This window comes from Eumetopias jubatus, unplaced genomic scaffold (assembly GCF_037043125.1).
Source record: "Eumetopias jubatus isolate StellerSeaLion01/CBP00866 unplaced genomic scaffold, mEumJub1_p1.0 scaffold_2, whole genome shotgun sequence".
Classification (NCBI taxonomy): Eukaryota; Metazoa; Chordata; class Mammalia; order Carnivora; family Otariidae; genus Eumetopias; species Eumetopias jubatus.
In genome coordinates, this window is record NW_028274808.1 from 76,213,544 (window position 1) to 76,357,722 (window position 144,179).

Consider the following 144,179-nt stretch of genomic DNA (forward strand, 5'->3'; position numbering starts at 1 on the left):
ATGTAGGAGGTTAATCAGTATGCAATAAATAAATATGCACAAAAAAGCCAGTGAAATGGTGAGTTAAAACAAAATTAGACATATTTCTTTGCTGGGATTCCACTAAGAGTCTTTGATACACTAAAGTGCATTATAAAACTCCAAGTGAGAGATTTACTATACAGGATTTTAAGAATTTGTTTGAAATTGTAACTTACTTTCCCAGACACAGCTATTAATAAAATCTAGAAAAATGTGCTGTGAAATGACAGTTTGGGAAACTAATTGAGAGGGAAGTAGGAGCTAAAGATAATAAAGAAAGTTAAGCCCTGTGGCAATCAGTGCCAGGAATGGAAAATTAGGACCTCTTTTTTGCCACCCAACCAGCTCTGAATAATAGATCCCAATGACTTATGGGGACTGCAAAACCAGCTACTTTGTCTTAAATGTTTTACCTACTACAAGGAAATAATTTACAGCAGCCAAAAAAGAAAAAAGGCATTGAAACGAGAACCCTGAATCTACTTCTCAAAATTATCACTTGAATCTTTGTCTTCCTAAAGCCTTCTGAAAACCACCTGTTATAATCATACCTTTTGGTACCCAATCATAAAATTCAATGAAATTTCAGAAAAATCACAAAAAAATTGTTTGAACTCAACAAAATGGCTCTGAAATCTATAAGAGTAAGAATAACCAAGGCAGTTTTGAAGTTCCAGAGAGGGAGGGTGGACTCCTGTAAGTGATTAAGACAGTTAGTTTTGTCAGCAAACAGAACAGGTCAAGGGAACAGAATAAGAGTCCACAGTAGACACAGGTGGATACACACAGTTCTAGAGGCAGCATTCAGATGAGCGGGGGAAATGGACATGTCCGCAAATGGTCCAGCAACAACTGACAATCCGTATTTTTAAAAATTCAGATGGAATTTGTTTTCTCATACAAGGTAGAATCTAAATACAAAGAAGTCCAAAAGTGAAACTGAAACATTTTGAAGAAATATATGAGAGTATCTTTATGACGTTGGGGTGGGGAATGAGTTCTTAAATAAGGCTCAACAAGTACAGACCACAAAGAAGATTGGTAAATTTAACTATGTAAAATCTTAAATGAGCACTGGGGAGGGGCAGAGGGAGAGGGAGAAGCAGGCTCCCCGCTGAGCAGGGAGCCCAATGTGGGGCTCCATCCCAGGACCCCAGGATCATGACCCGAGCTGAAGGCAGACGCTTAACCAACTGACTGAACCACCCAGGCGCCCTCCTGTAGCTCCTTTACTTGAAGCTTCGTTTACTGCTTTGTGGATTTTTAACTCATTTTGTCATGTAAGAGTTATGTAACTAATACATGAAAACATTTTTTTAGTAGTACAGAAATGTGGTATCTGCCTTTATTCCATAGGTAACTATTATTAAGAGTCTGGTGGTTCAGGGGCACCTGGGTGGTACAGTTGGTTGAGTGTCTGACTCTTGATTTAGGCACAGATCATGATCTCATGGTCATGGGATCGAGCCCCATGTGGGACTCCAAGCCTCTCCCCACTATGCATACAGGCTCGCTCTCTCTCTCTCAAATCAATCAATCAGTCTTTTTTTTTTAAAGAGTCTAGGGGTGCCTGGGTGGCTCAGTCAGTGAAGCGTCTGCCTTTGGCTTGGGTCATGATCTTGGGGTCCTGGGATCGAGCCCCGGATCGGGTTCCTTGCTCAGTGGGGAGCCTGCTTCTCCCTCTGCCCTGCTCATGCTTCCTCTCATTCTTGCTCTCTCTCTTTCAAATAAATAAAGAAAATCTTTAAAAAAATTTAAAAAAAAAGTTAGTGGTTCAATGTCTATCCTAGTCTGTTTTCTATGCATATATGTATAGTATATATTCAAATTATATTTAGAATAAACAGGGATGTTTGTGTGTATAGTATATATGTGTGTATATAAATTCATATATGTATATTTATGCAAACTTGCCCTTTTCACTTACATTTTAGGAACTTTTACCATGTCACTTTCCACTGCATTATTTTTTTAAACTGCTACATAGAATTTTCTAATGTAATTATATTATTATTTATTTAGCAAGTCCTTTATTGATAGCATTTGGGTTGCTTATCAATAGCATAGCAGAAGTCCTGCTGTAATAAACACATTTTTTTTAAGATTTGATTTATTTGAGAGAGAGCATGAGCCGGGGTGGGGGGCGGCAGGCTCCCCACTGAGCCAGGAGCCCGTCGAAGGGCTCCATCCCAAGACCGTGGGATCATGACCTGAGCCAAAGGCAGCTGCTTAACCGACTGAGCCACCCAGGTGCCCCGCAATAAACATCTTTATGTTCTTATCTTGTCACACATGTGTAAGAAAGCCTCTGTTGTTTATTTTAATGTAGATTTTTTTTGTAGATTTTATTTGAGAGAGAGAGAGAGAGAGCGCGTAATCCATAGGGAAGGGCAGAGGGAGAGGGACAAGCAGACTGAGCAGGGAGCCCAACGTGGGGCTCCATCCCAGGACCCTGAGATCATGACCTGAGCTGAAGGCAGACGCTTAACCGGCTGAGCCAGCCAGGTGCCCTAAGGTAGATTTTTTTCTTCAAGTTTCTGTTGAACTCTTTATTCTCATTCATAATTATCTTACGTTTTGAAATTTTACATACCCTGTATTTCTGTTTTCTTCCCTAATTGCTTCATGATGGTTTGGTGTCACTCCAGGTTTAGTAGGGCTCATTTCCACATAATATGGCCTGAAATGTCACCCCACACAGGGAGGGACTCAAACTCAACATGCAGTATATTTGTAGCACATAGGTCAGTACACTCAGAATTCATAATTGATGACGTTAAAAATCAGCAACCCCTTTATTACTAAGAATTTGAAAGAGTCTTGGTTCTCTGCATTGGTACGCTGTTGTTGGTCTTACAGAGATGTTGAGGATTTTATTTGACACTTTACCATAATCCCATTATGGCTTAAATAGATTAGCTAGAAGCAAAAGATTTAACTTGTTTTTGATCTTCTCCGTTCTAAATATGTTTGTTAAAATGTCATGCTCTGCTGGGCTAGTTTAACTCCTATAATTCTGTAGCATTTCCCTGCCCACATGTTTTGATTTCTGTACAGCTGTAAACTGTGGCTTGTACGTAATTACCTTGGGCATTATGTTTTCTAAGCTATATTGCTTTTGTTGTAGCATCTGTAATGCTGTAAACGAGGTGAAAAATTAAAGTGTATGCAGGTTTTGTGGAGGGAAAATCCTTTTGCAATGAGAAATGTGAAAGGATTATTAACATTTTATGTCCATTCTACAGAGAATGTATATTTATTATGTTGTTGTGGTTTTAAGAAATGAGACGTTAGGGTGCCTGGGTGGCTCAGTCGGTTAAGCGGCTGCCTTCGGCTCAGGTCATGTTCCCAGGGTCCTGGGATCGAGCCCCGCATCGGGCTCCCTGCTCTGCAGGAGCCTGCTTCTCCCCCTCCCACACCTCCTGCTTGTGTTCCCTCTCTCACTCTGTCTCTCTCTGTCAAATAAATAAATGAAAAAAATCTAAAAAAAAAAAAAAAAAAAAAAAGAAATGAGACGTTAGCATTTGCCCCAGAGTGATGAGCATGAAAATGAAGCATTTATATGGTTTATTAGTTGGGTGATTGAAGAGTTTTATCAGCTGGCCTACCCCTGCTGTAGTCCTTAGTGTGGGGGCATCTCTGAGGTTGTTTCAACTTAAACTGTCAGCAGGCAGTTAACTTTGGAACAGCTGCTGGGCCTGTATTCATTACTTTTTCTCAGGGTGGACATGCATGGCCACCCATTTCTCAGCAGTCCAAGGAGCGTAGGAAATGCCTAGCCCTTAAATTTTTTCATTCTAATTCATTTCTCTATTTCCCTTTGGTTAGTTATATTTTATATTTGTCCTTTATTTTTCTGCAGTATAGTTTGAAGCAGTTATTTACAACATCTATGATAAATGGCCTTTAGTTGAATGAACTTTGTATACGTCTTTGTGGATCTCAGTCTGTTCCTAGGTTATGGTTTTACCCCAGCTAATAAATATCCTCATACAGCTGGACTTCAGTTTTTAATTTAAATCTTTTTCCTTAATGGCACAGCATATATCACCTTCTTCAAGAGCATTGATTAGGACTATAAACCACAAAAGTGTACCAACTAATTCCTGGTAGAATCTTGGTGTGCACAAAATTGCTGAACAGCCCCTCAGTAGTCCAGTCACCTCCTGTCTTATTAACAGTTAACTGCTCTTGATCAAAATTCATTCTTCCCCTTATACATAAAACCCTTCTCAAACCAGACATCAGGCCTTGTCCAAAAAATATAATTTCAAGGTTGGGGGCTTCCCTTTTGATTACGTCCTCCTCTAGATAATAAATTGGGTAATCAAGTTTTTGTCACTTTGGATCTTGTTCCAGCTGCGGAGGAGCCCTGCAAAGGTGCAGCATGAGCTTGCCTACCCTTGTGCGACACTTGTAACTATATGCAGCAAAAAGGAGGCAGGCGTGCCCAAGAAAGACTCACATGTGACTCTCCTTTCGGAAAGCAGGATTGAGAATCAGTACCCTTTGGAAATTAAGAAAATAAAAGAATAAAAGGAAAATGTTAGTTATCTGATTGTCTGAATGCCTCAGAGTAACATTGTGTCAAAAAGACAAATATGCCCTCCATTGTAAAGTGGTTTCCTGTAGATAATCTTGTCCCCAGCCCACTCACTGCCTTATGCAGGCAGTCGATTCAGGGATGCTAGCTAGGGATGACAAGCAGGACTTTAAGTTTATCCCTCTCTCTATTGCCCAGTAGTTTCTCTTTGGTTACAGATTCTAAAGAGAAGTTCCAAATAGAAAAAATTCTTATCAGCTGAACTGTGCTTTTCAGAATTTTTCCATATGGTGAATTCCAACCTTTAACACCATTGCTTTTTTTCCCCCCCTAATGAAATTGCATTCATTTGTTCTGCTTATAAAGCAGAATATGTTCATGATAGAAAGTTTGGGGAAAAAATAAGTATATAAAAGAAAAAACATCTATAATCTCACCTCACAGTTAATCACTATTACATTTTGATATATTTTTTTTCTGGTTTGTATCTTTTCAAACAGATACTGTAATTTTAACATAGAGGCTCATGAATACACTGTTCCATAAAATTATTTAACATTATATCATGAAATTTCCCCTTTTCACTAAACTTATAAATTATGATTAAAACTTGTACTACAAAGTAATACATTTTTATTTTAGAAAGTTTATTTTTTTTAAAGTTAGTTTTTTTTTAAGATTTTATTTATTTATTTGAGAGAGAGAATGAGAGACAGAGAACACGAGAGGGAAGAGGGTCAGAGGGAGAAGCAGACCCCCACTGAGCAGGGAGCCCGATGTGGGACTCGATCCCGGGACTCTAGGATCATAACCCGAGCCGAAGGCAGTCGCTTAACCAACTGAGCCACCCAGGCGCCCGAAAGTTTATTTTTTAAAAAGAAAAAAATTAAAATTACTCATAGTCCAACCACTGAATGCTAATTTGGTAAATTGATGGTTCAGTTTTTTTTTCTGTGCATATGTGATTTTTTTAAAAAATATATATGAATGTAATAATACTGTACATACTGTTTGTCACAAAACAATAGTTTACAAAAATTTTCCTAGGATATGATTTTTAATGGTATTCCATCAGGTATTTCCTATTGTCAGACATTTTGTTTCTTTCTAATTTCTTACTATTATCAACAATGCTGTGATAAGATTCTTAAACCTGCATTCTTGTGGACCATCACAATTTATGTGATAAATTCCTAACAGTGGAATTAATAGATCAAAATTAATGGATCAAAAAAATATTTTAAGATTATTCATATATACTACCGAATTGCTCAGAAGAAGGTTTCATTCTCACCAGGGTTAAAGATCTTCTCTGGCCCTGCCTTGTGGTTGAATCAGAAGAAAATAACCACTAAGAATTTTGCTTCTTTCAATTTAACTCATTTTTCTGTTGGGATACTCAGGTTTGTTAACCATGACCCATTTCTGTAAGCTTTATTTTAGGCCCAAAAACAATACTTTCCAAAGAAGTCTTGTACTAATCCACAGCCTCTGGAGATCCCCTTGCCCAGAGCCTTTTGGAGGCCCATCCAAGGGCATTCAGGGCTCAGATTAGCTGAATTTGAGGCATAGACATCAATGTTCATATCCTTTGAGCCTGTATTTGAAATTGGGACTGTGTGTGTTCAAGTTTGGGGAACCTTTTAGGGTACTCCAAAATGAACTTTTAAATCTACCTTTTTAGCTGTTTAGGTGCTGTTCGTACTGGTAGAATCATTCAGAAAGGCTGTGGAATAGAAGGTAACGTGTTTGGGTTCAGACGTCGGTTCCACCTGAATTAGAATCCAGCTTCCCCACCTAGGAGCCGGGTTCCCTTGGGCAGTTTCTTATTTTTCTGTACTTTAGTTTCCTCATCTATTCGTGGGTCTAATAATAATACCTGTTTTCTAGGGTTATTACAGTGATTATTGAGTTGTTATAACAGGGTTTAATTAAAAAAAAAAAAAACAGAACCAATAGGAGATGTGTACTGAGAGATTAATTGCAGATAATTGACTTGTGTGATTGTGAAGGCTGGCTAGGCAAGTCAGAAATCCAGAGAGTAGATCTCCTCGAAGGGCAGGCTGGAACGTAGGTCCATAGACTGAAGCTGCCATCCACAAGCAGGAGTTTTTCTTTAGAGAGAAGGCTCTGTTTTGCTCTTAAATCCTCTCAGCTGAATCAGGCCCACTCAGATTATCTCCCATTACTTCAAGTCATCTGATTATGAACTTTAACCACATCTACACAATACCTACACCGCAACACGTAAATTAATGTTTGAATAACTGGAGACTGTAGTCTAGCCTAGCTGACACATAAAATTGGCCATCCCAGTTACTTTGGACCTCAGTTAAGCAGACGAAACCCACTTGGATAGGAGTTTCATTGTTCTTTCAGCTTTTCAGGATCAGCACTCTTCAAGTGTCTGTAAACCAGAAGTTCTTTCTGACAGATCTGTTTGATCCGTTTTGTAACTGTGCAGTTGCAGTATTTATGATCCTAAAGAGTTCTTTGTACTGGAGCCCTGGTGTCTGGTCATGCAGGATTCTACCCAGGAACATAAACTGGTGTCTGCATAAACACCCTGACCTGGACAGTATCTGCTTTTGACACCGTGGGGTGATACTGCAGTGTAGTGTGTTTGCCGTGCAACCAGCCCGCGCTGGCCCCTCTGAGAACTGTCTCCCAGATGAAGGATAGACACCTGTGAGCATGTTTCCACGTGGCCCTGCCCCGTTTGGCCGTAGCTGATGGACTTCTGACCTATATGCTGTGATAATCAAGTTGTTTCTCTTGAAATTTTAGGGTAAAGACAGCTGAGAGCCAGGCTTTCTGGACTTTGAAAATGACTCTAGATTTGGGCTTGGTGGGACATACATACTGATGAATACTGTCATGTATGCTGATGAACAAGCAGTGAGAGTCCAACTCTAGCAGGTGATTTGAAGAGTAAAGTAGAGATGGTGTGGTCTCGAGAGAAAGTAAGGAAAAATGAGAGCTTGTGCAAGAAACTGCCTTGTTTCCAGTTTTGTGTGAAGTTCAGCTCTACTTCCTGTTTCTGGGAATTCCCAAGATACTCTTATGTCCTCACAGTTAAAACGTCTTATTTGAGTTTAAAGGCAATTCAGTTTCTTTCAACCTCACAAGATAATCTAATACCATTAGAAGAAATAACAATAACAATAACAATATTGAACTTGGAAATGAAAATTACATAGTTAGCATATATTGGCTTTAGGACTGTCCCAGACTGTAGCCTTGATTTTAGGATTTATTTCCACATAGGTTAGGGTACTATGAATATATTTAAAAAATAGAGCAGAGTAGTACTTTGTTTTATGTACACACCATATCCCATATAATATGTTGTGTGAAGAGGGAAATGTATTGCTTGTCTTATGAAAACTGACACCAGATCTGTGCCTTAGTGAGTAATAGAGGTCTCTGTCATTTTTGTCTTCTTCCACCAGCAAAAGGAAAAACAAAGGAAAAAACACTGTGATATGGGATCTCCTAAAACAACACAAAATACATGCAGATCCATGAATTTCCAGACATCTGTTTGCACATACTCCTTGACATATTATATATTATGAATAAATCCCAGAAGTGATGGAAGTCTTAAATCATTTTCTAATACTTTTCAAGACACCTTCTTCCTTCCTGCACTATGGCTTCTGATTTAAATCTTCCAGCCATGGGGGGTGCCTGGGTGGCTCAGTTGGTTAAGCGACTGCCTTCGGCTCAGGTCATGATCCTGGAGTCCCGGGATTGAGTCCCGCATCGGGCTCCCTGCTCAACAGGGAGTCTGCCTCTCCCTCTGACCTTCTTCCCTCTCATGCTCTCTCTCTCAATAAATAAATAAATAAATAAAAATCTTTAAATCTTCCAGCCATGGGATATTCGGTGAAAGAAGGCAAGTTCTCAAGGTTTCTTGGTAACTAATCCACAATTCTCACTTACATAAGTGTTTTGTGTATGTGTGTTTCCCCCTCAATATTTGGTTGTAGGTGACCTTTTTGTGAGATAGTGAAGCATTAGTAGCTAAGAACTCTGGCTCTGGAGCCAGACTGTCCCAAGTTCAGATCAAATCTCGGCTTCATCAGTCACAAGTTGTGAGACCTTGGTCATTTAAGTTACAGAAACTTTTTTCCAATCTGTAAATTTAGGATATAATAGTACCTACTTCCAGGGGTGGATGTGTGGATCAAGTGAGTTGAAAGAAGTGAGTTATTAGAACAGTGCTCAGTTGGGATGCCTGGGTGGCTCAGTCATTGGGCGTCTGTCTGCCTTCGGCTCAGGTCATGATCGCAGGGTCCTGGGATCCAGCCCCACATCGGGCTTCCTGCTCAGCAGAAGGCCTGCTTCTCCCGCTCCCACTCCCCCTGCTTGTGTTACCTCTCTCGCTGTCTCTCTCTCTCAAATAAATAAGTAAAATCTTAAAAAAAAAAAAAAAAAAGAACAGTGCTCAGGTAGGTTAGGTTAGCTGTTGTTATCATCAGAATGGATCAGTTATCAAGTCCAGCTCCCTTCACTCTAGTTCTATTAAGTGATGGATTCTTATTCAGTAGAATTGAAATTGGGATCTCGGAGCTTATTTAAGTTTGATATTAAAAAAATTTTAGTGTAGTGGGTGGAAGAGATCAATCCAATAATGTCACATTAGAGATGAGGAAATTTGCATCAAGTGATGCGATTATGGTTGCAAGTGAGTGGTGGCAGGGCTTAGACCTCACACCTCCAAACTCCACACATAGTCCACTCACTGTGTCTGCCCACTATCGAAAGGGATCCTTGGTCCTAAGTCCTTCATTCTTCATGAATTTACTTGTAGCCTTAACGCAACAGATGCTTTCTGTACAAGGGTAGGTCACCTCTTCCCTCTTCTCCCTGGCCTTCAACTTGCATAAAGAAGGGACTTGATCTCAGTATTTAAATAAAATACTTTTAAATAGTGATTGTTGAGAATATAGCCTTCAGATCTCCCATAGATTTGTTCTGCTTAAGCCTGAGGCAAAACCACGACTTGCATTTATGTTAGGCCTGATGTTGGAATAATCATGACTTAAGAAAGTAACATCTCCATGAAACATTGAGGAATGCAAATTTGATAATCAGACTGATGTATTGGGGGTTTCTGTATAATGACATACTTGAAAGTGGGATTCACTTATATTCAACAAGTAGTTGTGTGTGATAAGCACTTTGCAAGGCACTGAAGTAGTTTATACTAAATCTAGGGAATTAGAACCCTTAAATAAATCTACAGAAATTTCACCCCCTCCTGATTTACTTTAAACTCTGTTAAGGGTGGCAGTCTTCATGTCTCCTGAATTTGTCTTCCTTTTACTAGTAAATTATCTTCTTTATAAAATACCACCCCAAATATTCTTTGTTTATATGGAGCTAGTCAAAGTGGCAAGCCCTGTGAATAGACCTCCATGACCTTACCTCAGTTTGGACATGACTTCACCTTGAGAAGAAATGTTTGGGTTTTGACAGTGTTTTTGTTGTTCTTGGAACAGTGCTGTCACTCAGTGTTTATAGTTCAGTGTTCTGCCAATTCCTGTAGGAGATCTTTTCTAGTACCTTCTATAATCTCTCACAAATAAAACATGGGAAAGTAGAGAGTTTACATGATCAGAGTGTTTAAAAACACATACATAATTGTGACAGATGTCACATATTAGTGTAAGATGTGAACAGTAGGGGAAAGTAGGTGTGGGGCATAAGGAAACTCAACATTTCCATAAATCCAAAACTATTACAAAACTTTACAATTTTAAAAAAGATCCTCCCCCAAAAAACATACATACAAATTACTGTGACAAAGTAAGTTTCAGCGATTCATTCAGTTTTCATTCTGCTTCACCAGATAGTATAAGATGAAATGATCGAGGCTGAATTACTTCAGTGAGGGAAAGGTAATTGGTTCCTATAGAAAGTCCTAGTTTGAAAACAAATACTTCTGAAATGTTAGAGTTAAAAGGAAATACAAGTACAGTCTTTATGTTAAACTTTTTTTTTTTTTAAGATTTTTATTTATTTATTTATTTGACAGAGAGGGAACACAAGCAGAGTGAGAAGGAGAAGCAGGCTCCCTGCCGAGCAGGGAGCCCGATGTGGGGCTCGATCCCTGGACCCTGGGATCATGACCTGAGCCGAAGGCAGACGCCCAACCGACTGAGCCACCCAGGCACCCCTATGTTAAACTTTTAAATCAGGACCAAAGTTACTATTTGAAACATTTTGATATCACAGGGATAAAATGAACAAATTGAAGATCCCTTCCTAATTACTTCAGCATAATTCTAGCTGGAGCACAAATCATCTTGTATTATAGTTTATATGTTTATAAGTCTGGCTCCCCACTGGAAGGGCTGATGTTCATCTTTATATCTCCAGGTTTGATACGGAGCAGATGATGAGTTAATGTTTCTTGATTTGAGAGAAAGACGAGAAACAACTAGAAATCTGAGGAGCTCAAAAAGTGTATTCCTTTTTGAGGCTACCTGCAAAAATAAATGAGCTAGAGAAAACCTTTCTGATTGGTATTTGTGTGTTGGTTTTCTTGACACACTGTTGTCTTCTCAGGCTGCTGAAATCATCTGGTAGCCCTGCTCCCCTCCCCCACTTCCCAGGATTGTTCTACATCGCTCGTGGTAATAATGGGGGAACGGTTGCCGCTGTTGTTGACTGTCCTTTCACGGGAATTCCACCCAGGCTTTCTTAGACCCTTGGTGTCAGGGTTGTGGCTTATGGGAATGAGGTAGAATTTGAAGTAAAGTTTGGACTCATGTCGTTGATGCTAACCCTACCACCAACAGCTACGTTTCTCTTTCCTCTTTTGTCTCCATCTTCTCTTCTTCTCTCCAAATTCCACAGAGAATCCCAAATATCATCTGACTGGGTTCCCTCAGCCTGAAACAGCTGTATATGTCTCCTAGGAAAATTATGGTCCTAGTTTTAACAGAGTATCTGTCTGGAAGCAAAATGGGTGACTTTATGACACCAGCTTCAGGTGTTTGGCGAGGCTTTCATCTCTCTGCCACTCCATCAATAAAATAGGAAGGATGTTTGCTACCTAGATAGGTGGGACCTACAAGTAGTACAAATTATTAAATAATGTATCTTCTTTTTCGAAAGTAAGGTTGTTAAGAAAAACGTTTATCCATCTATTCATCTGCCTGTTTGTCCACCTGCTTACCTGCCCATCCATCTATCCATATACACATTCATTTCAGTTGATTTCCATTGTTGGGGATTCTCATAAAAGGATGGGCCGTGGCCCAGAAACAACTTGTGTATCTTACAGACATTCTAAAGGTGACAGCCATTGGTTATAGGTGTGAGCAGGATGATTTCGAATGACACTGAAGTTTGATCTAAGGCTGGACCATCATGCCAAGCCAGTTCTGAAAATGCCAACACTGGACGAGCTGTGGGAGTTTGAGGAGTGACTTTGGCTTTGGGTCCTGCAAGGAGATAAATGTTACTGTTCATATCTGCACAGTCTTGCCACTGAGGATCTATTTTATTATTTTTAAAAAGTTGGTTATATTTTATTCTCTGTCAGTTGTATTTCATTTGAATTGACATTCATGATTAGTTCTGTATCTGTGATATGTATTTTAAAGATCCCGCATATCCTTGGATGTTTTCACATTTCCTAGTCTGTATTAAAATTGCCCACTTAAAGACAAATTGCCTGTTTACTTTCCTGTCTTCTCCACTTAACTGGACCAGGGGCTCATCTTTTTTACTCTAATTCCCCGGCACCTAGGAGAATCCCTAGAACATAGAATATACTAAGAGAATAATAGTTACATCAATGATTTTTAAATTCTAAATGTTTATGTTCACTTAATTTGATTATTAACTCTTTGGCTTTTTATTCTATGCTGGAGCACTAGAGCCTTGTGAAATATACGGTTTTCTTTTTGTAAATGGTTTTGAAGTTATAGGTGTGCTACTGTTTGTGCTAGGACTCTGGGAGGATTTTCACTGCTGTCATGGCATCTTGATTTGATCACCTCCTGCTGTTTCCAGAAGGTGATTAATTATGTGATGGTTTGCATGCAGCTTTAATTATTCAAAAGTCATAAATTTGACAGCTTTCTAATTTAATCTTCTTAAGTAGTATCTATGCCCAGTGTGGGGCTCTCGAACGCATGATCCAGGGATTACGAGTTGTATGCTCCACTGACTGAGCCAGCCAGGCACCCCATGAATCTATTACTTTTTGTTTTGATTTTTTGCTACAGCAAATCTTTTTAAAAGATAACTTGTAGGGCGCCTGGGTGGCTCAGTCGTTAAGCGTCTGCCTTCTGCTCAGGTCATGATCCCAGGGTCCTGGGATCGAGCCCTGCATCAGGCTCCCTGCTCCACGGGAAGCCTGCTTCTCCCTCTCCCACTCCCCCTGCTTGTGTTCCCTCTATCGCTGTGTCTCTGTCTGTCAAATAAATAAAATCTTTAAAAAAAAAAAGATAACTTATAAAAACAATAATGTTTATTATGTAAAACTTGGAAAATACAGAAAAATAAGTAGATAGCAAATCATAATCTGTACCTTTTAGAAACAACTATAATGGTTAACATTTTGGGCATATGCGGTAGTGTGCTGATAAATGTCTAACAACCAGCTCTTTGAGTGTAATTCTAATATGAATGTTGGTTGATATTTTTGTTTATATTAATGAATAAGATGAAAGTGAAACAACCGAAACATATGTCAGAATTTTCCCCCCTTTGTTTTTTGAGCTGAGCAACTTCTTTGCGGATTCAGATTATAGTATTCAAATATTGGAAGAATGTTTCCTCAGTGTTTTGTGCTATTCATGATGTAACCTCTACAAACACAACATGTTATGTTAAATCTGCATTATTAACATTTCCTTAAATCTAAACAATCAATAAAGTGATAAATTAAGCCCTGGTTTGCCAATTTTTGTTTGTAAAGCCTCCAACTGTAGCCAATTTCAAGCTATGAACATGACACCACTGATGGTGAATTGGAAGAGTTGCTCAGTAGCACATCATTATACAGTATTTCCACCATACAGACGTAATAGGCATTAATAATCTCAAGAGCATAGATAATAGTAAAATGTGGTAAAATAAATAGGAAATAAGTTTTGAGTATTTATTACTTTTGCTTTTATGTGATTTGTTAATTGTAAGTTCATATACTTTAAGTTTATATAATTTTTAATAATGGCTATGTCTAACAACTGGCCTGCAAAATTTCTGAAAATTTGTCGGCTCTCATAAGCCAGTATGAACTGGCACCAGCACACCACTGGGTAGATAAGTTCTCATTTTTCTTATACAAGTAAAAAAATATAAAAATGCATAATATATAGTACATATTTGTATGTGTATATGTGTGTGCATATATGTGTATGTATATGTGTTTGTATATATAGTTTTTTTAAGTAAGATTTTAAAAATGCATTTTTAAATCACTTTTTAAAAAATAATGAGCTCAGGGACATCTGGTTGGCTTAGTTGGTTAAGTGTCTACCTTTGGTTCGGGTCATGATCTCGGGGTTCTGGGATCGTGTACTGCATTGGGTCCCTGCTCGGTGGGGAGTCTGCCTCTCCTTCTCCATCTGCCTCTCCCCATCTCATGCTCTCTCTCTCAAATAAAAAATGAAAAAATCTAAAAAAATAAAAAATAAATACAAAGAGCTCATACTAAATCGTTGGTTTGGGGATCTGTTTATCTACCTTAGAGAAGTAAATTCTAATACCAGTTGGCCATGCTTTGTGTCTCTGCCACAGAGTGCAAAGCCATTTCAACCATAAGAGGGACTTGGTGAGAGTAGCTAAATAAAATGCCTTTCCTTTCCAGTGTGAGTGCAAGAGGAGAGAATAAATGGGGACAGGGGCAGCATAAATCTGTGTAGAAGGTTGTTTATTTCGAAGTGTGGCGCCAGTATGGGCTTCATCATGCCTCAAGCAGAGTCCTTATGTGGAGAGTGTTTGGAAACCTTGTTTTCCTCATCCTCACATGTAGTGCTCCATCCTTTGTTCAGCCAGACCCCATACCTGCGGTTCTGTCCTACATCCTCTTCTGTTATCTTCTTGCTCCCCTCCTTTCTGCCTCCTTCTGATGCTTATAGGAGGTACATTGTACTCTCTGTGAGTCTTTTTTGAATCCTGTAAATATAGAACCACCTGTTTGAGGGCAGATGGGCTCAGTGCCTACAGGCTTAATGAAGTCATACACTTAAATGAAGGTGTCCTCAAATACATAATATGTATCCTAAAATCTGCTTTTCTGCTCCCCAGCCTATACCTGTCTATTGCTATACCTGTTGGGTAATTTCATATAACTCTTGATAGTCATAAATTTAAAAGACTTTAAGTCCTTTAGCTACCACATATATTCTTGCTATCCAGGGGTAAAGTTTTCCAGTGGCTTTGCAAAAAATAGACATTAGCTGATGTGCACGCTGCTTGCACTGCTTATGTAATGGAGAAGTTATCGAATATTTGCAGTAAAAGTTTTCACGCCTACTCACTGTTGAAGTTTCTGTTCCAATTCCCAGAGAACAAATCCATGTGTTGTTAGCGTGAACTTAGCTGTTTCTGTGTTCCGTCTTACATTCTTGGTCAGTCTTAGGCTTTAACAGAAACTCTTTAAGAACTGCCTGTTTTTGAGGACTCGGTTAAATGAATTTTTAAAAATTTGTTTCTATTTAAAGAAGAGGATCTGGAGCCCCAAGGCAACTCCTTGCCTCAGTTCAGTAGATCTTGGCCATGTCTCTTCTTCGCTGCCAGCAAAGCCTGGTTTCACTCCCTGAAGAGGTCTCTGAACTGCAGGATGCCAGGCACAAACCAGAAGCCTAACTCCTAACCCCTAACTTGAACCCTAACCCTAAACCTAACCCTCTGGGGTCGTCTCTGACCTGTAAGATATGAGGCACATGCCCTCATCCTGGTCTTACCTAACCCTAATCCTGGCCCTAGCCCTAATACTAACCCTAGATCTGAGAAAGCAAAAAGAAGATGTGGCGTATACATGCCGTGGAATATTACTCAAACATAAAAAATGAAATCTTGCCATTTGCAATGAAATGGATGGAGACAAAGAGTATTATGCTAGGTTCAGTAAGTCAGTCAGAGAAAGACAAATATATTATGATTTCATTCATACCTGGAATTGAAGAAAGAAAGGAAACAAACTAGCAAGGGGGAAAAACAAAGAGAGAGAGGCAAACCAAGAAACAGACTCTTAACTACGGAGAACACACTGATGGTTACCAGAGGGGAGGTGGGTGGGGAGCTGGCTGAAATAGATGATGGGGATTAAGGAATGCACTTGTGATGAGCACTGGGTGATGTATGAAAGTGTGAATCACTATATTGTATGCCTGAAACTAATATTACACTGTAGATTAACTAACTGGAATTTGAATAAAAACTTTGAAAAATTGTTTTTATTAGTAAAATGAAGGCTTTCTTAAGGCCTTTAGTATATGAAATTATATTGATTAGGTTTTGCTGTTTTGTATGTGTTTATTGCTTCATTGTTTCCTCCACCGTTGATTAAATCTGTTCTGCTTTATTAGATATTACTAAGATTTGGTGAAAAGATAGAAATGTAATGCATTTTACAAAGGGCAAAAGAAAGGGCTTAGCCAACTTAATATCTTTGATCAAGAGATTATAAAGGTGAGAAATGGGTGGCTATGGCACTCTCCTTTAAAAGATACTTAAAAAAATTATTAGTGTAGAAAAATCTCGTAGCATCCTATAACCTAAATAATTTATTATTCTTATTAATAACATTTAAACAACTATCTGCCTCGATATTTTAAATAAAAATAGAACTAACATTTTAGAAGTAATACCTTTTTTAGATTTTTAAAGTCAGGGTTTCAGACTGACCTAATTTCTTTCTAACTTGTTGGAAGCATCACTTAATTAATATTTTGATCAGTTTCAGATGCTTAAAATATGTATTTGTTTTTGCAGTGAAAAGTAGCAAGCTATCATCCCTTGAGGCAGTGTTATTTTAATCCCATAAAGAATGGAGAAACACAAAATCATGTTTCTCACCTTTTTTATTTCTCTGCTGCCTTCTACTAAACCCTCTGATTTTTCATATGTTTCTATTAATAGTAAGGTTTTATTTTTTTAAGAGAATATTATACTGGGACATGGACCCTGCCCATAAGATGCTGAATTTTAATTAAGACGAATTTGGTCTTACTGGAATGCTAAGGTTAAGACATCTTTCCAAATATTCATATGCATGCACACACCACTTTGTTTTTAACATATTTTGTTGCTAACTGAGCTCCAAATATGAGCTGCTTCTGGAACTTTTGAGTTTTAGTGCTGATTTTGATAGCCACATCATCAAGAAATACCAGGCACTTGTTCTATGCAGTTAATATCTTCTAGGTTTCAATACTGAATGATTTAAAATGGGTCAGGAATGATGTCAAAACAAAACCCAAAAATATTGGTCTATGCTAATTGTATCTCCACTAAATAATTCACCCACTTTTACTTTGATGGGCTTATCAGGTTGTATATGGAATCCAGTTCCACTTTTCATCTTTCCCTCCTTCCTATCCTTTCGTGTATGACCTAAAATTAAAATAATTTATTAATCGGATATTGTCATTTTCTTACATATATATATATATATTCCTTTGACTTTCAATGTCCCTAAAAGAATAGTTAATTTCAGGTTATTTTTAAAGTATTAGATTTGTTCATGCGTTAAGAAAGTAAAAAGATTGGGGCGCCTGGCTGGGTCAGTCTTTAAGCGTCTGCCTTCGGCTCAGGTCAGGGTCCCAGGGTCCTGCTCGGCGGGAAGCCCGCTTCTCCCTCTCCCACTCCCCCTGCTTGTGTTCCCTCGCTCGCTGTGTCTCTCTCTGTCAAATTAATAAAATCTTAAAAAAAGGAAGTAAAAAGATAACTAAAAGTGATAGCCAGAAATACAAGAGTTAAGAGCTCTTCTCCGTAACTCTCACATCGAGAGTGTTACCAGCTACGCCTCTGAGTTCACAGCAGCAAGTGTGGGAGGCGGTGTCCTTACCACTTTCCACATCCCACTGTCCTCTATTATTTTGCATCATAGAACCAAGGGAAGACAAAAGTAGATTATATGTTTTGATGGGAACCTATATATATATATAAATATTTATTTAGTAAAAAACAAACACCATAAAGCAGGTGTTTCCAGGTAGGTGATAAACTAGTAGGTTTTGAGAAATTTTTCCCCTTCTTTTCTCCTTGAGCATTCTTTCATCTTTGGACAGGGGTTTTTTTTACTTGATGTTTCTTTCTATTATACAGGTGTTAGGACTCCATATATGGACTGTGATGTAGGGAAATCGGCTTTTAATTTTTCCTTCTGTTATATGACCTAGTGACTCTTTGGGTTTCTGCCAAACTTTCCATGTTCTGATTTCTCTTGCCAGGTAAGGTCCCATGCCAGTCTCATGTCTGTCACAGGACTTTATACCAGGTTTTCCTTGAATGTCCATAAAGAAGTGTCCAGAGGGATGTGCCAACCTTTTTAGGTAGAAGCTCTGATGCATGTAGTTTTGGAAACCAGGATGACAGGTTTTAGAGAAGGGTATGGGTTTTCTAGTCTCTCTTTTTTTTTTTAAGAACTTCTCTTTACATTCTTTAAAAGTCTTTGTTAAATAGGGTATAATTGGATGAGTCAGTTGTTTTAGGAAGACTTGTTCTTTACATATGATCTAAAATATTACATGGCATAGAATCTGAACATGCCGAGAGGACTTTAAAAATTTATAATTTAAAAAATTTGCCGTAGTTATTTATTTTTTTAATTTAAGTTTTTTTTTTTTTAAAGATTTTATTTATTTATTTGATAGAGAGAGCGAGAGAGCACAAGCAGGGGGAACAGTAGAGGGAGAGGGAGAAGCAGGTTCCCCGCCAAGCAGGGAGCCCGATGCGGGGCTCGATCCCAGGACCCCGGGATCACGACCCGAGCCGAAGGCAGACGCTCAACCATCTGAGCCACCCAGGCGCCCCTAATTTTAGTTTTAACACCATTCCGATATGTGCATTGCTTGAGAAGGACTTTGTAGTCTAGTGGAGGAAATAATACACCGGAATACTTCTGATACAAAGTAAAAAGTATATGAAAGTCCTAATTTTAAGAAAAACTGAACACAAGCAGATCATAACCTCTTCTCTTGTCTGTAGGCTTCTGACTAAACTATGAGCATCTTATGGGCAGGGTCCATGTCCTAGTTGATCTTGTTTCTTTGGTACTTAGCATAATACCTGGAATAGCATAAGCATTAGATTTCCTGAAAATTGAATATTTACTCTTAACAGTTAAGTGAATGCTTGTGTTTTGGTCAAAAATACAGAAATAACCAGCTAATAAGACAAAATTTGAAAAATCAGTCTCTGGATGTAATTGGGATGTTTCAAACTTCAACTGCCTTATATTTGTCTAATATTTTCTTTTTTTTTTTAAAGATTTTTTTTTAAGATTTTATTTATTTGACAGAGAGAGAATGAGAGAGAGAGAGCACGAGAGGGAAGAGGGTCAGAGGGAGAAGCAGACTCCCTGCTGAGCAGGGAGCCCGATGTGGGGCTTGATCCCGGGACTCCAGGATCATGACCTGAGCCGAAGGCAGTTGCTTAACCAACTGAGCCACCCAGGCGCCCCTCTTTTTTTTTTTTTTTTTAAAGATTTTATTTATTTACTAGAGAGAGAATGAGAGATAGAGAGCACGAGAGGGAAGAGGGTCAGAGGGAGAAGCAGACTCCCTGCTGAGCAGGGAGCCCGATGTGGGACTCGATCCCGGGACTCCAGGATCATGACCTGAGCCGAAGGCAGTCACTTAACCAGCTGAGCCACCCAGGCGCCCTGTCTAATATTTTCTTATTCCCCTCACTTTTTCCTGGCATACAATGGATACCCCTTAAGAACTATGCTATCCTGGGACGCCTGGGTGGCTCAGTTAGTTAAGCATCTGCCTTCGGCTCAGGTCATGATCCCAGGGTCCTGGGATCGAGTCCCTCATCAGGCTCCTTGCTTAGCGGGGAGCCTGCTTTCTCCCTCTGCCTGCCGCTCCCTCTGCTTGTGCTCTCTTTCTCTAGCAAATACATAAATGAAATCTTAAAAAAACAAAATACTATGCTATCCCTTTTTTGCCTTTTACCAACAAGTAACTTTTAATCATAAAATTTAATCCTACTATATTGCTGTATATCCAGAAAAGAGAGGATTAGATTTTAGCCCTTTTTGTCTTTCTAGGTTTTCTGTTAAAACTCTTTCTACAGATCACTTTAGGTAGGCTGTGGAGGAAATATATAACCCTAGAAAAAATAAATTTTGGTTATTAATTCCTTGGTTTATTTAGTAGATGTTTATTGAACACAGTCACACTTCAGATCGTTTTCAGCCTTTTTTGTGTTCACATTTGACGAGGTTAAAGATCCTGCTGCCCCATGTTACAGTAAATACCACCTTTCTTAGGTGCTGAGTAAATATTATGCCCTGTATCTCCTCTCAGAATTAGTTGTATGTGTTCTACATCATATAAGATAACCCACTCAGATAAGTTTTTTCTGATTAATCTCACTGTATGTTATTATATATTATACATGGTTTGATATTTAGCACACCAGAGAAGATTTTGTGCTGCTTATTAGTTGGGAATTACCAGAGGTTTAAATATAATAAACCGACAGGTTCTAAAGATACAGTACAATGAAAATGTGTGATTAGGCAGATTGACCCCCAAAATTTCTCTTAATTGACACTCGAAGTACAGTGTTTGTTGCCAAGTTAGGTGCCATGTTGGAGTCTAATGTACCATTTCTTGGGGCTCCTGGGTGGCTCAGGTTATGATCCCAAGCTCCTGGGATTGAGCCCCACATCGGGCTCCCTGCTGAGCGGGGAGTCTGCTTCTCCCTCTCCCACTCCCTCTTCCCCTTCCCCTGGCTCGTGTGTTCTCTCACTGTCTCTCTAATTAAATAAATAAAAAAGATTTTATTTATTTATTTGACAGAGAGAGCAAGAGAGCACAAGCAGGGGGAACAGTAGAGGGAGAAGGAGAAGCAGGCTCCCTACCAAGCAGGGAGCTCGATGTGGGGCTTGATCCCAGGACCCTGGGATCATGACCTGAGCCAAAGGCAGATGCTTAACCAACTGAGCCACCCAGGCATCCCAAAAATAAATAAAATCTTTAAAAAAAATAATGTACCATTTCTTAAGGCATACCTGGCCAGTTTTCCTTCTCTTGAGTACCAGATGTTCATCAAGGTGACATTTTGTATGAAGAATACCTGTTGTTAAATATTAGACCCAGACACTCTTAGCAAAGTGAGCATACAAGAAGATGTAACTGGGAATAAAGACCGGCAGAACAAAACCAGCAGCAAAATTATTTGGGGGGGGGATTTGCTTATTAAGTAAGTTGTAGGTGGGATTGCCTGTACTATTCAAATTATGTTTATTTCTCTCTGTGAGTAGTATTGAGTTCACAGGAGTTCGGTGAGCACATGATACAGTTCCACTGACTTGCACTATAAAAATGAGTAGAGAAGTTGGCAGTCTAATGAGTAGAGAAGTCAAGACATTCGTGTGTAGGGGAAAAAAACCCAGAGAAAACAAAAAATGGGAAGGACAGGGCGACATGTTCTAATTTTAAATATACTGTAGTTATTAATAGTAGAGTTGAAAGCCTCTTCCAGGATCTTTGAACGCTTGTGGGTTTTTTTTGTTTGTTTGTTTAATAGAGCTAAAGAAATATGAAACTCTTTAGAGCTACTGATCACCATGTCCATTTTGTGAAAAACATCATGGAAAGGGTGCTGGAAAGGCATAGAGATCTGTGTTCTTAGTAGGGATAATACAGTGATCACAAAAGCTTGTCAGTCTATTTTGTTCTCTTGGCTTTGTTATTGCTTCGGCTTGGTAGGAGATTTGGTATATGAGAAGTATGCATTGTGAATCTCAGAAGGGTTGTAAGTAGTGAATAATAATTGCAACTGAAATGCAAATGATCAATTATTTGAATTTATAAGGTCATGATAACTATAGGGTCACTCAACTGATGTTGGCAGGATAGCCCCCGAAATTCCAGCCTCATAATTATGGACTAGACAAAATTGTGTATTGGAAAATAGAGTAGGAAATACAAGTAACATTTTTTGAGACTCTAATATGTGCCAAGCACTGTGCTGTATATTTTATGTGGGGTTTTTTTTTTTTTTTTCATTCAATCTTAGTAACAAGTCACAAGATAGACATTAGAAAGAAAACAAAGAAAACAGTTCCAGCAAATAAGTAAGTTGGAAATATGAAAGCAGGTATCTGGCTGGCTTCAAATTCTTTATTCTTCCCACTGCAGTCGTGATGCCCCAGTAGGTACATCATGCATCCTATTTGCTTTTTCTCTACCTGTCCTCCTCCATATTCTTTATGCTCACAGATATGACTGTTAATAGAACTCATTTTACAGGGGCACCTGGATGGCTCAGTTCGTTAAGCATCTGACTCTTGATTTTGGTTCAGGTCATAATCTCAGGGTCCTGGGATCGAGCTCCACATTGGGCTCCCTGCTCAGTGGGGGGTGTGTTTGTCTCCCTCTCCCTCTGCTTGCTCTCTCTGTCTTTCTCTCTGAAATAAATAAATATTTTTTTAAGATTTATTTATTTGTCAGAGAGAGAGAGAGCACAAGCAGGGGGAGCGGCAGGCAGAGGGAGAAGCAACTCCCTGCTGAGCAAGGAACCTGACGTGGGACTCAATTCCAGGACCCCAGGATCATGACCTGAGCTGAAGGCACACACTTAACCAACTGAGCCACCCAGATGTCCCTAAATAAATCTTTAAAAAAAGACAAAAAAACCCTCATTTTACAAATTTATAATGGGTAGGGTGTGTTAATGAAACCTCATTTAAATATGTATTGGCTTTATTTGTTCTGGAACTGTGTAAAGGTCACAGATATGATTTACTTTGAAAAAGATTAAGTAGAAAAATTCCCAGTGTAATTTGATGTTGTATTATAGATCTTAATTACTATAATTGAGCTGTCAATGGTGATTAAAAAAGTGAAATCAGAACTCCTATAACTTTTTTCCTAAAGCTTTCAGAGTATTAACAGAAATATTTTGTAGTTTTGTTAATAGTTTTTAGCTTTAGCAAAAACCATTTGGCTGGATCTCAATTATTTTTCTTTACTCATCTTTATTCTCTAATTCTTAAGAAGGAATTCACCCCCTTGTTATATACCCAAACTTTAAACTATGGAGGTTCATCAGAGTTTTAGAATTAATGCGTAATTGCGTTCATTAGTTTCAAGTAATATACTATTCTTGGGCACCTGGGTGGCTCAGTCATTAAGCGTCTGCCTTTGGCTCAGGTAATGATCCCAGTGTCCTGGGATCGAGCCCCACATCGGGCTCTCTGCTCAGCAGGGAGCCTGCTTCTCCCTCCCCCTCTGTCTACCACTCTGCCTACTTGTGCTCTCTGTCAAATAAATGAATAAAATCTTAAAAAAAAAAAAAAGTAATACACTATTCTTTTCCATTCCCTACAGTTTATCAGATATGGCTCTACGTATTATGATGATGATATTAATTTAGGCATTATTAAAATGGCATTATAGCTCTATATTTGTCTCAGTAGCACAATATTATTTACTAACTCATACTTTCTTCTCCCATTACGTAATATTACCTTATTCCACCAGGTAACATAGGATGATAAAAGTTGGACTGATACACAAGATGAAAACACAGTATTTGTCATGATATAACATTATTGCTTTCTGTTTTGAGAAGTAAATCAGGGTGGGCCCAAGGCTTTGTTCATAAAAGTACATAGAAGGTGTTTTGGGTTTTGGGGGTTTTGTTTTTTGAAATGGAACAAGTCAAGAAGTTTTGCTTATTGTAGTCCTGAAATAACTATCATTTTTTTTAAGTGTAGGCAATCCTTGATTTATAAACACCTGACTTAGAAAGGGTTTTTTTTTTTTTTCTTTCCATAGAATGAAAAAATGTTCCATCAGAGAAAGACTCATTTTTTGACCTGGTATCAGCAGAGTACCACTTTTCTAAAACTGTTCTTGGTGCTAGAAATTCCTTTTACTTTTTTCTTGTCTCCTCATTGCCTTTGTCCTGTTCTTTCACATCGAGCCCCCAATTTTATCCCACTACTGCCACCATCAACTTGGCAACCAGAAATGGCAAAGTCAGCTTCTTTTGCATCCATATAAATCCTATCGCTCTGTTTTGTTGCCATTAACTTAGTGGTTCTCAAGTGAGGGTGATTCTCCCTGGCCCAGTACCTGCCCAGAGGACATTTGGCAATGTCTGGAGACATTTTGGGTTGTCACAGCTGGCAGGGGGTGGGAGAAAGTATGCTTTTGGTATCCAGTAGGTAGAGGCCAGGGGTGCTGCCGATCATCCTGTCATAAATAGGACAACCCCTCATCTTTAACAGATGTCAGTAGTGGTAAGGATGAGAACTTGGATTAGCTCTATTCAAGCATCAGCTCTGTTTTCTTCAACTCTCCTAGAGCTAAAGTTAGACACCCCTCTTCTAACCTCTTACAATACCTTGTGTAACATTTTTTTCACATTTTTTAATCTTTTATTTTGATCTTATCAACATGACTGCATTCTTCTTGAGGGCAGAGGTTGTATATTCATATTGGTGTCTCCCGTTTGTGGTATAATGCCAGCTACATAGTGAGAGGTCCATAGATGAATAATCGCATGCATAAATAAGACACCCCAGACTTCTCCATTGCCTTCCTGGCACTTCCAGAAACCTCCTCTTGCTCACCTTTATCTTCCCCACCTCCACTCATTATTTATCTCATCAAATATTAGTGCGTCAGTCCTATCATCAATGTATTTAGTTCTAAAAATGTGGATCAGCCCACAGTTTTAATACAGAATACTGGCACTCCAGGGTTTATTCATTAATGCTTTTTTAAAGGCAGGCATGCTACGAAGACCATGATTGGTACATACAGACCATCTATGGTCAACAATGCTTGTTCTGAGGAGATGGCCCCGATAAATTCTTACTTGCTTTTGAGACACTTTGCTGTCATATCCTTGACCCGTAGATTCTTAGTGTTTAACCTGGCTGGTGATGCCTGGCATCAGCACTTACCTTTATAGCATGTTCTCACTTTGGCATGGCATTTGAATTCCAGACCCTTTTTATGTCTTACCATGGCTTCCTTATATGCTGTGCTCAAACCATGTTCAGCTGTCCCCCTTGCTCCTAGTCTTTTGTTGCACATGCTGCCTGTCACTCCCTATTCAGAACCTTTTCTCCTACACACTCTTCAGTCTCTGTCAATACACATGTCACGTTTTGGAAGCCTTGCCCTAAGACCCCAGGATGGAGTGTGATACATACCTTCTTTACATCCTACATACTACCCCTACATACTATTAATAGAAAGGCGGTTGCAATATTTGTCTTTCTCACTGAGAGCAGAGTCTATGCTTTCAAGGCATTCCTAGTGTCTTGTATGTATGTACATCTGTAGGGATGTATGGATATACAATATTACATATTATATATATAATAAGCATTGGTTGTATGAGAATGGATGAAACAATACCTCTTCCAGTCTGCAAAAATTACACAAATCTGATTAAACCTTTCTGCTAGGAAATGGAGGTGAATCAATCCAAATGTTGAGAGCCTTTGGAGAAGATGGCACAAAGAGATAAACCTTATGTTCACTGGCAGGTTTATCAGCTTGATGAGGGCTCACCTCTAGAACACATTAGCTTAACTCTTTGTTAAGCAAATGACTTTACTGACTAGTACTTTAATAATGTGCCCATGGCTTTGAGTGTTTTTACAAAGAATGTATTTTTAACCATATATTCAGTTGCCTCTGCACAGAGAAAGAACTCCAAAACCAGGTGTGATAATGATGATGGGCACTTGCGGGTATTGTTCTGATTTGTGTGCCAAACTTAGCCAAATCCAGTAACTTCATGTTCTGGTTTGTGGAAACAGTTTTCCTCACCAGAGAGAGGGGGCAGGGGAAATTATTTAAAGCTTGGAAATAAGATATTGCTTTGAAAGTTGTATAAATATTTTTTAGGGGACGCCTGGGTGGCTCAGTCGGTTAAGCGTCTGCCTTCGGCTCAAGTCATGATCCTGGGGTCCTGGGATCAAGCCCCACGTTGGGCTCCCTGCTCAGCGGGAAGCCTGCTTCCCCCTCTCCCTCTGCGTGCCTCTCCCCCTGCTTGTGCTCTCTCTCTCTCTCTCTGACAAATAAATAAAATGTTTATAAATAAATATTTTTTTAGACTTTCATTATGATAGATAAAACATGATCCAATTGGATTTTCTTAGGTGAGATTAAGAATGACCATTATGGTTTGCTTTGTTGTTTTTGACAATATCAAAACATCATACCTAGGAACTTTTTCTTCTTTTTTTTCCAATTTCACACAGTATAATCTAATTTTCATTCCCCCTTTCCCATCCACTGTGTGGTTTTACTTTGTTTTAAGACAAGGAGAATTGCCAGAAAGAAAAACCCTAGGGCTTACTTCTGCAGGATGGATCCCTTAATGACCAGCTCTTCATCCAAGTCCACTTCATTAGCCATGAAGAGCAGCTTCTTTCCTGTGCTGTCCACTCCAATGAAGTCACGCTGCTCCACTGGTTTTTTTCCCCACCTTTTGACCTGGAACTTGTTCTAAGCCATCTTGGCCTTTTCTCATTAACATGGCAAGTGATGCATCATGAGCTCTGAACAGGTGCACAACTTCATGTAAGGCAACATCTGTTATCAGATCACAGCTCAGGACTAGTACATCTGTCTTAAGTTTTGGATGTATTTGGCGAAGAGAATCTGCAGTCCCCTTGTCAGCTTCATTAGGAATACACACAATATCTAGCTTCATTTTCATTTTGAATTCTGCAGATAGAGCCTTTTGGACATCCCTGGTTGTAATGACAATGACTTCTTCAAATCCAACACGCTCAAGCAGGTTCAATGGGTACCAAATTAAAGGTTTGTTCCCAACTGGAAGCAGAGGTTTGGGAATGCTGGAAGTCAGATCTATCATCCGAGATCCCCCTCCAACTGCCATCACTACTGCTTGAAATTCCCTTTTCACAAACTGCTCTCAACTCCCCGCGTGCCACAGCAGCTCCTAGCGCTCCCCCCATACCTAGGAACTTTTATTTTGCTTTCTCCTGTATCTGCAGCGTCTGGAGGTGACTCCAATGTGAAATTTTTTGGATTAGCTTTATGCTTGAGGATATTTGCCTACATATTAAACTTTGTAAAGCATCTAGAAACTTTTACCCATCCACTCAAGCATGAATCTTCTGGACTGTAATGAGATGGTAGTAAATTCACATCTGGTTCTGCCACTTACCAGCTATGTGACTGCAGACAGAATACCTAACCTCTACACCTTATTTTCTTCATTTGTAAAAAAGATCTTGTGTTTGGCATATGTTAAGAGTAAGCAGTTTTCATCATCCTCTTCATTGCTCAAATCTTATTAGAAATTGGTTTCGTTAGGTTAAACTCTGTTAAGATGCAATTTTCTTTCTTTTAAAAAAAATTTTTTTTAAAGATTTTATTTATTTATTTGAGAGAGAGAGAGAGAGCACGAGAGGGAAGAGGGTCAGAGGGAGAAGCAGACCCCCCGCTGAGCAGGGAGCCCGACGCGGGACTCGATCCCGGGACTCCGGGATCATGACCTGAGCCGAAGGCAGTTGCTTAACCAACTGAGCCACCCAGGCGCCCTAAAAATTTTTTATTGTTATGTTAATCACCATACATTACATCATTAGTTCTTGATATAGTTTTCCATGATTCATTGTTTGTGCATAACACCCAGTGCTCCACGCAGAATGTGCCCTCTTTAATACCCATCACCAGGCTAACCCATCCCCCCACCCCTCTCCCCTCTAGAACCCTCAGTTTGTTTTTCAGAGTCCATCATCTCTCATGGTTCGTCTCCCCCTCCGATTTACCCCCCTTCATTCTTCCCCTCCTGCTATCTTCTTCTTCTTCTTTTTTTTTCTTAACATATATTGCATTATTTGTTTCATAGGTACAGATCTGTGATTCAACAGTCTTGCACAATTCACAGCGCTCACCATAGCACATACCCTCCCCAATGTCTATCACCCAGCCACCCCATCCCTCCCACCCCACCCCTACTCCAGCAACCCTCAGTTTGTTTCCTGAGATTAAGAATTCCTCATATCAGTGAGGTCATATGATACATGTCTTTCTCCGATTGACTTATTTCGCTCAGCATAACACCCTCCAGTTTCATCCACGTCGTTGCAAATGGCAAGATCTCATTCCTTTTGATGGCTGCATAATATTCCATTGTGTATATATACCACTTCTTCTTTATCCATTCATCTGTCGATGGACATCTTGGGTCTTTCCACAGTTTGGCTATTGTGGACATTGCTGCTATAAACACTGGGGTGCACGTACTGCTTCGGGTCCCTACATTTGTATCTTTGGGGTAAATACCCAGTAGTGCAATTGCTGGATCGTAGGGTAGCTCTATTTTCAACTGTTTGAGGAACCTCCACACTGTTTTCCAGAGTGGTTGCACCAGCTTGCATTCCCACCAACAGTGTAGGAGGGTTCCCCTTTCTCCGCATCCCCGCCAACGTCTGTCATTTCCTGACTGCAATTTTCTGTCTTAAAAACACCTTAACACTAAGGCTATGTGTAAACGCAGTAGTAGACAGTGACCCAAAACACAGCCTAAAAGGGCTTACTGTAAAAGTGTGGGAAAAAAGGATAGAAGGGGACTCTGAACAGCCAGGGAGCTCCCCCAGAGTCCTGGAGGAAGATAAGTCATCAGGAATTAGACCTGACACTTTTCTTTCTTGACCTCAGCTTTCGGTTCTTCTCCTCAGAATCTGAAAGCTGTGTCCTGTACGTAACCCTTCATTTCCCTCTTAGAAGGGTCTTTGTCATGTGGCAGGAGTGGTTTTTATCTGTCCCTTAAGAGCAAAGGGCAGCAGTACTTGAAGAGCAGAAGGCAGAAGCTCCAGATCAACTCTGCTGAGGGCCAGGACATAGGTTTATACGTGTAGAATGGAGTGAAGATGCACTTTGGCAGTCCTTTGTTTTGCCAAGTGGCTTAGGCTCAGGCTTCATTGGAACAGCAGAAACCAGAGGAGAGCAAAGTAAATCTCAAAAAAAAAAAAAAAAAATCTTTTAAAAACATAAATGGTTAGGGCGCCTGGGTGGTTCAGTCGTTAAGCGGCTGCCTTCGGCTCAGGTTATGATTGCAGGGTCCCACATCGGGCTCCCTGCTCAGCGGGAACCCTGTTTCTCCCTCTCCCACTCCCCCTGCTTGTGTGTTCCTGCTCTCGCTGTCTCTCTCTGTCAAATAAATAAATAAAATCTTTAAAAAAAAAACCCAAACATAAATGGTTAGGCCTTCTGTGTGATATCACACCCCAACGTGAGAACCTGTCAAGGGTTTTCTGTGTTGTCAGATGCTTTGTGATGTCCCTAAAGATTACAAACATCAACAGTGATAAAGCTGCGATAACAGTAGTGTGTTATTGAACACGCACTTTTTTCCAGGCCCAGTGTAAGATGCTTTAATGGATTTTCCCTCTTACTCTTCACGACGACCTCATGACGGAGTTAAGTTATTCCCGATTTTACACATGAGAGAATGAGAAGAGAAGCTAAATAATTTGCACGAAATCACACCAGCTAGCACGTGGAGGCACCGGGAGTACATATGAACATTTAGATTTTAGAACCAGCTCTCTGAACCACCAGGCTCTGCTGCTTCCTCCTCTGATCAGTGGTCTGTGGCCATGTCTACTGTACCACAGTGGCCATCCTTCCTGGAGGTTCCCAGCTAAGACATGAACCTGAGCTCATGCTAAGGGAGAACTTCCATGAGGGCTTCTTTTAAGACTAGAGATGGAGGGATGTCTGGGTGGCTCAGTCGGTTAAGCGTCTGCCTTCGACTCAGGTCATGATCTCAGGGTCCGGGATTGAGCCCCTCATTGGGTTCCCTGCTCAGCGGGGAGTCTGCTTCTCCCTCTACCCTCGGCCTCCTCCCCCCCTGCTCATGCTCTGTCTCTGTTTCTCTCTCTCAAATATATAAAATCTTAAAAAAAAAAATACAGAGTGGAACCTTCGCCTATAGCCTTTGCTCTGCATACAGATGGAGAAAAAGGAGTCATCATTTGCCTCCTTTTTTATTTTCCCTGCCACAGAGCCTTTTAACCTAGAAAGGAGAACTTTAAACTTTAGAGTTAGGAAAATGCTGTTTTAGACATAAGATACTGATTGGTTGGTTGGCTGGTTGGTTGCCTGTTTGGTTGCTTGGTTGGCTGGTTGGTTGCTTGGTTGGTTGGCTGGTTGGTTTATAGAGCTAGCCTAAACATGATGATGTAAATCTTGAGAATTGTAGAACCTGGGCTGACCTCAGTGAGAATTCTGTTTTGTGCCAAGGTTTCTACCACCCTCCCATCCTCCAACCCAGCTTTCTATTGAAGTGTAACATGCAATGAATGATCACATCTAAAACAGAAATTTATTGTCTCACAGCTCTGGAGGCTCTAGGTCTGAAAGCAAGGTGTCATCAGGGCCACGCTCCCTCTGAAATCCTAGGGGAATCCTTCCTTGTCTCTTGCTAGCTTCTGGTGGTTTGTGGACAATCTTTGGTGTTCTTCAGCTCGCAGCTGCATAATTCCAGTCTCCGCCTCATTGTCATCTAGACCCTTTCCTCTGTGTCTCTCTTCTCATGGTTTTCTTCTAAGGACACTGGTCATATTGGATTAGGGCACCACCCTACTGCAGTAGTACTTCATCTTAACTAATTATATCTGTAACGACCCTGTTTCCATTAAAAGGTCACATTCTGAGGTACTGGGGTTAGAATTTCAATGTATCTTTTTTGGGAGGGGAACATTTCAACCCAGACACCCCCATGTTCTACCCCAATCAATTCACGTTCCTCCTTCACAACGGTAACAGTGGCTTTGGTAATATGGTAATATTTATGGTAATACTTATATTATTATTTAAATAATAGCATCCCACCAGATCAATGGTAATGAGCAAGGATATAATAGACATTCAGTAACATTCCGTATGCTCTGCCTGGACATAGGCATGAAATTGTGGCTTTTTTGGCCCTGCCTGTAAGTACTGATTTTGATTCTATTAATTGCTATACCTTTTTTTTTTTTTTAAAGATTTCATTTATTCATTTGCGAGAGAGACAGAGAGAGAACAAGCAGGGGGAGAGGGAGAGGGAGAAGCAGATTCCCTGCTGAGCAAGGAGCCTGATGGTGGGACTCAATTCCAGGACCCTGGGATCATGACCTGAGCCGAAGGCAGATGCTTAACCATCTGAGCCACCCAGGTGCCCTATTAATTGCTATACTTGAATCAACAGACACAATATTAACATGCAGAGTCTCTCCACTTTTGCACCCAGAAGTTTCTCCTACAATCTTTAGTCAACCTTTTGCATTTTAGTTCTGTTACTCTTCTACATGACCTTACACTAATTTTTTCAAAGTATTTGATTATGGAAAGCCTTCAAGAACTGTTTTTATTTTTTTATTTTTTTTTAGATTTTATTTATTTGTTTGAGAGGAGAGAGAGAGAGTATGAGCAGAGGGGAAGAGCTGAGGGAGAGGGAGAAACAAACTCCTCGCTGAGTGGGAAGCCAGATGTGGGGCTCACTCCCAGGACCCTGAGATCATGACCTGAGCCGAAGGCAGACGCTTAACTGACTGAGCCACCCAGGTGCCCCAATAACTGTTTTTAAAAATGAGCATTGCTGGGGGGCACCCAGGTGGTATAGTCGGTTAAGCATTTGACTCTTGGTTTTGGCTCAGGTCATGATCTCAGAGTCATGTGTTCAAGCCCTACATCAGGCTCCGTGCTCAGCATGGAGTCTGCTTGATACTCTCTTTCTCCCTCTACATGTGCTATCTCTCCTTCGCTCTCTAAAATAAATAAAATTAAAAAAAATAAAAATAATAATAACGGGGCGCCTGGGTGACTCAGTCATTAAAGCTTCTGCCCTCGGCTCGGGTGGTGATCCCACGGTCCTGGGATCGAGCTCCGCATCGGGCTCCCTGCTCTGCGGGAAGCCTGCTTCTCCCTCTCCCACCCCCCCTGCTTTTGTTCCCCCTCTCTCTGTGTCTTTGTCAAATAAATAAGTAAAATCGTTAAAAAAAAAAAATAACAACATTGCTGGGGCACCTGGCTGGCTCAGTCAGAAGAGCATGCAACTCTTGATGTCAGAGTTGTGAGTTTGAGCCCCACGTTGAGTGTAGAGATTACTAAAAAATAAATAAATAAAACTGAGCATTGCTTATCCAACCAACATGGATGGATCTAGAGGGTATTATGCTAAGTGAAATAAGTCAGTCAGACAAAGACAAATACTGTATGATTTCACTCATGGAGAACTTAAGAAACAAAACAAACGAGTAAGAGATAAACAAAAAAAACGAGATTCTTAAAATACAGAGAACAAACTGGTGGCTGCCAGAAGGGAAGTGGGTGAGAGGTTGAATGAAGTAGGTGAAGGGGCTGAAGAGTACATTTACTGTGATGAGCACTGAGTAATGTATAGAATTGTGGTATCATTATGTTCTGCACCTGATACTATAACTGTTAATTATACTTGAATTTTTTTAAAGATACCATAAAATCAGTATTGCTGAAAACACTTGTTTTTATATTACAGTCCTAGTCTCATGACCTTGGAGACCTCCTGTAATGTTGTTTTTGTTTGGTCTGGCAGAATAGTATATTCTTAAAGTGTCCCTCCCATAAAACGAACTGATCTGTTACTGCATCTTCCCAAAGTTTTATCTTCTCTACCTAAGAAACAGCAAGATGATTTATATAGATTACCACAAGCATAAATTTAATAAGATCAAAAATAAGTATAAATTTTAAGAGCATTCAGGAAAAAAAGTGAAAAATTTTATAAACAACAAGGCTTTTTTTTCCTAAAAAAATCATATCATTAAAGTTTTAGGTTTGTATATTTTTTTTAAATGATTCCAAAAACAATTAGTCTAACTGGTTTGAATAAAGACTAACAAAACAAATAGCCTTATAAACTGGTGCTTATAAACCTTTGCAGCTAATGGTTTGACCAGTGAGTGAACAGAGGCTCAGAAGCATTTCTGTGACTTGCCCAAGGTCACATAGTCAGAGACACCCAGGACCAACCAGCCATTGAACAAAACTCAAAGGAACCACAGGACTTTCATTTTTAGGTGGTGGTGTTTTAAGTTCTAATCTTAGGAAGAAATGCTGTTAGTCCTTAGGTCAAATTAACTATAAAAATGATCTATTTTGATCTGATGTGAGAAGACAGGAAATCCCATGTCAAACACAAAAGAGATATAGGGGGTCAGAATTCTTTTGATTACCATGTAATTGCTGCTTGATTTCAAGCGCTAAAATATCACTGGAAGATGCAGTATATAGGTAGCTATGAAAGCAATTTTAAGGCATATTTTTATTTACACTGCACATATACTTCCCCAGCCTTCTCATTTCCCATAAAACATTTTATATCAAAGGCAATTTAAAAACTTTCTTTAAATTTATGTTTTGTAAGGAGGATAAGCAGTAACTAATATGTCAGAGTTGCTGCTTGGTACCATATTGAGTCCCAGAAATGACCTGGCATTATGAAAGATTCTTGTTCAAAAGGATTAAGAAATACAGTAATGTTTTCTTTCTTTCTTTTTCTAGCCAAGGACCCTTGTCATCCATTAGAGCGGTTATCAAGAGATGTAAGTTTGTTTTTTCCTGCTCTGTATTTCCTCTGTGATATTTTAAATGATGGTTTAGGTTTCCAGCAAGTGATTATATTTGATGACTCTTACAGAGAATCCAACAAAAGTAGCTTCTCTTTTCTCCTCAGGAGTACTAAACCATTTCAGACAAGCATTTAGTTTTTCAACTTTCTTTTCAACTTTCATTTATTGATAAGCCCGTTCCTCAGAATAATATTTTTCTTTTACAGAACTAAACTGTTTTTAAAAATGTGGATTATCTGGTCAGTTTTTATGATCTAAAATAAATTTACCATTTTCTGTAGGTAGAGACATCTGATGGGTGTAAAAAAATGTTAAACCCTGTCCTTTTTGATTCGTTTGTTTCTATTGTGTTTTTATTTAACTGTATAAATGCCTGTGGAGATTGGCCCATGGTAGAATTCTCTCCAAAATGGTGCATTCATTCTTTCAACCTTACCTCTTGGATAAAGCTTTACGAAGCCTCTTGGTTAAAACTTGCTCTTGGTGTAGAATTTTAACATTGTTTTTAACAAAAGTCTCTGCAAAGTTCCCTTTAGTGTTAGGGAAACTAAACAGAACATGGATGACCTGTTTTAAACAAAAATAAGGAGGGTTTGTTTTTTTTTTTTTAACCCAAGCAAATGGATTTGTTCGAGAATTGCAATGTGGAACAAGCAAGCTACAGCAAAACCATAGGCAAGTCTGCAGAACAAAAGAGAGGAACATTCTTTTAGTAAGAAAAGGGGGGAGTTGGGAAGACTGTTACAAAGAAAAAGCCCATTGGAGTAAACTGGGGAGTTCAAAATACAGTGGCTTCTCACTGGCTGAGTTGTGACAGTCTCTCATTGGCTGGGATTTTGCTGGGGGAGAAGGAAAGCCTTTCTTCTTCCTGAAGGCATAGCGACGAACTATCTGCTGAGCTCCATCTCTTCCTGTTGGATTTGCAATTGGCGGTAAGTGGTAGAGCCTTAAGAGTTCCCCCCTGCCAGCAGGAGCGTTAGAGTTCCCCCTGCCAGCCTCTCAGCTCCATTTGAAATGAGGTTTCCGATAAAGGAGGGATTTTAGATGTTCTTTGCATTATTTGAGCTGAGGTCCCCACCCTGAGAAGAATGTATCCTATTTTTAGGAACATAATTTGTAGCATTTAGTATACATTTAGGATATCCACAGATTGTGAAGAGCATGCGTTTGAACCATTGCAGTGAAAATTTTGTAAGGTGGCAATACAGAAGGATATTCCACATTTCCCACATTTTATTTTTGTTAGTGGTTAATTTATAAAGATATGGGAGTGCCACAGTATGTGTTGAAGGGAATTTAGTTATGAAAATGGAAAAATCATGCCTTAGAGCCCTTTGAGGGCAGGGTGGTGTGTGGACAAGATGGGACACAGAAAATATAAAAAGAAAATTAGGGCCTGGAATTTAGGCAAGCATTTTTTGCTGGAGATATAATTTGGGGTTGTCAAAGTTATAGGCAAAACCCAGGAGTAGCTAAACCCTTAAAGAGAAAACATAGAGGCCAGAGAAGAAGACAAAGGACAGAATTTTGGGAAATACTGATGCCTGAGCCCAAGTTCTGCCTTTAGGGTGCTGTAGGGCAAAAGGTGAATGACCCCAAAAAATTCTTCCCTGCTAAGGAGGAGAGACTGAGTCCTGTCTGCTGCCTTCTTCTTGGATTTTCGGACCTCTCTGTTGGGGACTGTAATTTGTACTTGACTTCCCATAGATCCTCTAGGATGGATCTTGCTTTTACCTTGAGGTCCCTATACCATGCAAGGCTTTGGGAGAAGGCAGCCAAAATGGAGTGGGGGGAAAAAAAAAGAAGGCTGAAAAGTAATGATCAGGAAAAAAAAAAAACAAAAAAAAAACCAACCAGGAGACAACTGTACCTTAGAGGTTAAGGGAGGGGAGGTTTTTTAAAAGATAAGTGAACCACAAATAGCTCTTAATGCTGCAGCAAGAACAAGCCAAAGATGGCTGAGACTAGGTCATCGTATGTGGCCCTTAGGAGGCCAGTGGTGACCTCTGGGAGAGCAGTTTCAGTAGAACACTGACATTGGAAGCCGCACTTCAATTTGAATAATGAATGGAATATGTGGAAGTCGGGACAGCTGGGGTAGGCTACTCTTCTATGACATTTGGTGGTGAACAGAAGAAGGAAGGGCGAGTATCACACAGAGGAGATTTGAACATGACTGTTCAGGATGAGGAACCTTGGAGACACTTGTAGGCAATGGGGAAGGAATTCACGGAGAGATCAGACTAGTGCATAAAAAGGGGAATTGGGTGAAATAGGGCCCTAGCAGAGAGGAAGGAGATGAAACAACGGGAAAACTTGCTTTGTGGTGTCTTTAAAAAAAAAAGACTCTAAGTCGTCTTTTAATTCTTATTTATCAGTTACTTTGCATATACTCAAAGAAATATTTGCTAGTTGTATTATTCCTGGATGTTCAGGCAAGAAGGTCAAGCATCCTCATGTGATACCATGTAAATACAGAATGGAGAATAATTGTGTCCTCTCCTTCTCTTTTGCCTTTTTGCCCATTCTGTAAGAAAAAGTTGTAAACAATTTTTGGCCTACCCAACCCAGTGAAATGTCTGTTTTACTATCCTGTACTTAGTCATCTTTCTCCAGCAAGGAGAAAGACTTCATCACATTTTAAAAGCAATATTCCTTTACTGGTTCTATTTTAAATTCTTCCATAATGATACTGGTTCCAGTCAAGCCCTGAGGTTCTTCTTTTTGCCGTCATTCTTGTGAGCCCTAAATATTATGGGTAAAAGTTTTGAAGGTATTATAATTGGATATATCTGGAATTTCATGCTTTTCCTGTCATTAACTTTTTAAGAGGAAATGTTTCTGTGAAATTCAGATTCATTGCCTGCTGTGAGTCAGGAACTGCTCACATACATTATAAGACAATGCTCTGCACGGTAGATGTTAACCCCATTTTACCGATGGTAGCGTCACTGAGTCTCAGAAGGTGAAATGGCTTCACGAGGTAAATCTGAGATTTTAATCTAAGCTGCCTGACTACAACGTCATTGAGCTTTCAACTCTACAGATGTTCTTGTTATAATGTCAAACACGTCTAAATCATACCCAGTCTCAAGGAAATGTTATTTTTTTATTGTGATTTTCATTGGCAAGGTGGTACTATAGCAATGATGCTTATAATATTATAACCCTTCTGTGTGTTTATTTCATCTGATCATCATTTAATCAATGATTTTGAATTACTTAGAACCAGGAGTAGCATCCAGCTCTCCTGGCTCCATGAGTTGTTAAACCGCCTCAAGGAACAAAGGGTCCCAGCCCTTCCCGTAGTAGGCTATGTGACCTGGGATAATTCATTTAACTTCTCTGTGTCCCATCCTCCCCATCTCTAAGGTTGAAGTAGGATGGTCCCGGAGCGTCCTTCCGTGCTCATGATCCTGTTGGAGTTCAGGAGGATTCTTTCGTAGTGCTAATATTGCAAATCCAGATCTCAGTCTTTCGTAAACAGCTGAATGTGAATTTATTTTGTACTTAGAATTTAACCATATAAACTAGACAAGTTTGAAAATAATTCTGTGGAATGATAGGATAACTTTTAACTGGGGCCTTAATCCAAAATGCACAAAGACTAGCTAGCGATTTGTGGCAGGGGTTAAAAGGAACATGTTGGTCTGTATGAGCATCGGTGGCAAATTCGATCGTCCGGGCAACAGCTACACCACATCTGTTTGATCTGGGAAAGTGAGAGTGAGACGAAGTGGATAGTTGAGAAATTAGCCGGAACAGTGTGAAATGCTGTATGAAAGTCTAACGTATTTCTAGCCACTAAACTTGTTCAACACTGACAAAAAGAGCTGGTCATTCTGTAAGGATTGGGACAAAAGAGATTTCATAGATGAGTGAATGTGAAGGAAAAAGAAATTCAAAGCAGGAGACAGAAAAGCAGTGATTCTCAAAGGACGTGGAGGAGATTCACAAGTAAGGCTGGGAGACCTCTCCCTTGTTCTGCTGCCTCCAGAGTGGGAGTACCCCTCTGCTAACCAGGGTGCTCCTGTTACTAACCACTTCTGGTGTGAAGGGGCAGAATCAAGTGAAAAGATTTAAGAGAACGTAAATTGACTACTGGATTCCCCTTTGAGTACTGTATTCATACTTTAAAATTAATCCCTATTGAAGCAGCAAATTGATTTTGCAAAATGGTTTTTAGGATTTTTGTTTGTTTGTTTTTTGGTTTTGGGTTTTTTTTTTTTTTTTTTTTTTTTGCAATGTTGTTAAAAACTATAGGTAGATTTGTTTTTACTGGGGTTACGTGGGTGAATGTCCTGGTCTGTACAGATGTCTCCTTGCCGCAACCTATTTCTTTACTCTCTGAAACTGTGGTGCATCAACTTTCCTTTTCCCTCCAAGTGTGCCGGTGGGGGAAAAAAACAGCGGCATGGCAGATCAGTGTTGTTCCTGAATTCCTTTTAAAGCATAGGCAACTGGTTCACTCTTTTTTTCCCTCCCTTTCCTCTTCTATAACCCCTTCTTTTTTTCCCTTAGCACTCATGAATAGTGCACAGCAAAAATGCCCCGTGGAAGAGGTATGTTTGTGACAATGACATGATATCTTCTTAATAGTGTTGTGTCTGCTGATTCTAATCGGCTGTCGTGATGGTGGTGACGTGATTGTAGCGCACTTGCTGAGCCTCTTTCTGACTTCGTGCAACCATTCGTACAAATCAGATATGCCACTCAGAGCTTGAGCCTCTCTGTCCTCTTTTATTCTAGGAGACAAAATGCACCTCAGCTTGGTTTAGCTCTCGATAAAAATCGGCTAATGATACGAATGTAGGACTCCTGATAGACCAGCCCAGCATAGGTTCAGCTGTCGCAGCTCCAACTCCAGCCTAGATTTCATTCCCACCTCCCACCTCCACCCCTGCATCCCAGCTTTGGCACCGTCCATGTTCAGAGAGGACCCGAAGTTAATAGGAGGAAAGAAAGAAAAGATTCATACTGTCAGCCTTTTCAAGTCAGGAGAATTGAAAAAGTAGAGTACTAAAGAGAGATGAAGGCGACTGGCAGAAATAGTTTATATCTGAAACAAATTCCCCTTTGTGTGCGTATCTTTACAGTATAGTACTTGAAGATTTTCTTAAAGGAACTGTTAGAATGTGCTTCTTGAAAATAGGAATAATATTCTCCATTACACGTATGTGTAATATGTGACACCAAATGTGACATTTTCCAGATCATATGATTAAGACTTGATTTAATTTAAAAATAAATTTGGAAAAAGTCTGAACCATCTAGCTTTTTGAGTTTGAGGCTAAAAGGAAAAGTCAGTGCTGCATATACAGTAATATGTGCTATAAACATGTTTATAAAAGTGTAGTGAACAGTTTTTGCATTTATTACTGTCTTTTGAATTTAAGTAATAAAACAATTCAAAGGTTATAAGAGTCCAGAAAAATGAGAAAATAGATGAAAATTGGACCCCTTTCACTTTCTTTACAATAGAGTTGTAAACAAACATCACAAAAGTGCAGTCATATGGATTAAAATAGTTATTTAAAATTTTTTCTGCCCATTGTAATTTCATGTCATTGTTGTAATGCTCTTACCAGGCAATTTGTATTTAATAGTTTTTTTCTTTTCTCTTTTCATTCTTCAAATTATTTTCAGAACCATGGAATGTGCTTTGGGGAATTTTTGAAATCTGTGTTTTCTTATGCAATTCAAATATGTAACTGGAACTAATTTTATGCCATATAAAAAGATGAATTTGATTTGCTTTTCTGCTTAAGGATGTTAAAATTCATAACATCCTCTATGATTTCAAGTGTAAGCTAATTTTTTCCCATAACGTACCCTATAAAAATATAAACCTTTATTGAATGTACTGATTTTGTATTATAGCAGTTTATTCTTTCTTCTGTAGCTTCTCGGACTTCTTTTCAGAGCGAGCATCATCGAGATAGGAGGTATGGTTATAACAGAGGTCATATATTTTGCTAATAATGAAATCGGAGTCTGCTGTGTATCAATTAGCCAGTTAAATATCTCTTTCATAAGCAATGTATTACATAACCAATGTTCTGCCTCACCAGTACATTTCCTGAATTAATCTGTAAGTTAGAATGATGAAAATTTTGGTGGGAGAAGAAGCAATACAAGCCTCAAAATGATCTTTTGGCAATAATTATTTGTTGAAATTAATTTTTTAAATGTTTATTAAGCACCTGCTGTATGTAAAGCACTGTTGTAACTGCTTCAAAGAATTGCTCAAAGAAATGCTTTGTACCTCCTAGCTACTTTGTAAATGTTGCATAAATAAATGGATGACAAGATAGAAAATTGAATGGAAGAATAAGGAGGGAAAAAGAGGCAGGGTGGATGGATAGCTGAATGGATAAATGGCTGCATGGCTGGTGTGAGGGAAGGAGGGAGGAGGGAGGGGCGAGTCACTGGATAGATAGAAGGAAGGACCAGTAGACACACACAGATGTAGAATGAATGGAAGCATGGATAGGTAGATAAATAGATGGATGGATTTTTATAAGGCATGGTCCCTGCTTTCACATTTCTTACAGGGTAGTATAGAATAATGAAGAATGAGGATTTTACAGTCAGACATAACCGAGTTCAAATGTTGACTTCACTGCCTTCTCACTGTGTGGCCTTGGGCAAGCTGCTTGACCTTTTCTTAACTTCTGTATCCCCATCTTTAAAATGTTGCTAATCAGTGGCGCGTGGCTGGCTCAGTCGGTACAGCATGCAACTCTTGATCTTGGGGTTGTTAGTTCGAACCCCATGTTGGGTACAGAGAGATTACTTAAAAAAAAAAATCTTAAAAAAAATGTTGCTAGTCATACCCATCTTAAGGCTGTCATAAGGATTACTGCATGGGTAGCGATTAGTATTTATTAGCCAGTAACTCTTATTATTTAGTTAGACAAAAGCTATAAGCAGAGGTTTTTAGGTAATGCAATTCAAATGTAATCAATATGCAGGTTCTACTGTCTCATGAGCTGGCATAAGAATGCGTGAATATGCCCAGTTTTGATAATAGCAGTGCTTTTTTTTTTTTTTTAAGATTTTATTTATCTATTTGACAGAGAGATAGAGCCAGAGAGCACAAGCGGAGGGAATGGCAGAGGAAAGGGAGAAGCAGACTCTGCACTGAGCCGGGAGCCTGACGTGGGGCTTGATCCCAGGACCCTGGGATCATGACCTGAGCCGAAGGCAGATGCTCAACCATCTGAGCCACCCAGGTGCCCCAATAGCAGTGCTTTTTTATTTTCATTTTCTATAAAGTGCTCAAGAAACGCAGGACGGATATCATCATCCCTATTTGTTAGATGAGAAAACTGAGGCTCAGAGAGGTTGATTGTTTGCTCAGGGTCACACAGTTGGTGTTTGTTAGGAAATGAGGTTAAATATAAAGTTTAAACACGAGAATGTAGAATCAGATTAAGAAAATGAAGAAAGGAGCCATGCCTGAATCCCTGGGGTTCCTCAGTATTACAGATTAATTATCAAATTCATATACCACACTGACCAGGAGCACAGACACACATAGCAGGGTCTAGAAGTGAACATGCAAACTCTAAACACTTAGAGATGATTTTGAATTGGGGCAGAGCTGGGTGAGGAGGAAAGGGATGGTCCTCTTCTATGGTATCATGTCAAAGTATATCATTTATAACGACAGAAAACAAAACAATTCTATTTGACCAGTGTACTTTCTGCCATACGTATATTATTATAAATTCTCTTCATTAAATGAAGAGAATTTTTTTTTAAAGATTTTATTTATTTATTTGACACAGAGAGACACAGCGAGAGAGGGCACACAAGCAGGGTGAGTGGGAGAGGGAGAAGCAGGCTTCCCGCGGAGCAGGGAGCCCGATGTGGGGCTCGATCCCAGGACCCTGGGACCATGACCTGAGCCGAAGGCAGACGCTTAACGACTGAGCCACCCAGGCGCCCTAAATGAAGAGAATTTAATGGTGTTTTAAAAATATTATGTGTTATAGGCGGGATAGCAGAACCCTGGAATGAAGAGATGGTGTGGGTCTTACTTAGCCCTTATCCTTACCCACCAAGGCAGAACTGAGTGTGCTCAAGGTACATCTCTAACTTTGAGCCCCAGAGTCCAGGAAGATGACTCTCGTTTGCTCCCTTGATAGCTCAGGCCAGACAGGTCATTTCTAGGACTATGGCGGTTCTTATGTAACTTTTCGGGGGCATTGGTTGTTTTCATGACTCTTTGAACGTTTGCGGATAGACGGTAGCTTGTTAACAACCTGCAAACCCTCACTGAGGTCTTGTGTGCTAGGCGCCCAGAGATCACCATTGTGGCAGCTGAGCCCCTGAGGCCGGCCTCATGGTTTCCAGGAGCCCCACCCCCGGGACTGGGATTTCCCCCTTCTTCGGCAGCCGGCCCTTGGAGGCCCAGTGAGCTGGTTCCTGCCGAGGTAAATAAGTATTACATTATCTCTTTGCATTTTATTTTTAAAAGTGCGTTCAAAGATAAGAGTGAGACTGTTAATACTTTGGCTTTTGTCCATAGCGGTCTAAAATCTTCATTCTTTTATTTTGCAGCTCCCACCATCTTATGAACAAGTCATAAAAGAAATCAACCAAGTTCAAGTTAATACTACGAATAATAATAATGCTGCTGCCACTCCAAGGCACACAATTACGTCTGCAACTCAGACTGACTTTACAGAAGAAATAGACAACCATCTGCCTCAGAGTAGTGCAAGTAATTTGTCCTCCCTAATTCTGACCTAGTTCTAGGGAAGTAATCAGTAGGCTTCTGGCTTTAAAATAATTTGTGACTTGTGCATAATGCATCGAGCTCTTCTTCCCAGTCAGTGTGATCACTACGTGCTTCCTACACTTGATCTTAGCCAAAAGGCCGAGAAGCGATCACTGTGTGCTTCCTTTATTTTGGTTTGCTGTGATTATTACAATAGATCATTCTCATGAGCCGCATCCCCAATCTCGGGGGCTCACCCCAGTTCATATCGCAAAAAAATCATCCTTTTAACTCATGGTTGTATTACTGCTGATCGATCCCCTTTATTCCCATTGAGAAGGAGGTTATATTTAGCAACTTAAACTTGACAGAGTGTAATATTAGGCTTTTAGAAGGCATTGTTTTCAAAGAACAGAGATGAAAGTAAGTTACTTTGGAGAAGTAAAGCAAGCAATGTTGGAATTCTGACAAGAGGGAAAGGGTTCATGCGATAAGTCTCCTGGGAATCGAGAATTTAATGGTGTTTTAAAAATATTATGTAATGAATATTTCTCTTATGAATAAATACAACTTGAACACTCCTGTGAGAAGTGGAGTGTAAACATTTCCCCATTGATTTTTGGAATTACTTTTTACTAATTAAGGAAACCAAGATCTCTTGATATTCCATGTGTATATTTAAACAGTCTGTGTATCTTGTATTTTTTTTCTTTTAAATTACAATGTTGCAACTTCTGTCTGTGGGTTTTGGTCTTGTCAGCACTACAGGCTCCTCTCAAGCCTCTCCAGCCTTCCCCGGCGGTGGCAGCCAGTGATCTTCCAACACATGTGGCACCTTTAATCGTCTTTGATACTTCAGAAGAACAGAATTGTCCAGAGAACTCCAGTGCTGCAAGATGTCCAGTGCCAAGACCAAGATCAAAAGCCAACCTCAGACCAGTAGCCAGAGACACTCACATTAAAGAGCCAAATCACCAGAAAACCAGCCCCACGGCCACAGAGAAGGAGTCTTCGCTGAGCCAGCCTCAGTCTTTGTTGGACAGTACCAACGACTTGGAGAGTCAGGCAATGATGAACATTATGAACACAGAACGGAGCCAAAATAGTGTTGTTTCAAGAATCAAAGCATTTGAGGGTCAGGCTAATAAAGAAACCTCGGGACCGCCGGCGAAACCGGAAATTGCTCCCCGCACACTTCCCCCCAGGCCTGCTGTTCCCTCAGGGAAACCCTCAGTGGCTCCCAAGCCGGCTGCCAGCAGAGCTTCTGGAGAGTGGGACTCCTGGACTGAAAACAGACTCAAGGTGGCCCCTAGGGAAGGGCTTACCCCGCACTCTCCACTGCAAGTAGGGAGCATCCCAGCAACCAAACCTGAATTGCCAAAGAAACCAAATGCTGGCCTTACACGAAGTGTTAATCATGAGATTCTGGGAGGAGGGCCCGTGGCTGAGAGCCCTGACGGTGGGAAGAAAGTCCCAACTCCTGCTCCTCGGCCTCTGTTGCCGAAGAAATCGGTTTCCTTAGAAAACCCCAACTCTACAGCTCTGCCGAAACCAGTCACTGCTCCTCCCCGACTCTCAGTGGCGTCACAGGCCAAAGCATTCAGGTCACTGGGAGAAGGACCCCCGGCCATCTCCCCAGCTCCAGCTCTGCAAAGCAAGCCTCCAGGGGACATTGACCTCATCAGTTTTGATGATGATGTTTTACCCACACCAGCTGGGAACCTGGTTGAAGAATCTCTTGGTTCAGAGATGGTTCTGGGTGAGTAAAAAGGAGAAGTGGAAGGGAGTGTAAACTCATCAGAGGGCGTCTTGAATGGCACTTGCTGTTTTCATTTCTACGACATCATTGCTGGAGGGGCGTGCCTGTGTGTGTATGCACATGCCTGTGTGTGTATAAGACAGAAACACAGATTAAGAAACAGGGAGCTGGGTAGGAGATAGAGACAGAGAGGGACAGGAAAATCTGGAATGGGGGAAATGGAGACAGAGAAAGATGGAGACATGTATTGATAACGACTGCACGAGCCAGAAATAAGCAGACTGGGTCTAGCGACTAAACTAGGTGTGAGGCTGGCTTCCTAATTCTGGCAGGTGGAGAGTCAAGCATCAGGGGAATGCAAGGGAAGCCTCTCATAGATGCTAAGTCACACAGTGGCCCCGAAGGGCTCCTCAGATTGAGCCGGCCTCACTGGGAGTGCCAAGCGAGGCGCCAGCCCCAGGGAGGACTCCGGTGAGAGCAAAGCCAGGAATGAGGACCCAGCCACATGTAGCAAAAGTTTTTTCGCTCATCTTCACAGAACATCTTCCCTGGGGAATACAAAGTTTTGTAAACAAAATACAATAGCTGTACATTTCCTGCCAGGATCAGGACAATTAAATTTCTCAAGAGGAAATTCAGAAAGTATGTTTTCTTTCCTCACACTGTTCAGATGGAGGGTATGATAGTAAAGCTTATCTTTGATTTGTCAAAGTGAGCTGTTTTACTTGTCATTGATGATTCCTTTTACTGCTGTTTACTTATTTGGGTAGCATTTGTGAACATATAAGCCTAATAGTATTTTCAAAAGGTTAGCTGTCATCTTATAAATGTTCAACATGCATCAAAATGGGATAAGCTCTGTGATTCGAAACCAAATTCTGCACAGCACAGGTGTATTTTAAATGATAACAAACATGTTTATTAAATATTTATCATGCATACAACATGTACAGCATACCTCTTGTCTATAAGGGGTAGAAGGACAGACGTTAGAGTATACTGAGCTTCTGCAGTGTTCCAAACCTTCTGCTAGATACCCAGACCTACATCATTTAATTTAATACTTAGAGTAATCCTCTGCAAAGTATTGTTGGCCTCAGCTTGCAGAAGAAAATGAGACAGAGAAATCAATGGGTAGCTTGCCCAGTGTCGTAACGCTAACAGCTTCCAAGGCATGATTCAGACGTCATCTTTTTATTCTAGGTCTAGTGTATTTTTCGTTCTATTACCTTGCTACCCGACATTTGAATGAATTCTTAAGCCAGGTAACACTTCAAGTCTTTGTTACGTCATTTTTTAAATTTAAACCTTTTTGGTGTTAACAAGGTTCTGGGTGGGATAGGGGTGGTAAATCTAACAACAGCAAGCTGTTAAGGGGTGGAAGCAGCACAAGCCAAAGAAACACCGCCTTTTGTAGAAACTGCTGGATTCTATGGAGATGGCAACTTGGTTAGTAACTGCTGAGAATTTATTCCCTGTCATCAAACAGATAATTATAGTCATCTTCCAAAAGAAGGTCAACAGTATACATTCAACATGAATATAGTCTCAGGCCTCATACTCAGCCTTTTCTGTTCCTTGATTTCTACCACCTCGTTGCATGATATTTAATTATGTAGGCAGTCTCTTAGCAAAATGTGTAATTTACTTGCCCTACCAGACTTTTAACCATTGCTCTCGACTGTGGAATTACACTGAATGCTTACTTTGTCATCTTTCTAAACCTGCTCCTCTTCCTGTTTTCTGCACCTCACTTAATGACGCCACCATATACCCAGCCTTCCTTAGAGAATCCTGGCGATCACCTCCGAGTCTTCTACATGTCACACCGTGGCTGGCTGTTTAGACTTGGAGGTAGACAGGCCTGCCGACCACTTAATTGCTATGTGACTTTGGGCAATTTACCCCACTGTGCCTCAATTTCCTCATCTATAAAACATGGTAATAATACTACTCATGGAGGCAGTACGAGGATTAATGTGATTATGCAGGAAGGCCCTGTCCCATTGTCTGAAACATGGTAAGTGCTCATTAAGTAGTAATTATTGTTACTTCTTGCCCTTCACATGCAATTAGGTACCAACTCCTGCTGGTTTAACCTTCTAAGTAGTTCTTGAGTCCTCCTTTCATTTCTGTGCCCCTGTACTGCCCCACGTTAGGCCTTTTGCCAGGTTACTGCAGGGGTTCCTAAATTGAGCCCCGACTTCTGCCTCAAACCCATCATCCTCCATATTATGGCTACCCAAGGGATGTTTCTAGAGTGTACGTTGGACCTTGTTGCTGCCCTGCTTGATGTCCTCCAGAGGCCTTTAGGATCACCTCTGAATTCCTCAGCATGTAGAGAGATTTTTGTTTGTTTATTGATTTGGGGCTTTGTGACTTTTTGATGGTGTATCAATAGCATTGCCTTTGTAAATAAAGGATCATGGTCTCTTTGTGAAACCTTATGATTAAGTAAGATGATTAAATCCTGGCACTAGTCAGAAACAGAGAGGGACACGAGAGAAAGGAGAGGAACTCACAAATATGTCTTCCCTCCTTTTCCTTCCCTCAAAAAGAAAGAAAATCTAATAAAGCAGTTTTCATAAAATGAAGTTTCCATATTAATCTCAGGAAATAGAGATCAGAAAATACTGAAGCTGTGAAAACATTGTAAAGATTAGAAAAATTATTAAAGGAAAACTCATAAAACAAGCAATTTAATATTGGATTCATTTCTTGGGTAGAATGCCTTCCAGGTTAATGTAAATGGAGCTGAGAAGTATTAGCAATTCCTCTTTACACCTTTACAAATCATACCCAGTTGTCAAAAAAAAAAAAAAAGGCAGAATGCCTCTGCTGTCAGCCCCATTACACAGACCAGAATAATAGTTTAGCAGCCAATTTCTGCTGTTAACAGAACTCAAGGGAAAGAAATGACAGAAAAGCAAGCCAAGGCTGGTGAAACTAATTATGATGACAAGCATATTATGAGAGACAGGTAATGGGCAGAAAACTACATTACCATCAGTGTTTTTCTCAGCCCAGTAATGAAGACCATGTGGACGGAGGTGTAAAAGGGGCTGCTTGTTTGGCAGCAGGTGTGGAATCATTGGTTTGGTGTGAGGGGCTAGAAAGAGGGCAGAATAACTACGGCAAATAAAGGTAGAGAAAAATGCCATGGATGTTCCTTAGATTTGAATAGGAGATTTTTTTTGTTTTTTGTTTTTTTTGAGATGCTTTGCGTTTTATCTGTAGAAACAAGACCAAACTCTGTGAGAGAGTCATGGCACTGTGGTTCTTTTTTTTAAGATTTTATTCATTTATTTGACACAGAGAGACACAGCGAAAGAGGGAACACAAGCAGGGGGAGTGGGAGAGGGAGAAGCAGGCCCCCCGCGGAGCAGGGAGCCCGATGTAGGGCTCGATCCCAGGACCCCGGGATCATGACCTGAGCCAAAGGTAGAGGCTTACGACTGAGCCACCCAGGCGCCCCTGGCACTGTGGTTCTTAACCCCTTCTGGCAATCACAGAACTCTGAGAATCTGATTATCCTGCGAATCTTTTACCTCTCTTTAAAACAGCCCTTTAGCTCATGTGTGCACCATTTCCAGAGCTTCAAGGGCCCATTCTTGGACCCTAAATGAAGGACTTCTCCTACAGAATATTGCAATAACCTCCAGTGGACTGCTTAAATAAATAATGGGACATCTGCACAGTGGACGATTGTGTGCTAATTAAAAAGGAGGCACACCCCCTATTACTTCCTACTATGGACCAATCCCCGAGATATTATTAGGTGAAAAACGCAAGGTATAGTTAGTATTCATGATACTTTAGCTACTGTTTATGTTAACACACAAATGCACACACGTACGTGGTATCTTTGGAAAGATGTATAAAAAGCCAGTAACAGGTTTTCTTTATGAGGGAACTGGTTTGGCAGGAGAGGATGGGGAACCTGGTTTTGAAATTGCTAACCGTAAGTAGAATTAGGGTGAAAAATAGCTCTTGTCATCTTGCCACAGAGAGAGATCACACTGATCCTCAGTCTTTGTGATGAGTAGGAATTTTAAAAATAATAGCATATGATTTTTCTAAATTGCTCTTATTCAAGATTATAAATAAAAGCTAATTATTTTGAATTACATACGTGTAAATAAGACATTCAAAAACATATGTGCATTAAATCCTATTAAATAGAATCAAAAAAGAGTTATTTTTCTAGTTACCTTATGGAAAATTTTATGACCATTATTGCTTTTAAAAAGCAACTAAAAGGACTAAACTTCCCCCCCCCCCTTATTTTTAAGTGGTTTTTGGTTTGGTTTGCTTGGCAGGGGAGTTATTTCTCAGCTTCATCTTGTTAACTTTTCTTCTTGTGGTTGAATCTATTTTATTGGATTTTTTCAGTTACAAAGTAACACGTTTGCTGTAACAAGTTAAACAATACAAACATTTGGTAAAAGAAAAAAAATTATCTCCCTCTAGTCCATCCACATCCTCAAGAGTAACCAGTGTGAACAGTGTTGTATGTAGCCTTCCATGCCTTTGAACATTTCAAACCAAAGCTTACAAACATACATGTATGTTTTCCTACTTTTTACAAATATTTTTATTATACTATACCCTTGTTGTTGTTGTTGTTGTTGTTGTTTTATTTAACAGGGAGATTTATGGACTTCTTTTTGGTCCAGTCGGTCTAAGTCAAGGAGTTAACTCCTTGTTTCCTGGTACCTGTCTAATTAGTGTGAGTGTATCACAGTTGATTCAACATTTCCCCTCTCCATGGACATTACTTTTAATTTTTTGGATTTCTTTTTCTTCTACAGAAAATGCTGTAGTAAACACTCTCATAAACATTGCCATTTCTGCTAGTGTTCTTATTTCTGAAGAATAAATTTCGAGAAGTGAGACTACTCGGTCAAAGCTTATGAACTTGGAATAGTTTCATAGTACCAGTGACCCAGATTCCTGCGTGGCAGTGCCTGGAGTTCCCAAACATGAGATGCTATTCTTGCTTTGTATGTTGCCCACTTCTGTGAGAAAAAATACCTTGCTCATGAACAGACATAAAGAATAAACTTCATATTGTGTAGCTAAAGAGATTTGCACACCATCATCAAGATGAAAAAACAGGCCTCCGGTTCCACCTTCTTTTTGAAGTGATGCTCTGTGTCCTCCCCACTAATCCGCACACCTCGTCTGGATTAGAGCCCCGGACGGCACGCAGGCAGAGAGGCAGATGCTGAGCTCACTAACTCAGTGAGCACAGCTGAGGAAGGTCATTAAATAGACCCACTCCTGCCAAACAGCCCGCCGTACTAGAACACTAGAACTTTCCTTGCTTCACTGTATTGAGAAAGAACATTTTTTTCCCCAGAGACATGTGTAGTAGAATAATTTTACACGATCTGAGTACCAGTTATTAAAGAGTAGCTAATGATATTAAAAATAAAGACCGAGAAAGAGTGGGTAACTAAGACACTCTGAATACTTTGTTACATAAATTGTATCTATACCACTTCAATTTAAATCCTTTAGGTTTAAAAATAATAATTACTGGACCCTTCCATGCAGTAGGTGAGGTTTGCACAGTGTGCAGGATTTGGAGCAGGTGTCTTGAGGCCAGTCCTCCAACAGCAAGGATAATTTGGATGCTCCTGTGCTTGGCCCCTCAAGGCATCGATTGGTGTCTTTTCTCCTTTCCCGGCCCCCCTTATTCATGCCCTCCCTCCTGGAATGTGAGAGAGTGTAGGTGGCATTCTGGCTCAGAATATAATATGAGTTGGGAAATAATTGAAGTCATCCCATGCTCAAGATTTTCTTCCCCCTCCACAACCACCCAGAAAAACATCAACTAAAAGCCTATACTAATAACCAAAAGATTATAGGTAGCAGAAGCAGCTATTAAAGCAGAAATGCCACTTGTAAGGTAGAACACGGTGAACAGTCACCAGCCTTAATCCTTTTCTTGAATTTTTGGTCCTTTTCCCGACAGAAAACAGAGCCCCGAAGGAATGGGATGCGACAGCCAAGATTGGGGGGGAGGGAGGACAGTCCAGTCTCTGCCTCAGCTGGGGGGAAGGAAGTTGGGTCCTTGGAAGTAGGTGGGTAAGGCAGTAGGAGAGAGAGAAGAATAGAAAGGAAAGATAAACACAAAAGAAAGATACTGTGTTTCTGTGTTTGAATAAAATGCGTGCCGTGCCGGGATTACATAAAGTCCTCAAATTCACTTTAGCTAGTATCATTCAGAATAGATGATTCAGGGAGTTCACAGGCAGGTAATATTTGCAGTAATGGGCTTTAATACAAGTGTGCATACCCCTTTTTATCCATTGGCACTGCTGCTTCCCAGAGACCAGGTGCATATTTTTCAAGTTGGAAGAACTATTAGAACGTGTAAAATCCAGCTGTTGGAAAGATGGCCGTGGAGAGCTCCCCTCCGTCACCCCTGCACTCTTGTTTTATGCTGCAACCTTCCATTCTCCCCACACCTAGAAGTCTCTCACCATGCTTTACTTTTTCCTTTTTCAGTAGTACTTCTCACGTGATATACCAGATGAGCTACTTACTATTATATTTACTGTTTATTATCTCCATCTCCCTCCTGGAATGTATGTACCGTGAGAGCAGGGTCCTTTGCTTTGTTCACTGAAGTATTCCCAGCACCTAGAGTAGTATTTGATTTGTAGCAGACATCCAATCAATTTTGAGTGAACAAAAGTGAAAAAGCAAATTATAAGGCAGGATATAAAATCCTGTTTTTCTTGTTTATCAAAATATCTACGTAATAATACATGTAGTAGCATAAAAAATATGTAGGCAGATACACCAAATTTTCATTATTACCGGAGGGATGGGATTACAGGAGACTTTCCAGCATGGATTTCTTAACGTTTCCCATTTTTACAATAAATACTACTTTTGAAGTAAGAAATGCTATAACAAAATACAGAATTTTAACATTTAGTTAGCTCTAAAAGAAGGAACTTTGTGTTTTGTGAGGACATAGGTTACAGTGGAAGAAGGTTATAGTATTACAAGAACCTTTTTTTCAAGTTTGATACTGTTTTGATAATCCTGAGTTGGTTTTTTGAACTTAGACAAGACTTGCCTCCCTTATGAGCTAATAGACAGGTTTCCATAAAAGAGTCATCTAATATACTTTTTTTTCTCAGTAGTCTAGTAATAATTGTTTTACCTGGCACGCCACCTGAGGGCCATTCCTAGGTGGTAGATAATAAAATGGGATCGTACTTGACTATGGTTATCTCCCCCCTCCCAGCACTGTTCCTGGCACATGGTAGACATACACATGTGAGCAAATGGCTCGTGAGTGGGTGATGATGCCTTTGGTGGCATGGATAATGGTAGGGTTGCCTGGGAGCTGGGGGGGGAGGGAAGGTCAGGTAGCAGGGGGCTGAATGGCTTTCTTATCCTTAGCTCAGCTCTTCGTGTGTCCTGAAAATAGCTAGTCAGCGAAAGGTGCTTCTCAAACTACAGCTCATAATCGGCAGAATATGAATGCTGTTCATCACAGGAGCTATGGTGTGTGTGTGTTGTTTTTACAGGGAGTATCTCCCTATAGTGAAGAGTCTGTAGAACAGGTGCAGAATTACAGCATATACTCATTCTGCCTCTTATAGAATTAAGGGCAAAGGAGGCCTCCAGAGAGCCTGTGTGCTGCATAGAGTATCCATTATACAGCGTTTATTTTATTTTTGCTAATCTATTTATTTTTAGATTTCTCATCTTTGGGAAAATGACCATTTCCCAAAATACTGAAAAGAATATTTACATTAAAGAAAAAGAAAAGACTATTTCTTTCAGTAAAAAAACAAGTTTGGTATTTATGTCTTTGTTTAAAAATACTTTCTCTGAGCATATATTGTCAATTTTAAATGAATCCGTTAAGATGGAGAAATGCCAAGCCGGTGTCCTTGCCCCTAAATTAAATATTTGAAGGAAGATGTCTTCTTTCATTTCTAGGATAAAACACTTTCCATTTTCATGTTAACTTAAGTGTGGTTTTACTAAACGACTGACGCTCAGGCACGGTGCTGGGTAGGATGGGGGCTCTTGGTGAGCCTTATGGATCAGTTTTCTGGGCCAGGCACAGGAGTGTGGGGGAGAAAAGACCTTTTCTGGGGGATCTGTGAGGCCTCACAACAGGGGGGAAATTGGCTCCTCGTTTCAATTGCCCCTCATATTCAGGCGACACTTATGAAATGATTGTACTCCCATGAAAGATAGCTTCTACGTAATTCTAGATTGTCCTGGATATCTCTCATCAGAGAGGAAGAAAAGCCACATGAATTATTTACAGAGCACCAAGTTATTTCCTTTCATGAGCTCCGACTTTGTTTTTGTCTCTGCAAACTGAGATTTTGTTTATCCATGAATAGTTTTCCCTGGGGCATGAAAATATGACTCTTTAATTATGAATGAGGTTTTTTGTTTGAGTCCATGTTAACTAAGACATGCAAAATAAACTGTGTTTTTCATTAGATCCCTTTCAGCTCCCCATAAAAACAGAACCAACAAAAGAAAGAGCAGTTCAACCAGCACCCACCAGGAAGCCCACTGTGATTCGAATTCCAGCCAAACCAGGAAAATGTAAGCATTAATCAGCCTTCTTTCTTTGCTTTTCCAAGAGCCTGGGAGAAATATATATTTATTTGTCAATGTCTGCTTTTGAAATTACGTGTGATTGGCCATTTGTTATTATTTATAGTCAAAGGAGTTATAAAAAACAAGTTCTTGGGGCTCCTGGGTAGCTCAGTCGTTAAGCGTCTGCCTTCGGCTCAGGTCATGATCCCAGGGTCCTGGGATCGAGCCCCGCATTGGGCTCCCTGCTCGGCAGGAAGCTTGCTTCTCCCTCTCCCACTCCCCCTGCTTGTGTTCCGTCTCTCGCTGTGTCTCTCTCTGTCAAATAAATAAATAAAATCTTTAAAAAAAAAAAGTTCTTTTTTCACAGTTCTTTAGACAATTGGTACAGTAAATGTGGATTTCGTTTGTCTATACCACTGTCTCTAGGTAGAGAGAATAGAGGGAGACTGAAACTTAGAACAGTTGTAGTATCTGGTTAGTGTTTCGGGTAAAGATGGTGGGAAAGTACAGTTGACCCTTGAACAACACAGGTATGAACTGTGTGGGTCCACTTATACACAGATTTTTTTTACAGTTCGGTACTATAAATGTATTATCTTTATGGTTTTCTTAGTAGTTAAGTTTTGGGAGAGTCAGAAGTTACATGTGGATTTTTGGCTGCACCAGGGTGTCAGCACCTCTAACCCCTACGTCGTTCAGATGTCAACTCTGAGTGAAACTGATAGCAAATAAAGTTGTGTCTGTCTGGATACAGCATAATCTAAGTATAAGTATGTATGAATTGTGTGAAGAGCAGTAACCAAGAGTTATAAAAACGTTAACAATGTATAAAATTTTTTAAAATCAGTGTAACACTCCATTTTGATATTATTTCCTGACTTGATTTTTTTAATGGTACAATAAATGAAATTTTGTATGAGCTTTTATAAGGACTGCAAAGAAATCTGATATTATTGTAAGACAGAAGCCAAGAGGGCCAGTCCCATTTATTTTAGACCCTGAAGATTGTTAAAAGGTATGTGTAAATCTGTGTGTGCGTGTGCACACACATGCTTGTATGGTGGGTTCCAAATCCATTCCTAGCATTGCTCGGAGTGACAGCACAGCTTTCGCCATGAGCTTCTGCTATCATTTCATTTCATTCAGTGCCTTTGCATAGTCCAGATGCATCCTTGCCTTTATGTAACAGGAGAACCTCTCACTCTGTTCCTCCTATTAGCAGATCACGTGTCCCAGTCCTTCACCTGTCTATAGCATCCCCAGGTTATTTTGCAGTCATACCTTGGAATGCCATGAAACCCCTTTCGTTCAGGGGTTTGGTTATTATATAAAGAACTACCCAGAGCGATCATACTGGTTTTGGTCTTTTGAGTGTTTTGTTATTAACTGATGGCTCTAAGCCACATGGTGAGAAGATTAAACTGAGTTACTATGAAGAATGAGGAGGAGAAAAAGTCAAGGGTACCAAATTCTGGTGGGTTCTCGCTTCTTAGGAGGTTATATGGTATATTAAAGAACTGGTGGTATATTTCTTTTGACACAGTGGGCTGTATAAGTATCACAGATGATAGTTCATTGGGTTGTTTGCCTGCTTGCTGTTACCTTGTTAAAATGTATTCTGGATTTTAACAGGCATAGTGAAATATGATGATAATAAATATTGCCCGAAGCTCATGTAGGTTTTAAGTAATAAAATTTTTACTTTTAAATTTATTCTCCTGTTGTATCAGGGTCCCCAAGACCCCTGGGTTTGATGATCCCTAGGAGGACTGGCAGGACTTAGCATTTAGTTATGTTCACAGCTGTGATTTATTACAGCAGAAGTATACAAAACAAAATCAGCAATAGGAAACGGTGCATCGGGCAAAGTCAGAAGGAATCCTGGCACAGGCTTCTAGGTGTTCTCTCCCAGGGAATCACAAAAGCTATACTTAACTCCCCCAGGAACCAGTTGTGACAACACAGGTGAAATGTTGTCAACCAACGAAGCTCATTAGACACTCAATACCCAGGGTTTTTATTAGGGATTGGTCACATAGGCACCTCTTGGAATTTTGGCACGTTCCAAAATTTCAGATTCCCAGAAGGAAAGCAGATATTTAGCATAAACCAAATTCTTTCATTTTATGAGCTCTGGGGATGGTGGGAACCTTCCCAAAGTCCCAATTTCCCAGATGCCAGCAAGGACCCACCCTTGAAGCAGGCCTTTCTAAGCATAAGCAGCCTCAGGCCTGCTAATGTTTATTCTTGTGTGCATACTTATAAATTGGATTAATAGTCCTGGAATCCTGTAAAGGATATATTGAGGAAGCACCTTTATTTATTATTTTGACAGAGTTCTGGGAACTGTTAGAAAGTTGGGTTCTAACTGCTGTATGTGGAAGAACTGAAATGTCAGTTTCTAGAGCATTATTTCTATTTATATCAAAAACCAGTCCCTAGCACTGTATTATTACAGTTATTAAGCAATTCATACATGCTGTGGAGGAGGAAAAAGTTCCTCGGTGTTGGAAGAACTTGGAACAGTCAGGTGAAGAAAGGAATAGCTTTGTGGTGCAAAACTCCTTCGTCTTCTGTGAGCCTGTCAGTTCTTTCCCCTTGAGACTTGTTTCTTCTGACTAGGATGTCCTTTTCACAGATAGGTGCGTGGCTCCCTCCTTTACCATTCCTTCAAGTCTTAGCTCAAATGCCACTTTTCTCATTGAGACCTCCACTGACCACATGCTTTGAAATTGGAAATCTCCACCTATCCCACACGCTCATAATTGATAGTCCCTATGTCCCATCCTGCCAGTAAGGTATTTTCTCTTTACTTTCATATTATTACTACTTTGTACCCTTGTTTGTCACAGCAGTGCAGTATCCTAAGTGATATATCATTTCCTTATAAGAATACAAAAACTGGGGGCTCCTGGGTGGCTCATTCGTTAAGCGTCTGCCTTGGCTCAGGTCATGATCCCAGGGTCCTGGGATCGAGGCCCGCATCGGGCTCCCTGCTCAGCAGGAAATCTGCTTCTCCCTCTCCCACTCCCCCCTCTCATGTGCGCGCACGCTCGCTCTCTCAAATAAATAAAATCTTTAAAAGAAAAGAAAAGAAAAGAAAACTGTACCAGAGTGAGAGTCTTCAAGATGGCAACTGAGTTGAAATGTTCTTGTGTGTCTTCGTTCCAGAGCAGCTCTGCCTCTTGCTAAGAATGCTTGCCTGTCTCTATATCGTTGTTTTCCTAGCAGCTGGTCTGGGTATTTTCCTCCTTTAGAGAGTGTTTTCCTGCTTGTAGGTAATATAGGAACCTGACAAATCATCCTCTGGTTTATAGGTGTTTCATGTGAAATGAGAGCAGAGAGTGTTCCTTTGAAAGAATGAAAAAAAAATCCCATCTCCTTTAAGTGTCTAAATCTGTGTAAAAGGTGGCTTTCACCTCCTTTAGTATCTTTTTTTGTTTTTTGAGATTTTATTTATTTATTTGAGAGAGAATGAGAGATAGAGAGCACGAGAGGGAAGAGGGTCAGAGGGAGAAGCAGACTCCCCGCCGAGCAGGGAGCCCGATGCGGGACTCGATCCCGGGACTCCAGGATCATGACCTGAGCTGAAGGCAGTCGCTTAACCAACTGAGCCACCCAGGCGCCCTCTTCCTTTGGTATCTTATAGTCCTCCTCTCTCCAAGTGTTTTTGCATATAGATTTTAATTAGCTGTCACTAATGAAATCCGATCTCTTTCTTCTTTTTAAGATATGTTGGGGGGAGGAGGGCGCCTGGGTGGCCCAGTTGGTTAAGCGACTGCTTTCGGCTCAGGTCATGATCCCGAGTCCCAGGATCGAGTCCCGCATCCGGCTCCCTGCTCAGCGAGGAGCCTGCTTCTCCCTCTGACCCTCTCCCCTCTCATGCTGTTTTTCTCTCTCTTTCTCTCGGTCTCAAATAAATAATAAAATCTTTAAAAGAATAAAATATGTTAGTGGGGTATACTATCACTGAGTTTTGGATGTAAAGATACTGTTTGTTAAAATGAAGGCAGTTAAGTCCGTTATTTGGAACTAATGAATTAGAAAACACATTTAATTATTTGGGTGGAGGAAGTCCGGATACGCAGCTTATTAGGAAGCACCATGCCGTAGTATAGTGAGCACAGGCTCTAGGGTTCAGAACTCTGGATCTGACAATTACTAGCATTAAGACCTTGAATAGCTTATTCATTTTCTTCTCAGCTTTGGCTTCTTCATCTGTAATATAGGTAAGTTATTATCCATCATAGTGCTGTCCAATAGGACTTTCTGCAAAGATGGAAATGTTCCATAACGGTGCTGTCCATTATGGTAACCGCTAGCCAAATGTGGCTGCTGAGCACTTGAAATGTAGCTTGTGCAGCCGAGGAACTGAGTTTTTAATTTTGTTTAAGATTTAAGTTTAAATCACCACATGTGACGACTGGTTAGTGAACTGTGCAGATCTAGCACATAGACATCAGTTGGAGAAATGTATATAAACAAAATGCCTTAACTTAGTGCCTGGTGCGTTGAAGGTTCTCAAAAATGCTAGCTGCTGTTGTATTTATTTAGTATTACTTTTACTCTATACAACATTCAGTGAAACTAACTGATGTATCCTAACGCATCAGTTTTCTGAGGTTTCCTAGCTCTTTCTCATTTACTTAGCTGTCCATTCTTTGTGTGGATCTCTTGTGATAGCCTTTTTCCTGAGGAACCAAGCTGGAATCATTTCATCTTTGAGAATCCCCAAAGGCCAGAAATTATTGATGAATTACTGCTGTTTTTCCAGGTTTACATGAGGATCCACAAAGCCCACCTCCTCTCCCTACTGAAAAACCTATTGGAAACACTTACAGTACGGTATCTGGAAAACTCAGTTCTGTTGACAGAACTAGAAACTTGGTAAGTGGTCCTTATAAATTGTCTTAGATCGAAGACCAAGCTATGTGCTAATTTTAAATTTATGATGTCTGAATTGTTTTACTGTTGGTCACATAAAGACCTTTATTGCAAACCAGTTCTAAGTCCCACGTACTTATTTAATGTGATGTTCAATCTTTTTTAAGTTCCTGTAGAACAAAAGAATTAGGCCAGTTCATTGTACTTCATCATAAAATAATTTGTCCTATACTGATATAATGACATTGCCTTAAATGGCACTAATAATGAGGAAGTTACTGAAAATCTCTAAAAACCTTTAATATTTGTGGAAGTAGACTTAGTCATCAGTTTTTATTTAAAATACCCAACTAGTGACGTAATTTTTAAAAATTTTTTATTGTTATGTTAATCACCATACATTACATCATTAGTTTTTGATGTGTTCCATGATTCATTGTTTATGCATAACACCCAGTGCTCCACGCAGAATGTGCCCTCTTTAATACCCATCACCAGGCTAATCCATCCCTCCACCCCCCTCCCCTCCTAGTGACAAAATTTTAAGATAATTACCATGAGAATTTGTTCATCTGAAATTTAAGGAAAAATTATTTTTTTTGATTAAAAAATAGCACTTCACCGTGGACTTGTTAACAATGGTAGTCAACAAGTTTTAAATATATATATATATATATTTCCAACCTCAGTACCATTTCCCCATACTGTTTGTAATTCCTATATGCTAGATTATCTTTTAAGGTTTGTTTCAAAAGAGACAAGTTCCTTAACAAGTGTTGTCAAGGATGTGGGGAAAAGATAACACTCTTGCACTGTTGGTGGGCATGTAAATTTGTGCAGCCACTGTGGGAGAACAGTGTAGAGGTTCCTCAGAAATTTAGGAACAGAACTACCATATGAGCCAGCAATTTCACTTCTAGGTACTTACTTAAAAAAAAGTGAAAACACTAATTCAAAAAGATGTATACACCCCTGTATTCATCACAGCATTGTTTGTAGTAGCCAAGATAAGGAAGCAATCTAAGTGTCGATCAGTAGATGAATGGGTAAAGAAGATGTGCTATATATGTACAATGAAATATTACTCAGCCACAAAAAAAGATGAAATCTTGCCATTTATGACAACATGGATGAACCTAGAAGGTGTTAAGCTAAGTGACATAAGTCAGGCAGCGAAAGACAAGTGTATTGTATGACTTCACTTATATGGGGGATCTAAAAAGCAAAACAAACAACAAAATAGAAATAGACTCATAGGTACAGAGAACAAATGATGATGGTTGCCAGAAGGGAGAGGGCAGGGTGGGGGCATGGGATGGATGAAATAGGTGGAAGAGGATTAAGAGGTACAATCTTCCAGTTATAAAATAAATAAGATATGGGGGTGTAGTATGCAGCATTGGGAATATGGTCAATAATAGTGTAACAAGTTTGGCGACACATGGTAATTGGACCTACTGTAGTGCCCATTTTATAATGTATATAAATACTAAATCATTATGTTGTATACCTGAAACTAAGACAATATTATATATTAATTATTCAATAAAAATTTTAAAGCAAAATTAAAAATTTTTCAAAGGAACGAATTCTTAATGTCTTTGAACCAAATTTTCAGTTCAAATTTCTTAATAGTTTTACACTGTGCATTAACTATGCTTATTATACATGCAAACCCATCTAACCATCTAGTGAAAAGATATTTCTTTGAAGGAGACATTAAATTAAATTAGCCAATATCAAGGTAATGAGATTTTCCTGTAGGCTGAGCTAAAATTTAGTGATCATTTGCATTTTCAAAGTACTTGGTAATAAATTTTTATTAAAACTGGGCCAAGAAAGCCCAAAAGGGGATGATTGGGTCCCTACAATACTGTTGTTGAACAGGAGAAAATTCCAAATTTCCGCGGAGGAAAATTTACTTGAGAAGGTTACTGGCTTCTACTCTAAAGGGTTGTAAAGGAGAGTGAGAGGGTGATGAGCAGGCATATATATCGTTCATGAAGTCATGTAATGGGCTTTTGTAAACCATAAAGCTCTATTAACATATTAGGTATTATTACATTTGGTGTTAAGCAGACCACAAAGCAACTCCCACATTTTAGAAAACCAAGAAAAGGAAGTTAGAATAAACTAAACCATTTGGAAGGGTACTATCATCATAATTGTACCTCACAGGAACAGGAAAATCCTGTCGTACACTGTTTATGAAGGAGGGCCAAAGCATTCTGTGCTGTACTATAGAGACATACTGAGTCTAAAATAGAGCAAGAGGAGATAAGAAACAGACCACAAGTGAAATGAGTTGGCTAAAGTCACACATACAGATTTCTAGGGCCAGGAAGTCAAATCTATGCCTGAGAAATTCCTTTTCTTTGAGAATTACAATTACTGAATGAACAGTAGACCAGAGACCATAAAGCTTTCAGGTATCGGGGAGGGTCTCTAGGAAGACTGTTTCACCAGTGTAATTACCCATGAGGATAGGCTTGGTCTTTGCCAACTGTGTCTTCTGATGAGACACACAGGATGAAAACTCTACTATTTCTCCTGCCTTGAGAGCCAGGGAACTTTCCATCGTAGGACAAGATGACTGTGTTACAAAATCTCACAAGGGACTCTAGGGCAAGGAACATTAGGAGCCCCTGGAACAGGAGCAGATGCTTCCGTGTCTCCTGTTCTCACCGTGGGAACTTGGGGCTTCCAGATCTTCTCTCAAGGAGGCTGCCAACCAGTGCAGGAGGAGAGTCAGGAAATACCACCTGGTATGTATAAGGAATTCGATGCTGGCCATTGAACTCAGGACCTAAGAAGTGGTACCAGTTCCTGGGGAAAGAAGAGAAGGAACATTTGTGGAGGCTGCTCAGTAATTCCAACAGACAAGAATACCTCCTGTCTTTGAAGTTCAGCAAAAACCTGGGGAATTATTTTGAAGTTGGAGTGTAAGAAGCCATTCCAAAGCAGATGAACAAAAAGATGGCACCTGCAGGGGACAGTACATGCAGAAAGACCAACTTCGCCAAGAACTAAAATGCCTATCCAAACACATCAAAAGCCAAAGTTCAGAGATGTCAGAGCTAAAGAAAAACTGCAAAAAGCAGATGCAGAGAGGCTCCAGTTAGGTGTAGAATATTAAAGAGGAGGAAATCCCTAATCAGTAATCTTTCAAAGACTGTTGGCAGAACCCGGGCATAAAGCTGGACTTAGGCAGATAGTGGCCTCCTCAGGAGCCAGTCCTCTCTTCTCAGTATTTACGTGTGCGGGACACAGCAGTGCCTTCTACAGCGGCCCTGACATTCCTGGGCGGTGGGAGGGCTCCACCGCCCCCCTCTTTTTTTTCCTGAATTAAAATTTTCTCATTTAGAAAACTTGAGAAACTAAAAAGATGCTTAAGATCCTGCATAAAAATAACACCACTGAGAGAAAACTACAGCTAGTATTTGACACAAGATTAGGATTCTCTGGTGTGTAGTTATTAAAGTACATCACCTATAACTTTGTTAAATTTCTACATCTTTATTTTTTTAATTTGCCCTTAATTATTAAGTTATCTAACAACTGTAATTTTGAGAAAACCAGTAAGAGTTCTTGCCTATCTGCTAGATTGTTTTTCTTTGTTTGTTAATCTTAAAGATGGCCAAAGATGTGAGTGAGTTTTTTTCAAAATCATAGCAGTATTTGTCAGTGAGGGGGGAATATGGGCAGCAGTGTATTTAGAAGGCGTGGATTAGACTATGGAATATTGCAGGGTTTATGCACTGGTGACTCGCCTCACTACATTAACTGAACTCATTAGTGACACCAAGTTTTAAGGACAAGCTTAATTTGTTTTTAAAAATGGGATTTTGAAACATACTTAAATGATCGCAGTTACTGGCAATTAATCATTCGGTATTTAAGGAAAAGTTAATATTCAGTTTGAATTAAAGCACCATGGAAGTGAGTTTTAACTCATTCATAAGGTGAGAAGGAGGAAAACAGTCTAAATTAGCCCAGAGAACCCCAAGCGACAGTTCAGTCTTCCTTACAAAAAAAGGCAGTGTAATTTTAAAGGGCTAGCATTTTTTCCTATGTATTATACTCATTTCCCAATCCTTGGGCTACACCATGTTTGAAGAACCCTTTGAAACAGCACAGTTTGGATCCTTTACCCTAAAGAAATCTTCCTGTTGTTCTCTATACTTCCAATTTTTCCCTTCTGCTGTTAGGCTCATAGACTCCTGCTCTGCCTATCTGTTCTTTTTTGAGTTCTCCTTTGCCTTTTCTGCTTTCTTGGACCTTTTTCTAATCCTCTTCACATACCTTCCTTTCAGGCCATCCTTTAAGCTCCTTTTATGTTCTGCCTCCTCCTAGTTCAAAAGCCACCGCACAAAGTATAAGCCACCTGGTGATGAGAGATCTGCCTGTTTGGGAAGCAAAACAAACTAATCACCACCTCACTTACTATATGTTTAAACTGAGGAGCAGTGCATATCTTATGTGTTGTCATGGGATAAATAAAGGCCACATATTTTTTTTAATTCCCCACAGTGCGTGCTTAAATTGCTACTGGGTATGATTTTAGCAGCATCCTTCATACCTTGTGAATCTGCTGGGTGCATAACCACGTGGTACCCTCGGGTAGGCTACGGTCCACAGCAGCAGACCCCCTGTTCTCCTCTCTGGTTTTACTTACATTAGGACTTGAAAACTTAGGTAGGAAGAAGTAATGAGTTAATATTGCTTAAGACAAAAAACTCTTAAGCTACTTTCTGTAACTCAGCTACATTTCCCCGTAGAGATATAGCCAAAAAGTTGTCCATAATTCCTCTTGACAAGCTCCTGTTTCAGATTAACCTTAACTAAAGAGCATTCTCTGGTAATTGTAGGAATCTGATCACACGGGTCAAACAGGAGGTTCTGTGCGAGGACCCCCAAGGTTGCCACCAAGGTAAGTGAAGTGTGGGAAAACTTTTAAAAAAGTAAAACGCTGCCTGGCTGGCTCAGTCAGAAGAGCATGCGGCTTTTGACCTCAGGGTCGTGAGTTTGAGCCCCACATTGAGTGCAGAGACTACTAAAAAAATAAACTTTTAAAAAAAGGGTAAATTAGATAAAAACTAATGATTCAGAGACTGGACTCTCTTTTCTATCATCAAAACTGAGTATTGGGGCGCCTGGGTGGTTCAGTTGGTTAAGTATCTGCCTTCGGTTCAGGTCATGATCTTGAGGTCCTGGGATCAAGCCCCGCATGAGGCTCAGTCTCTCTCTCTCTCCCTCTCTCTCTCTAATAAGTAAAATCTTTTTTTTTTTTCTAAAGGTTATTTATTTATTTATTTGACAAAGAGAGACACAGCGAGAGAGGGAACACAAGCAGGGGGAGAAGGAGAGGGAGAAGCAGGCTTCCCGCCGAGCAGGGAGCCCGATGTGGGACTCGATCCCAGGACCCCGGGATCATGACCTGAGCCGAAGACAGACGCTTAACAACTGAGCCACCCAGGCGCCCTAATAAGTAAAATCTTTAAAAACAAAACAAACTAAACAGAACTGAGTGTTTGGGTCTTAGATATTTTGGAGAAGCATTGAACTCACAGATTCATCCAGACCACTAGCCTCTAGTCTGCTTCCCATGGCAGGTTGTAGGAATCTCTGCCCCTTCTTCCTTTTCACACAATCCAACAACTCACAGAGCACAAACATGGATCTTTATTACTTTTCTTCAGTGAATGACACTCCTTTCTGAACCTAAAGCAACTCCATTTCTGGAATGTGTATATGCACACATACACACGCACACTCCCTGTTATGAGAAACCAGCCTGGATTTTGGAAGTACCTCTAAAGGGAGACAGGCTTTGTGAGCTCAGAGGTTACCTGCCCTACTGAGTTCCAGGGCTCTTTGAACAAAAAGCTATGATGCTATCGGAAGGTATTACTATGTTGGAAATTATTTTTATCATAGGGATTGAGGGACGGCTTTCAAAATAATAGTTCTACCCCATTTTCAGAATTAGCTTTCTTTATATTAATCTAAATTAGGGTTTTAATAATAATTCCTATAACATGAATATTGGGGGAGTTTGATGTTCCTTTTCTAATTACATATAAGACCCCATTGGATATACCTAATAACTTATTATTAGCTTCTCATCTGAGACTTTCTTGGTAGAAAGTGCTTAGTCTCCTGAAGTCGTCATGGTGTGTTTCAGAGTAAACGGGGCCTTAGAGAGCTCATGATAGTAAAGCCTTGTTTGTCTGAAACTAATGAATCTCTAGTGCAAGATAAGAGGAAGCTGGAGCATCATGACATTTCCTCTAATAATGTTTAATGCAGCAGTCATTTGCTCAAAAATAGCATACCCTGCATGTTTTAGTAAATTATATTACACCAGCGGAAAGCTGTGTGTGTGTGTGTGTGTGTGTGTGTGTGTGTGTGTGTGTGTGTGTGTGTGATAAAGAATAAAACAGGGCCCTAATATTGATCAAACATGGACTCACAGCTACCACGTTGACTTTCAGACCTGTAAATGGAAAAGTTATACCAGCTCGACAACCTCCTCCCAAGGGAGCCCCTGAGAGACCACCTCCCCCCAAACTTTCTGCAACCAGAGCATCCAATAAAAAACTGCCTTTTAATCGGTCTTCTTCTGACATGGATCTTCAGAAAAAGCAAAGTAACTTGGCATCTGGACTCTCAAAAGCCAAGAGTCAAGTCTTTAAAACTCAAGATCCGGTGCTGCCCCCTCGCCCCAAACCAGGACACCCTCTATACAGGAAATACATGGTAATTGTAGCTTTTGTAAAAATGTTTCTAGTCAAAAGATTTGTCGTAAAGTATATAAAAGATCCATTATTCCTTAGAAAAAGATGATGAGACGAATGTGGAATTGCCCCTTGATGCAAAGAAGGCTTTAGATAAGTAGGCCAGAGTGAAACCTAGGTCTTTAAAGCAGGGTTTCGTTATTAGAAGAAATGTAGAAAGAGGAAGTAGGGCAGACAGGGATTGTAACCTGCTCTCTGACGTGACCAAACAGAAACTGAAAAACCTGACCCAGTGGGCTATACTGATGGGAGTAGCTCTGACATATTATAGTTCATAACTTGGTATAGCTACCTTGCCCACAGACTAAAATTTAAAGTGCAATGGAAGGGAATTCCTCATTAGGATGGATGGTTTTCCCCCTCACTTTCCCCTTTTGTAAACCTAATTATCATGGCCCATTTAACAGTCACTGGTTAGAAGTTTTTAATCAATAATCAAGATCATTGAGGTATTAATTTTGTTCTCTTTGAATTTTTTTTTTCATCTCTTGACTTTAAACATTTGTCCATTTCCCACACTTGAACACGGAGCTGATGTGCTCTCTCTACTTTGGTCAGGTTAGCCTGATAAAGTGCAAAACATAAAAATAAGGAGAACAACTGTTTTCACTTTTTATTAAACAATTATATGATAGTGGCTTTTAACAAGGACAGCAATTAATAATTTGATGTTGTTCTACATTTCCATCATTGTGCCGGAAACTGTTTCCACCTTAAGCCATTTAGGATTTTCTAATCCTCCTAAGGGAAGGGTATAGACAGATAAGAAAGATGTAGTATACTCATTTTCATTTAAACTGATGAAATTTTAATTGTTAAAACCCAGAGGTGTTCTTTGACTTTAAAATAATAAGAACAGTGGCTGATGTATTGAGTACTTACTATGAGCCAGATATTGTTCAAAATGCTTTATGTGTAATAAATAACTCATTTATTCCTCACACCAACCCTGTGAAGTAAATACTGTTACAATCTGTTATGCAAATGAGGAGAATAAGACATGGGAAGGTTAAGGAATTTGTTGAGGGTCACAAAGCCAGTTAATGGTAGAGCCAAGATTTGAACATAGGTCAACTGGCTCTGAGCCCATGCTCTTAGCCATTAAGCCATACTACAAGAGTAGTGTTACTAGCTGTAAAGTCTCTGCTTGCCTTGGACATCCTATGTTAAGAGTCTCATTCAGGAAGAACCATATTTTGTTTATGGTTCTTAGCATAGCTGTATAATGTCAAAAAAAAATTTGGATAGCTTGAGTTAAATTCAGAATGATAGTGTGTTAGAGTAGTGTGTTTCATTATGAAATAATTCTTTAAATCTCTCATTTTTTCCATGGCCACCCTTTCATTAAATTGCTAATCAGGAATCTGGTTACTTGGGAGCCTGGGACTCTTCACAGAGATGCTGGGAATCAACAGCACCCAACCCAGCCTTACAGGGCCACACATCCTTGCACTCTTGAGTCTGCTTCTGAGTGATCGAAGGGTCCCAGCAGCCTCCCTTTCCTTGTTGGAAGTGAGCTTGTGTGCTCACATTTCTGGGTATGCCTTTTATATTTTATAGGCCCTCTGACCTGTACTCATCAGCCAGAATTTACCAAGGCTGGGAGCAGAGCCCTCTGGCCAGGCTGAGCTGCAGATAGAAAAGCCATTCTCAGATCACACAGCTGGGTAGGCCAGGAAGTGACCCGGGTCAGGCCGTGAACTAGGTTTAAGTAGACACTTGGTATCAAAGAGACTAGGAGAAAGTGAGATTCAAGGCAAATGGGAGCAGTCAGTTAGGCACTAGGGCGGAGGCTCCAGTCCCCCTCCAGCCTTCAGAAGACAGCCATGGAGGACCCTGTATTAAAGACCAGTCCTGACAGACTGTGAAGTCAGGTGCTGAGCATTGATCCAGATGCTCAGGGGACTTGGTGGGCCTTGTCCTACAGAACAGAACTTCCAGGTTGTGTTTTGTTAAAAGGCACTTGTAGCCACATTAAGCCATCATCCTGTGGGCTCAACTGCACATCCCCAAGGACTGTGAGTATTCATGAGAAATGGCAGGCCCCACCAGATCAAGAGCTTGAGGGAGCCAAGCCAAGAGTTTAACTGCTAGAGAAGTTGTGCATTAGGCACACATGTGAAATCTCCACATTATCAGCAGCTTATGAGGAGGTTATATGATTGCGAATAATCCTTTTATGGGTTTGTGTTTAAGCTGTCTGTGCCTCATGGAATTGCCAATGAAGACATTGTCTCCCAAAACCCTGGAGAACTCTCCTGTAAGGTAAAGTAGAGCTCTTTCTTTACCGACTAATGTAAAAAAAAAAAAAAATCACTGGCCGCTGTTAGTGCTTTACGTTATTACATGCTTTAGGCTCCAAAGATTAAAATATGAAAAAAGTAATGTTTTATTAAATAATAATTGCCTCAGAGCATGGTATTGTGCCTTACAGCGTGGGGACGTACTTGTGATGCTGAAGCAAGCAGAGAATAATTACTTGGAATGCCAAAAGGGAGAAGATATTGGCAGAGTTCACCTGTCTCAGATAAAGATTATCACCCCACTTGAACATCTTAGAAGCAGACCAAACGTAAGGAATTAATACTGTACAGCCCTCATATCACACACGGCAGCACATTTCATAGAACTATTAATTATATCTCATCCTCAGGTTTTTATTAGCACGCTTATTTTAACCAGAGTAGAAATTACGGTAGTGTTTTATTTCATTTTAAGAATAAATTACTTCTAAAAGACTTGCCACTGCCATGCTAATCACTTTGCTACACAGAATGGCTACCATGTGGTTAGCCTGCTTCATCTTATGCTGACTTACAGCGGCCAGAGCGAGAGCTATTTATTTTTGAAATAATGTAAACATGTTTACCAAAGTGCCAGAGATTAGTTTTCTCCCAGAATGAGTAATTATTTTTAAGGGGCCCTATAAATGCTAAGTCTGACATTAAGAAACACTTCCCTTTGAGATTTAAGCTTAGAGTAACCTTCATTTCTCTGATTATAGCTCAAAATAATGAAATGAAATGTAATCCAACAACCTAAAGTCATAGTGTAGGCCTAACGAATTTGTGGAGCCTGGGAGAACACAATGATTGTTGAAGGTCATTTGTTTAGCAAGAAAAATTGCACTGAATGATTTATTATAGAGGTATATTTGTAAAAGAGCTTCTTAAGTTATCCAGGTAAATTTTCACTATCTGGTAGTTAACGGGGCACACATGAAAAATAATAGCCACCTATCATTTAACTCAAGGGGAAGTATTTGGTTCACCATTTGTCCTAGTTTTCAAAATCTAGTCCAATTCTTTCTACTTAGAAGGCAGTTTATCTTTTGAAGTTTGCTAAGAAATGTAAAAGTTGGTATTTTGGAGAGCAGAGAAGATATGTGTTAAAGTAGTCTCAGCTAGGATACTGAAATTCTAACTTTAGTCCACACAGGAAAAGTTCTCCTGTTGCTCATTTTCTCTTCGTTTTGGTACAGCATTATCCATCTGTCACAGCTGTCCTTCTCTTAGAACACACTGGTGGGTAATACTAGGAGTTGTACTGCCAAAAAGCTTTCCTTGATAAAAAAAAAAAAGCTAAAAACAATTAGAAGTTATTCTTTTACAACAGTCCAAAGTTTTTTCCACTTCATGTATGTGTTTGAGACAGAGAGAGCAATAGCAAGAGAGAGCAGGAAGTGGGGGGAGAAGCAGGCTTCCCACTGAACAGGGAGCCCGATGTGGGGCTCGATCCCAGGACCCCAGGATCACGACCCGAGCCTAAGGCAGACACTCACCCGACTGAGCTGCCCAGGTGTCCCAGTTTATTCCACTTTGAACGTTACCTTCCTTCCCCTTGTCCCAAAGACTTGAAGACACCTGGCCTCCATTGGCCAACTACTGGCGATACAAAAATGAAGCCTTCTTTAGACTCTGGGTTCCTGGCTAGCGTTATATTTTTTTAGAAAAATAAAACTTACCTATTTGTAAGCCTAGTTTTAAGGTAAAAAATTCTAAAAATGAGCTCTACTCTCCCCTACCATAGTAAACAGAAAGTAATGAACATTACCAGTTGAGGTTGCATGTCTCAGATCATGGGAAGTGGGAGGTGGTTACCTAGGGCCTGGTTGTGAGCAAAGATTTTTGTTCCAGCGAGCTGGGTTTCAGTTAAGTATACATCACCCCAGGCGGTTCTTTAACCTCTCTAAACTTAAAATTTTTTTTTTTAAGATTTTATTTATTTATTTGACAGTGAGACAGGGAACACAAGCAGGGGGAGTGAGAGAGGGAGAAGCAGGCTTCCCGCGGAGCAGGGAGCCCGACGCGGGGCTCGATCCCAGGACTCTGGGATCACCACCTGAGCCGAAGGCAGACGCCTAACGACTGAGCCACCCAGGCGCCGTAAACTTCATTTTTTTAATGTGGGAAATAGTTGTGATAATTCCACAGAGTTTTTTTTAGAATTGATTTATTGTATGATTCCATTTATATAAAAAGTACAAAAGAGGTAAATCCAGAAGGTAGATTGGTGGTTGCCCAAGGGCCGTGGGGAAGGTGCAGGGGGAGTGACTGTTGATGGGGAGGGAGTTTCTTTGGGGAGTGATAGAAATGGTCTAAACTTAGATTTGGTGAGAGTTGCACAATTCTGTGAATTTGCAAAAACTATGTACACTTTAAATGGGTGGTTCTTATGGTCTGTGAATGATACCTCAAAGAGGTTTAAAAACTTAGAAGAGCTAATTAATGCATATAAGCTGTTTAACCTGATGAGTAGTACATAGTGAGTACACGCTAAATATTAGCATTTTTTATGACTCGTTTGTATCAGCAATTATAGTCCTATTAGAAGGAGCTTTGGAATATATTCGATTGACCTCCCAGACATCCCCCCCCCCCCCGATGGCGTGGTCTGAGTCGTGCTGACCCCTTGTGGCCGGCCCTGTGAAGCCTGTGTCTCTTGCCCCTCAGCTGCCAGGCCGGGTTGATAGCAGCTTTGCTGAGGAAATCCTTGCATTGAAGACAGAGAAGGGAAACATAATTGGGAGGCTCAAGTTACTGTCCCGCCTCATCCACCCTCCCATGCTTGGTTATGCTCAGATTGTAGGGCCCTTTGAAGAATCTTGTTTGTGTTTGGTCTGGGGTAAGCCTCCTACTTGATTGTTTCCAAATGGATAGCCATCTAGCCTGAGACCATTTACTGAATAGTCATTCCTTTTTCCACAGATGTAAATCAGAAAAATAATGAAAACCACACACATACACACCTATAATAACTGAAGTAAATAGTTTTTTAAAGCCCTTCCCGACTGCAAATACCTCATAGCTCTTTCCACAATTCCTGAAAATCCCATCATGCTCATTTACTTAGAGAAAAGCACTGAGCAGCTTCCAAGAAAATATCAGGGTTACTTTGGTAGGCTAGTGTTGTGAGCTGCCATCAGCCATTACGGTCTTGGCCTCAATTAGTATTTCTGTTCGTCTGACTTGAGAGAATACAGAATGCCTCTGCAGGGGGCATTTTGGTTGAAAGATGAGATAATAAATCTGCCTTCATTTAGTTCACATGTTTGCGAGTGTTGAAGAGTTTTAAGTTATAACTCCAAATAATACCTTTTAGTCAGATTAGATGAGGAGGAGGAGGGTGTTAACCCTGTCTGTTCACATTAAACAAGAATAACAACTGCTTGTCAGTGAGAAAAGGTCACTCTTCAACTATACGCTCTCCCCTAACCAATCTAGGAAGTTGGCTACATGGGTAGAGAATATTGAATTCTCTTTGCTAATTTACTTAGAATTACTGTTGAATAAACCATTTAGATTAAATAGAAAATCCAGGCGAGGCATGGGAAGTAGTGTTGTTGGCCTTCAAATTAGAGAAAGCACTCAGTTAAGTGGTAATAAATGAAATAGATTTTACTTTTTGTGAATTATACTTTTGTGGAAGTCATTAGCTCTTTTCATTATGAAAGGCAAGAGAGTATAAATTGCAGAGCTTTCTTCTTTTACCATTTTAATGAAGACTCAACTTTTAAGGCTCTGTTCTTGAGATTTAGTACTGATCATAATTTAAGGAAAAAGCGACCTTGGCAAGGTACACAGATCAAAAACCACTACTTCAGAGTAGAATGGTACCAGTTTTTTTTTAAAAAAATAATAATAGGGGTGCCTGGGTGGCTCAGTCGTTAAGCGTCTGCCTTCGGCTCAGGTCATGATCCCTAGGTGCTGGGATCGAGCCCCGCATCCGCCTCCCTGCTAGATGGGAAGCCTGCTTCTCCCTCTCCCACTCCCCCTGCTTGCGTACCCTCCTCTCTGGCTGTCTCTCTCTCTGTCAAGTAAATAAATAAAATCTTTAAAAAATAATAATAAAAATAGAAAGTTAATTCCCTTTTATTTTACTCTCTTGGTTTCAAAAAAAATGCTGGGGGATGTTACAATTGAGCGTTATTTCTGTCCTCCCTTGGCAAGGACACATGCCTTTTCAACTTGATAATGATTCCCTTGTTTGGCTCAACTGTGTGGTTTGCATCTTGTACTCAGAATGTAATTGTGTCAAGAGGATTCAAATGAGGGAAAAAAAAATGGTCTCAGAGTGAATAGCAAATCCAGGATCCATCCTGCACACTTCACTCAAAGCCCTGTTTTCCCCACTCAGGATCCAAACCATGCTCAGAAGCCTCTTGACAGTAGTGCCCCTCATGCTGTTGTTCTTCATGATTTTCCAGCAGGTAAGCACATAAATAATCAAGTGCTATAGAGCCTTAGGATCCCCAGGCAGTCATCTTCCCTGAGTTAACCTCTCGAGGACATCTTCATTTTCTGTGCCAACAGAGTTCCATCTTATCTATCACCCTGCCTTCAGGAAGGGTCGATTGTACCCAGCCATTCCAGAGAGCTTAGCTGCATTCCCTTGCCTTTGAAATTCCCTGTGAGAAAGAGTGAGGGGAGGCAGAATGAGGGGGTTTGGGGGGATTCCCTTACAATGAACAAAGAGCGAATTGCCTACCAATTGCAAACTTTTAACTCTTTAAAAACAGTGCATACCAATTAATAATTACAGTGAAATTCATTCTAATTTAAAAAGTGAAATAATTTTCTCCTAAGAGTTGCAAAATCTGCACATATAGCTTAGCTGTTACTTACGAGATGAAAATATACATTTTTTTGTAATCAATTTATTTTTGTTTATTTTAAAGATTTTATTTATTTATTTGACAGACCGAGAGAGGGAACACAAGCAGGGGGAGTGGGAGAGGGAGAAGCAGGCTTCCCGCTGAACAGGGAGCCTGATGGGGGCTCGATCCCAGGACCCTGGGATCATGACCTGAGCCGAAGGCAGATGCTCAACAACTGAGCCACCCAGGCGCCCCTGTAATCAATTTTTAGATACCTCTTATATCCAAGATTGCAAGGCTACAAATAAACTCCTGATTTATTTAACACCTCTTTTGATCTACTTGGTAGAATGATTTTTATTTTAGTGTGAGTACATTTGCTTCCTAAAGAGCTGTAGTAGTCCTTTAGTAAATATTTTGAGATTAAAATGATTTTTAAGCATGATTGAGAATAATATACCATGTCTATAAACTCTTTCATTGTTCAATTATGTATTCAGCAAAGGGTTTATATTGACCCAGTAGGAACCGTTGGCCAGCACAATTTTTTTTTTAACCATTACCTATCAACCAATGCATGGTAAATGCATCTAATTTGGTCTTTAAAGAGGAAGCTCATAATAATAATATGCCCCCCAAAATAATATATTTTTAAGTCAATTTGATTGGTGTAATCTGTTCTCAGAATCACTAGAACATACTGCCTCAGTGAACAGAAGTAAATGTTACTTTGTGCTCTGCTTTAATCAAATCTGCAACCAAGAGAATTCATCATATACATAATTATAATTTTATGTTACAGAGCAAGCTGATGATTTGCACCTCACTTCTGGAGAAATTGTTTATCTTCTGGAAAAAATAGACCCAGATTGGTATAGAGGGAGATGTAGAAACCAGATTGGCATATTTCCTGCCAACTACATCAAAGTAATTGTAAGTAGGGTAGTGCTTGTTTAAATTCGTCGTATATTCTGTGGGTTCTGTGTAACTTGCAGTTTGGAAAAAAACAGAAGCCTAGATTCTTATATTCTAGTTCATGCTCTTCCATTGATGTATCTGGTATTTGGAAAATTCAAAAAATAAAGGTTTGTTCGACTAGATTATGATTAATTATTATTATATTATATGGAGTATTGGAACTTAATGCCTAAATGCTATCTGAAATCCTAAGGTAGAAAATGACTGCAGGTCAACTGGCGAACCAACTCGGAGGGGTGGGTAGGCACTAAATGATATATATTAACTCTTTGAAACCTTTAGTAAACAACAATTAAATAGTACCAGATAGTTCCAAAGGAATGTTTTCTGAGGTTATGGTGCCACTTATTTTCTTTAGAGTACATTTCACTTTTGGTTTCTTTCATCCTTTCCATTCCCATTTATTTCCATCTTAAAAAAAAAAAAAGATTTGGGAATACTAAAGTACTTTCATTGGAGGTAGTGGTCCATTCATGGTTTTTCACATAATAACTTCAAATCTGATTGGGAAAAATTACATATATATACATATATATATATATATATATATATATATATATATATATATATATATATATATATTTAAAAGATCTTATTTATTTGACAGAGAGAGAGCGAAAGAGGGAACACAAGCAGGGGGAGTGGGAGAGGGAGAAGCAGGCTTCCCGCGGAGCAGGGAGCCCAACGCGGGGCTCGATCCTAGGACCCTGACTGAGATCATGACCTGAGCCGAAGGCAGACGCTTAACGACTGAGCCACCCAGGTGCCCCTGGGAAAAATTATATTAAAGCATCAGAATTTTTTATGCCCTCACAACCTACAATATGTGAGTCCATATTGTAGAGCCCCCCAGTGCTAAGCCCGGGTATCTGTGAAACATGGAGAGAAAATCAGAATGCCATTTGAATATTTATATCAATAGGAAGAGTATGACTCAGTCCCTGTTATAACTTACTGATGCTGGAAGATATCAGTAAAGCTAGCTTAAATCATTGAGCATTAACAGCTTGTTTGAAGGGGAAAAAGCCAAGGATTTTCCATTACATCAGAAACCTAGGAAACAAAACAACAGAACAGCTGTATTTTTCAAATATAAATGAGTTTGAGTCTCTTGAATTCTAAAATGCGGGTCTTAAAAATTTTCCAATATATATATGCCCTGATTCTTTAGAGAAATCTTTACCACATTCTCTAAATTAATATTAAGAATAATGTTAGTTTTAGCACTCTCTCATTTTTCTTCTGCCCAATGTAGCAGTACTTTAAAAAGCACAGTGACCACACTGAAATCAGTCACACCGAATCTGCCACATTTTGGTATAAATGCCACTTGTAAACCTACAACTTTAAAAAATTGTTCTAAAACTTTTAGAATTTATCAGGAAGGGTGCTGATTCTTTTCATATAAACTTCAAAACCTTAACTTAGTTTTCAGACTTAGTGCATTATGGTCAAATATTTTATGACCGCCCAGCTCTACTGAGCCTTGTAAATAAGGTATTCTATAAAGTGCCTGCCACTTAATAGATGATCACTGAGTACTCATTCCTTTCTTCCTTCCGTATTCACACTGAAGGAAAAGAAAATGGTCCAGAGTGAGGAAAAAGAGAGACCTCACAAGTTTGATTGAAAGGTTTTATTTGGGGTTCAGGAAAGTCTGGCAGAATTCTACCAACGCTTGGAAATTGGTAGGGTGGTGCATGAGTGCCTGCTGCCTAGTTTCTGTCTTCTGTCCTCCTCATCTGAAGTTTTCAACTTAGAGGATGTGGGAGAGAGAGAACCCAGTCCACGGTAGAGCGATATCAATGTGCTTATTCCAGCAAATAAGAGGATTGATTGGCTATTCAAGAGAGGCTATATCCCAGGTTACGTATTTTTTTGCAAAACTCAAATTCTGGATTTCTTACCTTTCAGCACCCATGGTACTACTTCATCAGTTTAGTGCCTACCTAGACTGGTTCATTTCAATCCCATATTTCCTAATTACTTAGCCTTACATTTATCTGAAAACAAAAAATTGTTGCCTTGACGTTGTCTTTACAGATTGACATTCCAGAAGGAGGAAATGGGAAAAGAGAATCCGTTTCAACTCATTGTGTTAAGTAAGTTTTATTTGTGTTCTTTTGCACAAAACGTAAAGGAGGACGAATTACCAAACTTGAAACACTTCAGATACGTGTGATTATTCACCTTCTCAGCGTGTCTTTGTAATTATGAGGAAAACTTGTTTAAAAAGCTTTAGTGGTGGGGGCACCTGGCTGGCTCAGTTGGAAGAGCACGTGACTCTTGATCGGGTTGTAAGTTCAAGCCCCATGTTGAGTGTAAAGATTACTTAAAAATAAAACCTTTTTTTTTTTTAAGATTTTATTTATTTATTTGACAGAAAGAGAGACACAGCAAGAGCAGGAACACAGGCAGGAGGAGTGGGAGAGGGAGAAGCAGGCCTCCTGCTGAGCAGGGAGCCTGATGTGGGGCTCGATCCCAGGACCCTGGGATCATGACCTGAGCCTAAGGCAGACGCTTAACGACTGAGCCACCCAGGCACCCCCCAAATAAAATCTTTTTAAAAAGTAAATGAATAAATAAAAGTAAAAAGCCTTAGTAGATTAAAATTCTGAGAAATGCAGCATGCCAACAGAAGCGGGCAGGAGCGACGCTCCATGTCATACAGGACGTACAGATAGCCACTGACTCACTCCTGCAGCCCTCCACACACAGCCTGGCTTGAGCTTGAGCAGAGACCATTTCGTTATCCGATGCATTTTGTTTTGGTCTTCCTGTGTTTAGCTACCAGCAGATTATTTAGAAGGTTCAGCTATTTTTTTTTTTTTTTAAAGATTTTATTTATTTATTTGACACAGAGAGACACAGCGAGAGAGGGAACACAAGCAGGGGGAGTGGGAGAGGGAGAAGCAGGCTTCCTGCTGAACAGGGAACCCGATGAGGGGCTCGATCCCAGGACCCTGGGATCATGACCTGAGCCAAAGGCAGACGCTTAATGACTGAGCCACCCAGGCACCCCTAGAAGGTTCAGCTATTTTTGTCACCGAAGATATTTTAACCCTATAGAAATCGGAACCCTACAAAAACTGCTAGACATTTTGCACTGTTTTGTTTTTAAGAGGAATGAAAAGAAAGTAAAGGAAGAGTTAAGTTGGAGGGGTCTTCCTTTATGTCTGAAGACCTTTCCGTGAATTTATATACCCTTTCACGCACCACTGTAATTCCTTGGTGATTTAAAACACCACCACAGTGCAACTCTATATTCCAGTTAGATGAGCAAATTAGTAGAATTCACTACCTGCTAAAGACTGTAAACCTGTCTTTGAATAGGTCAGACATAAGGAGATGCTCTCCAAGGACTTCAGAAAATAAATGCAAAGGTTACCACAAATAAGAAAACTTCTGGGGCGCCTGGGTTGCTCAGTCATTAAGCATCTGCCTTTGGCTCAGGTCATGGTCCCAGGGTCCTGGGATCGAGTCCCACATCGGGCTCCCTGCTCCATGGGAAGCCTGCTTCTCCCTCTACTGGTCCCTCTGCTTGTGTCTGCTTGTCTCTTTCACTGTGTCTCTCTCTGTCAAATAAATAAAATCTTAAAAAAAAAAAGAAAACTTCTGATGTCACAATAGTTGAATTCTGTTTCAGGCTCAGTTTTTCTCCGATTTTTAAGCAGTGTTTACTGTGTCAGCAGGTTGAATTTAAAGTGGGCTTTCACAGCCGCCGATCCATTGACCTGACTTATATCAGACTTGGATTGGTGCCAGGACCAACCTTGTCTCTTCAGGCAGTTGCATCCCCTTGATTGTTGCTATTGAGACTTCCTTTTTAAGCCTTAAAGCGAAGGTTTGGTATTAAACCATGCCTTCTGGAGACACAGTTTTATCTCTACTTTTATCTTATTTTCAGTCAACAGTTGCAGATCATTAAAAGATTGTTCTCATTCTCAGAAGTGAAGTCTTTTTTAAAGGTAATTACAGAAATCATCTTTAAAACAACAGTGTTAAGTTTAAGACTTAGAATTTTTCCAGTTTGTTTTCTTCAAACTTTGTAGTTGTGAAGACCATGTATCTATATAGACAACTCACTGATGATTCATCATATATTGAGCATCTCCTCTGTCCAGCTGATGCCCATTGCATTCTGCCATGGAAGTTTCATGTCTTGCCCTGAGATTCTCAGGGTTGGCACTCCTAAACTCAGTGCAGTTATGATTGAGAGGGTTCAGATTCAGCCATGGATTTCTGTGGCCCAAGCATACAAAGACATGGAATGAAGTAAAGGTGATCAAAAGATGTGCCAACGTAGATTGGCCCCTCAGGCACTCATTTGGAATTCTGCATGTACTCTGTGACCTTGACTTTAGCCTTTTTTTCTTTAGCGTTTTGAGTGAATGGGTTCATACCTAAAAGGTAAGAACTATCATTTAGAAATAGACCCTTTTTCACAGAAAATTTTAAATTATGCCTAGTGTATCTTGTTCCATAGTAACACAGAGTAAATATTTATTGAAAGACCAAATGAAGGTTTTAAAGCATTTTGAAAGTTAGTACTCTCTAGTTTAACACATAACCATGATCTTCTTTGTTCAGAGGCCCAAGATGTATCGCTCGGTTTGAATATATTGGAGACCAGAAGGATGAGTTAAGTTTCTCGGAGGGAGAAATTATTATTCTTAAAGAGTATGTGAATGAAGAATGGGCCAGAGGAGAACTTCGAGACAGAACTGGGATTTTCCCCCTTAACTTTGTAGAACTCGTGGAGGACCATCCCACCTCTGGTGCCAGTGTTTTAAGTGAGTATAAAAATACGGTTTTTTATTTTGTTCTGTCCTAATTCAACTAAACCAAATAATACGATAATACTTAAGCTGATTAATAATTCATACTTTTTAAAGTAGAAAGAAAAATTATTTTTAAATGGTAATAGTCATTATTGGAATAGCCATTGTTATAATCTCTCAAAGATCTGGTTTTGGTGTTTTAGGTAATGAGCATTAGCTTCATATCAGAAATGGCGAAGAATCAAAAACTTTGAAACAGAAGTGGACTATCTAGTATAACTAATGTGTATCCCCCACTTTACAGTAAAGAAAACAAGCCCAGAGAGGATGGTACCAGTCAGAGTTAGCCAGTACATGAAGAGACTGATCTAGAGTCCCAGACTTCTTACTCTCTCTGCAGTTTTTCTCCAATGCTAGTACATGGTCTTTACATATATCTAAAGTTTTAACTTTTTTCTTTTTCTTTAACATAGACACAAAGGTACCACCGAAGACCAAAAAAGATGATTATGGTGCAAATTCTCAGGTAGGCTGCTTGAATAGGCAACTATTGAAACTGGGTTTCATCTCTGGGAAGAATATTAAAATCATAATTACCAAGAGAAAATGTTATAAACCATTTTTCATTTCATGGAGCAACTGTTTGAAATAAATGGATAGTTGGTTACTGTCTTTATTGTGTATAATAGAGCTCGTACAAATGGGTTATAAAGACATGCTGCAAACCCTGACAGCAAACGGGGAAAGAGACATGATTAGAATATTCATAAAAGAGATACTCTTGTGACTGATACTAAAAAAATTTTTTAAAGGGTGCCTGGGTGGCTTAGTCAGGTGAGCATCCAACTCTTGGTTTCAGCTCAGGTCGTGGTCTCAGGGTCGTGGGATCGAGCCCCACATGGGGCTCCATGCTCAGAGTCTGCTAGAGGTCCTCTCCCTCTACCTCTGTTCCTCCCCCTGCTCCCTCCCCCCTTCAAAAAAAAAAAAAAAAGATTTTAGTCACAAAGATGGTCATAGTGGTGATTTTATAATAGGAAAAAATTAGAAGCATCTAAATGTGACCATTATTAGGAGAATGTTCTGAGTCCACGAATACTAGATTTATAAAATAAATGTCATGGGAGGAAAACATACGTTATAGGGAAATTGAATATATAGCATAAAAAGACTAGAAGGAAATATACTTAAGTTGCTAACATGCAGTTGCCTTTATGTTGTAAGATTATAGGGGGTGGGTTTTTTCCCTACTTCTTCATACATTTTCGAACTTGCCAAATGTTTGGGAACATTTGTATTATTTTTATAATGGGAAAGAGAAAAAATGGATTAAAACTTTTACGCTGTATAGCATGACTTTAAAAGTGTTAAGCAGAATAGGAATGTGGATGACTTCCATTGTTTTTAAAATGACCTATTTTAGAAGAGTGAGCCTGATGGGGTCATTGTTTATCACAATGTCACTGGTAATTGGGCTGTGTGTCCCTGAATTCTTGGATCCCTGCCCACTGATAAAGTCAAACAGGAAAGAGGGTGACTACAGTTCTCCAGAAGGTAATGTTCACATAGTACCTGTATTTCTTGGGAGTTGAAAGTACCATTCTTGAAGATATGGTTACTCAAGTGCAGGAGCAAGAGGGGGTTTTGTTTATTTTGTTGTTGTTTTTGTATTATATGCCATCAGTTGTGGCGAACTTCAGATATGTTAGGTGCTGTGCCAAGTGTGCTCCATGCATTATCTCATTCAGTCCTCACAACAACACTTAGCAACACTAAGACGAATCTGAGTTTCGGTCTAGAACCCAGACCTGTCTGGCTCCAAGCCTTTGCCTTCGCATTTTCCTTCGCATTTTCCTCTCCTCCCTGCTTGAACTCCTCGAACATAGTGTTCCCATCCTGACTTGGCAGAGACACCTTTTTGCAGAGCAAATCCTTCCTCTGATGTGTGTGGGGTAAAGGTATTCTTGTTGGAGCATTCCATCAACTAACCTACCATGTTTGGGTTATTACCCCACCAACCTTAACGCTAACTATACCTCATAAAATTAAAAGGGTGAATTAATGAAGTCCTATACGATGGAATCTGATAGCCTCTGAATCAGGTAAAGACCTGGAATTAACAGACCCATTCTGATCCTTCCTAATTTAGGTAAAGAAGAGCTTCACTGAAAATTATATGCTTCACCAGAATTTTTTCATAGTGTCATAAATACTGTACATAAATACCATATGCTTTTACCTAATGTTTTTAATGTAACTCATGTTACAGATGTTAAGATCACAATCAGCAAAAAGTTTTTGCTTAGGCATTGTATATACCTTAAAAGCAGAAAAGCTACAAATCTCATCGTATCTGTCATTTAGAATTCTATTTTAAGAAAAAAGTTATTGGAAACTTATTTCTGAAAGTTGGTAGCAGATATAAAGTCTTGGGTGATTTAAAGAAGCCTTCAGGCTTTGAAATCTTTGACCCTTTAGCTCTTTTTTTTCCCCACTACTTTTTTCAGCTTTATAGACATCAATGTCAAATAAAATCTCACATTTCTTACCAAACTTCTGGTTTGTAACAGGTTAGTAGTCTTTCTGAAGAATGGTGTGAAGCCCTTCACAATTTTACAGCAGAGACCAGTGATGACTTATCCTTCAGGAGGGGAGACCGGATCCTGATCCTTGAGCACTTGGACTCTGAGTGGTGCAAGGGCAGACTGCGTGACAGGGAGGGGATTTTCCCAGCAGTCTTTGTGCGGCCCTGCCCAGGTATGGCAACTGTAGAAATGACTGTTACTCTCAGAGGGGAGCCCAAGACCTTTGGAATGATAGATACTCCTTTTCCCTCCGACCATGCTCAGTTTAACTTGTTTGCCTGCACTTGAAAGAGTTGATTCATAAATGTATGCAAACTCTTTGAACTTTGTTGGAGATGTGGGGGAAAATAAAGACAAAAATGCCTTCACTTAATAATAATGGCTAATTTTGTCTACTAAATATATGCCGTATAGTTGTTTTTCTGGTAAGAAAACATCATCTTTTTGCAAGTTAAGTAAATTCAAAATTAATTGAAATTATTCTGTCCCAGGAATGAGAAGCGGGGGGCTTCTTAAAATTTTTGATTTGTGTTTTAGTCCAATGTCTCTCTCTGTATATATAAATTTTTGATGTCTTCACAGCTGAGGCAAAAAGCATGTCTGCTTTAGCACTGAAGGGGAAGAAGGCCAAAGCCTTATATGATTTCCATGGGGAGAATGAAGATGAGCTTTCCTTCAAGGTCAGAATGTGTATCTTTTTATAACTGCATTAAACAGCTATAAATTTTGAATTGTCTTCCACTGAAGAGTGGAACATTTGGGTGGAGTATTGATCATTAGCCGGGAAGGAACAGATCTCAGACCCTAACTCTAATGGACAAGATTAGAGAAGGTGAATAGGGCACATTTAAATTATCAGCAAGGCGTTTAAGTACTTTTAAAACCTTACTGGCCTGATAGTCCCACAATCCCCAAATGAATTCCTTATTCCTAGGCCTTGTAACATCTGATCTCAGCAATACTAGAATTTTCATTGGTAGCCCTAGTGAAGGATAATTCTCTCCATAGCTTTTGCAGCCTGTTACTGTCATATCATTTGAAATCAATGGAGAAATCAGATGGTACCTACTACAGTTGGCCACTGCAGGCAGCAGTCTTCATAAGACACTGGAGTCTTGTCCATAAAGATACTGACTAGACTTTGGGGAAATGATCCCAAAAGGTTAAGTTCCTATGCAAAGGTTGCTTATTTATGTGTGTATGTATATATGTATGTAATCTTTGCACCCAGCGTGGGGCTTGAACTCACACCCCCGAGATTTAAAGAGTCACATGTACTTCTGACTGAGCCAGCCAAGCGCCCTGGCAAAGGTTTTTTTTTTTTTTTTAAGCAGCCTAAAATTTCATCTTACTTTACCGAAAAAGTGCCTCTTCTTTTTTGTTTGTTTTTTATTTTTAAATTTTTTTATTTTTGTTTTTGTTTGTTTTTTAAAGATTTTTATTTATTGAGAGAGAGAATATGGTAGAGAGAGAGCACGAGAGGGAAGAAAGTCAGACGGAGAAGCAGACTCCCCGTCGAGCAGGGAGCCCGACGTGGGACTCGATCCCGGGACTCCAGGATCATGACCTGAGCCGAAGGCAGTTGCTTAACCAACTGAGCCACCCACGCACCCCTTTTGTTTGTTTTTTAAAGAGTAAAAACAGAATATTTCCATGATCCTCTTTCCCCAGCCTACAAATGGACCATGGTCAGAGGAAGGCACTCAGGACAGTACATTGGGACTGTTCCAAGAGGAAGGAGGGTGGGTTTAGCAGCAGTTGCCATCAGAACAGCCTGAGTCAGACACTGGGAAATTCTCCATCGTGATACTCAGCCAGAGGCAGGAATGCCATAGAAAGAATTAAAGCATCAGGGAGTGATTGGAGAAGAGGAAACTTAAAACAGCAGGTGCCCCACAACCTGTCTAAAACAAAACGAGGGAAATGAAGGTGCTATTGGGAAGTCACGGAGTAAGGGGCATGCAGAGATAAATCAGTATAAAGTTGTTTAAGTTTTCTATTTTGTTATGGAGTTTTCACATTCTGGGAATTTCTTCCTTTTCATATTAAAGTGTCATTTCTCTTATAAAATGCTGTTAGTAAATGATATTTCTTATGCAGAATTATAATTTGGTAACCTTGTATCAGTTCCTTTTTTCCCCCCTCCTTAATTTCTTGGTTCTCAAAGTCCAAGTGTTTGGGAACTGTTGCCCTCGTCCTTTTTAGTCATGGGAGTCAGTGGCTCAAATGTCCATTCTTTTTATCTTTACAAAAAATGTTACTGCAAGTGAACAATCTGAATTCAAATTTTTTGGATGTCATTTTGGCCTTTGTTTAAGTTACGTCAGTGTAAATAACAGAATTCATAGTATTCTCCAGAAAAAAGGTTGCTTTCATTTTACAAATGACTGACTATAAACAAGGTCGTTCTTGAGTTTTTTAGTTAAGGGATTCATTGTTAATCATTATTTTATTAAATATTCACAGAATATTAGTAGAACTTTTTTTGAAAAAGAAATGTCTTAGCCATCAGAAAACTGACATGGTTCATATGGACCAGAGTCCCCCCCCCCCCAAAAAAAGTTTCAACTATTATATTATAATTTAGGAACCAGAAGGAACTTACTTACAATAGAAACTTTGAACAGCCAGAATTTTTATGGATTTTGGCAGAGTAAAGTAAATTAATGACATTTGATAGTCAGCATTTTTCCTTTCCATTTTCCATAAAGAAAGGCCTTAAATTAAACCATTTTTCCAGAGGGCAGTGTACTGGTGCTATAAATAAAATCCATTTAGCCTGATAGAGATTCTTAAAAGTAGCCAGGGTCATCCTGAACCATGAGAGAATCTTAAACCCAGATTCTAAGAAATGGTTAGAATCCATAAAGAACAAAATAGTTTCAGGAGATAATTTCAAAAATGATGTCTTCATCTGTTGAGGAATTATAATTCACACATGAATAAGACAACACAGTGCCTTTGACTAACTTGATGAGGGTAAATCAGATGTTCTGAGTCAGGGAGAAGCTCTTTTAAAGACAGGAATGAATGTAAATTTGATCGTGAGGCCGTAGAAGCATGGAATAAACCAAATGGTAAAGGAGGATACCATTATGTGGAAGAATGAATGTATAGTACAAAATGCTCAGGATGTTGAGAAAAGGCAGTTATAGTAAGAGCCTTTCTAAGTAAAAAATCCACTGTAAAATGTGGTGGCTGTGTTTCCCAGTGCTTAGCAACACCGGCCCTGAAACCATACTAGATTGGAATCCTGTCCACTAGCTAGACATGCAGCCCCAAAGAAGCTGTTTAATCTCTCTGAGCTTCGGGTTCCTTCTCTTTAAAAAAGTTTATAAAAATCTCTCTCTCAAACGGCAAAGTAACAGTACTCTGGGACTGCAGTGTTGTTTAAATGAGTTAATTCCTATAAAGTGCATAGAGTGTAGAGTAGGACTATCTACGGTAAGCACATGGACCCTCTTACCTTCAAGTCTTTGCTAAAATGTCACCTTCAGGGGGGTGTTCCCTGACTGGAACTAATGAGATAGCAACCCCACACTTTCTGTCCTCCTGGGTCAGCTTATTTATTTGCTTCCCTACTCTAAAATGAGGCCTTTGTTCCTTGCTGTATGCGTAATACTCAGAACAGTGTCTGACACATATTGGGTGCTCAATAAATAATTGTTAAATGAAAAAAATAGATACAACCTATATGACATCTAGGACTGTTCTTAAAGAAGAATTTTGGATTAGGAGTAGTGAATTTGGGGGGGCACAAAATGCAAGCGGGAAAATAAAGGTGCAATGAGGGTGATAAAACAGTGAAGGAAGGGGCTTTGAGAAGAGGCATACAAGCAAATGGTGTCGTTAAGGTCTAGATCATCTGTGGGGCATATCAGTTAATCCACTGGGCAAATCAAGATCAGTGAGTGACATCAAGAGAAGATTAACCATGCCTCTCCAAGGAGGCTGCTTACCATGCTTATTCTCAACAGAAAATAATCATTATTTCCAATTTCTGTATTCTGACAGGCTGGAGACATCATAACAGAGCTGGAATCTGTAGATGATGACTGGATGAGTGGAGAACTAATGGGAAAATCTGGAATATTTCCCAAAAACTATGTTCAGTTTTTACAAGTCAGCTAAAGGTGAAGCTTGACTGTGTTCTTTGGCACAAGAACTCACTTGAACTATCACTTTGACTATCAGATATGTTTTTGCACTATTTTTGTAAACTGAAAGAAATATCTATGTACATGGTACACTACAATTTTCTGAAAGCAGAATACGTCTAGGTTTTGTAGTCCTCTTTCATTCAGAGTAACTGATACATGTATGTAGAAACCCATGAACCACCCCGGTATCCTACCAAGGAGGACGTCAGGCAGGATCAGCAAGGCAAGTACACACTTCCCCCAGGGAAAGCGTTGGGTGCCGTGGCAGCATGGGGAGGCTTATGAGCAGATGTTGCACTTGGACATCTTTGCATCAGCACAAGGAAATTAACCGTGCTTCTTCATTTTTTACTTTAGTTTAAAAAGAGGACATTTTATATTCTCTGTGCTGTAACTATCAGGACATGGTTGGTAATCTAAATTTCATTTTTGACATTCAGATTAATTCTAACCATTTAAGCGCATTATCCTTATTACCAGGGCAAATCTTTGCTTCAGGTGAGGCAGTTTATTAACTAGCTGGAGCCTTTATAAGCACTTGGTGAATCAGCTCGTGTTCATCAAATGCTCCTTGTGTTGTCAAGTATTTTTCCCTTTGTCCAAGGATTTAAAGGGGGTTAAAATTTGATGTATCTTAGTCAAAAGAACCAAAACCATCCTGAAATGCCTTGCTAATACAACTAACCCTACCACGTACCTGCCACACCTTCTTTCTTCCATGTATACTTTATGCTATCGGGGTTATTATAAAGCACATTTTCTGAATCTGCAATCATTCTTTTGACACTTACTGGTGCCCAAAGAAAAATCCATTTTCTTTGTGTTACCCCAGTAATATATAAAAACTGTGTCTTGTTATAGTGGTACATTATGAATCACATATATCTCAGAATACAGAGCAACTGTTAAGACAGAAAACACCAAACCCCCACAGCTTATTTCTTTCCACTATAATCGGAATGAAAAATAACTTAAGGCCCAAGGCTGATACTTCTTTGGGTATTTTTCCCCCAGCTTATTCCTGCGCAAATTATTAGAGTAAATAAATAGCCGCGTTCCTGCTATCCATTTGTTACACATTCCAGACTTAAGATAAAAGTGGTTCTTTATGTGACTGAATCAATTACAGCTTACGGGCTTAAGCCAAATAGGTCGAAGACAATCTTCCAGACAGATCAATGGAATAGAATTTCATTGGAAATGTAAAACACTTCCCCAACAACCTTCACGATGTTCTTCCATTTTTGAGAAGAGTTTCATATGCTTGGCCACTTTTTAGCTTTCGTCATTGTTTCCCACTGTCCAAAAAGTTAGGCAGCCAGTTGTCAAAAATTATGTGAACACCATGTGGGGTTCTGTAAGGGAGGAGATGTTTACTTTGTCTTTGATGGAACTTCATCTTCCAGTTACCCGGTTATAATAGATTTTGGAGTATGGGAGCTGTTTCTCTTACATTTTGGTTAAAGAGGACAGTATAAAGAAAACTCTTGTCAAATCTCACTTAAGAGTAATTTCATGAGAAATAGTGACTTAGAGCATTATCTCCACTGAATTCTTATTTGCAGCAAGGTGCTCAACAGCAGGAAGTGGGCGATGTGTCTGGAATAGGACATGAGGTATATTATTTTGCTTGTGTAATTTTGACATCATTTTTTAAAGATCGTGAAAGCCTAGCTTTATTGGAGAAAAATATCCCTCTTAAATTTTGGCCTTGTGTTAGAATGGTAAGTGCAATAGTTGTAAATCTACTTGACACTATAATAAACTGAACTGAACTTTTTAAAGTCCTTTTCTCATACTAGACTGAGTCTTTTGAGAATGGAGATGGTACCTTTATATCTCCAACCCTTTGCATGATATAGGGCTCAACAAAAGTTGATTGGTTGGTTGGTTGATTGGTAGATTGGTTAGTTCAATGGAAAGCTTTCACACATAGCAATACTGTCTTGGATACACCACGATCCAATATCTTTCCTCTTCAACTTGTTGACAGAAATCTTTATTGAAACAAAACCCAAAGTTTTGTATCATTTTGCTCCTTCATGGCAAATTTTTTGCTTGCTACTTATTACCCACTCAACTGACAAGAAGCCAAGATGTTGCTCAGAATGGGTTTTCATAGGTACCTTCTTGTTCTCTTATAATGATTGAACGTAATTTTTATACTCAGTGAATTTCATAGGGGAGAAATAGGAATGTATTCTTTTTCCTTTCCATAATTTTAGGTGAAACCTGATATTGTACAACCAAGCCTACTCAAACTAGAATCTTCAAATTCTTTTTAGTGGGTTGAAACTAGAGAAGTAGTTTATTTTTTTATTTTTATTTTTTAAGATTTTATTTATTCATTTGAAACACAGAGACACAGAGAGCATGAGCAGGGGGAGAGGGAGAAGCAGGCTCCCCACTGAGCCAGGAGCCCGATGTGGGGCTCAATCCCAGGACCCTGGGATCATGACCTGAGCTGAAGGCAGACGCTTAACCATCCGAGCCACCCAGGCGCCCCTAGAGAAGTCTTAATAAATTATTCTCATCCTTTTGAAATACTTAAGAGTTTTTAAAAAGATGTCCTTGTTTACATAGCTGGGGGGTTAATATATCTGTCATTGTGCTCATGGAAATCACAGGTTTTAAATATAGCCTGAAACAGTCATAGTGAAAAACAATCAGTGCATTTATCAAGATTTATTGTTAGAACGAGCATTTGGAAAAAAAATATTTTTTTTCTATAGTATTTGTTATACATCAAGTCTTAAGAATAATTTTTTGGTTTTTATTCAGTTTCTTAGGCTTAGATACATATACCTAGAGAAATAGTGATGGATATTTGGGCTAATTATAATAGGAGATAATTCATTATAGTCATTAATGGTTTATTCGTTTTTATGGTTAATTCCTTTACATTAATGCCAGATGCACTTGGGCCATATGATTCATAACTCAATGCCATTTTGAATACTTAACAGTGAATTTTTCAGAACTAATAGGAAATCAATTTTTTTAAAGATTTTATTTATTTGAGAATGAGAGAGAGAGCACATGAGAGGGGTAAGGGTCAGAGGGAGAAGCCGACTCCCCGCTGAGCAGGGAGTCCGATGTGGGACTCAATCCCGGGACTCCAGGATCATGACCTGAGCTGAAGGCAGTCGCTTAACTGACTGAGCCACCCAGGCACCCAGGAAATCATTTTCTAACCTATGCCTTTTTTACTTCACTGTATATTATAGAGGGGAAAAAAAAAATACAAAGCCTAAATCAGAACAACAGCACCATCTAGGGGCATCTCTCCTAATTGCAAGCTCATCCTGTTAAACCACAGAAGAGTCGGCCTCAGACCAGAACTCAACCTGCAGAGGTTAAATGATTTGCCTAAGGTCATAAAGGTATGGCAGAGCCTAAAGCAAAACCTAGCTAGTTCTACTGATTCCCAGTTGAGTGATTTTCCCATTTGTTGTGCTAAAATGATACATTTCTCTTTAGCAATTAAACAAGTAGATTTGATCTGTTTTATTGTTCTTATAAATATAAACATAGCTTCTCAGGTATAATACATAATTAGAATGAGTTGCAGAATGTGTTGTGATGAGCACTGGGTGTTACACACAACTAATGAATCACTGAACACTGTCAAAAACTAATGATGCACTATACAGTGGCTAACTGAACATACCACATACATAAATAAAAATACCAGTTTAAAAAAAAAGAATGAGTTGCAGAGAATAAATTAAAGCCTTAAATTTATTTCTCTTCAAGAAAATAAGAGAATTTCTGCTTAGCTTCTTAATTTTACGTAGACAGTTTATATTGATGTTACCTAAAAGCTCAAACATGAACTGATCCATTAATGGGGATTCCTTTTAGGCTTAATAGGGAATTTATGAATGCTTGAAACATCAGATCATGAAAAGATGTTTCTGTGAGGCTGTGCTCTTGGTAAGAGCAAAAATTCCTAAACCTAGGTTTTCATACACGTGTAGTGCAAAACACTGTTACAGTATTTTGGAGTCTAATAGATTAACTCAGGCACTGTTAAGCTAATAAATTTATATTTCAGAGTCTGGGATACATTCTGGACTTTTTTTTTTTTTTTAAGGAATCTTAATTGTATGTAAGCCATGGATTGTTTATCTTCAAATACTGACATCTCATGTTGAGAGAGCCAATATTTCAATGAGCCAATAACTCATTGAAATATTTTTCAGGAGAGGTAGTGATTCAAATTCCTTTAGAAGAATTTAGAAAGGAAAGGAAATTTAGAAAGGAAAATTACCTATTGGTTGTCTATCCTCTTTTAACAGAAATCAACTGACAGTCTTAATACCACAATACCCATATTTAGTTCTTCTTTACAATTAAAATAAAAAGGACAGTGACATTTATTTCTTCACTCATAATTAAGTTTGTTTATTCAATAGAGCCCTGACTCAGAGGACCACTGAGGCCCACCACAATGTTCTCCCGATCCCAAGTAGCCAACAGCTGAAGAGCAGATTTGTTACTTCCAAAGAGCATCAGAGCATGTAACTAACCCTTCAGTTCAGTAGTGTTACCTAAGATTGCTCTGTACAGACATACTTCGGTGATATTGAAGGTTCAATTCCAGACCACTGCAATAAAGTAAATATCACAGTAAAGCAAGTTAAATGAATATTCTGGTTTCCCAGCACATATAGAAGTTATGTTTACACTATACCATAGTCTATTAAATGTGCAATAGCATTATGTTTAAAAAAATGTACATACCTTAACTTAAAAATACTTTATTGCTAAAAAATGCTAACCATATCTGAACTTTCAGCAAGTTATAATCTTTTTGCTGGTGGAGGGTCTGGCCTCAGTGTTGATGGCTGCTGAGTGGCCAGGGTGGTGGCTGCTGAAGGCTGGGGTGGCTGGGGCAATTTCTTAAAATAGGACAACAGTGAAGTTTGTCACATTAATTGACTCTTCGTTTCATGAACGATTTCTCTGTAGCATGTGATGCTAATTAATAGCATTTTACCCAGAGTAGAACAACTTTCAAAATTGGAGTCAGTCTTCTCAGACTAAATTTACAGAATATTCTAAATCCTTTGTTATCATTTCAACAATCTTCACAGCATCCTCACTGGGGTAGATTCCATCTCAAGAACCACTGTCTTCCTCACCCGTAAGAAGCAACTCCTCATCTGTTAAAGTTTTACCATGAGATGACAGCAATTCAGTCCCACCTTCAGACTCCACTTCTAATTCTGGTTCTCTCGCTATTTCCACCACATCTGCAGTGACTTCCTCCACTGAAGTCTTGAACTCCTCAAGGTCATCCTTGAGAACTGGAACCAACTTCTTCTAAACTTCTGTTCATGTTGATATCTGACCTCTTCCCATGAATCACGAATGTTCTTAATGGTATCCAGAATGTTGAATCCTTTCAGAACGTTTTCAACTTACTTTGCCGAGATCCATCACTATCTTTGGCAGCTATAGCCTTATGGAATGTGTTTCTTAATGAGAACACTCAAAAGTTGAAATTATTCCTTGATCCATGGGCCATAGAATGGATGTTGTGTTAGCAGACATGAAAACACTGATGTTGTCCATCTCCATCAGAGCTCTTGGCTGACCAGGTGCATTGTCAGTGAGCAGTCATATCTGGAAAGGAAATCTCTGAGCAGTAGGTCTCAACAGTGGGCTTAAAATACTCTGTAAACCGTGTTGTAAACAGATGTGCTGTCATCCAGGCTTTGTTGTTCCACTGATAAAGCAGAGGTAGAGTAGATTCACCATAACTCATAAGGGCTGTAGGATTTGGGAAATGGTAAATGAACATTGGCTTCAACTTTAAAGTTACCAGCTGCCTTTGCCCCCAACAAGGGAGTCAGCCTGTCCTTTGAAATTTTGAAGCCAGGCATTGACTTCTCTCTAGCTATGAAAGTTCTGGATGATGTTTTACTCCCAATATACAGGTGTTTCATCTACATTGAAAATCTATTGTTCAGTGTAGCTACCTTCATGAATGATCTTAGCTGGATCTTCTGGAGAACTTGCTGCAGCTTCTCCATCAGCGCTTGCTGCTTCATCCTGCACTTTGATGTTGTGAAGATGGCTTCTTACCTTAACCCTGATGAGCTGGCCTTTGCTGGCTCTAGACTTGTCTTGTGCAGCTTCCTTATCTCTCTCAGCCTACATAGAATTAAAGAAGTTAGGGCCTTGCTCTGGATTAGGCTTTGGCTTAAGGGAATGTTGTGGCTGGTTTGATCTCCCATCCAGACCACTCCAACTTTTTCCATATCATCAGTAAGGCTGTTTCACTTTTCTTACCATTCATGTGTTCCCTGGAATAGCACCTTTAATTTCCTTTGAGAACTTTACCTACCTTTGAATTCACAGTTCTGCTAACTTTCATGCAAGAAGCTTGGCTTTTGGCCCATCTCAGCTTTCGACATGCCTTCCTCACTAAACAATCATTTCTAGCTTTTGACTTAAAGTGAGAGACATGCAACTCTTCCTTTCACTTGAATACTTAGAGGCCATTGTAGGGTTATTGGCCTCATTTCAACATTGTTGGGTCTCAGGGAAACAATGTAATAGCAATATCAAAGATCACTGATTATAATTCAGCATTATAACTAAAATAATAATGAAAAAGTTTGAAATATTGCAAGACTTCCCAAAATGTGGCACAGAGACACAAAGTGAGCAAATGCTGTTGGAACTGTGGCACCGATAGGCTTGCCCGATGCAGGGTTGCCACAGACCTTTAATTTGTAAAAAACAAAAACAAAAACAAACAAAAACCACACAGTATCTACATAGTGCAATGAAGTGCAATAAAATGAGCTATGCCTGTACTAAGGAGAGACAGTGGTGTCTTCTCTTAGACATGAAATGTCAAAGCTATTAAAAAATAAATATACAGTGATGAAAAAATCATCCAATTCATTTATATATATATATACAGAACACAGTAGGGGAAGCTGAATACTGGTGAACAGACAGAGGCCTGCATCTTTGCTGGTCAGAGGGGTCTGGCTGTGCTATGAGAAGGCTTAGTTGTCCACTGCAATAAGACAGTTTGGGGCAAGGTCAGAGAGCAACAAATTACATGGCGCTAAAGCACCATGCCTCCAGAAGACTAACTGCTAAGCGGGATGCTTGCCCCTATGCAAGTGTGTCAGGCTGTTCCTGCTAGATTGGGCCAGATGGCCGCTAGATGGCCAGCACATTCTATTTGATGGACACAAGGAGGGACTACTTGATAAAGAGAATAAGGGCAAATGATGAGATGAGACCCAAGAAACAGTACCTCTGGAAAGATGAGAGTCAGAATTATACACTCACAAGTAGGACTGCTGAGAAGACCCCGCATACTGATGATCCCCACAAAGCCAGCAGCCAAATCACTCAGGCTGCTGTCCAACTGCACAAAGTAAGATTTTCTTCTTTACGATTTGGTAATAAGGACCACTGCCATCAGGCCATAGATGGCAATAATAACCATAACCACTGGAATGTTGGATATTATCAGATCTAGCGTGATTCCTGGAGGTGATGCCCAAGCCACCATGCAGAGCCATACATGGAGCCAACATCCTGAATCCCATGGTGGCCAAGAAGCCCATGACAAAGAAGTGTATTCAGGTTTGGTTCCAGACATAAGTAGGTATGAAGGAGTAAGTTCATAGTGTGGAAAGCATATCCCAGAATGGGACAGACACTAAAATGCAGCAAGTCCGTGACCTAGCTGGTTAGACCCATTTTTTTTTTAATTGGAGCATAATTTGCATAAAATGTATAGATACTAAGTATACAGTTCTGTGAGTTTTGACAATTCTGTACACTCATAACCATCAATAAATAGAACATTTCCATCACCATAGGAAGTTTCATGCCCCTTTCCAGTCAGTCATCACATCCTACTCTCCTCCCCCACCGCCTTCCCCCTGCAGAGGCAATCACTGTTCTGATTTCTATCACCAAAGATTCGTTTTGCCTGTTCTAGAATGTCATAAAAATGAAATAACATAGTATCTAGTCTTCTGGCTTCTTTTGCTCAACATATTTTTGAGAGTCATCCATGTTTGGTGTAATATAACTTGTTCCCTTTTATTTCTCAGTAATATTTCATCATATGCATATATCACAATTTATCCTATTTTTTTTTCTAGTTTTCAGCTATTATGAATAAAGCTGGTTTGTACATTCCCACCCCAGCCTTATCATTGACTAGTAGTATTAACATTTTGAAGTCTTTATGTACGCATAGGATTTCATTTCTCTTGGATAAAAATCTAGGAGTAAGGGCGCCTGGGTGGCTCAGTTGGTTAAGCAACTGCCTTCAGCTCAGGTCATGATCCTGGAGTCCCGGGATCGAGTCCCACGTCGGGCTCCCTGCTCGGCAGGGAGTCTTCTTCTCCCTCTGACCCTCTTCCCTCTCGTGCTCTCTCTCTCTCAAATAAATAAATAAAATCTTTAAAAAAAAATCTAGGAGTAAAATTCTTAAGGGGTGAAATAGATATATATTTAATTTTATTAAAAAGCTGCCTGTTTGGGGCACGTGCGTGGCTCAGTTTAAGGTTAAGTGGCCGACTCTTGATTTTAGCTCAGGTCATGATCTCAGGGTCCTAGGATCGAGCCCTGCATCAGGCTCCTAGCTCAGTGGGGACTTGTCTGAGAGTCTCCCTCTGCCACTCCCTCCGCTCACACTTGCTTGCTCACACACTTGTTCTCTCTAAAATAAATCTTTAAAAAAATAAAGGCTGTCTGTTTTCCAAAGTTTTGTACCATTTTACACTCCATTAGTGATACTTGAGAGTTCCAGTTACTCCAATCCTTACCAGCATTTGGTTTGTTGTTTTTTTTTTTTTAAGATTTTATTTATTTTGAGAGAAAGAGCAAGAAAGAGAGCCCAAGCAGGGGGGAAAGGCAGAGGGAGAGGGAGAAGCAGACACCCCACTGAGCAGGGAACCTAACATAGGGCTCCATCTCAGGGCCCCGGGATCATGACCTGAGCCGAAGGCAGACACTTAACCAACTGAGGCACTCAGGCACCCCCAGCATTTGGTTTAAAACAGTCTAATGGTATTGTCAGTTTCTGCCTCTGTAGTGAATTATATTTTCTTTTGAACAAAACAATTACAGTTCTATAAACAAAGAGCTAATGACACCTGCAATAATTTAACCTTGACTTCCTGAATGGTCTTAGCAATTGGAAGTTCACTACCCTTGCTTTCACACTTGCATTGCCTATCACAGTATTATATCCATCAGAGGATTAATCACCAATTAAATTGGTGTAACTGGATATTTAATACTATTAAAGAATTATTGAAATTTAGAAGTGTGTTAATAGGATTGTGGTTATGTTTTTAAGGAATTGTTTTAGAGATACATGCTGAAATACTTTTAATATCTGAAATTTGCTTCAAAATAATTTGAGGAGAAAGCGTCAAGACTGTGCAGTGTTTGACATTTTACCCAACTTATAAGCTGGGAAGTTAGCCTGTCACAGTTTCATGGATGCTGGCAAAAGACATGAGACTGCTGGGTCAGAAATAAAAGGATTTTATTACTCATAGCAAACCAATAGCCGAAGCCTCGTGTTCATTTGTTCCAGTTTCCCATGCCCTTCAAATCCCACAGAGGTAGAGCAAAGGGCCCACCATATAGTGGGTTGCATTACAAAAGAGGAACACTAAGATTTAGCATTTGTGTAGTAAATGGAAGCAAGCCTGCCCTTTTTCCAGGGGGAGACATTACATCATCCCTCAAGATTGCTCACAAGGATGCAGACACAAACTTGAGAAATGGCCCAGGTAAAGAGCAGGCAAAGAATTTGTATTCTTGGCATACTCAACGAGAACCTGCAGGGATACTTGGGCTCTATAGCAGATTGCTTCTCACAATTCACTCCTCACTGGGACATGTTCTTAGCCAAATCCTAATTTTTACATGAATATGCTCCTCCATCAACCACTCTGATTAATCAGCAGAGGTTAGAATCTCACAGCACATTTAACTTAAGACTATCATCAGTTAGACTTGAAGCAACAGATGAAGCCAACGTGTGGTATTGACCTCATTCTCTCCAGGGTTCCACACTTCACCATCTGTGAATAAGCCCAAGAGGGTAGCAGTAGCTCTTATTGAGGTAGCCATGATGTATTCTAAGGCCAGGCCATTATTCATTATGAACAGTGCAAGTGAGTTTCAGCTTATCTGCTAATCTTTGGTGTCGTTGTCAATAATTAGAGGGGCAATAGAGGGGCAAAAAAGCAACCCCCATCCCCAGTGGAGAGCCATCTCATGACCCATTTTTTTTTCCCATCCAAAAATATAACCAAAAGGGCAAAGGTCACTTGAGAATTTGTTGTCAGCCCTGATTGGATTATCATCACATTGGTTTGAGTCACATGGACAGTGTCACCAAATAGTTGCAGTTCCAGGTGCCATTTTGGGCATTACTCATAGCCACTCAGACATCACAAGCATGTGATCAGCCAAACTGAATCAAGGTTGTGTTGATCTGCCAGTTTGTACACATTTTGCATTTGGAAGCTGCGGTTGATGGCATCAGGCATAGCAGAATAGTTCAGGACCAACCATGTCTATCTTGTTTTCTTGGCACATGGACACAGATGAGGAACCCAGTAGCAGGTCAGACTCAGCTGCAACTGCCACGTAAGTGAGGTAGAAGTTTCAGATTAAGTTTACCTGTTCTCAACTAGGAGCAATTTTTTTTCTCCCAGGAGACATTTGGCAATGTCCAAAGACCTTTTTGTCACAACTGGGGGAAAGGTGCTACTGGCATCTAATGGGTAGACACCAATGATACTGCTAAACAGCCCACAGTGCACAAAACAGCCCCTCACAACATTGAATTATCTGGCCTAAAATATTAATAGTGCCAAGACTGGGAATGATCTAGGTAACAACGAGTACATTAACTGCTGCCCTGCCCTCCCTCTCAGGATCTAAGGTGTTCTCTCCTCCGATGCCAGGCCAGGGGAGACATTTATAATTTCATCTTTTCTCCAGTCATCCCCACTTTGACCCAGACCTTTTGTCCTGATTATCACCCAGAAGGCAGCCGAGAGCTGATCCTTTTCTGGGGATTGCCATATTCTGTGACCCCCAACTACCTTACTCAGGTGTGTAGAACCAGGAGGAAGTGAGGGTGGTAGAATCAGAAAACTTGTTCTCAATGCCCAGCAATGCTAGATATCTGTGGGTGGCAGAAAGCCATGAAATATCCTTCAGATGCTCTGCTAAGTGGCCTTTGTAACAAAAAGTGCCCCAACGCCAGATTGCAAGTGCTCTGGAAAACTAAGAACATGGCACATATGATACTAGTTTCAAGGGCTACAGTTGTGTAGTCAGTTGACCAGACTGGAACAGCAACATCATAACCTAAAAATGTATCAGTGGTGCTGAGGCATCATCAATTACCCTGAGTGGTGACAATGTAGTCCAGTGGAGTCCGTCTGTCAGTAGTCAGTCTGCCTTCATTCACCTTGGGACACATGAGCCAACTTTTGGCAGAGTCACACGTCTGGCATGCATGAGAAAGAGTTCTTTACTGTGTGCACAGCCCTTAATGGTGAACGCGTCGCCATGTGTGGGGGCAGTCTGGGCAGTGCGGGCTTCATCAGTAGTTTGATTCTACTAGGTTGTCAATCTGGGTGGTGTGGGCTTGATTGGTAGCTTGATTCTACTAGGTCATGTCAGAGCTGGCCTTTACCAGATGGTCCAATCAGTAGCCACAATTTGTTCCCACAATTTACAGCCCTAAAAAAGGGATGTTTTTAATCTGCCTGAATAGTCTTTCAAGTGGCAGACCAGATGGCTAGGCCGTGGGCAAAGAGTCAGCAAAGGAGATTGTTCATCAAGGGAAAAATTGACAGATCTATGAGAACCGCCTTGAATTCAGCTCACTGAGCGGTGACCACACTTTAGTTCTGCATAGCATAATGAGTACCATCAGCTTTCAACTTAGCTGAGCCACCACACAATCTGAATTGTGTATTTAGGGGAGTATTTAGGGGATCTCTTCGAAGTGAGGGCCCCCATGAGCCAGCAGCTGTGCTTTCAGGCAGTGGGGTGAGAGACATGGTTTCCCAAGAGTAACTGTCACCAGTTCATGAAAAATGAAGATGCTAAAGCTGCTCCAATTTTTACTTGACCAGGAAGGCCCATTTACTGAAACATATGCTGTCTCCAATACCCAAAGCATCTAAGGAGTTGGGCCTCCTTTTGTGGCAGGTCAGAGACTTCTCTTGATTACTAAAGGGATTAAACATTCTAAACCCACGCACAGTCCCACGAAACTAGGTGGTGAGCAGGCCCCTGATTTTTACTGGAGGTTATCAAACACCCTTGTTGGAAGGGTGATAAAAACCAGTCAAGGCCTATGAGATTAAGGGTTCTGACTTAACCAACTAATAGGACATCTATATAGTGAAAATACTGGACATCAAAGGGCTAGAGGCCCTTGTGTTAAATCCTAGCCCACCCACTGGTGGCGAATGGCAGGGAGTTTGTCCTATTAACACTTTTCTAAAAGTAGCAGTGCCCTGGATGGGATAATCTTTGAAACTTTATAGCACAAGCATGTACACATCAATCTCAGGCTTAGCAGAATATACAGTAGTACGCTGGACTGACCCAGAGGTGTGCACACATGCACACATTTATTCTGAAAGTACAATTTTTCTCCATTGCAAGTTTTGCCCAAACCCTATCAGTTAACTTGAATGCTGTATATTTCCTTATTTATAGCAGGTTGTCAGTAAGCTTTTTATGTAAAGGGCCAAGGAGCAAAATTAAGGGTAGTATGTAGGCATAATGAGCAGAAAATCTCCACAAAATTTTTATTAAGTTTAAACTAACAGTCGTAATTATTTTTAAAATAATAGGCGGCTTTCTTTCGGGGTTGGTGACATTTCCCTTAAGTGTTCAAGTCGGCAATCTCCATCAACTGCAAATGTTCACCTATTGATGCTGATTTGTAATGAGATTTTATGCATTGCGTCTTTGAAGGGGTCTTCTCAGATAGGTGATACGAAACCTTGCATTCTTACTGTGTTGCTGCAGTGTGCATTGTGCTGCCCCTTAGTGTGGAGTGATGAGTGTGCCAAAGATGGCCTGTCAAAACTACTCAACTCTGCCGCTGCAGGGCCAGAGGCAGCAACTGATAGTACCTAAAGCTGAATGTGGAGCTGTGTTCCAAACTTTGTGTATACTGAGATTTGAATTTCATATAAATTTCCACGTGATGAATTTTTTTTTTTCAGCCATATGAAAATGGAAAAACCACTCTTAGCTTGCAGGCCATCAAAAAACAGACACTGGCTAGATTTAGCCCATGGGCAGTAATTAGCTGACACATCCTACAAAAATACAACCCAAGTTGTTTATCACATGGATAGTTAAGGACTGCAACAGCTGCCAGGAAATCACAGGCAAGAAGTCCCCAATAAAGGAAACCAAATCAAGGGAATAGAACAAATGGTAAAAACCTTAATTTATGAAAACTCTGCCTCAAAGAATTGAAATTACATTCTCACAGAGTATTCTGCATACCTGACACTATTCAATCAGAACAACTACCAAGATATATTTTATAAACTCACTGGATTAAAAAAAACTCTTTGAGCTTCTAGCCAAAACAAACTAACTTATTTATAAGGGAAAGAAAATTAGAAAAATTATCATTAGACCTTCATTAGCAAAGTTTTATGCCACAGGAAAATGCAGTATTATATTTAAAATGCTCAAAGTAAAAGCCAAGGATGTTCTATCCAATAAAAGTGACTTTCAGGTATAAAGCACACTGACAAACTATACTAAACATGCAAGAATTCAGAAAATAATGCCACGAGAACTTCCTGAGGAATTGACCAGAGAACAAGCTTCAAACAAATTAACTACAGAGCTGTATCAATGCAAGGACTGAAGTGGGCATTAAGGACCTATATACTTGTAGCAATTAGACTCCTACATAAGGCCTAAGAGGGAGAATATAAGTAATGGCAGTGTGCTCAAGCAATGTTAACAGTACAACTCTAAAAATTTAGTAGGCCAGGGCACCTGGGTAGCTCTGTCAGTTTAAGTGTTCGACTCTTGGTTTTGGCTCAGGTCATGAAGTCATGGTGGTGAGATTGAGCCCCTTGAGCCCTGTGTCTAGTTTGAGCTCAATGCTGGGTCGGCTTCAGATTCTTTCCCTCCTCCTCTGCCCCTCTCCCCATTCGCACACGTGCATTCTCTGCCTCTCTAAAAATAAAATTTTTAAAAATTAGTGGGCCATGTCACATTTAAAAAAAAAAAGTCCAATTATTATGTTGGTGATGGTTAGACTACTGTGCATAAAGTGTGGGATGAATAATGATGGCATATTCTGTCGTACCATTGTGACATTGAGAATGTCCATGTCTTTTCCAGCTTTTAGAGGCCACCCAGTTCCCTTGGCCCATGGCCTTCTTTCTCCATCAAAGCTAGTAACATCAAGCAGAACCCTCACACTGGGGCGCCTGAGTGGCTTAGTTGTTAAGCATCTGCCTTTGGCTCAGGTCATGATCCCAGCGTCCTGGGATCAAGCCCCACATCAGGCTCCCTGCTCAGCGGGAAGCCTGCTTCTCCCTCTCCCACTCCTCCTGCTTGTGTTCCCTCTCTGTCTCTGTCAAATAAATAAAATCTTAAAAAAAAAAAAAAAAACCCTCACACTGCATTATCCCAATCTCTTCTGCCTCATTTTTCCAGTTAAAAACCTGTGTAATTACATAATGTGCACCCAAATTATCTAGGATACTTTTCCAAGCACCTTTTGTACATTAGTACACACTTATAACACTCAACTGTACACGTTCAAGAAGCAAAAGCCACTTAAAAAAAGCAAAAGCCAGTTTCAGATCAACTGTTAGTTTTGCTGCCTAATCCAATCATACCTGAACACAAAGGTCTTGTTTTTGAAGATTCCCACATCCCTGGTTACGACAGTTGTTTTCCAATGAAAAGACCAAAGTAAAATTGTTCCAATTAAGAGTCAAGTACAGAAAAGCCGTATGTGAATACTTAGAATCTATGTGTTAAGTTTCTAAGATACTTAAATGGGAAACAGGGAACAGAATTACCCTTTACAGTATTTCCCACTGGTTGGAAGTTACCTACCTTCAAGTTGGCCTAAAAGATAACTTGATTAAACCCATCATCAGACAGGCTGAACCATTTAAAAAATTCAATCACATACTCTTTCTGGGACCATTTTCAAATGAAAACTTGTAAGATGTAGCAGACTGGAGCTTGACTATTGATTCTCATTAATGTCTAACACCCAAGATAAAAACCGTTTAATTCCAGGACCCTACCCTCAGAGTGACGCTTTGTTAGACACAACTTCTGTCCACCCTGGAAAGGAAGCTCCTGTCATTTGAGATCCAAATGTACAACTCATGTTTTTTACTGAAAACATTTGCTTCTTCACTATGGGATATTAACAGGAATGTCATTCCTTCCTTTATTCAACCAACACTGAACTTCTAGGCACTGGAGGTACAGTGGTGAACAAGACCAAAAAACAGTCCTCATGGAATATTCTCGTAAACACAAGTAAAAACTACAGAAAAAGTAACCGGAAATTGGGAATGCCAGATAGGGCACGATTTTTAATAGGCCAAGCCTATCATCGGGGTCTACTGAGACTTAGAGGTAAAGGAGCAAGCTCTGTGGCATGTAAGGATAGAGTGTTCCACGCACAGGGAAAACAAGTGCCAAAGCCCTAAGGTAAGAATGTACCTAGCCAGCCCATCCAGGAATAGTGAGGGCAGCCTGGCTAGAAATGTTAGGGGAATGGTAATAAGAGCTCAGGGGCAAGATCAGTTTGGGCCTTGAGTGAACAGACCATCTAAAATTCCTTAAGAGGGGACCTAGGGAGGCCAGGTAAGCAGCAACAATCCAGGTAGTAATGATGGCAAAAGTGATCACAATGAAGTTGGTTAGAAATGGTGAGATTCCAGATATAGTTTGAGTATCAAGGATGAGCAGAAGATTTTGGCCTAAAACATAAGTGTGGGTTAAACTGTTAGGATCCAGAATACCGTTTTAGACCTGTCAAATGTGAAATGCCTATTTTATATCCAAGTAAAGATGTCAAGTAAGCAGTTGGATAGACAAAGCTATAGTTCAAAGGTACAGGATAGAAATAAAAAATCTGCATGTCAGTTTAATATATTAAATAAGAGTATTGATAAATGTCCAAGGACTAAGCCCTAAGCTTCTCCAACACTAAAGTGTGAGATGAACTAGTAAAGAGTGGCTATTGACATGGGAGGAAATCTTTTAAGATTCTAGCAACTGTCAAATGTCACTAGAGGAATATAAAATATAGGTCATAAATAGACCCTTTAGACCTAGCAACAAAGTTATGGCAACCTTCACAGCAACAGCTTGTGGGAAAGTGTCTAATTCATAATTTAAAAGTAAAATTAGGTACAAAGAAAATGGATTACTCAAACAACAAACAAAAAACTGCTCATTGTCCAAGAAAAAATCGTCAACTTTTTTGAGTTTTTTTTTTGTTTTGTTTTTAAAGATTTTATTTATTTATTTGACACAGAGCGAGAGAGAGGGAGAGAGCACAAGCAGGGGGAGCAGCAGGCAGAGGGAGAAGCAGGCTTCCTGCATGAGCAGGGAGCCCGACGTGGGGCTTGATCCCAGGACCCTGGGACCATGGCCTGAGCTGAAGGCAGCGGTTTAACCAACTGAGCCACCCAGGCGCCCCTGAGTTTTGCTATGTAAGGGGTTTGAATAAATATCAAGGTGAAAACTGCTAGAGCCAGGACCTTGATTAGGCAAGAGGGAGGGCAAAAAATGCTAATATATGTGGGAATTTAAGTTCTCTCATCTACTTTAAATTTTCTAATGATTTTAAGGTCATCAGCTGATCAAAAATGAAAAAGTTGGAGATGAGAAGGACTACAGAACAGAACGGGTGAACAACTAGAGGAGGAAATACTGGCTAGTGGGCACCATCAAATACCCACTTACTAACAGGTGATCAATAACCAATTTCTCTAGACAAGTTCAACTTCACAATACTGGTACACAGTGTGACATTTTGCTGCTATAGCGAAAAAACCCCAAAACTCTTAAGTTACCTTAAACGGGCTCTTCCCATTATTCTATCAGTCTAGTACAGTGATTTTTCAAGTCTGGTCCCTGGCCATCACCATCACCTAGAAACTGTTAAAACCCAAGTTTCCAAAAAAAAAGCAAGTTGGAAGTTTTCAGGTCTTACCCTACAACTATTGAATCAGAAACTCTGGGGGCAGGGCCCTGCCATATTTTAACAAGCCTTCCAAATGGTTCAAGAACCATTTAAGGGATACCTGGGTGGCTTAATCGGTTAAGCATCTGCCTTTGGCTCAGGTCACACTGGGCTCTTTGCTCAGCCGATAGCCTGCTTCTCCCTCTGCTGCTCCCCCTGCCTGTATTCTGTCAAATAAATAAAACCTTAAAAAAAATAGATTTCCTTTTATTAACCCTCCATATTTCCAGATCACTACAGCTTAAAATGGATCACTACTACCTTTTTGCAGCTATTTAGTAACAGAGCAGTGGATAAAATCCATACAACAGTATGGAAAAGTTCACATCATCATCAGTTCAGAATATCTGATTCACCAATCCTACATTATTTAAAAAGAATCATCAGAAATTAAACATCACAAATATGATTTTTTTATTTGTCACCATTAAATGTCTGACTTTTAAACAGATTCTTGGACTGGTGGCTCATATCCATCAGCTCGTTCAACTTTAGCACCGGTCTCATCCCCAGTAGCTTTTCCAGAACTACTACCTTCACCATGAAGCTCCATGAGCTTTCCCACTAAAAGAAAGAAAGAAAATGTTATAGCACCCCATTATCTTAAAATAATGGGTCTTCAATACTATATAGGCATGACAGAAAAAACCATCATTTGGACTCAGAAAAACAAGACACCAATATATCTGGCCACAAATTTTTCTCTCAGGAATCCTATTTTTCACTTACATTCAAACTTGGGCTTCTTCAGCATTTTTACTTTTCTAACGAAGACATCATGAAGTGGATAAATAGACTGACAAGCCTTTTCTATATCTTTTCCGATGCTGTCTGGAATCCTGCAAACCAGTCAAGATAGAAAGGATAAACTTATACATATTAATACCCACTTCATTTAATCCACTCAAATCCTCATGTAAGACAGTCTATTATTGCCCCTTTACAGGTGGAGGTTAAATGATCTGGATTATACAGCTAGTTAGTAGGAAAGTTAGCATTTGACCTTTCTGCCTTTTCTATTCCACCCTCTTAGGCAACTGCATGGGAACATCAGAAAAATGTTAACAGTGTTGTATCAGTGGACATCATCTGGGACCAAAACATCTTGTCGTCATCTATTCCCATACATTATTGACTATGGAAACAAGTTTTGCCTAGTCAGTATATTTTCTAATTAAGACAAAAGCATTTCCTATACTTCAAGTCTCACTATCTGCCTTGAGATTGCTTCATTCAAATAAGGATAAAGAAACCAAATCACATTTACTGAGCACTTAACATGTTTTCATTTTAAGGGACATAGCCCAACAGTTTCACAGACAGGATTTTTTATTTATTTATTTTTTGGACAGAGAGAAACACAGCAAGAGAGGCAACACAAGCAAGGGGAGTGGGAGAGGGAGAAGCAGGCTTCCTGTGGAGCAGGGAGCCTGATGGGGGTCTCGATCCCAGACTCCAGGACCATGACCCAAGCCGAAGGCAGACGCTCAACGACTGAGCCACCCAGGCACCCCACAGACAGGATTTAAATACAGGTCTGACTCCACCTTGTTTCATATGCTTTCCTTCATTTGAGATATAATCAGAGATTCAGGGTTATGTGGTATGAGGAAAAGAAACACTTACAATTTATTGACCACTTCTTTCAAGTCATTTGTTTGCACCTCTCGGGTCATGATTTCCATCATCTTTTTCCGAATTTGACGGACCTGTTGGTGCTGAGCATAAGAGGTCTTCCGAATCTGATTATTGCGTTTTTTAGTAAAACCAACACAAAATAGACGAAGCAAATAACCATCGGTAGTCTTGACATCAACATGAGCTTCGATCATGGTCTAGTGAAAAAAAATATTGTCAGATGTACCAGGTTTTAATGTTATCAACTTATAGCCCTCAAATTCTAATATAAAAACACTAGAAAAATCAAGTACTCATCATACAATATAAAGTAACAGAAACTATAAGCCTAAAGAATTAACTTCCTTTTAGTGAACTTACCCAGTTACTCCAAATCTTACTAGCCTTCGTAACTAATAAATACCAAATCCTCTCAACTCTCTTCCCTAGGTAACACCTCTATCCCCATCTCAACAGCACCCAGCCCCCCAAATCTTTTACGTGCCAGCCTTTAACAGCCTACCCTTCCCACCAATCAACTGTACACCTCTGCATAAGAAAATCAGTTCTAAGAGACTCCAGTCTACACTTACTCTTTTAAAGAATGTGTCTAAGTATACTGCTATAACACTAAATGCGTATTTTTTAAATGTCCTCGTGTTCCAAACTAAAGCCTGATGACGATTAAATATTCAATTTCACAGCTAAAATGTAATAAAAAATCCACTAACTACTCATATTTTTGCCTCAAGTTAAACGAAAATTACCTTAGGTAGCAACAAAAACTGAAATACCTCCTTTGCATTTTGTAAGTTGTATACTTTAGTTTATAAATGAGTATACACTTACAGCAAAAGGACCTTAGAATTCTATTTCCAGAAATTCAACCATAAAATCTTCTGGGAATGTCAGAAATAAATGTAACGGTATAATCAGTATGTATCATTTGGGACCGAAACATTTTGTCATCATTCATTCCCATATACAAAACATCCCAAAACTGAATGTTTAGCCAAACACATCTGACCAATGTAATTATTTCCTGTAATAACAATGCTTTCTAAATGCTTTGTATCAAGTGCTGTGCTCAAGCATATTTAATGGCTCTTTTATTTCATCTTCGTAACTCCAAGAAGTGATACTCTTACCTACCTACCATTTTAGATAAAGGAATCAAAGCTTAGCAAGCTTTATGTCAGAACTGGGAAATGGAGCAAAGACTCCAACCTCACACCAGAGGCTCTGCCACTCTTAGCAACTCTGATAACCCACTTTTAATGCAAGTAAATAAAAAAACCTTGAACTCCACTTAAGTAAGAGGTCATGGCTTGCTCACGGCTTTACTCAAGTTCAAGAGTGCCAATCCCAGAGTCAGCACTCAATAAAAGCTAGAAAACATCAAGATTTGAAATGAAATCTACATATGCTCCTCCTTTTCATAACAAGGCATCCTTGGCTATGCACGCCAAAGCACCACGCACGCTAAGGAACTTTTGTTCTCACCTGCCATTTTTTGACCATGGAGCACATTTTGTCACGGGTAAGATCCATGCCATGGAAATTAGTCAGGCAGTTTTTGCCCTGAACATCCTCAGTAATTAGCTTGAATTTTCTAAATGCAACTTCATCATTCTGCAAATCAGCAAGGCTCACTTCAAAAACCCGACCCTTGAGGCCATCAGATGCGATTTCTATAAAACAAGAAATTGTCTTATTAACATTAGGAACCACATAAAGTCAAGCCAACAAAGAACATTCGAGCATAAACTTGAACTTAGAAAGTTAATAGTAAATTATAAAGATCCTAGGTTCTGTTAACCAAATCCATGTGGACACCAATGACTTACTGACAATGCTCACTAGAAACTCAAAAGTACCTAGGCACATTTTCTTAGTAATTCTAAAAATGCACCATCTTTCTTCTACAAGTGTTGTATGAAACAAGCACCACCGTGGCCAAAGCTGCAACCAAGAGCTATTTCCTTAATTCTCCCACCAGTAGACCTTAATTTAAAAAAATGCAAAACAAGAATAAAATACTCACTGGTTCCTTGAGTTCTTGTGACTAATGTTTTTCCAATATTTCTTATATTGAACATAGCTGGTGCTTTCACATCATACCAATCTTTCTTAGAAAATGGATCAACCCTGTATTTTAAAAACATTTAAGTTTTATCGCAAATCACGTAATTCTTATTGAGTTTTTAAAACTTTCCTCACTCTAATGATTTTAAATGACTAACTGGCATGTAAGCAACGAGTGTAAGAACCACCTACTCCTCTCAGGGAGGTGAGGGGCGCATATTGCAAACCTAGCTCTTCCCCACGATGTCTGCTTCACTATACACAAACCGGACACTTTGAAAAAGTTTACCACAAACGTACACACTCCCCTCCCCATCGGTTCTTCGGCTACACAAGCAGCATTGCCTCCAAATAACATGCACGTCTCTTGAACTTTACTGGTACGTGAAGACACGTACTGGTAACCCCGGCTCTTCAGAGATTCACACGAGCTCATTAGAACGCCAGAAGTCCCACCTGGTCCAAAGACAGGAAGGGGTGCGGGGTCCCGGGTGAACAAGAGTGACTTCCTCAACTCCAGCTCTCGGGAGCAGTACCCTCTATTACCCGGGGAGGTCAGGAAGCCCACAACACGGAACACGCCAGCTCCGAATAGCGTCGACAATTTAGCTCAAAAAGGGGGGCGCACAAGGCCAGAAGGCCAAAGGAAAGAAGCCGGCCCGTGGCGACGCAGCACCCATACCCGCCAGGCCGCCGTTCTGGGTTTACCAACCCTGCACGGCCCTCGCAATCCAACTGACATCCTCACCATCCGGCCCACACCGCCATCCAGAACCCACCCGCCGAGCCCAGCATGACCCCAAAAAGCTGGGGGCCAGGACAGGATCCACTTACACTTTCTTCTTGGCTCCCTTTTTGCCGCCTTTCGTAAGGCGCTTGTTCTTGCCGACCGCCATGGCGCTGTTCAGGGAGCCAAAAGGGCGGAAGTTAAACTCACGCGAGAACTTAGGCGTACTGGGCGAGGCGTGCCATCTACGTGACCTTCGATCTTGCGTTTTTCCGGCCTTAAGAATATCGCGACAACAGAAAGAGGAACTCTGATTGTAGCTGCGACAGCGCCCTCACGCGTGTGGAGACTGAGTAGCACGCCGCAGGCGGCTCTCCAGGTCGCGGTGCCCGGGAGGGGCGGGCGCTGGCGCGGGCGGCCTGACGTACGAACCCCTGGTTGCAGTTGGTTTCCGTGGCTCTGAGGCCCGGAAGTAAGTTTCCGTGGCAGGAGGCGGCCTCTGCACCGTAGTTAAAAGCGAACTTACCGGTTCACTGTCGTTTTTGGAGACTATGGGATTCGGAATCAGACGGCAGATCTAGTTTCAAATGCTAGTTTCAGTATTTAGCCTGGTGACTTATCTATGCTTCAGTTTCCTCGTATTTAGAAAGGAGATAGTAATATAATCTGCCTCATAAAGTTGTTAGTAGGATTAAATAAATTAGTAGGATTTAAGTAAGTAGTATTAAATAACTTTGGAGACACTAGTAATGTTCCGCATGTTGATAGGATTGCTGGTTAGTGGGAAATGTTCACTTGTGAACATCAAGTTACACACTTGTGTACTTTTCTATAGGTTTATTATACGTTGATAAGAAGTTAATGATTGTTTCCTTGAGGGACTGATTCCACTGTCCCAGATATTTCAATTTTTCAAGAAAAGCTGGAAATCACCAAACTTTTCATTTTTTGCAACTGATGCAAAAAAAATCTTTTTAATTATAGGGGTTTAACAAAAAACATCCTGGTTAGATGTGGCTCAAGTGGTGCAGCCCCCGGAAAGCTGGCCCATACAGGCCTGGTATTCAGGCAGAGGTTCGTTGAGTTCTGGTCTCTGACTTCCCCTCTCGCAAAAACCCTGTGACCCAGTCAGAAACCAGTTCCCACTCCCAAAGCCCCACAAACCTTTAACCCTGTAATCCCTTTCAGTCCTCCTAACGTCCATCCCCTACCTCCTACTACTCCCCCCATCCAAAACAGTCTTCCTAAATCTCCAGTCCTATCCTGAAATCTTTCAGTAATCCCCTTAATCTAAGGTGCTTATAGCATAAAGTCCTTATTTCATAACAATATGAATATATTTAACACTACTGAACTGTGCACTTAAGAGTGGTAAAGATGGGGGGGCCTGGGTGGCTTAGTTGGTTGAGTGGCTGCCTTCAGCTGAGGTCGTGATTCCCGGGTCCTGGGATAGAGCCCCACATCGGACTCCCTGCTGGGGGCGGTGGGGCGGGGGAGTCTGCTTCTCCCTTTCCCACTCCCTCTGCTTGTGTTCCCTCTCTTACTGTGTCTCTCCCTGTCAAATAAATAAATAAAATCTTTTTTAAAAATTAAAAAAAAGTGGTAAAGATGGTAAATTTTATGGCTTGGGTTTTTTTTTTTAAGATTTTATTTATTTATTTATTTATTTATTTGCGAGAGAGAGAGAGAGAGAGAGAGAGAGAGAGAGAGAGAGAGCAAGGCAAGCAAACAGACTGCTGCTGAGCAGGAGCTCAATCCCAGGACCCTGAGATCATGACCTGAGTTGAAGGCCCACGCTTAACTGACTGAGCCACCCAGGTGCCCCATGGTTTGGTTTTTCATTTGTTTGTTTTTCTACAATTTAACCCAAAAATCAAGTCCGTAGCCAAGCCACAAAAACTCTTTTATCTGGCCCTCATCTGTTTTCATCATCACTACATCTTGGCCTTTACCAGGTCCCCCAACCCCTGTTTTAAAATTCCCTACCCTAGGGGTACCTGGGTGGCTTAGTTGGTTAAGCGTCTGCCTTCTGCTAGGGTCATGATCCCAGAGTCCTGGGATCGAGGGGCTCCCTGCTCAGCGAAGAGTCTGCTTCTCCCTCTGCCCCCACCCCTGCTTGTGCTCTTTCTCTCTCTCAAATAAAATCTTAAGAATAAATAAATAAAATAAAATTCCCTACCCTGAACAGTTTTCTCTTCCCTTCATTCCTTTTCCCTTAGCAGCGAGTAAATACCTGTGCATTTTCAAGACCGCTCAGCCTCATTTCTTCTTTCAGTAAGAGATTGAGTCCCCAGACACATAGGCTTTCCCTCGGACCTGTTCCCAGAAGACCTAGCACTACTTAACTTCTTAGTAACTATGGATTAAAACTGTTCCTTTCTTACTATGAACAGGAGTGACAGAGCAGTCATTTTCTTATTTTTAAATTTTACCAACCTATAAAAAAACAAAAGACAACTGCATTTACTATCTGCATCACTTCATTTTTAGATTATATTTTGACCCCAAAATAAAAATAAAGAACATATCCTCTAAAAACTCAGTCCTTTTAAATAAATAAATCAACTTTATGAAAACCTCTTTAGACCATATTTATATATTTTTTTGTCTTACTGCAGACTGGTGAAAACTAGTGACCAGTGGAAATCAGTGAGTCCTTCTAAATACAATATTGAATCTAATAAACTGTTTATTAATTCCACACTTACAGTAACCTTGACTAAGTTTACTTTATGGGTGGCAGTTCACTACTTTAATACCTTCCCAGTGGAAAATGTTATAGACCCCAAGGCTACCTATTCCAGAATAAAAACCAAACTTGTCTTCTTCCTAGTCTAATTCCTCTTTCTGCCCAAGAGTAAAAAAGCCCCAGAGGAGGCAGTAATGAAGTCCGTTGCATCTAGTTTCTTCTAGCAACACCAGCATCTAAGGGATTTGTCAGAGGTACATATTTGAATCCTCTGTTTTGTAATAAAAGCTTTTTTTGAAAAAAATTATGTTCCTTGACACTTACATTAAATGGTGCAATTATCAAAACAGATAATGGAAGACAGCACAGGGCATGTGAAATCAGGTTATTGGGTCTCAACCATCTGAGAATTTCAAAATTCAGATAGAATAAAATGGAACAGAAAATTGTCACACTGCATCAAACCTAGTAAAGTGTCAAATTGTTTCATTAATTTTCTTTTCATCTGTGACTTATCTCTTCAATTGATCTAGTGATTTTTAGATTTTGATTACTGTCTTATTTCTAAAAGGTTAACTTAGTTCTTTTTCAATTTCACTTTGTAGCTTCTTATTCTTTAAAGGCATCTTCAATATAGATTTAAACCAGTGAGCATAATTGTCTTATAGTCACTGTATGATAATTCCAGTATCTGAATTCTGTCAGTTTGTTTCTATTATCTATTTTTGTGTTGGCTCTCTGATTATAGTTTATCTTTGTGTACTGGTCATTGCATGTGAAAACTAATATTTGGGGTACCTGGGTGGCTCAGTCGGTTAAGCATCTGCCTTTGGCTCAGGTCATGATCCCAGGGTCCTGGGATGGAGCCCTGCATCAGGCTCCCTGCTCATCAGGGGAGTCTGATTCTCCCTCAACCCTTCCCCCCTGCTGGTGATAGATGTCTCTCTCACGTGTTTCTCTCTCTCTCAAATAAGTAAATACAGTCTTTTTTAAAAAGTGAAAACTAATATTTGTGGGAATAATTTGAGGCCTGTGATGAAGATACCCTCTTTCAGATAAGATATGCATATCCTTCTGCCAGAGTCCTGCAGCATTTAAATCAGCTTTTTTTGGCTTTAGGCTTCCTTGCCACCCAGGAGGTTCAAATCCAGCGATAATTCCTTGTAGGTGTCCTACTCTATATTCAGCTCTTAATGGTGTAACCCTGTGAGGTCACAGTTTGCTGAAGGGAGGATCTCCTGTTAGACTTCACACCTCCTATGGATCCTGGGATTGGATTTATGTCCCTGTCACCCAGAGGGACTATCCAAGTCAGTGTTCCAGTTATCTGGAACCAGAAATACACTTAGGGCAAAAGTAGTTTGGTATTTATTTATCTTGTTTATTCCTTTTTTTTTTTTCCATCCTGTTTTGGATAAGTAATTCCTTACCAAAAAGAATACATTTTATTATTATTAAGATTTTATTTTTAAGATCTCTACACCCAATGTGGGGCTTGAATTTACAACCCCAAGCTCAGCAATTTCATGGTCTACAGACTGAGGCAGCCCAGCGCCCCCAAGAATAGCATTTTAAGTAGAGTTTTGGTTTGGAAGCTTGGGGAATAGTTGATCATTTATTTAACTGATGTTTAGAAATTTCTTCCATAAATGGAGAAATTTGAGGAAATCTTGCTTTGTTATCTTAAATTTTTAAATTATGCATTCTGTTCATCATCCTGATAAATAAATGCAAATTTGTCTTTTTACTGATGACATTATCTTAATGCTTAAATGGTATTACTGAATCCTAACCAGATTGCAGTGAAACTAGTGCTCTCTCATTCATCCCTGTTGGTATTTTACAATAATAATCGACTTGAAAAATAATTTGTCCATGTGATTCAAAAACCATCGGTGTCCCGCAAATATATCATAAGGAAATAAATCAAAATTGGGGAAAAACCTGTATGTGTAAAGATATTATTCAGTCTTAATCATAAAATTAGAAGATGAGAAATAACCTAAATGCTTTAAAAGAAAGAAATGGAAGGGAGGTGGGGCAGACAGTTAAGCCTCAGACTCTTGGTTTCAGCTCAGGTCGTTCCCTTGGGGTTGGAAGATGAGCCCCATGTTGAGCCCCGTGTTGGGCTCCAAGCTCAGCCCAGAATCTGCTTAAGACTGTTTCTCCCTCCTGCCTGCCACCCCCACACCCTCACACACACACACACACACACACACACTCTCTCTCTCTCTCTCTCTCTAAAATAAATCTTAAAAATAAATAGCTGAAAGGGTGATGATTCTTAAATTAAAAAAATAATAAAATAAAATAAAGAAATGTTTAAATTATGATACATCCATTTGGTATACCATTATGTGGCCATTATAAATCATGAGTATGAACATTGTTTAGACAAATGGAAAATGCTTATGATAAAGTGGTCAATGCAGGATACAAAATTTATATACATCTTTATTATAACTATATAAAAGGCAAAAGGCATTAAAAAAAAAAAAGACATATCAGGGCGCCTTGGTGGCTCAGTTGGTTAAGCGACTGCCTTCGGCTCAGATCATGATCCTGGAGTCCCAGGATCAAGTCCCACATTGGGCTCCTTGCTGAGCAGGGAGTCTGCTTCTCCCTCTGACCTTCTTCCCTCTCATGCTCTCTATCTCTCATTCTCTCTCTCTCAAATAAATAAATAAAATCTTTAAAAAAAATGACATATCAAATACAAGAAACTTGGGACACCTGGGCAGCTCAGTCGGTTAAGCGTCTGCCATCAGCTCAGGTTATGATCCCAGGGTCCTGGGATCAAGTCCCGCATCAGGCTCCTTGCTCAGTGAGGAGCCTGCTTCTCCCTCTGCCTGCCGCTCCCCCTGCTTGTGCGCTCTCCTTCTCTGACAGATGAATAAATAAAATCTTAAAAAAAAATACAAGAAACTTAACAATTTAAAATCTCTCAGGTTATTTGGTGAGCCCATCTATATCAGACTCAGAGGAAATCAACATAGTTGTACTAGAGTGGCATTCCTTTTTTCTTCTGTTTTGTCAAGTTCCTATGACATTAAGTATAAAATGAATAATTGAAAATTAATATAAAGGGGCTCCTGGGTGGCTCAGTCGTTGGGCGTCTGCCTTCAGCTCAGGTCATGACCCCAGCATCCTGGGATCCAGCCCCCTATGGGGCTCCCTGCTTGGTGGGAAGCCTGCTTCTCCCTCTCCCTCTCCTTCTCCCCCTGCTTGTGTTCCTTCTCTCGCTGTGTCTCTCTGTCAAATAAATAAATAAATAAAATCTTTAAAAAATATATATAAAAATAACATATTGGTGATGGTTGCACAACTCTGAATATACTAAAAACATTTAATTGTGTACCTTAGAAGGATAATTTTATGGTATGAGAGTTATATCTGAAAAAGCTGTTGTTAAAAAATTAAAAACATAAATTCTAAAGTGAATATTATTTATGAAATATCCCAGTGTTTGAGCTTTTTAAAATATTTAATTTGCCAATCCTGTAGTCTTATAATTAAATATCATTCTATCTTTGGTCCTCCCAGCTCTTTCCCCACTGCTACCAATACAGCTGTGCTCTTTCTCATGGAGACCTTCATTTTCTTTAATACATCTGTGATACTGTGATTTATAATAAGAAACATATATATTTCCATCTTGGTCTGGGTTGCTGGTACAGAACTCCAAAAACCCTAAGTGATGAGATCAGTAAAGGTATCTCTCATTATGTTAATAGTTTTGGATGCACCTAAGGATGGGCGCTGGTTGCCAGAACCAACTCTGTGATTATAGGGTTGGAATTTTCTGTCCCACCCCCATGACCTCCCCATAGGGAGTTGTTCTAGAAGTTGAGTTCAATCACCAATGGTCAGTGGTTGATCATGCCCATGTAATGAATCCTCTTTAAAAATCCAAAATGGCAAGGGAGCACCTGGGTCGCTCAGTCCGTTAAGTCTCCAACTCTTGGTTTCAGCTGGGGTCATCATCTCAGAGCCCTGGAATGGAGCTCCATGTTCAGTGGGGAGTCTGCTTCTCTCTCCCTCTGCCTCTCTCCCTGCGCATTCATGCTCACTTTCTCTCTAAAATAAATAAATGAATCTTAAAAAAAATAAAAATAAAAACCCAAGGTGGGGCACCTGGGTGGCTCAGTCGTTAAGCGTCTGCCTTTCGCTCAGGTCATGATCCCAGGGTCCTGGGATCGAGCCCCACGTCGGGCTCCCTGCTCCGCGGGAAGTCTTCTCCCTCTGCTTGTGTTCCCTCTCTCGCTGTGTCTCTCTCTGCCAACTAAATAAATAAATAAATAAATAAATGATATCTTTAAAAAAAAAAAAAAAAACCCAAGGTGACAGGGTTCAGAGAGCTTCTAGGTTGGTGAACACATGGAGATGTGGGGAGGCTGGTGTGTTTGGAGAGAGCATGCCTATGCATCTCCTCCATCTGGTTGTTCCTGAGTTCTCTCCTTTTATAGTAAATCAGTAATCTAAATGTTAACTTACTAACTTTAAAGTAAATAAAATGTTTCTCAGAGTTCTGTGAGCCACTCTAGCAAATTAACCCAAGGAAGAGATTGCTGGGACCTCAGATCCATAGCCAGTCAGAAACAGGTGATAACCTGGACTCACGATTGGTGTCTTGTGGGGGGGGGGGCAATCTGAAAGGCTGGAGCACTTCACCTGTGGGATCCGATGCCATCTATGGGTAGGTAGTGTCAGAATTGAGTTCGATTGTAGCGCATCCAGCTGGTGTCTGGGAATTGCTTTTTGGTGTGGGAATGACCCCCATCAGTGGGTTCCAGGATCATTTAACATAATTTTCTCCCAGTCTGTAAACACTTCCTGATCTCATTTCCTTTTCCTCTCAGCTGCAGCCCATGGTTGCTCATCTGAGCAACAAACTTTCTCACCAAAACTCTATACTTCCTTGTGGCCTTAACCTTGTCTGACCCTACGCAGAAAACCCTAAATCTAGTTCAGTATGCAGTCTACCTTCGTGATTGTGTAAGTCCCAGTTTTTTTTACTCCTCCCTGTATTGACCTTGTTCAGTCCTTCCTACCTTAACTGCTTGATCATGTGACTTGCTTTGCTCAAGAGACATTAGCAACTATGACTCAAGCCAATGGCTTAAAAAATGCTGGCATTGGGGCGCCTGTGTGGCTCAGTCGGTTAAGCGTCTGCCTTCGGCTCAGGTCATGGTCCCAGGGTCCTGGGATCGAGCCCCGCATCGGGCTCCCTGCTCAGCAGGAAGCCTGCTTCTCCCTCTCCCACTCCCCTTGCTTGTGTTCCCTCTCTCGCTGTATCTCTCTCTCTCAAATAAATAAATAAAATCTTTGGGGCGCCTTGGTGGCTCAGATGGTTGGGTGTCTGCCTTCGGCTCGGGTCATGGTCCCGGGGTCCTGGCATCGGGTCCCGCGTCGGGCTCCCTGCTGGGCGGGGAGCCTGCTTCTCCCTCTGCCTCTCTCTTCTCTCTCTCTCTGACTCTCATGAAGAAATAAATAAAACATTTAAAAAAATAAATAAAATAAATAAAATCTTTAAAAAAAAGGTGCTGGCATTGGGGCACCTAGGTGGCTCAGTCAGTTAAGTGTCCAACTCTTGTTTTTGGCTCAGGTCATGATTTCAGGGTTATGAGACTGAGTTCCCTCTGAGCATGGAGTCTGCTTAGGATTCTAGATTCTGTCTCTCCCTCTCCCTCTCCCCCACCACTCTGCTCGCTTGTGCTCTCTCTCTCCCTCTAAAAAACAAAACAAAACGAAACAAAGAGCTGTCTGCTCTTTAGAACCTTTCTTAGTTCCCTAAGAAGCCTAAGTTAGCGGGCTGGAGAATGAGAGGTCTTTTAAAGTAGATTAAGTAGCCGCAGTTGAGGTCTCTCCAGAACATTATTCTTTTTTTTTTTTCGAAGATTTTATTTATTTATTCATGAAAGACAGAGAGAGAGAGAGAGGCAGAGGGAGAAGCAGGCTCCCAAGGAGCAGGGAGCCCAAGGCGGGACTTGATCCCAGGACCCTGGGATCACGACCTGAGCCGAAGGCAGACGCTTAACCATCTGAGCCACCCAGGCACCCTCCAGAACATTATTCTGCCAATCATCAGATATTTGAATAAGTCCATCCCAGACCATTTAGTCCAACTAAGCCAGCCTGGAACAAAGAACCACCTTGCTGACATTTAGAATTGTAATAAATAATAAATACTTGTTGTTTTAAGTCATGGAGAGTTGAGAAAATTCGTTTTGCAGCAAAAACTAACATGGATTTTCTCTAACCTTACATTTACCCTTACCTTCATAGCATGATTAGGGAAACACATTTGAGGCTGGAACTATTAGAAATTAATCATATCACATCTCACCTGTGTTCTTGTGGTCCCTGTCAGTCCTTTTACCTGTCAGCTACCTTCCCCTACTTCTCAAAATATCTTACCATTCCAGTTCCTCACCCTGATCCTCCCATTCCCAATTCAGTCCTATCCCCTGTCATTTTTAGAATATCAGTTTGTTGTCTGCTCAAGATAATGTGGAGCTTGCAGGCTCAGCAATGACTCTGGATATTTTTCTGTATAGGCTAAAAAGCCATTGGAGGGCGCCTGGGTGGCTCAGTCATTAAGCATCTGCCTTGGCTCAGGTCATGATCCCCGGGTCCTGGGATCGAGTGCCACATCAGGCTCCTTGCTCCGCAGGAAGCCTGCTTCTCCCTCTCCCACTCCCTCTGCTTGTGTTCCTGCTCTCGCTATGTCTCTCTCTGTCAAATAAATAAATAAAATCTTTAAAAACCTAAAGCCATTGGAGATTTTTGAGCAGTGGAGTGACGCTCCAGTTCTTGTGTGGAAAATACAATGTAATAGAGCAAGAATAGAATTAAGAAGTTAAAAGAGATGATGGTAGCTTGGTTTAGGGAGATAGAGGAGGAAGTGCAGAGGGTGGAGAGTGGTGGGAAACAGGACACCATTCATGGAGATTAACATGCAAATGACATCCTTTGGAATAGTGAAATGCAGTTGCAGTGGGTAGCCGTGGGTAGAGGGATGCCCTGAAATTCTGGTTATATTTTGAAGATAAGAACCAACAAATTTGCTAAAGAATTGTGTGAAAATTAAAAGAGGAATCAAGGATAATCACATTGTGTAATAATGATTTTTTTACATTGGTGCTTACCTGTCCTACCCCCTCTGAGCAGAAGGCAGACTCTGTCCTAAATATCTTTCTTTGTATACTGGAACGAATGAATGAATGAATGAATGGCTCAATTAATGGATGAATCCTGATTAACATTTTTACGTTAGAACAGATTACCTATTTTCTTTGAGAAAATAGCTTTCTCCTTGCTTTTCTATTTACAAAGTGAAAGTATTGTATAATAATGAGGTTTCATTGTATTCTAGATGGGATTATTAAAAAGTACCCGACACTAGTGCTTCCCCAAATACAGTCATCAGAATGATTACCAGTCAACAAACTATTATCAGTTGGCAATGAAATAAGGAGTTTTTGACAGAATGAAGTCAATTGTGTCACTAAACACACTATTCAGCTGGCTTTTTTTTTTTCCCCATAGTAAAACTTTGTTAAGGAAGTAGTATGCTGATTTGCATTCTGGCTTAAGCTCCTTATCTTGTTGCCAATTGGCACCTTTTGTTACACTACAACAAACGATCCACTGGATTTTCTGAATGCTATAGAATATTTTATTGGGCATGCCAAACATAGTAGAGGCCTGGTAAATTATTCTTAAAGTCCCAAGATAATCTGCAGAGTTATATAGAGGGGATGATGTATTTGAAAATGAGAAAATTGTTTTTGAAAGGACTTTAAAACGTTTAAAGGCAGCAAGATATACTGGAAAGAACATGGATTTTGTACTCAGACCTGGTTTCAAATCACTGCTGTGTCACCTGCCATGTGACTTTATATTGTCTTTGTTTTGTCACAGCTAAGTGGAAATAATACCTACTTCCCTGTGGTTATTGCAAGGTTTAAGTGACACAATATAAATTAGAAGCCTAGCACAGGGCTTAGCATGAAGGAGGCACTCAGTAACTATTAACTCTCCTTTTCTCTCTTTCCAAAACAAATATCAGCTGCCCAGTCACACTCTTGTCAACACCTCTCTATCGTTAACCTTGTTAAATTTCAAGTGTGTTCTTGTTAGAGTCCTTTCCCCTGCTCACATGGTTTGTGTGGTTTGTTAGGGATGGCAGATATGAGGAATTTGTTCCAGGAAGCAGAGCAAGAGAACTGAGAAAGAGGGGCGCCTGGGTGGCTCAGTCGTTGGTCTGCCTTCGGCTCAGGTCATGATCCCGGGGTCCTGGGATCGAGCCCCGCATTGGGCTCCCTGCTCAGTGGGAGGCCTGCTTCTCCCTCTCCCACTCCCCCTGCTTGTGTTCCCTCTCTCGCTGTGTCTCTGTCTGTCAGATAAATAAATAAAATCTTAAAAAAAAAAAAGAGAACTGATAAAGAAAACTGAGATTAAATCTGTGCACATGGAGCACCTGGGTGGCTCAGTCGGTTAAGCGTCTGCCTTCGGCTTGGGTCATGATCCCAGGGTTCTGTGATCGAGCCCCACATGGAGCCCCCTGCTCAGTGGGGAGCCTGCTTCTCCTTCTCTCTCTGCTGCTCCCCCTGCTTGTGCTCTCTTTCTGGCTGTCTCTCTCTTTCTATCAAATAAATAAAATCTTTAATAAATAAATAAATAAATCTGTACATAGTGATATTAATGTCATTACAAAAATACCATAGTACAATCAAACTAGATTCCTTACGACCATTGCTATCACTAAGAAAAGCCACACATCGAGAGGATACTCACCTTTTTTTGATACCCACACAACCATTCTTGTTGCTATTTTGAGTGAGACTTGAAACCACTTTCCTTATGCTGTAAGAGTACAAGTGGTAGAACTTTCCTTCTAGTCAACAACATTTCACAAAGTGAAAATCAAGGGCTAGAATCTATTATTGTCACTATTTGGTATCATGTAGACTTGGGTTCATGCTCACCCTATTGTACAATAGTTTAACTTCAGAGAAGTTTTTGATCTTTCTGAATTTGTTTCCTCCTTACTCTATTAGTTGGAAGTTCAGTTCAAGGCCACCATGTTGTACATCTCTAGGGAGTACTTCTCACAGAGATTGCACAGGGAGTTAAGCAACTACTTGGTTCAGAAACCGTAACAAAGGCTTAAATAATAATGGCATAAACAAGGTAGAAATGATTTCTTACTTATGAGAGAGTCCCAGTATATACAGTCTAAGACTGATGCCCAGGCTCCATAATGTTGGGGACTTAGATTTCAGTGGTCCATTCAGTCTTATTGCTATACCCACCATCATGGGTTACTCTTGTCCATGTGGCCCAAGACAAAAAAAAACAATATTTATTCCAGTAGGGAGAGGGAAAAGCAAGGAGGAGGGCACGTTTCTCACCTTGCAGGATACCATCTACAAGTTCTACACCTCCATTCTTCTCCTGTCACATTGTTGTCCATAGCTGCAAGAGAAGCTGGGAAATAGAAATCTTAGCAATATAGCCATGTGCCAACCAAAAATTTTATTACTTTTCAAGAATGGAAGAATGGATATTTAGGAACAGCTATTTTCTGTCTGCCTTACTTATAAAGCTTTTGTGAAAATTAAATACATACCTGATACAAAGTAGATGCTCAAAAATTTTCCTTTTTTTCTCATTCCTCTCACCATCTTACCCTAAAAGGGAAATTTTTTTTCCAACAGCCATTCATTAGCAATACATTTACAACACATCAATAGGAATTGTATAGGAGTGACTGGCTGCCTCAGTCAGCAGAGCATGTGACTCTTCATCTTGAGGTCTTTCGTTCAGGCCCCATATTAGACACAGAGATACTTTAAAAAACAGTTGGGAGCGCTGGATGGCTCAACCCCCACTCATGCTCTGTCTCTCTCTCTCTCAAATAAATAAGTAAAATCTTTTAAATTTTTTTTTATAAGAGCAGGAGCAGTGGGGGGGGGGGCATAGGGAGAGGGAGAAGCAGGCTACCCGCTGAGCAGGGCTCAACCCCAGGACCCCAAGATCAAGACCTGAGCTGAAGGCAGACGCTTAACCAACTGAGCCACAGGCACCCCTAGACTGCTTTTTTTTTTCTTAACTGACTAATCACAAAGTTTAGCTCTCAGTTAAAATGGGGAACACTATGGGGTACCTGGCTGGGTCAGTTGGAAGAGCATGCGACTCTTGATCTTGGGGTTGTGAATTTGAGCCCCATATTAGGGTGTAAAGATTACTAAAAAAAAAAAACTTTTAAAAATAAAATAATAAAATGTGGAACACTGTTAATGAATGCATGAAAGGTGCTGCAACAATAATAGACTTGGGAAAGGCACCAGAAACCATCTTGAATGTGCTGATTTTGATTAGAAGCTTGGTTCATAAGAAATGAGTAGAATAATGGAAATGTTGATAAGCAAATTCATGTGAGCAACTCAGGGGACCCCAAGATAGGATCCAAATTACTACAAGAATCACTTTGATCTGTCAGGTAGGGGATAAATCAGTGGTCTGGGGAAGAAAGGATCTTGGTTCTAGAGAGAATTGAATCCGGGCCTGGGTGGAAATATTTTGACTAACAAGAGAGAATAGTGACCTAAAAGGTCAGAAATAGAAGAAGGGTGCTTTTGACAAAATGGGGAGTAAACAAAGGATGATTTTAAAGAAAATGCATTCATTTACTCATTTATGTGTTTATTCACTCATTAGTGGCAGGCACAGTGAAATCGGGGGAGAAACATAGGATCTGCCCTCAAAAATCATAATATGCTATGGCAATTGAATAATGTAGGCCTGTATACTTGCACAGTACCTAATCTATATATGTATTTCACTCAACGACACCTTCAAATGGTACAGTAAGACAGCAATGTGCATATTACCATAAAATCCATGTACAGTCAAGTCAAATTACAAAGCCTTCAAAAACATTGTGCACGTTGTTTAAATTTTTGGTTAGAATAAATATCCACGTATACACTTCCTACCTTCTACTCCCAAAATCAGTATTGCAAATAGCATAGAGTCTCCTCTTAAATAGCATGGAGATCCTCTTAAGCAGGGTGTTTGCAGTGGTATTCACTACAACAAAATTTTTACTTGTAAATCAGATATTTATTTATATAATAGTATTTTCTAGCTACATAGTGACCTTTATCCTCTCAGTAGGTTCTTTATTTTGAGGCTTTCTCAAAAATTGTGATATTATGATACTTGCTCTTAATTGACATGGCTTCAATCCCAACTTCCTCACCAACTAGTCATATAATCACAGACAAGGCACTTAATCCCTCTGAGTTATGTCTCTGTAAAATGGAGCTAGTGATTCCTGCCCTATCCACCACACAGGATTATTGCTATGCTCTCAGTAAAAGTAAAAAATATATAGAACAGTGATTTTTTTTAATTGCTATAATTCCAGGCCTAGAGCATGTACCAGTACCCAGAGTGGTATTTAAATTGCCATCTAATTTTTCTGAGCACTTTGAAAGATGAGCTGAGGCTGGATTTCTCTTTTTCTCTGTTGAACTACCACACAACCCCATGTTTCCTATTCCTATTCCTATTTCTGCATTTTTCCTTCCTAATAATTGCTGAAATGAGAAGTGGTTTAAAAATGATTTAAGCCCCTGGTAATTATACTGAAAATACTGAGAAAACAGTAGAAGCTTTTCTTATATTATGGCAATAGGAAAGAAAATTAACATTAGGGAAGTCCTGATCTAGTAGTAGAATTATTTACATTATCTCGCTAATCTCTTTTAGTCCTCACAATGCTGTAGGATAAGATTGTACTTGAGGAAATATGACTCAGTGGTTTAGTGACTTGCCCCAAATCACAGCCCTTAAGTGTGGAGCTGATATTCCCAAAACCAAGTTTGATCACCGAGATTAACTTTTTTCCTCTAACAAATTCCCAAGTGCAGTTGATTCTGCTGGTCTGGAGTCCATGTTTTAAGAACCACTGGGTAAGACTCTGATGTATTTATCAGCTAGTATCTATAATGCTAAATTCAATGTTGGATTGGAAACCCAGGACATACTGGCTAGGGAGAAACTCAGGTTACCCCTCTTGAAACACAGTAAAAAACAAGTTAGAGGAACAAAAAGCACACAAGGCATATAGAAAAGAAAATTAAAATGGCAAGTGTAAATCAAAATTAAAATGGCAAGTGTAAATCCAATCCAATAACATTACATGTGAATGGAATAACCAATCCAGTAAAAAGGCAGACATTGTCAGACTGGATTTAAAAAATCCAACTATATACTGTCAACAGGAGACACACTTTAGATTCCAAGATACAAATAGAAAGTAAAAGAATGAAAAAGGGCATATCATGGAAACAAAAAAAGTTGGAGTGATTTTACTAATATCAGACAAAAGAGATTTAAAAGTCTTTTAATAAAAAATATTTTTAGAGATTAAGAGGGACATTTTTTAATGAATGTCAGGAGGCTGTAACAATTGTAACCGTATATACATCTAACAACAGATTGACAAAATACAATAAACAAAAACTTACAGAAATGAAGGGAGAGTTAGTTGTACAATAATAGTTGGAGACTTCACTACTCTGTTCTCAAAAATGGATAGAACAATCGGATGGAAGGCCAATCACAAAATAGAAGACTTGAGCAATGCTATAAACCAGCTAGGTGTATGGACATCTATAGAGCCCTCCACCCAACAACAGCAAGTGCACATGAGAAATCCTCCAGGATAGACCATATGCTAAGCCATAAAAATAAACAAATACATTGAAGAGGACAGAAATAATACAAAGTATGTTTTCCAACAAGAATGGAATAAATTGGAAATCAGTAACAGAATTTGGGGAAATTCGCAAGTATGTTGAAATTAAACAACACACTCCTAAATACCCAAAGGGTTAAAGGAGAAAGCAGAATGGAAATTAGAAAATGCTTTGAGGATTGCCTGGCTGGCTCAGTTGGTAGAACATCTGACTCTTGATCTCAGGGTTGTGAGTTCGAGCCCCACATTGGGCATGGAGCCTACTTAAAAAAAAGAGAAAGAAAGAAAATACTTTGAGATGAATGAAAATGAAAGTACAAATGAAACTTATGGAATGCAGCTAAAGCAGTGCTTAGAAGATAATTTATAGCTGAAAATGCCTATATTAAAGAAGAAAGATCTTAATCAGTAACTTAACCTTCCACCTTAGGACATTGGCAAAAGAAGAGCAAACTAAATAGTAAGCAAGCAGATGAAAGGAAGTAATAAACATTAGAGATGAGATGAATGAAATAGAGAATAGAAAAACAATAAAAATAAAAATGAAACAAAAGCTTGTCCTTTTGACAAGATCAAAAACTGACAAACCTTGGGGCTCCTGGGTGGCTCGTCAGTTAAGCATCCAACTCTTGATTTCCACGCAGGTCATGATCTCAGGGTCCTGGGATTGAGGCCTGCATTGGGGAGTCGGCTTGAGGATTATCTCTCTCCCTCCCATTACCCCCCCTTCTCAAATAAATAAATCTTAAAAAAAAAACCTGACAGCTAATATCCAAAATATCCTTGAGGATTCTCTCTCTCCCTCCCATTATCCTCCCTTCTCAAATAAATAAATAAATCTTAAAAAAAAAAACCTGACAGGGTGCGTGGGTGGCTCAGTCATTAAGCGTCTGCCTTCAGCTCAGGTCATGATCCCGGGGTCCTGGGATCGAGCCCTGCATCGGGCTCCCTGCTCCGCGGGAAGCCTGCTTCTCCCTCTCCTGCTCCCTCTTCTTGTGTTCCTTCTCTCACTGTCTCTCTCTTTTTAAAATCTTTAAAATCTTAAAAAAAAATCCGACAGCTAATATTCAAAATCTATAAAGAACTTATCAAACTCAACACCCAAAGAACAAATAATCCAATCAAGAAATGGGCAGAAGACATGAACAGACACTTCTCCAAAGAAGACATCCAAATGGCCAACAGACACATGAAAAAATGCTCAGCATCACTCAGCATCAGGGAAATACAAATCAAAACCACAATGTAATACCACCTCACACCAGTCAGAATGGCTAAAATTAACAAGTCAGGTAATGACAGATGTTGCCGAGATTGGGGAGAAAGGGGAACCCTCTTACACTGTTGGTGGGAATGCAAGCTGGTGCAGCCACTCTGGAAAACAGTATGGGGGGTTCCTCAAAAAGTTGAAAATGGAACTACCCTATGACCCAGCAATTGCATTATTAGTTATTTACCCCAAATATACAAATGTAGTGATCCAAAAGGGTACCTACACCCCAATGTTCATAGTAGCAATGCCCACAAGAGCCAAACTATGGAAAGAGTCCAGAAGTACATCAACAGATGAATGGATAAAGAAGATGTGGTATACATATACATATATACACAATGGAATACTGCTCAGGCATCAAAAAAACAAAAAACAAAACAAAACAAAAAAACCAACTGAAATCTTGCCATTTGCAACAACATGGATAGAACTAGAGGGTGTTATGCTCAGTGAAATAAGTCAATCAGAGGAAAACAATTATTGTATGATCTCACTCATATGTGGAATTTAAGAAACAAAACAGAGGATCATAGGGGAAGGGAGGGAAGAATAAAACAAGATGAAATTAGAGAGGGAGACAAACCATAAGAGACTCCTAATCATAGGAAACAAACTGAGGGTTGCTGGGGGAGGGGTGGAGGGATGCGTAACTGGGTGATGGACATTAAGGAGGGCACGTGATGTAATGAGCACTGGGTATTATATAAGACTGATGAATCACTGAACCCTACCTCTGAAACCAATAATACACTATATGTTAATTAATTTAATTTAAATTAAAAAATAATAAATAAAACCCAGGCAACACTAAAAGAGAAAAAGGAGAAGGGTTAGTAAGACTGTCTTTGCCCCGCTATATAGACTTGGTGGAGTCCATGGAAGAGCTTTTGGTCAAGGGATTAATCTCAGAACTTGACTGACACACTGGTGTGGAAACCCTTCCAGAATTCCTCAAAGATTCCTTCAACATCTTGACTTTCTTTTTTTTTTTTTAAGATTTTTTATTTATTTGAGAGAGAGAGAATGAGAGATAGAGAGCACAAGAGGGAAGAGGGTCAGAGGGAGAAGCAGACTCCCTGCCGAGCAAGGAGCCCGATGTGGGACTCGATCCCGGGACTCCAGGATCATGACCTGAGCCGAAGGCAGTCGCTTAACCAACTGAGCCACCCAGGCACCCCTACATCTTGACTTTCTTGTGATTGAAATTGACAAATAGATCTAGGTAGACCAAAGGTTCTACTTTTCACTATAAAACTAAGTTGATGAGACCTTAGATAGCACTTCACAAACTCCTTGGTCCTGGAGCCTCATCATATTCTTAAAAATTACTGAAAACCCTAAAGAGTCTTAATTTATGTATCTATTGATATTGATATTCACCATGTTAGAACTTAAAACAGAAAAATAAAAATATTCATTACTTCATCTTGAAAGAAAAATAGTAAAGCCATTCAATGTTAACTTGGCTAATGTATTTTTTTTAAAGATTTTATTTGTTTGAGAGAAAGTGAGAGACAGAGCATGAGCAGAGAAGGAGGGGCAAAAGAGAGGGAGAAGCAGACTCCCTGCTGAGTAAGGAGCCCATGCAGGGCTCAATCCCAGGACCCTAGGATCATGACCTGAGCCGAAGGCAGACACTTAACTGAGCCACCCAGGTGCCCCATGGCTAATATATTTTTAATAAAAATAACTATTTTCCTAAACAAAAAAACAAAAAGACAAAAATCTGACAAACCTTTAGCTGGATAGACCAAGAAAAAAATAAAAAGACTCAAATTACTGGAATCAGAAATGAAATAGGGCACATTACTGCTGACCTCACAGAAATAAAAAGGATTATAGAGGAATACTATGAACAATGTATGCCAATAAATCAGATAACTTAGATAAATGGACAAATTCCTGTAAAGACACAAACTACCAAAACTGACTCAAGAAACAATCTTAATAGACCCATAAAAATATTAGTAATAAAAAGATCTACCCACAAATAAAAGCCAAAGTTTCAGACGCTTCACTAGCAAATTCTACCAAATATTTAAAGAAGATTTAATTACCAATTCTTCACAAACTCTTACAGAAAAATAGGAGATGAAGGAACATTTCCCAACTCATTTTATGAGGCTAGTATTACCTGGATAACAAAACTAGACAAAAATGTCACACAAAGCTAAAACCCATTATCTCTTATGAATATGAACACAAAAATACTCAACCAAATATTAGCAAACCAAATTCAGTAACATATCCAAAGAATTATACACCATGACAAATGGGATATATTTCCAAGAAAGTGAGATTGGTTTAATATCCAAAAATCAATAAATGTAATATACCATATCAACACAAATAAAAAAAAAACACATGATCATTTAATAGTTGCAGAAAAAGCATTGACAAAATCCAACACCCTTTCATGATAAAAAACACTTAACAGACTAGGAATAGAAGGAAACTTCCTCAACTTGATAAAAAGCATCTGTGGGGGCACCTTCTGGTTCAATGGGAAAAGCATGCAATTCTTGATCTCGGGGTCATGAGTTTGAACCCCACGTTGGATGTAGAGATTACTAAAAAAACTAAACTAAAAAAAAAAAAAAAGCATCTGTGAAAAATCCCACAGCAAATAAGACAAGTATGACCATTCTTGCTACTTCCATTGAACATTATACTGAAGATTCTAGCGGGAAATTAGGCAGGATAAAGAAATAAAAGGCATCCAGACTGGAAAGGAAGAAGTAAAACTATATTCACAGATGATATAATCTTGTATATAGATAATAAAAAATTCACCAAAAAAAACTATTTGAGCTCACAAACTAGTAAGGCTGCAGGTTACAAGATCAATATGTAAAAATTAATTGTAGTTTTAGACACTAGCTATTAACAGTCAGAAGATGAAATCAAGAAAATTCTATTTAGGGGCACTTGGGTGGCTCAGTCAGTTAAGCCTCTGACTTGATTTCAGCTCAGGTATTAATCTCAGGATTGTGAGCTCAAGCCCCACATTGGGTGTGGAGCCCAATTAAAAAAAATTCTATTTACAATAACATAAAAAAATAAAATATTTAGGGATAAGTTTAATAAGGGGCACCCGGGTGTCTCAGTTAAGCGTCTGCCTTCAGCTCAGATCATGATCCCAGGGTCTTGGGATTGAGCCCTGACTGGAGCTCTCTGCTCAGCGGGAAGTCTGCTTCTCCCTCTGTCCTTTCTCCTGCCCCTTCCCCCTACTCATGCTCACGCTCTCTCTCTCTCACTCAAAAAAATAAACAAAATCTTTTTAAAAATAATAATAAAATAAAATAAAATCTTGGAGTGCCTGGGTGACTCAGTCAGTTAAGCATCCAACTCTTGATTTCAGCTCAGGTCATGATCTCAGTGTCGTGGGACCAAGCCCTGCATCAGGCTCTGCATTCAAAGGGGAGTCTGCTTGGGATTCTCTCTCCCTCTCCCTCTGCCCCTCCCCCCCTCAAATTATAAATAAATAAATCTTTAAAAAAATAAATAAAATCTAAAAAAATACATTTAATAAAAGAAGAACAAAATAAATATATAAATAAAAATAAACCCATCTGTCTATGGTCAACTGATTTTTGACAAAAGTGCCAAGGCCATTTAAGGGAGAAAGAACAGTCTTTTCAACAAATGATGTTGGGACAACTGGATAGCCACATGTGAAAGAATGAGGTTTGAGCCTACCTGATACCATATATAAAAATTAATTCAAAGGGGTACCTGGCTGGCTCACTCAGAAGAGCACTCTACTCTTGACCTCAGGGTTGTGAGGTCAAGCTCCACATTGGGTATGGAGCCTACTGAAAATAAAAATTTTAAAAGATTATTCAAAATGGACCAAAGACCTAAATTTAACAGGTAAAATTGTAAAACACTTAGAAAAAAATAGAGTTAAGTCTTCTTGACCTCTAATTTGTCAATTTTTTCTTAGCGGTGACACTAAAGCACAAGCAAAAAAAAAAAATTAAATTTAAATTCATCAAAATCGAAAATTTTTCTGCTTCAAATAATACTATCAGTAAAGTTAAAAGATAATCCACAGAATGAGAGAAAATATTTGGAAATCATATATTTGATATAGGATTTGTATCTAGAATATATAAAGAATGCTATCAAGTCAATACTAAAAGACAAATAATCTGATTAATAATGCGCAAAAGAGCTGAGTAGACATTTCTCCAAAAAAGATTTACAAATGGCCAAAAAAATATATGTTAAACTCAATGACATCAGTAATCATTAGGGAAATGTAAATCAAAATCTCTCACCCACTATGATGGCTATAATCAAAAAGTCAAGTAATCACAAATGTTGGTGAAGGTTTTAAGAAATCAGAACATTTATACACTGTGGGTGGGAATGTAAAATGGTGTAATGACTTTGCAAGACAGATTGGCAATTTTCTAAAATGTTAGATATAGAATTTCCGTATGACCTGACAATTCCATTCCTGGGTATGTCATTTAAAGAATTTGAAACAGGTGTTCAAACAAAAGCTTGCTCACAAGTATTCATAGCACCACTATTCACAATAGCCAAAAGGTGGAAATAACCCAAATAGTCTATCAATAGGTAAGTAGGTAAACAAAAGGTGGTAGAGCCATACAGTGGAATATTATTCAGCCATAAAAAAGAATGGTGCGTGCTACAACATACATGAACCTTATAAACATTATTCTAAGAGAAGGAATTCAGACACAAAAAGCCACATATTATATGATTCCATTATTGAAATAACCAGCAATTCCAAATCCTTAAAGACAGAAAACAGAATAGTAGTTCCCCAGGGCAGGGAGCAAGGGTGGGTAGGGGAAATGAGGAGTAATTGCTTGCCACAATAATAATTATAAAAAGACAAAACCCATATACCTACCATCCAGTTTAAGAAAAATGTCAAATACAAAGAAGCAAACTGATTTCAACAATAAAAATGGGTTTTGGGGGGCCTGGGTGGCTGTCGTTAAGCATCTGCCTTCAGGGGCGCCTGGGTGGCTCAGTCGTTAAGCATCTGCCTTCGGCTCAGTTCATGATCCCAGGGTCCTGGGATCGAGCCCCACATCGGGCTCCCTGCTCTGCGGGAGGCCGGCTTCTCCCTCTCCCACTACCCCCGCTTGTGTTCCCTCTCTTGCTGTCTCTTTCTCTGTCAAATAAATAAATAAAAATCTTAAAAAAAGGGGGGGGCTTAAATGTTTTTTATTTTTATTTTTTTAAAGATTTTATTTATTTGTCAGAGATACAGACAGAGAGAGACAGTGAGTATAAGCAGGGGGAGGGGCAGGCAGAGGGAGAAGCAGGCTCCCCGCTGAGCGGAGAGCCAGATGTGGGACTTGATCCCAGGACCCTGGGATCATGACCTGAGCCGAAGGCAGACGCTTAACCGACTGAGCCACCCAGGCATCGCTAAATGTTTTTTTTTTTAAAAACGAAAGCAAGTTAGAGCCTTTTACTTCATATGGTGCACCAAATGCCAAAATACACAGTTCAAAGTTCCTTTGGTCAGTTGTAGGAAGCCAAGTAAATTTATTGAGCAGCAAAGTGACACAATCAGAACTGTGCTTTAGGAAATCCATCTGGCACCCCAAGGTTGATTGGTGGGAGATGGACTGGATGCACAGACTTCTTGTGATGGTCAGAGACTCTTGAGGCTTTAAGGTGGGTGTAGTGGAATAGAAAGAAACATATGAACGCCTGTATTTGCCCTTTGGTCCTCCAATTTCTGTTGTAGCAGGAGTTAGCCGACCAGAGCAGTCTAGGTATAGGCAAATCTAGAGCTTCCCCAAGAAAAACATCAGACCAGGAAATAGGCAGTCTGAAATGATTTTATTGTTAAGCAACGAGTTGACAATATTTGCTCTCTTAGTCTGTCTCCAGTGGGCTTAAGATAAGCAATAGCTATTATTTACTGATCATTTGCTAAGTGAATTATACGTATTTGTGGATTTAGCTCATTTAATTCTTTTTTACAACCCTGGGAAGTGAATACTACTTTTGTCCATCTTATGGAAGAGGGAACTAGGGTTCAGAGAGAATAAGAAGCTTGCCCTTTAGAGTAAGGAGAATTGGACTTTACACTTGACTCTAAAGTCTGTGCTTTCAAGAAGGAAAAAGGCTGAGTTTATCGTATTTCAGAAAGACCAGGGTAAATTTATTCACTTTCTGGAAGTTCAGACTTTTTTTTTTTCAGTCCTTTGGGGACTCACAAAAAAGAGTTTATATACATGTCTTCTAAGAATATAAAGCTATTGCCTTACAGTCTGAGAAGGATAAAGCCACCGAGCAAGGTCACACTCCTGAGATTTGGACTTTTACTGGGCTGAGTATGAGAGCAGAGGTGGGAACTGAAACAGGAAACCAGAAACTAGAGAGTCAGGAGGGGAACTGCAGGTATTTGGCTGGGAGCCACTCTATTTTTCTTGAGAATTCATTTCAAGGCCCTCCTAGAAGGAAAAGAAAAAGGTGACCTCTGCACCCCAGAGGCAGACAGGCCTAGGCACTAAAGCTGAAGATAAATGAGCCTTATCTTAATAGAAGATTATCTAGGTTCCAGTTACTCTTTTTGTTCATTTCCCTCTTGTTATCCCCTCAGCCATTGGTGAAATCTTACTGAAATGTTTAAACCTGATTTAACCTGATTTTTTTTTTTCACATTCACCTTTTTTATTTCAGGGGGTAAAATCATTTCCAGAAATGCCCAGCAGACTTCCCTCTCCAACTCATTGGCCATAATCTCATCATATGACCATCCCTGTCCATACCAGTCCTATGACTGGCTACAACCAATCATGATTTCACCTGTTTGCTAAGAGAACAGTGCAACTGTCTGGATATTCACCCTTTTTGAGTTTCTGGGGTGGTGAGGTCCATCCCCAGTCTTGGGAGATAAACCATGGTTGGCCTCATGGAAAGTGAGGGAAAGTCTCTTGGAGGGCTTCTAGACCAGGCCTTTGGTGAACTTGTTGAGCCGCTCATTTCACCAATCTAGAACTGGACCTACCTCCGTTCTCGCCACATGAGATAAGCCCCTCATCGTGTTCAGTTGGGATTCTGTTACTTGTACCCGAAAGCATCTCACAGATACATTCCTCTATGGCCCAGGGAGTTAAGAGTTCTGTCCCCTTTAGACCAGAGGCTAAAAGAAGGAGCAGTAGGTCCCCTTGAGGCCAGCTTGGTGGTGGCAGCATTGTGAGCTCCCAAAGGGAAGGTAAAACTCAGGACATCAAAGTTGGGGGTTAAGCAGCCCAGCTACTCTCACCACTGTCTATGGGATAGTCTCTGTCCCTCCACCAGCTGTCAAGGAGGAGCAGAGGTATGATTTGTATTAAGGGAGTCAGAATATTCTTTTTTTTTAATATTTTATTTATTTTTATTTTGACAGAGAGAGAGGGGAACACAAGCAGAGGGGATGGGAGAGAGAGAAGCAGGCCCACCGCGGAGCCGGGAGCCCGATGTGGGGCTCAATCCCAGGACCCCGGGATCATGACCTGAGCTGAAGGCAGACGCTTAACCAACTGAGCCACCCAGGTGCCCCCCCCCCCCCCCCGGAGTCAGAACATTATCCATTTAGCTTAGGACAATGTTTTTCAAAGTGCAGGTCGGACCCATTAGTAGGTCATGAAATCCATTTACTGGGTGTCAATCAGCACTTATTTTTATTTTTTAAAGATTTTATTTATTTATTTGACAGAGAGACACAGCGAGAGAGGGAACACAAGCAGGGGGAGTGGGAGAGGGAGAAGCAGGCCTCCCGTGGAGCAGGGAGCCCGATGCGGGACTCGATCCCAGGACCCTGGGGGATCCTGACCTGAGATGAAGGCAGACGCTTAACGACTGAGCCACCCAGGAGCCCCTCAGCACTTATTTTTTAAATGAAATGGAATAAAAACTATCATGTACTTAGAAGGTTTAACTATTGTTTCATGAGTTTTTGTTTCAGTTTAAAAAATATAAAGTGTGTGTGTGTGTGTGTGTTTGTGTGTGTCCATGTAAAATGTAGATCTCACTGTGGGTTATGATCAGAAAAGTTTGAAAACCACTGTGACAAGTATACATCTAACAAAATCCATTAATCAAGGCGGGAGAAATGGGGTCCTTACAATTCACTGTATTTTTCTTTTACTTTAGAATTTGTACGCGCAGAAATTTTTCCCTTTAACACATGTAAAAAACACTTCCCTTAAAAAATTCTTCTGGGGGTGCCTGGGTGGCTCAGTCGTTGGGCGTCTGCCTTCGGCTCAGGTCATGATCCCAGGGTCCTGGGATCGAGCCCCGCATCGGCTCCCTGCTCAGCAGGAGGCCTGCTTCTCCCTCTCCCACTCCCCCTGCTTGTGCTTTCTCTCTCGCTGTCTCTCTCTCTCTCTCTGTCAAAAAATAAATAAAATCTTTGGGGCGCCTGGGTGGCTCAGTCGTTAAATGTCTGCCTTCGGCTCAGGTCATGATCCCAGAGTCCTGGGATGGAATCCCACATCAGGCTCCCTGCTCAGCGGTGAGTCTGCTTCTCCTTCTACCCCTCCCCCCTGATTGTGATCTTTCTCTCTCTCATGCTTTCTTTCTCTCAGATAAATAAATAAAACTTTAAAAGAAAAAATAAATAAATAAATAAAATCTTTTAAAAAAATTCTTTTGGGTGCTTTTATTCACCAAATTCATCATTAAACACCAAAATTCTTTTGGGTGTTTAATAGTTCACAGCTCTGTCAACACCTTTGTTTGGTGTGCCAGGAATGAAGATACAGATGAGTTTAGGTGCCTGGAAATCATGATCTTTGGTGGGACTTGAACTTCTTTAACCTCTTTACTTCTTTAAAGAGTGAAAGGTTTAGGCTTCCCCTGTTCCATCTGTGGCACAATTCACCCAGGCCTGCTGATGGACAGGGACAGTGTGACTCTTCACCTGAAAGACTGCCATTTGTAATCTCAGAGACAATCAACTACTGCTCATAACCCCTCACTGCCTAGTCCCTGTAGGCTTTATTGTGATGCTAGATAAGCTCAAGTGACACTGTATAATTTTATTAACTCCTCTTTTTGGAATCAAGAGAAGGTCACAAAGCCCCTCTCATACACCCTGCTGCCTCGAGTTCAATAGTATATATTTATAGCATTAATTCTGAACCTTAATCATCCTGAATTAAATGTGACTAAACTGTTTCATATGTGTATGCCATAGTTCATGTGCATCTATTTATCTCCTAAACATTTTTCATCATTTTATATGTTAGTTTACAAGCCAGATAATCAAATATCCATTTCCTTATAGGTTTTCAAAGGACAGTAGCACCTCAGTTATGGCTTCATGGCTCGGGGGGAGAAAAAGAGCTCTTTACCAAAACAGATGAGCAAAAAGATTAACTGATATGTCTTTAGTTATACCATTCAATAATTTTAACTTATAATAACATGTAGACAATTTAAGGAGAAACTAAGGAAATCCCCACAAAAGCAAAAATCTGTATAAATAGATAGTAATTGACTCTGAAATTTAATCCACCCCAGATGACTAGTATAAACCGGTCACAGTTTATTCTATTGCCTTACCAAGAATTAGTTCCAAATTCTCAGCTGACCAATTAAGCTAGGGTTCATAAAAATACTTCCTCCTAAGAGTGGTCTTCTTTCTCTGAATGTTGGCATGTCTAGGTTATGATGCCAAGAATTTCTTTTTTTTTTTAAAGATTTTATTTATTTATTTGAGAGAAAGAATGAGAGAGAGCACAAGAGGGGGGAGGGTCAGAGGGAGAAGCAGACTCCCTGCTGAACAGGGAGCCTGATGCGGGGCTCAATCCTGGGACTCCAGGATCATGACCTGAGCCAAAGGCAGTCACTCAACCAACTGAGCCACCCAGGCGCCCTGATGCCAAGAATTTCTGATACCATCTCTGTGTTGCCTGAGGATGAAGCTGTTACCTGAAAAGTGAAGCTCTTGTCTGACAGATGACAAAGTAAAGAGATGGGAGAACCCTGGGTCTTTTCTGACATTGTTAAGCAACTGCATCTATCTCTGACCCTACCTATGAATTCCCTTGTTATAGGACATAATACATTTCCTTATGGTTTGGGGATTATTCACAGTACAAGTGGGTTTTAGTAATTATTTATAGTCAAAGTATTTCAACTGATCTACTGAATGTTAGTGCCACTTGGTAACATTGATTACCCAGATGCCGGTAAATGCTTTCTTCAACTTATCCTGTATTTTCCAGTGTAGTTTGAGAACCCTCTGGTGAATATACATGGCTCCAGAATTTTAGAAACTCTCCCAGACATCTAGGTTCAATGTCTCATCAGGATTCGTTTTGGTCAAAAGCTGCTATTCTCCTCCTTTCAGCCAGGTACCCCACTGACTTCCACTGCACACCCAGGCCAGGTTTGAGAATCCTTAACAGGAAGGACATAAAAGTTCTTTCCTTAATATAAAGCATATAAAAGGTATTAAGATCCTGCTTTTTGCTGTTGCCTGGATCTGTTGCTTCACCTCTGCTTAAATTCTGAACTCTCTGACTAGACGGCTTGGAATAGATTTCTGCCTTCATTTGGCCTTTCTCCCCTGTGTGACTGACACAAGTTAGACTTCTTCCAAGCTTACCTGAAAGAGCTCCCTTGTTATTTAAGCCTCAACTGCTTACTCAAATTCCTGTTCCATTCCTTCTCTGACTTTTGATGTCTTCATATTTATTTAGAGGATGGTAAAATGTATTTACAAGAAGGAAATGAATAGTCCAAAGTATATTGGAGAAGTATTTTAATAGGAGTGACCACAACAGTGGTTCACAGTGTCTTTATGCCCGTTTTCTTTTTTGAGTTAGGGAGAATTTATAAGCTGTTAATTTTATATGCTCCACATGAACTGTTGTAAAAGTTGCAGATGCATATTGAATTTAGTGTTTTTTTTTTTTAACTACCAAAGATTCCAAAGAGAGAAGAGAAATTAGCCAGAAAGGTTTACTTCAAGAGCAACTTTTATTAAAATATCATTAATAACAGTTCAGTATATAAAGTTAATGACTTCTTTAATATAGCCTCTTGTCATTTATAGACATCAGTCCATTAACCTGAGTAATCACCTCTGTTTTCCCTTCTGGTCCATTTAGTCAGCTTTAGGGGTAAGCACAGAGTTTTCTCTGGCTTGTGCTTATAAAATAACATCTTGCAATCTGCTTTATGTGCATTTGCACATATGAAAAGTGGCCTAAATATATCACAGAACCTTTACTCTTATATATTAACTATGTGAAATTTAGTTTCTTACCCATCAAGATATTTTTTGTTTTAATTATCAGTTAGACTCTCATGTTCTTCTTGTAATACACTCCTGAATTACTTTCCTACCTGCTATAAAATTCTATGAAACTATTCATTATGTGTTAGGAAAACATTTTTCTGGAAGTAGATCTCCAAAGGCTTTTTTAAAAAGCAACCTATCATCAAAATTAAAAAGTTTTTTCTAAGAATAGTATCAAGAAAATAAAAAGACAACCCAAAGAATGGGAGAAAATATTTGTATATCATATATTGATAAGGGACTTATATCCAGAATATATAAAGAATCTATACACTCAATAATAAAAAGGCAAATAACCTAATTAAAAATGGGGAAAGGATTCAAATAAACATTTCTCCAAAGAAAATACACAGGTTTCCCAGGCAATCTGAAAGGAAAGCATTCCTATGAAATTGTTTGTAAGCCAAAATGTCATAAAACAAAGAAGCAATTACCATTAATTTATATGGAAAAAATTTTGTAAAAATTTTATATAGGCGTGCCTTGCTGGCTCAGTTGGAAGAGCGTGGGACTCTTGATCTTGGGGTTGTGAGTTCAGCTCAGGTCATGGGGTTCTGGGATCGAGCCTGGTATCGGGCTCCACACTCAGTGGGGAGTTTGCTTGTCCCTCTCCCTCTGCCCCTCCCCTGCTTGTGCCCCCCCTCAAATAAATAAATAAAATCTTAAAAAGAAAAAAGAAAAGGAAGAGACACTGGAGCTTCCTCTCTCCACCATATAAAGATACAGTGAGAAGGTGGCCAACTGCAAGCTAGGAAGAGGGCCCTCACCAAGAATCAAATCTGGCCAACACCTTGATCTTGGACTTCACAGCCTCCAAAACCATAAGAAATAAATGTCTGTTGTTTAAGCCACCCAGTCTGTGACATTTTGTATAGCACCCCAAGCTGACTAAGGCAGGTCATAAAAAGGAATGAAGTACTGATACATGCTACACATGATGAAGCTTGAGAACATTACATTAAGGAAAAGAAGCCAGATACAGAAGTCCACACATATGATTCTATTAATTAATTAATTTTTAAAATATTTATTTATTTATTTATTTGAGCGAGAGAGAGCACAAGCAGGGGGAGCAGCACGGGGAACCCTGATGCGGGTTGATGAGCAGGGAACCCAATGCAGGGCTCGATTCCAGGACCCTGGGAGCATGACCTGAGCCGAAGGCAGTCACCCAACTGACTGAGCCACCCAGGCACCCCTGTATGATTCTATTTATATGAAATTTCCAAGATAGGTAAATTCATAGAGTTGAAAATGGATTAATGGTTGCCAGGAGCTGTAGGGAGACAGAGGAATAATGGATATGGGGTTTCTTTGGGGGATAAAAATGTTCTAATATTAGATAATGGGGATGGCAATTAACTCAGTATACTAAAAATTACTGAATTGCACACTCTAAAAGGGTGAATTGTATGATACATGAATTATAACTCAATAAAAAAAGTCATTCAATTTTTTAACCTATTTAGGTCCTGTTAGTATAAGAAAATTTTAATTTCACAAATATATTCAGAATCAAGGTAAGAAGTATATAGAAAAACATCAATAGTCAACAATGATTAGTCACATCCAAATTCATATTATACTCTCTCAAATATTTTCCCCATGATTTACAAACACATTTGTTTCCCCTGAAGTACTATTCTCTGCACTGAAATAACAACTACCTCTAGAGATCTCTTAAAATGTCTCTAAGAGAGTCGGCGCTGAATGCACGTTTAGCCCGTCTCGCGCAGTGGAGCTGTTACCTGGTCACAACAATGAGCTGGGCCCCGGCGGCAGCGGTTTGCTCCCTGTGGCGGCTGCGCACGGGAGCCCTGCGGCCTCTCTCAGTTTATGGAAGAAGAATCAGTGCCAGGTTTTACAGTTTAGGAATGACCTTAGACAGTATCAATCGGGCGGCTGTGGATCGAATAATCAGGGTGGATCACGCAGGTGAATATGGAGCAAACCGAATCTATGCAGGACAGATGGCCGTCCTGGGCCGGACCAGTGTCGGGCCAGTCATTCAGAAAATGTGGGATCAAGAAAAGGACCACTTGAAAAAGTTCAACGAGTTGATGGTTGCATTCAGGGTGCGGCCGAGGATTCTGATGCCCTTTAGGAACGTGGTGGGGTTCGCACTGGGTGCAGGAACAGCCCTGCTGGGGAAGGAGGGAGCAATGGCCTGCACTGTGGCTGTGGAAGAGTCTATAGCACATCACTATAACAACCAGATCAGGACGCTGATGGAGAAGGAGCCTGAAAAACATGAGGAACTTCTTCAGGTGATAAGGAAATTTCGGGATGAAGAGCTAGAGCACCATGACCTAGGCCTTGAACATGACGCACAACTGGCTCCAGCATACACTGTTTTGAAGAGCCTTATCCAGGCCAGATGCAGCGTGGCGATATATTTATCAGAGAGATTTTAAAGTATGTGCACTTTTCCCTGTTTGTAAAAGATGACAGTGATTAAATAGCATTGGCAGAAAAGGAAATGTGCAATTATCATTATATGAATTTTGTTAATAAATTGCAAGAGGTTTTTTTTTTGGTCAAAAAAAAATGTCTTTAAGAAGGTAAAGGGTACAATTAAAGTAATAGCCCATCTATTGCCACTGACTCAGGGTAAAGTCAGAATTAGTACTCATATTTATTTGCTCTACCCAATTTGTTTCCAAACCATCTCAAGTGTAAGTTATCATTCAGAGAATGATTTTTTTAAAGTAGAACTTTATCTATGATATACATATATCATATACACATACATACATAAAAACATATCACATATCATATACGCATATACATATATGTACATACTATATGATATATGTTTTTAAGTGATCTCTACCTTCAACAGAGGGCTGAAACTCATGACCTCGAGATCAAGAGTTGTATGCTTTACCGACTGAGCTAGCCAGGCGCCCCTTAAGTAGGACTTTTAAAAAGGGAGACATGTTGGGGCGCCTGGGTGGCTCACTTGGTAAGCGACTGCCTTTGGCTCAGGTCATGATCCTGGAGTCCCTGAATCGAGTCCCGCATTGGGCTCCCTGCTCAGCGAGGAGCCTGCTTCTCCCTCTAACCCTCCCCCCTCTTATGTACTCTCTCTCATTCTCGCTCTCTCAAATAAATAAATAAATCTTAAAAAAAAGGGGAGAGACATGTTTGGAGCTTTAGGCTCCAATTAAATTTTCCATTTGTTAAATTTGTCACCACTCTTTAGTAAGTTTATATGAGAATCCCATAGATGAATAATCATGGTAGAAGTACAAATGAATCTATGAAATATGTTTAACCTAACCAAAAATTAAGGAAGTATACAATGTGAAATCATTTTACTCCTTCCAGATTGGGATAAATTTAAAAGATTGATAATATCCAATGTGGGAGAGAGTGTTTAGAAATAATCACTCTCATTTACTGATGATGAGAGAATATAAAGATATGATTGTTTTGGATGGTAATTTGCAATGTCGATTATAAATCCTTTGACTCAGCAATTCCATTTCAAAGAATCTATTTTGGAGAAATATTTTTACAAGTGCATGAAGACATAAGCATAAGAATAGTCACTGCAAATTTATTCATAATAATGAAAATTGGAAACAACCTAGTAATCCATAAATAGGGCAACGTAATACCATGCAGTAGTCCAAAATTATTCATTAGGTGAAAAAGAAAGTGACTTAAATAGTATGTATTGGAAGAATAATGTGATTACATTTCTGTAAAATTAATACTTATATGATTTTATATAAACTGAGTACATAATAGGTGCTTATTAAATATTTAAGTTAGGTTAGAATTAATTAATATGCAGGTTAAAATATGCATCTAAAATCTATAATGTACTGTATGGTGACATAACATAATAAAAAATTATTAAAAAATGAAAATAGGGGCACCTGGGTGGCTCAGTTGGTTGAGCGACTGCCTTCGGCTCAGGTCATGATCCTGGAGTCCTGGGATCGAGTCCCGCATTGGGCTCCCTGCTCAGCGGGGAGTCTGCTTCTCCCTCTGACCCTCCCCCCATCTCATGTGCTTTCTCTCTCTCTCATTCTCTCTCTCTCAAATAAATAAAATCTTAAAAAAATAAAAAATGAAAATGAAATCTACCAAATTACTTCTAGGAGTGCTTATGGTAGACTTTTTAAAATTTATTTTTATTTATTTTTATTTTTTAAAGATTTTATTTATTTATTTGCCAGAGAGAGAGAGAGAGAGCGCGCAAGCAGGGGAGTAGTAGGCAGAAGGAGGAGCAGTCTCCCTGCTGAGCAGGGAGCCTGATGGGGGACTTGATCCCAGGACCCTGGGATCATGACCTGAGCAGGTGCTTAACCAACTGAGCCACCCACGCATCCCTGCTTATAGTAGATTTTTATTTTCTAAATGATAATTTTTGAAATATTTGAATTTCTTATAAAGATTATATGTTTTATAATCCAAAAACTAATATTTGCTTCTTTTTTTTTTTAAAGTTTAGTGACTTTGGGGGTGCCTGGGTGACTCAGTCGGTTAAACATCCCACACTTGATTTTGGCTCAGGTACCTCAGGTCGTGATCTTAGGGTTGTGAGATCAGCCCTGTTTCGGGCTCACTTAGCACAGATTTGGCTTGTCCCTCTCCCTCTGCCTCCTCCCTCCCCCACTTTCACGCTGCAGCAGGCACACTCTCTCTCAAATAAATAAATAAATAAATAAATAAATAAATAAATAAAATCTTTAAAGATTAGTGACTTTAGGGCAGTGAAAATACACTATATAATGTAATGATGAATACATGTCATTATACTTTTGTCCAAAAGTTTTGGACAAAACCCATAGAATGCAAAACCAAGAGTGAATCCAAAGGTAAACTATGGACTTTGGGTTATTATGATGTGTCAATGTATGTTCATCCTTGATTAAAAAAAAAGAAATGTACCGCTCTGGTGAGTGATGTTGATAATGAGGGAGGCTGTGCATGTGTGAGGGTAGGGGGTATATGGGAAATATCTGTACTTTCCTCTGAATTGTATTGTAAACCTACAATTGCTCTAAACAAGTCTTAAAAAAAAAGATGAATGAAAATTCCCAAGTATAGCAGTGGACCAGAACCCAGAGACACATTTAATTTTGCCTAAGCTTCCCTTCTCTATAATTTCTTCCATTTTAGGTTGAAATATTCGGGGAAGTGGGTGAGAATAGTAAGAAATTCATAAAAACAGAAACTTTGAAATCTGAAAGAAACCTTGGTCCAACCACATCCTTTTACAGACCAGTAACCAAGATAAAGAGGAATGGATGACTGGTCTAAGATTATACCATACAGACAGTACCATGTACAGAGCCTTTTGACTATGAATAAAATGGTTCTTCCTGTTGACAGAAGAAAAAAACAATTTGAAACGTCTTTTTCTCCCACGTGTCAAAAACCTATACAATTTTATTTGACTGGATTTCTGAGTCAGATCAGTGATTCTTAACTTGGCATGCACTTCCTTAATTTACAGTATACAACTGTACTATTCTACTAAAAACAGCCATTCAAAAGATAGTTATTTCATATTTTGCAAACAATACAACATAGCTACAATATTTTTTAACACAGCTACAACATTTAAAGATGTCATTTTGTTCATGTTTTTTATGTTTTCTTTTCTTCATAAAAGGAAAAAGTTATTTAGAAACCGAAGTAGACAAGATTTATAACACTAAACACATTTTTTTATATTGTAGATTTTTATTTTTATTATTATTATTTTTTAAAGATTTTATTTATTTGACAGAGAGAGACACAGTGAGAGAGGGAACACAAGCAGGGGGAGTGGGAGAGGGAGAAGCAGGCTTCCGGTGGAGCAGGGAGCCCGATGCAGGGACCTTGGGACCCTGGGACCATGACCTGAGCCGAAGGCAGATGCTTAACGACTAAGCTGCCCAGGAGCCCTTATACTGTAGATTTTTATTTATTTTTTATTTTTTTAAAGATTTTATTTATTCATTTGACAGAGATAGATACAGCGAGAGAGGGAACACAAGCAGGGGGAGTGGGAGAGGGGGAAGCAGGCTTGAAGCCTGATTCGGGGCTTGATCCTAAGACCCTGGGATCATGACCTGAGCCGAAGGCAGAAGCTTAACGACTGAGCCACCCAGGCACCCTATATTGTAGATTTTTAAAATGTAATGGATTTTGTACCTCTTTGTCTAAAAATTGCTGATTATGTTATTTTTATTTCTCTTTGTAGACTAAAATTCTTTAAGAAAGCAAACAAGTAGAGGATTATTCTCCAAGTGGAGACCATATCTAATATTAATTTTATTTCAGCTGGTAAGGAAAATAAGATTTTTTTTAATATAAATAACAGTGACTTTAAGTAACTCAGAGAAATACAAAGTAGAATAGACATTAAGTACTGTTCAGTTCCTGTAAGGGTTAGGTACAATGCAGATATAATAGTTTATTTATAATTATCTTCAATTAATTTAATGAAGAATGTTTATCAAGTTTTATAAGAGATCTTGAAGGCTTAATAAGGTATTGCATTTACTCACAAGACTACTTTAATCCTCCTCTCAAGAGTTATTACAGGAGTTACTTAAAGTACATTGGTCAACATCCGAAACAGTGTTTTAGCAGACTCTCTATTCTCTCAATAGGGGTTTAAACTATAAGGTATAGGAGGTAATTTTTTTAAAAATGCATTAGCAACAAATGAAATCAGAGATAATTCTTGCCTTTAGATTTAAAGGACTAAGGGCAAAATCAATTGCTTTGTGAAACAAACAGAATCTTTTTGTGTTTTAATTGACCAGAAGCTCGACATGAACCATTGGCGTAAAACTATTAGGTAAGCTTAGGCTGCATTTATAGAAAGGTGATATTCACAACTGAAGTAGGCAGCCTCTAAGATAGCCCCCAATGCCTCCTGCCTCCTGATGTTCAATGTCTAGGTGTAATCCTATAAACCTAGTGACTAAATTCTAACAGAAAATGGCAGAAGTGATGGGATACTCCTTCTGAAATTATATTATAAAGACACTGCTCTTGGGCGCCTGGGTGGCTCAGTTGGTTAAGCGACTGCCTTCGGCTCAGGTCATGATCCTGGAGTCCTGGGATCGAGTCCCGCATCGGGCTCCCCGCTCAGCGGGGGGTCTGCTTCTCCCTCTGACCCTCCCCCCTCTCATGTGCTCTCGCTTTCTCGCTGTCTCAAATAAACAAATAAAATCTTTAAAAAAAAAAAAAGACACTGCTCTTGTTCTCTCTCTCTCTCTCTCTCTCCCTCCCTCCTTCTCTCTCTGGGATCACTCACTCTAGAGTGAATAGTCTTACAGAAGAGACTCACATGGTATGATGAGGAATTGAGGCCCTCAAATCAATGGCCCATGAGGAAGTTCAGCCTGCTAGCAACCACATGAGTGAGTTTAAAAGACATCTTTCAGCCCCGGTTGAGCCTTGAGATGACTACAGCCCTGGTCAATGACCTAACTGCAACCTGATGAAAAATTTAAATCTGCTAAATCCTTTCCAAATTCTTGACCCACAGAATTGTGAGTTAATAAATGTTTATTGCTGTTTTAAGTTGTCAAATTTGGGGGTAATTTGTTACACAGGTATAGATAATTAATACAACAAAAATGGAGAACTAGAACATGGAACTTAGTACCCAGACCACATCTAGAACATTTATTTTCCTCAGTTCTGAGTACTGTCTTTAAGCATGTTGACAATCTGCTCTATCAGGGAAGTGCAGTAAGGACTGTGAAGAAGCTAGAAACCATGTTACAAAGGGAATCCTTGAGTGAACTCAAGACATTAGGGTAGGAAAAAAGTAAATTAGGGAGGAGTATGATAGCTACTTTCAGGTATCATAAGGATTTTATTTACTTGTCAGAGAGAGAGAGCACAAGCAGGAGGAGTGGCAGGCAGAGGGAGAAGCAGGCTCCCTGCTGAGCGGAGAGCCTGATGTGGGACTCGATCCCTTGATCCTAGGACCATGGGATCATGATTCAGGCATCATAAGGTCCTATGGAAGTGCTACTGGAAACATGGAACTTAAGAGCTACAAGAGGTATTCAATGTTCCAGTCCCTCATTTTATAAATCAGAAAGGTGAGACTCACGGTACCTTAGTGTTACAGTTGGTTGAGCATCCAACTCTTGGTTTTGGCTCAGTTCATGCTCTTGGGGTGGTGAGATGAGCCCCACGCTGAGCCGTGCATCGGGCTCCATGCTCAGTGTGGAGTCTGCTTAAGATTCTCTTTCCCTCTTCCTCTGCCCCTCCCCACTGTGTTCTCTCTCTCAAATAAATAAATCTTAAAAAAAAAAAAAGGTGAGACTCAAAGTGGTTATGATTCTGACAATGTCACATGGCTGGTTACTGGTTGACCTGACAATGTAACACTGGATGTCTGAATCAAAGGCAGTTGTGCTTTTGTAGTTTCAGGGATTTATGGGATAAGAGCTTTGGGAGGCCAACTTTCATTAGTTGTGAAGAAAACCTTTCTAGCGACTGGAGCTCTTTAAGAATGTGATGACTGCTATGTGGTGTAGTGGGCTTCCTGATACTGTATGTGGTTAAAATAAATGACCTGGGTGGGTATCTGCTTAATTAGATATTGAGTTGAATCAGATTACATCCAAGTTTCCAACCAAGTCCAATATGTGCTTCCATATTAATTTTAAGGCTTAAAAGACTATAAACAGACCAATATTTACCATGGCAGTAAAAACAGAATTATAGAATCTTTTTTTAAGACATTGTTTTTTTTTTAACATTTTTTTAACGTTTTATTTATTTATTCATGAGAGTCAGAGAGAGAGAGGCAGAGGCAGAGGGAGAAGCAGGCTCCCCGCCCAGCAGGGAGCCCGATGCGAGACTCGATCCCAGGACCCTGGGATCATGACCTGAGCCGAAGGCAGACGCTTAACCATCTGAGCCACCCAGGTGCCCCAGAATTATAGAATCTGAAAAGCAAAACTCGCCTCATAGAAATAAGCAATACATTTCCATTAAAGATTACCAGATTAATGAAAAGCACAGCATAGTGAATATAGCCAATAATATTGTAATAACTTTGTATGGTGACACATGGTAACTACACTTATTGTGGTGAGCATTTCATAATGTATATAGTTCTCAAATCACTATGTTGTATACCTGAAACTAATATAATATTGCATGTCAACTGGATTTCAATTAGAAAAAAAAAGAATACCAGAATAAAATGGAAGCACAGAAATCATTGCCAAAATAAGAGTAAAGCTGTGAGGGCACCTGGGTGGCTCAGTCGTTAAGCGTCTGCCTTCGGCTCAGGTCATGACCCCAGGGTCCTGGGATCAAGTCCCACATTGGGCTCCCTGCTCAGCGGGAAGCCTGCTTCTCCCTCTCCCACTCCCCCTGCTTGTGTTCCTGCTCTTACTGTCTCTCTCTGCCAAATAAATAGCTTTAAAAAAAAAAAGAGTAAAGCTGTGAAAACAAAGAATTTTATCTTTCAAGAAACAAAAAGAAGAGAAAAGCATACATTTTTAGATTTGGATTATTTGTAGAAATGGAAATGGACACTACAGTGAAATATACCCTATGAAGTGGAGTGGAGAACATATTCTCATCCTCTTTACATCATAATGAACAGGTTTAGGAGTTACTAGCGTAGGACAGTGGGTAATCATTGTGGAACTTTTATGTATAATTTCTCTAAAGATAATTAAAAATCAGGAGATGGGTAAAGAAAGAGATAATTCCTACAATTAAAGTGCTATATAGACAGCACCAGCATGTGTCACCAGCACTTGAACACCCACAAGAAAAGGACTTAAACAGCTCAACTAGAGCAAAGATTGTTAAGTTACACTTAACAATTATATAAGAAGTGCTGTTTTAAACAACAATCATGAGTGTTTTTTCATTTATCAGATCCTCGGAAATAAAAAAAATTACACTCTGATTCAACTGGCTTATTATTTATAACTATCTCTCACCCATAAAATACTTTGATAAGTAGTGAAACATTATTTAGGAATAAATTCATGGCTTTGATGAGCCCAGAGGCTCATACTCATGATAGAATGTGGCCAACCCATCTCATTAATGGCAACTGAATTCTTCTAGTAGTTTGCTTTATAATTATCCTCAAGTCCTCTCTTTTTGTCATATTCCTCATCTGAAACTTATCAGTTCTATCTTCAAAATATATTCAGAATCTGACCGCTTTTTTTTAAAGATTTTATTTATTTATTTGAGAGAGAGAGAATGAGAGATAGAGAGCACGAGAGGGAAGAGGGTCAGAGGGAGAAGCAGACTCCCTGCTGAGCAGGGAGCCCGATGTGGGACTCGATCCCGGGACTCCAGGATCATGACCTGAGCCGAAGGCAGTCACTTAACCAACTGAGCCACCCAGGCGCCCTGACCGCTTTTTCTTTTTTTTTTTAAAGATTTTATTTGTCAGAGAGAGAGAGAGCACAAGCAGAGGGAGCGGGAGGCAGAGGGAGAAGCAGGCTCCGCCCACCAAGCAAGGAGCCTGAAGCAAGACTCAATCCCAGAACCCTGGGATCATGACCTGAACCAAAGACAGACACTCAACCAACTGAGCCACCCAGGTGTCCCAGAATCTGACCACTTCTTACTACTTACAGTGGCTACTCTCCAGGTCAAAGCCATTACCATCCCTTGTCTGGATTCTTCTAACTGGCCTTTGTACTTTGGCTTTTGCCCCACCTTCAGCCTATTCTGAATCCAG

General features: G+C 39.8%; 2 protein-coding genes, 2 non-coding genes and 3 pseudogenes across 5 annotated transcripts; 2 read left to right on the forward strand and 5 right to left on the reverse strand.

The window, feature by feature from the left end:
- Nucleotides 1-26,197: 26,197 nt before the first annotated feature.
- Nucleotides 26,198-26,644, reverse strand: LOC148164855 (translation initiation factor eIF2B subunit gamma pseudogene; annotated as a pseudogene).
- Nucleotides 26,645-31,913: 5,269 nt separating this feature from the next.
- Nucleotides 31,914-85,457, forward strand: SH3D19 (SH3 domain containing 19). Its single transcript, XM_088021329.1, has 20 exons — nucleotides 31,914-31,930; nucleotides 33,304-33,344; nucleotides 39,274-39,316; nucleotides 41,674-41,812; nucleotides 41,940-42,102; nucleotides 42,860-43,858; nucleotides 52,349-52,456; nucleotides 57,225-57,337; nucleotides 62,203-62,264; nucleotides 63,829-64,093; nucleotides 66,328-66,396; nucleotides 66,566-66,703; nucleotides 70,768-70,840; nucleotides 72,030-72,160; nucleotides 74,249-74,307; nucleotides 76,796-76,998; nucleotides 77,460-77,512; nucleotides 79,554-79,740; nucleotides 80,151-80,248; nucleotides 83,583-85,457. Exons 1-20 carry the CDS (start codon nucleotides 31,914-31,916, stop codon nucleotides 83,697-83,699), a joined length of 3,078 nt encoding a protein of 1,025 aa, XP_087877455.1. The 3' UTR covers nucleotides 83,700-85,457.
- LOC114225608 (U2 spliceosomal RNA) lies at nucleotides 42,067-42,270 on the reverse strand (annotated as a pseudogene).
- A 15,761-nt stretch (nucleotides 85,458-101,218) lies between the features above and the next one.
- RPS3A (ribosomal protein S3A) lies at nucleotides 101,219-105,663 on the reverse strand. 2 transcript variants are annotated; one of them, XM_028125295.2, is made up of 7 exons: nucleotides 105,564-105,643; nucleotides 105,030-105,185; nucleotides 104,689-104,792; nucleotides 104,148-104,335; nucleotides 102,654-102,862; nucleotides 101,757-101,866; nucleotides 101,219-101,591 (listed from the first exon to the last, which is right to left on the reverse strand). In XM_028125295.2, exons 3-7 carry the CDS (start codon nucleotides 104,741-104,743, stop codon nucleotides 101,470-101,472), a joined length of 684 nt encoding a protein of 227 aa, XP_027981096.1. In that variant the 5' UTR covers nucleotides 104,744-104,792; nucleotides 105,030-105,185; nucleotides 105,564-105,643; the 3' UTR covers nucleotides 101,219-101,469. The 2 variants fall into 2 exon arrangements, with proteins under 2 accessions (XP_027981096.1, XP_027981095.1); XM_028125294.2 differs by lacking the exon at nucleotides 105,030-105,185 and having other exon boundaries at nucleotides 105,564-105,663.
- LOC114225605 (small nucleolar RNA SNORD73) lies at nucleotides 102,074-102,147 on the reverse strand. The gene has a single exon (XR_003612606.1). It is a non-coding gene; the product is annotated as a small nucleolar RNA SNORD73 (small nucleolar RNA).
- LOC114225603 (small nucleolar RNA SNORD73) lies at nucleotides 103,549-103,621 on the reverse strand. Its single transcript, XR_003612605.1, has one exon. It is a non-coding gene; the product is annotated as a small nucleolar RNA SNORD73 (small nucleolar RNA).
- Nucleotides 105,664-135,243: 29,580 nt separating the features above from the next.
- Nucleotides 135,244-135,897, forward strand: LOC114225586 (NADPH-dependent 3-demethoxyubiquinone 3-hydroxylase, mitochondrial pseudogene; annotated as a pseudogene).
- Nucleotides 135,898-144,179: the final 8,282 nt, after the last annotated feature.

What these genes read in the sequence shown, in the direction of transcription:
- RPS3A (XM_028125294.2), bottom strand. Translation starts at nt 105,625, where the DNA reads ATGGCGGTCGGCAAGAACAAGCGCCTTACGAAAGGCGGCAAAAAGGGA. An exon ending in AAGGGAGCCAAGAAGAAAGT is followed by an intron (nt 104,793 to 105,563) that starts GTAAGTGGATCC and finishes TTTAAAATACAG; the next exon opens with GGTTGATCCATTTTCTAAGA. An exon ending in CACAAGAACTCAAGGAACCA is followed by an intron (nt 104,336 to 104,688) that starts GTGAGTATTTTA and finishes CTTGTTTTATAG; the next exon opens with AAATCGCATCTGATGGCCTC.
- SH3D19 (XM_088021329.1), top strand. An exon ending in TAGAGCGGTTATCAAGAGAT is followed by an intron (nt 33,345 to 39,273) that starts GTAAGTTTGTTT and finishes TTTCTTCTGTAG; the next exon opens with CTTCTCGGACTTCTTTTCAG. An exon ending in TTGACAGAACTAGAAACTTG is followed by an intron (nt 57,338 to 62,202) that starts GTAAGTGGTCCT and finishes TGGTAATTGTAG; the next exon opens with GAATCTGATCACACGGGTCA.